This window comes from Canis aureus, chromosome 37 (genome assembly GCF_053574225.1).
Source record: "Canis aureus isolate CA01 chromosome 37, VMU_Caureus_v.1.0, whole genome shotgun sequence".
Lineage (NCBI taxonomy): Eukaryota > Metazoa > Chordata > Mammalia > Carnivora > Canidae > Canis > Canis aureus.
Window position 1 is genome coordinate 1,940,772 of NC_135647.1, and position 121,896 is coordinate 2,062,667.

At 42.1% G+C, this 121,896-nt stretch overlaps 7 protein-coding genes, 1 long non-coding RNA gene, 9 other non-coding genes and 1 pseudogene across 17 annotated transcripts; 8 read left to right on the forward strand and 10 right to left on the reverse strand.

Moving 5' to 3' along the window:
- Positions 1–13,835: 13,835 nt before the first annotated feature.
- On the forward strand, positions 13,836–13,908 carry TRNAV-UAC (transfer RNA valine (anticodon UAC)). Its single transcript has one exon. It is a non-coding gene; the product is annotated as a tRNA-Val (tRNA).
- A 10,914-nt stretch (positions 13,909–24,822) lies between these two features.
- TRNAI-AAU (transfer RNA isoleucine (anticodon AAU)) lies at positions 24,823–24,896 on the reverse strand. Its single transcript has one exon. It is a non-coding gene; the product is annotated as a tRNA-Ile (tRNA).
- Positions 24,897–28,917: 4,021 nt separating this feature from the next.
- Positions 28,918–60,777, reverse strand: PRSS16 (serine protease 16). Its single transcript, XM_077886000.1, has 14 exons — positions 60,370–60,777; positions 42,210–42,328; positions 35,749–35,971; positions 35,513–35,673; positions 34,747–34,846; positions 34,536–34,665; positions 33,087–33,210; positions 32,756–32,833; positions 32,632–32,679; positions 31,846–32,136; positions 30,922–31,063; positions 29,582–29,761; positions 29,355–29,500; positions 28,918–29,260 (listed from the first exon to the last, which is right to left on the reverse strand). The coding sequence occupies exons 3-14, from the start codon at positions 35,834–35,836 to the stop codon at positions 29,192–29,194; spliced, it is 1,557 nt and encodes a 518-aa protein (XP_077742126.1). The 5' UTR covers positions 35,837–35,971; positions 42,210–42,328; positions 60,370–60,777; the 3' UTR covers positions 28,918–29,191.
- TRNAV-AAC (transfer RNA valine (anticodon AAC)) lies at positions 43,033–43,105 on the reverse strand. The gene has a single exon. It is a non-coding gene; the product is annotated as a tRNA-Val (tRNA).
- Positions 56,808–56,888, reverse strand: TRNAS-CGA (transfer RNA serine (anticodon CGA)). The gene has a single exon. It is a non-coding gene; the product is annotated as a tRNA-Ser (tRNA).
- Positions 60,778–63,148: 2,371 nt separating the features above from the next.
- TRNAV-CAC (transfer RNA valine (anticodon CAC)) lies at positions 63,149–63,221 on the forward strand. Its single transcript has one exon. It is a non-coding gene; the product is annotated as a tRNA-Val (tRNA).
- Positions 63,222–71,064: 7,843 nt separating this feature from the next.
- LOC144306367 (uncharacterized) lies at positions 71,065–72,551 on the forward strand. The gene is made up of 3 exons (XR_013373433.1): positions 71,065–71,162; positions 71,883–72,034; positions 72,128–72,551. It is a non-coding gene; the product is annotated as an uncharacterized LOC144306367 (long non-coding RNA).
- TRNAI-AAU (transfer RNA isoleucine (anticodon AAU)) lies at positions 71,316–71,389 on the forward strand. Its single transcript has one exon. It is a non-coding gene; the product is annotated as a tRNA-Ile (tRNA).
- A 5,249-nt stretch (positions 72,552–77,800) lies between the features above and the next one.
- On the reverse strand, positions 77,801–77,874 carry TRNAT-AGU (transfer RNA threonine (anticodon AGU)). The gene has a single exon. It is a non-coding gene; the product is annotated as a tRNA-Thr (tRNA).
- A 3,602-nt stretch (positions 77,875–81,476) lies between these two features.
- Positions 81,477–81,549, forward strand: TRNAV-UAC (transfer RNA valine (anticodon UAC)). The gene has a single exon. It is a non-coding gene; the product is annotated as a tRNA-Val (tRNA).
- Positions 81,550–85,813: 4,264 nt separating this feature from the next.
- Positions 85,814–86,640, forward strand: LOC144306603 (small ribosomal subunit protein uS8 pseudogene; annotated as a pseudogene).
- A 524-nt stretch (positions 86,641–87,164) lies between these two features.
- Positions 87,165–87,236, reverse strand: TRNAH-GUG (transfer RNA histidin (anticodon GUG)). The gene has a single exon. It is a non-coding gene; the product is annotated as a tRNA-His (tRNA).
- A 6,055-nt stretch (positions 87,237–93,291) lies between these two features.
- On the reverse strand, positions 93,292–94,124 carry LOC144306792 (histone H2A type 1-E-like). Its single transcript, XM_077886383.1, has one exon. The coding sequence runs from the start codon at positions 94,096–94,098 to the stop codon at positions 93,712–93,714; it is 387 nt and encodes a 128-aa protein (XP_077742509.1). The 5' UTR covers positions 94,099–94,124; the 3' UTR covers positions 93,292–93,711.
- A 260-nt stretch (positions 94,125–94,384) lies between these two features.
- Positions 94,385–94,869, forward strand: LOC144306790 (histone H2B type 1-K). The gene has a single exon (XM_077886380.1). It carries the CDS (start codon positions 94,427–94,429, stop codon positions 94,805–94,807), a length of 381 nt encoding a protein of 126 aa, XP_077742506.1. The 5' UTR covers positions 94,385–94,426; the 3' UTR covers positions 94,808–94,869.
- Positions 94,870–95,851: 982 nt separating this feature from the next.
- On the reverse strand, positions 95,852–106,562 carry H4C9 (H4 clustered histone 9). Its single transcript, XM_077886385.1, has 4 exons — positions 105,281–106,562; positions 103,795–104,028; positions 101,694–101,892; positions 95,852–100,284 (listed from the first exon to the last, which is right to left on the reverse strand). Exon 4 carries the CDS (start codon positions 96,559–96,561, stop codon positions 96,250–96,252), a length of 312 nt encoding a protein of 103 aa, XP_077742511.1. The 5' UTR covers positions 96,562–100,284; positions 101,694–101,892; positions 103,795–104,028; positions 105,281–106,562; the 3' UTR covers positions 95,852–96,249.
- Positions 106,563–106,713: 151 nt separating this feature from the next.
- LOC144306460 (histone H3.1-like) lies at positions 106,714–107,986 on the reverse strand. The gene is made up of 2 exons (XM_077885871.1): positions 107,962–107,986; positions 106,714–107,810 (listed from the first exon to the last, which is right to left on the reverse strand). Exons 1-2 carry the CDS (start codon positions 107,984–107,986, stop codon positions 107,329–107,331), a joined length of 507 nt encoding a protein of 168 aa, XP_077741997.1. The 3' UTR covers positions 106,714–107,328.
- Positions 107,987–108,085: 99 nt separating this feature from the next.
- LOC144306791 (histone H2A type 1-H) lies at positions 108,086–108,554 on the reverse strand. Its single transcript, XM_077886382.1, has one exon. It carries the CDS (start codon positions 108,478–108,480, stop codon positions 108,088–108,090), a length of 393 nt encoding a protein of 130 aa, XP_077742508.1. The 5' UTR covers positions 108,481–108,554; the 3' UTR covers positions 108,086–108,087.
- Positions 108,555–108,597: 43 nt separating this feature from the next.
- Positions 108,598–111,936, forward strand: LOC144306793 (histone H2B type 1-K). The gene is made up of 2 exons (XM_077886384.1): positions 108,598–110,026; positions 110,681–111,936. The coding sequence occupies exon 1, from the start codon at positions 108,843–108,845 to the stop codon at positions 109,221–109,223; it is 381 nt and encodes a 126-aa protein (XP_077742510.1). The 5' UTR covers positions 108,598–108,842; the 3' UTR covers positions 109,224–110,026; positions 110,681–111,936.
- The last annotated feature ends 9,960 nt before the right edge of the window (positions 111,937–121,896 follow it).

Here is a 121,896-nt window from a genome sequence, read left to right on the forward strand (position 1 = left end):
TCTAAAAGTTATATAATTTTATCTTTGATATTTACATCTACATCTGTGAAAAGAACTATAAGAATAATAAAAAATAAATGCAGATGAGACTGAAGAATGGATGAAGGTAAAGATAAAAATGGTACAATACTGAGGATAGTTGAAACTGGGTGATGGATACATGATGATTTATTATAGTGCTCTGTTTCTTTTGTAAGAAAGATAAGATTATAAGATTTGAAAGTTCTTGTAATAAAATATAAGTTTCTACAGGTGATGAGTCCCAGTTCTGCAACTTAGACAATTAACTACTCACTATGAGCCTCAGTTCTTCATCTCAAAATTGGGATAGCATTTACCTTGTAGGATCATGGTAAGGGTTCACATTTTTGTTCACTTAACATTTATTGAGCATATTAGCAATGCAATAGACAGAGTTTCATTGATGAGCAAGACCAGGCCCTCCACCTACCCTCTTGGAAATGATTTTCTAGCCAGGGAGACACAGCAAGTCATCACACAGATTAACACAGACTGCAATAAAAGGTACATAGTGCTGAGAGTACTATGAAGATTTATTTAGAAAGTTGTGGGTAAGATTTTTCTGAAAGAGTAATGATTGAACTCAAGTGTGAAGGTTGAGGAAATGTTAAGGAGGTATAGAAAAGCACCCTGGTAAGAACTAATTATAAATACATAGGGGAGCTCTGGTCGCTCAGCAGGTTAGCGTCGCCTTCAGCCCAGGGCCTGATCCTGGAGACCAGGAATCAAGTCCCACATCAAGCTCCCTGCATGGAGCCTGCTTCTCCCTCTGCCTGTGTCTTTGCCTCTCTCTCTCTCTCTCTCTCTCTTTCTCTGTGTCTCTCATGAATAAATAAATAAAATCTTTAAAAAAATAATAAATACATAAATCCAGTCAATAAGACAGACTGTTGTGGCTGAGAGGAAGGGGCAGTGAAGTGTGAAGCGAGGCTGAAGACACAGGACAGACCATGGAGGGGATTTCAGGCCATAATCTTAAGGGTTATATGATTAAGAGGAAGAAAAAGCTGTAACATGTATAGGCGATTGTCAATACTTCTAGAAATATCAGTTTCTGCCTTCATCCTTTTGTCCTCTCAAAGTACACAGCATTTGAGATCTGGTCTTTGGGAAAGTAAGTGGAAACCAGCTAAATTACTCCAGAACAATTTGAAAAAAGCCAAGAATTTGGATCACGAATCCCATTAGTCCTCTAGGGACCAACCCTGTGGCCTGGGTTGAAAGCATCCAGTTCTCAGCCACCCGCTACGGCTGTGGCTGCAGATTCAGGGCTCCAGTAGCTAAGACGTCGCGTAAATCACCGTGAGGAAAAGCCACACAACATCCACTCCACGTGCCACGAAGCGATTTCCTTCTGTCCTCCCTCATTCCGGAGAAACCCTGCCCACAGCGCAGCACGTCCAGCCTCAGAGCAGCGCTCGAGTCCCTGGCGACCGCCCTAGGAGCAGGTGCCATCCCGGATACCCCGCTCGCGCGCGTCCCGCAGACTTTCCCCCGGAGACCCGCCCAAGCCCCTGGCCTGTCCCCGCCGGGACTGCGGTGCCAGGTGGAGCGATCCGCGAGGCCGCTTCCAGCGTGGGGCCACGAGGGGCCGGAGCGCGCGCTGCTGCTGCTTCGGCAGGTGCGGCGGCGGGGACCCCGCGGTGGGAGCGAGCCCAGGCGGCGCGGTCCCCGAGGTCTGCAGGTGCGCCACGAGCGTCCGGCGGGCCCGAGGGAGAAAGGAAAGAAGGCTGAGGATAAGCAACCTTCCCTGCCCGCAGAGAGCTCTGCGCCTTCCCTGCACCCCGAGTCAGCTCCAGGCACCTGCTCCACGCATAAGGTTTGGGGAAATATTTTTGGCGAGGAGAAAAAATGTGGGAAATGGATGACACGTGCTAAGCATCACCCTCTGCTTGCCATTTGTTTTGCCTTGTGCTTTGATTTGCTGCAGGATCCCTCCGCGCCTACTGGCACGCCCCTTGCAGCGCAGCTGGCGGCCCAGAGCTGGGAGAGCAAACGGGAAAGCCTGCGAGGAACGTTCAGAAAAATACTTTGTGCCTTTGAGGAAGGCAAATAGTTCGTGTGCAGGACATAACAAGTCCTCAGCGTGACAGGAAGGTGGATGCTCCGGACTTAAGAAACTCGGAACACACTTTTCTGCAGAAGGCTCAGTGCAGAGAGGAGACACCGGCCACAGATTGAAGGAGACATTCTCACATGTATATTGTAAAAGGGATCCAGGCAACATAAAGACCTCTTCTAGCACAAACCGTAAGGAGAAAGGATCTACCTGTGCAGTAAACGGGTGGATTTTGAAGAGGGTCCTCATTTTGGAAGGTAGGGCCTCCCCTGCGAGGGGCGTACCAGGCAGGTGAGGATGTAGGTGTCAGCGCTGCTGGAATCCAGAAAATCTGTTTTGGGGGAGACCTCTAAGGGGTGCATGCACAAAGGCTTTGGCACTCAGTGAATGGCATTTCCTCCGTAAAGTGACAGAGTCTTAACGGATGGGTGTTTCCGCTCAGTTTCAAACCTGAGACCTCTTGCCTGTTAGGCAAATGTGATGGCCACTACACCACAGAAACCCACTGATAGTATAAGCCTCCAGGGTAGGATGGAATGATACACCTATTTCCTGGGTGCCCCCATACCTAGTAATTTTGACTGATTTTTTAGTATATTTCACTTGATGAATTTATTTCCCCTCACGCTCTTTGTTTGTTAAAATAACAATATAGAGACTCCACAACTCAACACCAAATGTAACTCAAAACCAGAGTCCAAATTCCTTCCCAGACGCCAGCAGGGTTCCCTCAGGCTCCCAGGGGATTTGGTGTCCCCTCTCTCCTGACCTTGAGAAGCAGGACTCAATAGAGCTCGCTGGAGACCTCCCAAACTTCCTCCAGGGCCAAGCTGGTCTGGGTGCCTCTGCTGAGCTGGGGTGGGGACTATGCCCAGTTACTGTGTGGGGGTGGTGACAAAGAGATGACCTGACAACTCTGTGTCCCTCCGAGTGCTCTACAATGCTAGGGCTCAGTGAGCGGTGTCAATCTTTAACATCTGGTATGCTTGCCTATTTTTAATTTTTTTCCTCTTCATTTAAACTGACGATCATCACTCTTTTTCCCCTTCCCAGCATTTTCTTGAAGGATCTAGAAGGTGCTCACTAAGAAATTATCTTTCCTCAAATCTGTGGTGAGAAATCCACGTATCTGCACCTCTGACAAATGGCAAAGTGGAAAACCTTCCCTCTTCCTCATTAAAAACTGGTTTGGTCCCAATGTTGCTGAAACAGAAGAGGAACAGTATTTCTAAGAGGGCATGTTCTTTGGTCTTATTTTTTCTTCTGATATCAAGTCGACTGCAAAAGTGACACTTCATTTTTTTCAATGAGTTGATTAGGCATTTATTTTAAAAGAATTAATGAGTAGCCCACAATGTGCCCAAAGCTGATCTAGGCTGTGGAGGTACCAGAAGTCCTGAAAATTTGGACAGGCCTGGGATATAGCAAAGGGCACATGCCCTGATGATTATAATATGATTGCACACAATAGGTTAAGTATCTTAAAATTGCCAAAAGAAACCACAGAGATAAATGCTCATGTGTTTTCACAGAAGCATAGAAACAGGGGAATTTTCCAAGTCCTATTGACTAGGAAAGGCTTTCAAAAGAAGTGATAACTGACCTATGATCTGACAGATGAAAAGAAATACATTGGTGGAAGAGAGGTTGGGCGGGTATGTGTGGTGGTAGATCTGGCATTAGGCTCAGCATGGTAGGTCATGGGTCAGGGGAGATTCCATGGGACCTAGTAATAATGAGGTTACATTAACTTTAGTCAGTAGAGAAATAGGATTTCAGATAAAACACTTTAATAAAGACATATCGGTGAATTTCCAGGTCTTATTTGGCATCAAACTGGAACAAACATTCTCTAGTTACTTAAACTTATGTTTAAGTAAACACTCCTCTCCCAGCTGTGTTTCCTATCACTGTTAATCACCTTTATTTCTTACAGTAGCCAGGATTCCAGTCCAAGAGTTCTTTAAAATAAGTCTTCTACACATAGCATTCCTCCAAAACGGCTCACAAAAGGAGAAATCAGCCTGTTAGACCACTATGGGGAGAAGCAAGAAACTAATTGAAATGAAACCCATTCTTTTGAGAAATGTTGTATACCAAGAGTAGGGAGGAGAGCATTTAGGGAGTATGTTAAATACTTTAAAAGTATTTCTTAGAATATAGAAGACATAGAGCAGATAAACAAGGAAATCTCAAGTCTTGGGGTTAAAGTACTTTTCCAGGGATGCCTGGGTGACTCATGATTGAGCCTCTGCCTTCCACTCAGGGCATGATCCTGGGGTCTTGGGATGGAGTCCCGCATTGGGTCCCACATTGGGTTCCCCATGGGGAGCCAGCTTCTCCCTCTGCCTATGTCGCTCCTTCTCTCTTTGTGTCTCTCATGTATAAATAAATAAAATCCTTAAAAAAGTACTTTCCCAGATTCTTCTTTTTAAGAGTTATCTAACTAGTAAATGCACCAAGAGTTTTCAGATTTATACTTTTATTTCCAGTTGCCTCTGGCATTATTAAGGGAATTTTGTGTGCTTTGCCATTTATTCTTTTTTTATCCTCTCCTCTTTCAGATACAATCATATTACTCATCCTTCCAAAATTTCTGCTATATTGTAGAATCCCTTATCACATAAAAGGTAAAACAGTTATAGCACTCTTGATTTACACTAATTTATATTATAATTTTTACCTTGTTCTTTCATTTCTTTTGAATTGGATTTGACAAAAGGCAAATGAGTAAACACAACTCCTGTTTCAGTACTGGGTGTGGAAAATAGCCATAAACATATAAAATAATAGACTCAAAGCCACAACTATTGAGGTGCTGGGAATACTGGACAGTCACATGCAAAAGAATGAAATTAGGCCATATTTATACCCTATAGAAATCCTAATTAAAAATGGATTAAAGACTTTAATGTAAGACCTCAAACCATAGAATTCCTTGAAGAAAATAAAGGCAGTAAGTTCCTTGACATCAGTTTTAGTGATGCATTCCTGGATTTTAACCTACATGCAAGGGAAACAAAAGCAAAAATAAACAAATGGGACTACATCAAACCAAAAAGCTTTTGCATGGCAAAGGAAACCATCCATCAAAATGACAACCTACTGAAAGGAAGAAGATATTTGCAAATCATTATTCAGTAAGAGGTTAATATCCAAAATATAAAAAGAACTCATACCACTCAACAATAAGAAAACAAACAATGTAATTAAAAACTGGACAGGTGATCTGAATAGACATTTTTCTAAAGAAGACATACAGATGGCCCACAGGTACATGGAATGATGTTCAAAATGACTAATTATCAGGTAAAGGCAAAAGCCCAATGAGATGTCACCTCATAACCGTTAGAATAACTTGTATCAAAAAGACAAGGAATAACAAGTGTGGAGAGGATGTGGAGGAAAGGGAGCCCTCATATACTGTTGGTGGGAAAATAAGTTGGTGCAGTCTCTATAGAAATCAGTATGAAGATTCCTCAAAAAAATAAGAATAGATCTACCATATGATCCAGCTACCCTACTTTTGGGTATTTATCCAAAGAATATGAAAATATTTTAAAAGATGTATATACTCTTATGTCCATTGCAGTATTATTTATAATAGCCAAGATATGGAAACAACCTAAGTGTCCACCGATAGGTGAATATATAAGGAAAATGTGGCATATATATACAGTGAATACTTATCAGTTATAAGGAGGAATGAAATCTTGCCATTTGTGACAACATGGATGGACCTTGAGGATATTATGCCAGGTTAAATAAGTCAGTTAGAGAAAGACAAATACTGTATGATCTCACTCATATGTGGAATCTAAGAAACAACACAAATGAACAAAAAAACAATATAAAAACAAATTCATAGATACAGAGGCCACATTAGTGGTTATCAGAGGGGAAGGGGATCAGGGAGCAGGCAAAATGGATGAAGGGGATCATTATATGGTAACGAATGGTAACTAGACTTTTGGTGGTGATCCCTTTTAGTGCATATAGATATCTAATTATAATATGCATTTGAAAGTTAAATTATATTATATACCAATTTTACCTTAAAAAAAAAAGCCACAACTATTGAAACTAGATCACTAAGCCACTAGCCTTTCTATACAGAATATGGGCCATGTAACAGCAGCATAGACATTAGCTATGGGGGAGTTTGTATAAATGCTGAATTTCAGGCCCCATCAGAGATTTAGTGAATTAAATCTTTCATTTTAACAGATCACCAGGTAATTAATGTGCTGACTAAATTTTGAGAGCCATGGCTCTGCTCAAATGCATTATTCAGTGGCCCAAAAAAATTTTTCACTTGGTGCAAAATTGGGGATGGAGGAGGGGGAATGGCCATTCAAGGAATTGTGCAAGAAAAACACATGCTGACAATGTCTGAACTGGTAAAGAATCTAGGAGGCAAAAATAATTAAGACAGTCACAGAGTTCACATAAATCCTAAGTGGTGAGTGCCTGACATTTGATCTAAAATGGTAAAAGAAGACCAAGAAGCAAACCTCACTTATCCTAGGCAATTCCAATGCTCTGAGTTTTTCGGTTCTCAGCATATTTTGGTTTTTCTATCACTGTAGCCTGGGACAGGTGTTTCTGGCTTTTTTTTTTTAAATAAGATTCTTAATCTAACACTGTCCTTTCCACTCCTGGGGTTTTATAGAAGTAAACTCCAATGATCTCCAATTCTCCACTCTAAATTAGAAAAGCTCACAGTTGAAGGCTCCACTGGGAGTCAAACCCAGGATCTCCCATATATTAGGCAGGTGCTTTGACCAGCTAAACCACAGAGCCGGTGCTGGGAGGAGGCTCATTTGTAAATAACCGTGATTTCACCATTTGGTCTGATTGATGTGGTTCTCAAGAATTTTGGATCAACAGAGGTGCATGCAGACTAATTCTCAGGATGTTGCTGCTGCTGCTGCTGCTGATTTTTAATTCTTAGGATTTTTATCAAGTTTTCTCACTTTCTTTTGAAAGGTGCCCAGCAGTTTATATACTGTGCAGGGAAATACTTCTCACCCCTGGGCCCCTTGCACTTGGCAGCCAGACCATTTCACTTCCAGGAACGCTTACAACCACACATGGAAACTGGATTCAGCTTGAAGTCGACAATAGGGAGCCTTCTCCCTACTTCTTGGCTACGCTGGCCCGAGCAATGCAGGTTGCCCTGAGGCTTTATTGGAATGACATGAAATCACTTGGCAAAATACAGGCTCTCACATGCTGGCAGTTTTCTTCTTTGTTGCTAAACAGTTGTTCTTTATCCCATGTGTAACTGACCATTTTCTGTATTTGCAGAGTGTGGCAATTTGCTGTAGCGATGAGATACATTAAAAATGCACAGTGCTTTTTATATTCCACACCTGAAATTAATATTACATTTTATGTTAACTACCTGGAATTCAAATAAAAACTTGGAAAAAAGTTTTTTAAAGAAGAAATACATACCAAAACACATGAAAACATCAGTGGTATGTTAACTTTTTACATTTTCTCACTAATGTTGGATGGACCTCTTCTTACTCTCACCTTTTTCCTGATATTCATATTAAAATTGATATTTATCTCTTTCTTTCTGAAAAATACTAAAAATTATTTGGAAAAGGCACATGTTCTCATTCCAAGAAATTGGAGCTGGACAAATCCTTTAGATCATCTTGTCTAACCTTGAGACAAATGTTGGAAGAGTATGTGTAATGATGGGGGAACAGAGGACTAGCTGAGGATAAAGCACATTGGCAAGTCCTTGAAACAGGCAGAGGGACCTTCCTCTACAGACTCAACTGCCTCCATGTTCATACTTTGCTAAGGGCAGAAGGCAATCCTAGCCCGACCTCAGGAGCCTGCAAGCCTACTTTAACATACAAAAATTCCTTTAGAAATTTCCTTCATCTCTAAACTCCCAAGATACAGGTTGGTGATCATCCCCCAAGCACATGGCCAACCAGTATCCATCTGAAGGGTCTCATGACTCAGGTTTTATCAGAAGGTAATAAGTGACCTTTCCCAACAACAGCTGCCCCCTCAAGGTCCTGGGAACCTTGCTTCCAAAATTCCTTAGAGAACAAGCTCTCCCTCAACCCCTCCCAACTCCCAGGTATATAACCAGCCTCCCCTCACAGACCGGGGCAGCAGCTCTTCCTGCCCGCGGGTCCTGTCCCTGTGCATTAATAAAACCACCATTTTGCACCAAAGACGTCTTAAGAATTCTTTCTTTGTCGTGGGCTCCGGACCTCACCTATACTCCAAAATTTCATCATGTAACACACACTAATTAAACACACATATCTATAATAATTCCACAAACTTCTAAAAAACAAACAGCTTTTGGTTGGGAGCATCTTCGCCGGGTCGTCGCTGCTCGGCGCCCCCTCGGAGTCCGCCCCTTTTCCCCGGGCCCTTCCCCGCCCTTGCCCCGCCCCTGCCGGCGCCGTCCCCCACCTCCCACCCCCCCAGCTCCCTGCCCCGGGCGGCCCAGGCCCAGGGAAGGTGTAACGGTGTAGCTGAGGAGGGTGGGCGATTGGGAAGAGCCCCAAAGATCAGGGCAATATCCAGGCCTGGTCCTGCAAAGATGAAGCTAGGCTGAAAAATTTGCAGCACTTTCTGAAGGAAAAAAAGTGCAAATAAAACGGAAAAGAGCGATGCTAGGGAAGCGGAGCAAAGTGACTAATGGAGAAACCAAGGGTTGAGACTTACAACTAGGAGCATCTAGAGTCAAATGAAGCAGGAGAGGGAGAAGACAAACCTAATGATCTCTGACCGGCAGCGAGTCTCAGCACGGTTCCCTGTTAGCTCCCATAGGAAGAGTGTAATCAACCACTTGTAAATGTAAATAACAGCCTACAAATACATATATAATAATCAGGGAATTCCACCACCTCTTTCCCTGGCCTCATGTTTAAATAAATTTAAGTGCTTTTGAAATCAAGTACTATTTGTTTTCCTGTACAACCAGAAACTAGTTGATTTTGGGGTTATGAGAGGTTTGTCTCCTGTGTGAAGCTTGCATTCCACTGTTCACTGGGGTCAGCATCAGGAGAGATGAGGGAACAGTTCAGACAGTTCTTCCCAAGTTATTCTCTGATGCTTAAAATGATTTAGGAAGAAAGATATTTTTTAAAAGTACAAGAACAAGCCAGCCAATTGCTGAATCGGGAAAGTTTTTTTTTTTTCTTTTTAGATTTTATTTATTTATTAGAGAGAGAGTGTGTGCATGAGTAGGGGTGGGAGGGGTAGAGGGCCAGGGAGAAGCAGACTTCCTTCTGAACAGGGAGCCCCATTCCAGGCTCCATTCAAGGGAGCCCCTGGAGATCAGGACCTGAGCCAAAGTAAGACACTTAACCCTTTAACTGACTGAGCCACCCAGACGCCCCTGGGTTGATTTTTAGATGACATACCCACTGCCTCACTGAACCTCATCCAGAAAACACCTTCAAAATGCCTTTTTCATTAGATACCATCTGTTGAGTCCAGGAAGAAGTAGTTGGTTTTTGGACACAGACAGAAGGTGCTTGAATGTGTGATTCCTGAACTCAGACCAATTCACTTTATGCTCAGTTTCCAAAATACACATTCATTCATTTATTTATTTTTGTAATAAAAAACAAGCGTTGCTATCCTTTTGAACATTTTTACATGCAATGGGGTGGATGTAGTTCCATGAAGGTCTTTTTGCTTTTGTATATACTTTCATGTTTGTCTACTTCTGAGCTTGTGAAATACTATTTTGCAGTTGGTTGATCTCTGTAGCCATTCCTGAGAATGCGAATGAATCCTTAATTAAGAGTTACAGTGTTTAATTCCTAATGGTAACTCTCAAGTAGACTTATTTATTTTATCGGTATTCTATTAATTTAAACAGATGAAATGCTGCAAAAAGATAGCACATGTTATTCCAACTATCATTCAAGAAATTAACCAAGAAATCGATCTAGCATGCAAAAAATTGTAGCAGAGGAGAGAAATAGCATACTTTCAGTAGATTATGAAATGGGATTATGTATGGGAGAAAACGTGTTTTTAATACGTTTTAATACTTTTCAGTAGATTATGAAATAGTAGATTATGTATGGGAGAAAACGTGTTTTTAATATGGCAAATCAAATAATAATTCAATATCATGTTCTATCCTATGTGTTTGATAATCTCTAAAACTACTGCAAACAGAGGCCAAGCCAATTGTGTTGGTATTCTTCCCTCACTGCATTCTTGCATGTAATAGGTACCAAAGGCACAAAAAATATTTATAACTAACGAGTAACATCTAAAATTTTTAGATGCACAGAAAAAATGAGAAAACTCAATAGAAACGTTCAACATTCCAGCCTACATTGAAAGTAATTATATTTAGCATTTTTTCAGAAGTTTCTTGAACTATAGGTCTCACATGAACAGAACTGCTTTAAAGAATTTATGTTAAGTACTTCAGTTTCATAAAAATGACAATAGCAAGTCTAATAAAAATACACAAAAGAAGCCTTACTATATAAAGGGAAAATGCAATTGTTTAAGAGATCTGGTTGTTATAATATACGGACAGCAAATCCTTTGAAAACAGTTGTTAAGCATTTTATACATTATGTTAATTCTTGAATATTATTGCAGTAGACTGAATGAAAAAGATGGGTGGGAGGTGTGGGTATAAGTATACTTTAACTATTTAAAATTCAGTGATATTTTACAAATGTTCCATTCTTCACAATTTGTTCTTCATTTCTAAATAAATTGGAGTATTGAAATAAGGCACTGTATTTTTTTCTGTTGTACATTTTACAAGTTATGTTATCCTTTCGGTTATGTGGGAACTCTCTTTATGAGATTATGGGTATTCTTGGTCTGGGCCTCTGTTGAAGCTCCATGGACAACCCTATTCTGCCAAAATTCATCTTTTTCACTAGAGCATCTAAAATTCAAGTTGTTTCCACTTTGGAAGTTGTACTTCCACCAAACTGATTAAAGCCTCTGCAGTCTTTCCTAGACTTTCACTCTAAAAGACCTACTGCTTTACCTTCCAGTGGAAAATGCCCTGCTCACACCTCCACAATTTAATTTTAGTTTTGTAATATGGACGTCTTGAAACAAAGCACATATTGGAATATGATATGTACTATAATACCTGTATGGACTTTATCACATCTTTGGCTACTGTTATTGTTAAAAAAAGCATTATCTTACAAAAAGAAAAATGCTTGCCAATATTTATTTTAAAACAATGTGACAGATAAAGGCAGGAAAAAGGAAAAAACAAGGTAATAATTCAGCAAGCTCTGATATTTCATTCATTTTTATGGCCGAGTAATATTCTAGCATGTGTGTGGGTGTGTATGTGTATAATATCTTCTTTATCCATTCATCTATCAATGGACACTTGAGCTGCTTCCATATCTTAGCTATTATAAATAATGCTGTAATAAACATAAGGGTGTATATATCTTTTCAAATTAGTGTGTTCATTTTATTTGGGTAAATATGTAATAGTGAAATTGCTGGATCATATGGTAATTCTATTCTTAATTTTTTCAGGAATCTCCATACTGTCATCCACAGTGGCTGCACCAATTTAAATTCCTACCAACAGTGCACAAGGGTTCTCTTTTCTTCACATTCTCACCAATACTTGTTAATTCTTATCTTTTCTGATACTGGCCATTCTGACTAGTGTAAGGTGATATATCACTGTGATTTTGATTTGCAATTCCTGTAATTGCAAATCAAATTTCAATGCTCAATTCTGTTGGGCATCTTTTCATGTGTCTGTTGGCCATTTATATGTCTTCTTTGGAAAAATGCCTATTCAGGTTGTATGGGATTTTCTACATAGAAAATCATGTTGTTTGTGAAAAAAGAGAGCTTTATTTTTTCCATTTCAATCTGCACATTTTGTTTTATTCTAGTAGCTAGGACCTCTAAGTCTTTCCTTGACCAGAAAGTGGGAAAGAGGACATTTTTGCCTTGATTTAAATCTTGGAAGGAACCATTCAGTCTTTCACCATTAAGTATAATGTTGGTTGTACCTTTTTTTTGGGGGGGGGTAGATATCCTTTATTTGATTAAGGAAGTAAAGCTTTCTTCTAATCCAATTTGCTGTTAATTTTTATCATGAATGGATGTTGAATTTTACTGAATGATTTTTCTGCCTCTATTGATATGATCATATTGGTTTTTTTGAATTTAGTTAGCCTATTAATATGGTGAATTACAAGAATATGGTGAATTTCAGTGATTGATTTTTGAATGTTAAAACAGACTGGGATAAATTTCATGTAGTAATAATGTATTAATTACCCCTGTTTATATCAAATGTATTTGATTTGCCAATATTTGTTTAAGGATTTTTGTGCCTATGTTTAAGAAAGATGTGGGTCTTTAATTTTGTTTTAATGGCTCTGTCTCATTTTGGTATGTATATTTTAATATATATCCTAATGTAAATAAAAATCAATTTCTATCTGGGACCATTGGAATGTTGATCAAATATACTGGTCCAACACTAAGTGGAAATTTCCCACAGAGAGTGTGTCAATCAATAGCTCATGGCTAAACAGGTGTGGACAGGTGATGTGTAATGGATATGCCTTCATCTCAGAGTGGATATTCTCAAATTCTGTCCTCTTCTGTGTCAATCTGCTGTTACTGCATAAGAAATCATCACCCCAAATACCACCCACATAAAACATAACTGTCTATTCCCAAAAAACTACTGGTTGGCTCCTGGTCACTTGATGTAGGCTGGACTCAACTGGATAAATCTACTGATTTCAGCTGGCCTTGATCAAACATCTGCACATCAGTTTATAAAGACTCAGACTGGTGTAGAGGGAGAGTGGACTCTGTTCCATGTGAGTCTCATCCTCCTCATGGAACTAGCGGACTGGCTTAGGCATATTCTTCTGCCAATGGGAGCACAAAGAAGTAAGTACAACCTCACAGATACTTTGGTTATATAAAGGTAAGGCATTTAAACAACCTCAAGAGTCTTCAAGAGGTCTGCAAGTTCTTTTTTTTTTTAGGTCTGCAAGTTCTAAACTGATTTCATAGTAATACTAGATATTTATGATGGGCTTGTTAGTGATCTTAATGAATGCATTTTTAAAATCTTATTAATTGAAATATGCAGTAGTTTCAGGACAAGAGGCAAAGGAGGAGTTGTCCTGCTAAATTCAAAGAGAGTTCCCATGAAATATAAATGCACCTTTATGTGGCTAGTACCATAATGTCATCTCAAGAAGGGATTTTTTTTCCTCTTGTATTTATTTATTTATTTTTATTTTTATTTATTTATAATAGTCACACACACAGAGAGGCAGAGACATAGGCAGAGGGAGAAGCAGGCTCCATGCACCGGTAGCCCGACGTGGGATTCAATCCTGGGTCTCCAGGATCGCGCCCTGGGCCAAAGGCAGGCGCCAAACCACTGCACCACCCAGGGATCCCCTCCTCTTTGTATTTACTACTGTATCCCAGAGCTTTGAAAAGTATCTGGAACTAGTAAACTCTCAATAAATATAGGTAGAAAAATAATAAATGTTGTCCAGACTGAGTGTTCCAGGAGAATGGAAGTCACAGTACTCATTAAATTTTGATTCTTGTGTATGTGAGAAGCAGATAGTTCATTTGTTCTACATATCCCCACTGGGTGAAGTTCACAGGAGTTAATTCTTAGTCATAATAACAATGTATAATTTTGATCTTCTGTTCTCACCTTGACTCTAGTAAGAATACATAGGAAGCAAAGGCATCTCCAGGTTCCATGGTGTAGTGGTTAGCACATCTGCCTTACACGCAGAAAATCCTGGGTTCGATTCCCAGTGGAACCAGAAAGGTATCTGGGTTTCTGTTCAAAGGGAAGTTAGGGAGCCCTTACTTTTAGCCCTTTCCCCTTTTGGGACACTCATGAGCTGGCTGGGGCCTCGCTGTTTTGTACTATCAGAGGATTCCTCGGCTTGGGCTTTTCATGCCCGGGGAGAAAACCATTACTTATCAACAACAAACGTGGAATACTTTAAAATATACATACACAGCAGGGCCTTATTGAAAAGATTAGTTTAATTCCACAGTAATTACAATGTTAAGGATTTATAATTTTCAAACAACATCCACTTTAGCAAGCTTAAGCAGTAGGGGTGAAAAATGTAGTTAAAGGAAATTGATCTCAGAAACTGAAAAACTCTAGTTTTCATAAGAGATGTGCAGTTTCCCACAGAATCAGATTTTAAGGGGAAGTGTAGATCAGACATCCTTTTATAGTTTTGTAAAGAAACATGAACTTTCATACACCAGTAGACAGAAAGTTACTACAGTAGCTATGTGGGAAAATTTGACACTATTAAATAAAATGGAAAGCACCTCCCTCCTTTTTAAAGCACTATGAAATTTTTTAATGTCTCATAATTTGGGTAGTGATTTAAACCCTGAGGATAGTAATAATCACTCAGATCTGAACTTCCCAACATATTAAAACACATACGACAATAGAACCATACCCTCTCCCCAACTAGAGGAGAGAACACTGCAAACTTCAAGTAACTTGTAAGTACAACTGTGAATACCCAATCCAAGCAAACCTATCTTTCAAGAGCTCCCAAAGGCAAGTCTTTGCAGTGGATGGGAGGAGATCCGGAAATTCATCTAGAAGTAAGAAAATGGGAACAGAAATCCCAAGAATCAGCTAAAATTCCCCTCCTCTTAGCAATCCCACTTGGAGTGAGAAAACACTGAAAAAGGGCTCCTGGTAGATCAAAGCATTGTCTCTAGGTAAGGAACCTGGGCATCTGCCAGAAATGAGGCAGCAGCCACACAAAGGCAGGACCTCTGGGTGAAAAGAAAATAGGGTGAAGAAGCTCCCTTTGAAGACTAGATGGTAAAGGAAAAAAGAAGAGGATTCAAAATCCTGCAAGGCCAAAGGAGACATAAAAATCTGAAGACACAGAAATTTTTCCTCCAACCCCTCCCCTAAAGACACCATTAAAGTTACTGTATTTTTATGTAGGGATAGAAGAGGTTTGCCTTGAACTAGGAATCTTGTAAATTATCCCAAATCTCTTTACACAATATCTGAATAACTTTCATACAAAGCAACTATAATAAAACACAAAGTCAGTATATTTTAGCTTTTGAAAATTCTTACAAAAATGAAAAAGCAGAAGAAAAATTTTACGCAGCTCTCAAAATTTGAATGAGACATTTTCTTTTTTTCACATTTCAAAAGCAGTGTTAATGAGAACATATGAAAACAAATTTGCCAAGTTATATAATGACATTACTGAACATAACTACAAATTTATGCTGAAGAAAATAATCTGCTAAAATTAATGCATACAAAATTTATTTTCTGAAAATCAAAAACGTTTGCATAAATAAATGAAAATATAAAAAACTATTTTCTGAAAGTATAACTTAGTTTAAAAGTATGGTATTTACCTAGTTAATCTAGTTTCAAAGTGTAGTGTTTCTCAGGAACAAATATATTTTGATTATACTATTTTTCGTGTACATATTTCTTCCCAATAATGTGAAGTGGCAATAAGTACTAATTATGTAATAGGTATTGAATAAAGAGCCATTTTAACTTAAGCCATTATTTTTATATGAGAAATATTCATGACATACAATAGTTTTCTTTTTTTAACAGTACATAGTATATTGCCTTAAAGAAAATTTGACATGATCACTTTAAGATTGCGTACAATCTCATTTACTGAAGGAAATGATAAGGCACATCAATAAACTAAAGTTAAGATTAACAACATTATATACTTGTAAAATATATGTTACATTTAGTAATTAAGAAAATATCACTTTTAAAAAAAAAAAAAGAAAATATCACTTTTTGATCCTTTTATTTTTTCCTCTTTAATTTTTATTTTTTAAATTTAAATTCAATTAACATATAGTGTATTATTAGTTTCAGGGGTAGAATTCAGTGGCTCATCAGTTGGATATAACACCCAGTGCTCATTACATTATGTGTCCTCCTTCATGCCCATCACCCACTTACGCCATCTCCACCCCCCTCTCCCGTACCCCCCCTCCTCTCCAGCAACCCTCAGTTTGTTTTCTCTGATTAAGAGTCTCTTACAGTTTGTCTCCCTCTCTGATTTCATCTTGTTTTATTTTTCCCTCCCTTCCTCTATGATCCTCTGGTTTATTTCTTAAATTCCACATATAAGTGAAATCATATGATAATTGGCTTTCTCTGATTGACTTATTTCGCTCAGCATAATACCCTCTAGTTCTATCCACATTGTTGCAAGAGACATTTTCAAACAAGCATTTTTGGATTTTAAAAAATCACATTAAGTCAGAAATTTCAAAAAAATTAAAACAAATGGACAAAAATGGGAAGAAATGAAAAGAAAGTTGGTTGAATGTAGAAGAAATAGAGGAAAAAAGAAAAATCACACCAGGATCACATCAGAGTGAAGACTACATTACAAGGCACCCAAGAGAGAATAAATTTACAACATAAATGTTTGGTAATGGGAATTAAAGAAAGAGAAATCACCAAGAAAATGAAAAGAAAATAAAGGAAGAAGTAAAATGAGCCAAAGAAATTCCAATATATGAGCAATTAGAGTTCCTGAGAGAAAAGAAACAGTCAATAAAATATAAATAATTAAGTCTATAATCCAAGAAGTTCCTATAAATAGAAACCTAGCATCAGACCTCTGAAGAGCAATATAAAAAATTAGATTAGCATTAAAAAAACTGACATAGAAGAGTGAAGCATTAGAATTCACAAAGAGTGAATTCTATATCTAGCCAAGCTGAGATCTTCAAGAATCAAGAATATAGACGCTTCTATAGAGAGTTTTAAGTATACGCATACTGAACTCTTCTTGCAGAGTATACAATAGGGTGGGTACATTCAATCAAGAAATAAAGGAACTCCACTGGGTGAACATTTAATATATTTAATTGTAGATCTATAACTAAGATAAATGCAAGGGCAAAGGTGGGAGAATAATAGTAAATGTTTCTATTCTGGCACAAGAGAAACAGTGCATGCAAAAATAGGAAAAGAAGGGAGAGGAAAGAGGAAACAAAATAAATGTACAGACCACCACATAGACAATAAGCAAGAGTGAATGGCCAAGAACAATGACAAAACTGGGGAAAAAAACAAGTTATAGAGTGTAAATAAATGGGGGAAACATGAGCATTAAGGTAACTTGCTAGAACAAAAATTCAAACTATTCTAGATGTCACAAGAAACTTGTTAAATGAGAAAAGAAATATCAAAAAAGAAATACAAGAAATATACATTATAATGATAAAATGGTAATAATAAACTATGACAGAACAAATGCATCAATCATATCATTATATATTAATGGGCTTATGTCATGTGATAAAATGTTTTCAAATTGGCTCACAGAGCAGAGGGTAACAACATATTGTTAAGATGTACATCTAAAACGAAATTATTCAGCAAGAAGAAAATAAAGAAATGGGCTAGGGTATGCCAGGAGGAAACCATAAAAAAGCAGGGCCTGTGATCTTGACATCAGATAATTTTAAATTCAAGCCCCCCCTAAACTAAACATGACAAAGATCAGTTTTGAGCGTTAAAGTCTACGAATCTGATAGTTAGAACACTTCTAGTTATTTACTAAAGAATGTGCCAATTACATTTATAAAATAAAAATTATGGAAGATACATAATTAAGGACAATAATAGAGACTTTAACAGGCATCTTCAGCACAAGATAGGGGCAGTGAATCCAAATAAGAAAGGATGTAGAAAACCAGAGCAGCATAATTAGGAAGGTAGATCTTATGGATGTCAATCAAAATGTATAACCTGGTATAGAGAATATATGTTCTTCTCAAGGGCATAGGGAACAATGACAAAAACTAGTAATGGAACAGGTCACAAAGGGAGCTCCTGGGGAGAGTAAGCTGCGTTTAGCAGAACAGTTTACAACCAGGGCTCGGGCCTGACAGGAGCTTGCTGCTTCGCAAGACTCAGCCTGGACCTTAAGGAGTGTTCTGCATGCAATCTCTGCTTTGAAACTGTGAGATAATAGAAATATATATGGGTCTCTGCCCCCAGTTCCTGGAACAAGGCTTCCGAAGTCCTTGTAACTTCCTGGGTGACAGGAGTGTCTTTTGTTCTAAGGAGGTGACTCTGGATGGGCTCCTAGGTAGGGGCTGGTCATGGGAAAGGCAAAGCCATGAGCAGAAGAAGCCTGGAATTTTGTGTCCGACCCTCCATTCTCTTCAGAAAGGTAAGGGCTACAAATGGAATTACCGATTGTGCCCACCTGATCATGAAGCATTTATAAAATCCCAAAAGTATGAGGTTCAGAGGGCTTCCAGGCTGGTGGACATGAGGAGGTGTGGGGAGAGGGGTGCTCTAGGACAGGGTGTGGAAGATCCATGCTTTTCCCACAGACCTCATCCAGCCCATCCTTTACATGTGGGTGGTCATTTGTATCCTATATCACATCCTTTAAGAAATTGGTAAGTGTAAGTGTTTCCTGGAGTTCTGTGAGCTGCTCTAGCAAATTAAGGCAACCACAGGAGGTGGCCATGGGAACCTCCAGTTCTGGCCAAATCAGACAGAAGTTGTGGATGACCCACCAAGAGACCTTTGATTGGCGTCTGAAGTGAGGTCAGAGTGTTGTGGAACTGAGCTCTTAGCCCGTGGGATCTGAACTATCTCCAGGGAGATAACGTCAGAATTGAGTTAAATTGCAAGACACCCACTTGGTGTCCCAAAGAATTCCTTGTTGTGAGAAAAATCTCTACACATTTGGTGACCAGAAATGTCAGAAGTGGAGTGTTTTGTGTGAGGACTAGAAGAGACGCACAAATGAAAGACTCACAGTAGGGAAGAACAGGACTTTCTTCACACAGAAGGTGGAAATGTGGATTTTTCCCTTTTAGAAATGAATAGGGAAGTTGGGAATTGCTGCTGGAAAATAAAAATAAATACCTTAGCTTCCCAGCATTGCCAGAATTCCTGATTCTCTTCAATGAGTTTCTATTTTTTCAATCTGTAAGACAGATTAAAGATAGTAGGAGCTAGGTTTATCTTTGCTGGGGAAGGAAGCTACAAATATAGAATCAAATAAACCCTGGCTTGTTGGATTGTGGTTGGAGACATCAGTGTGAAATCACGGTTATATCTATCTACAGATAGCTAGATGTCAATATTGAAATACATAGATGTGCATATGTATGTATGTGCAGGTTTCCTATCTCCGTCCATGAGAGAGAGGGCCTGGGAACAATGAGCATATCAAGTACTTAGAACTTGATTTCTAAAAACCATTCCCTGATAAGAGCATCCAGAGCTCCTTTGAAAAATAGTTGATCTCAAGATCAGCCCCCAAAATGACAATATAAACGTGGGGCTTTTTCTTATCCCCCAAATTAAGAACTTCCTAAAATATGATGGTATGTGTCAAAAAGACACAGGAGTTAGTTTGAAGGGTCCCCACTGGCCAGATTTGTGACAATCTGGGCAGCTCGGGTGGCTCAGCGGTTTAGCGTCGCCTTCAGCCCAGGGCGTGATCTTGGAGACCCAGGATCCAGTCAGGCTCCCTGCATGGAGCCTGCTTCTCCCTCTACCTGTGTCTCTGCCTCTCTCTCTCTCTCTCATGAATAAATAAATAAAATCTTTAAAAAAAAGATTTGTGACAATCTGAGCATAAATATGCATTATTAATGATTATAATTCTTTAAGCAGGAATCTGTGTGAGTTCATTTGAGAGAGATAAGATGAAAGATGATAGATAGATAGATAGATAGATAGATAGATAGATAGATGATAGGAAAGAAGGGGAAGCTCTTCCTTATAATAGAATTTAAACAATCCATATAAAAAGAAAAATAGGCTTTTTACATCATGATTTGAAATGATCATAGGAAAATTGATTGATACTAGAATTATGAATGGATGCCCAAACTAGTAGGTACAACTTTGAGGAGAATGAAGCTATTTACATATTTATCAAAGACTCTCCACAAATTCCTTTTTAAAATGCTGACATTTTTTATTATGGTAAAATGTACATAAGATAAAATTTATCATTTTAACAATTTTTAAGCATTGTTGTGCAACCATCACCAGCATCCATCTCCAGAACTTTTTTATCCTCTCCGGACTTTTACTTGCCCCAGGTACTAACTCCCCAAGCTCCTCCTCTCTGCCCCACAGCACCCATCTCTTTTACTTTCCCTCTCTATGATTTTGACTGCTCTAGGTATCTCATAAAAGTGTAATCATCCAATATTTGTCTTCTTGTGACTGGCTTATTTTATGCAGGTGTCAGAATGTCCTTCGTTTCTGAGGTTGGATAATATTCCACTATAACACATATCTATAACACATTTTGTTTATCTACTCATCCGTCAATGGATATTTTGTGGTTTTGGCTATTGTGAATAAGTCTGCTAGAAAATGACTGTACAATATCTGTGTGAGTTGCCCTTTTCATTTCTTTTGGGTGTACACCCAGAAGTGGAATTGGTAGAGCATATGGCAATATTATGTTAAATTTTTTGAGGAATTGGGATATTCTTTTCCCCATGGGCTGCACCATTATACCCCTCCACTACTAATATCTGAGGGTTCCAGTTTGTCTACATCCTCACCAACACTTGTTCTTTTCTGTCTTTTTTTTTTAAATAAGAGCCATCCTAAAGGGTCTAGATATTACTCTAAAAATATACATTGGATAGCCATATAGATTAATGGGACACAATGGAGACTTCAAAAATAGAGGGATAAATATAAAATGAAATGACTTTTGATAGGGTTGGCAATATAGCAAATAGGAAAAGAACAGATTTTTAAAAAAATAGTGCTGGAAGATAAGAATAGCCATGTGGAAAAAAAATAACTTTGACCTTTATCTCAGTATATGTAAAGGTTATAAATAGATTATAGACCTAAACAAAAGTGCTAGTTTATGTAATTATGAGAAAAAAACATAGGAGAAGATCATCATGACCATGGAGAATGCCAAGACACTTTAGGATATCTTTGCATGAATAATAAAACACAAACATCTGATCAAATGTTCTCCATCAAAAGGAAATGAAAAGGCAAGTCAAGGCAGACTGTGAGAATATTAGATACATAACTAAGAAAGGACATGTATTCAGAATAAAGGACTCTTACAACTCAGTGCTAAATGACAAAACCCAAGAAAAACATGCACGAAAGACTTGAACACACTCTTCAAAAAAGAAGATATCTATCTATCTATAGATATAGATGATATAGATGTAGATATATATAGATATACTTATTGGCTGTATATATGTGTGTGTGTGTGTGTATATATATATATATATATATATATATACACACACATGAAGAAATGCTCATTATTAGTTATGGTAAATGTAAGTTAACACCACAATGAGATACTTCAAATCTAGTAGACTATCTAAAATTTAAAAGTCTGACAATATCAAATGGTGGAGAAATCTGGAGCAAATGGAACTCTCATGGAGTATTGTTTGGGATATAAAATGGCATTACCTTTTTGGAGAATATTTGGTAGTTTCTTATAAAGTCAAACATACATTGACCAAAAGAGCCAGCAATTCCATTCCTAGGTATTTTACCCCAGAAGAAATGAAAATATATGTGATGGTTAACTTTTTGTGTCAATGGGGCTAGGCCACAGTACCCAGATATTTGGTCAGACATTAGTGTAGATTTTTCTATGGAAGGTATTTTTTGGATGAGATTAACATTTAAACCAGTGGGCTTAGAGTAAAGCAGATTACCCTTCATAATGTGAGTGGGCCTCATCGATTCAGTGAAGTCCTTAAAAGAAAAAAGACGTTCCTCTCCTGAAGAAGAGGAATTCTGCCTGCAGACTGTCTCTTGACTGGAACTGTAACGTCAGTTCTTTTCTGCGTCTCCACTCTGCCGACCTACCCTGCAGATGTGGCTTTGCCAGTCTTCACAATGACCTGTGCCAATTCCTTAAAATCTCTTCCTTTCTTTTTCTGGAGAACCCTGCCTAATGCAACATATATCCACACAAAGATTTGTCCCATTAATCTTCACAGCAGCCCTCTTCTTAATAGCTAGAAATGAAAACAGTGAAAATGTTCATTTGCATGCGAATGGAAAGCAAATGGTGATATAACTGTATAATGGAGTACAATTGAGCAATCAAATGGAGTCAGCACTGATACATGAAACAATATAAATTAATCTCAGAAATACTGTGCTAACCAAAAGAAATCAGGAACACAAGAGTATGTAGTATATGATTTATAAGAAATTCCAGAAAAGGCAAAACCATCACGGCAGAAAGAAGCTCTGGAGTTGCCTCGGGCTGGGATGAAAGTATAACTCAGTGGAAGGGGTATGTATTGGTTCTATTGCAGTTCTAAATCACCACTAATTCAGCGGTTTAAGACAACATAAACTTACTATCCTACAGTTCTGGAGGTCTGTCTAAAATGGGTCAGCAGTACTACAGTCCTTCCCTAATCTCTAGAAGGAAATGTGTATCCTTGCTTTCTCCAATTTGTAGACACTGCTGCCTTCTCTGGCTAATAGCCTGCAACTGTCCAACCTCTGCTTGTGTCACATCTCCTTCTGTGACCCTGACTCTTCTCACAGACCCTTGAGATTGCATTAGACCCAATCCCAATAATTCAGGATATTGCTTCATTTTCATATCTTTAACTTAACTGCACGTGCAAAGTCCCTTTTGCTGTGAAAAATAACATCCTTGTAGACTTCAGGGATTAGGATGTGGACATCTTTGGGAAGGGGGCATTGTTCTTACTATCACAGAGCACAAAGGAACTTTTGGGGATCATGGAAGTGTGCTCTACTTTGTGGCCATTCTTATTTGCGTGTATAAATATGTCAAAACTCATCAAAATCTATGCTTAAAATGAGTGCATTTTACTGTATGTAAATCATCTCATAATAAAGCTGATTTTAAAGCAGAAGAATCAGAATCTTACACAAACCATTTTGGGTTCTGCTTTTTTTCACATAATAATATATCTTCAGGGATGCCTAGGGGCTCAGCGGTTGAGCGTCTGCCTTCTGCTCAGGGCATGATCCCTGGGTCCAGAGATCAGATCCTTGGGTCCAGAGATTGAATCCCCGGGTGCAGAAATCAAATCCCGCCGGCTCCCTGCGAGGAGACTGCTTCTCCCTCTGCCTATGTCTCTGCCTCTCTCTCTGTATCTCTCATGAATAAATAAATAAATAATCTTTAAAAAAACAACAACAATATATCTTCAGCATCTAACAGATGCAGAATAACAGCTAATTATTGCATTCTGAAGAGTGGAGAGATTTAAACAAATGTTAAATAATGCATACTTTTCTTTTGGGGCTCTTTTAATGCTCCCAGTTTAGGCAGAACGTGCTTAGTTTGAACATTATGGAGGTCATCTGCCCCTCTGCTCTCAAGTTTTCCAAAGTCTCCTCGTTGCATACATTCCCTCCATCAATGATGCAAAAGGTTAGAACATTTCAGATTCAACTTCTGAATATATCAACTTTTTGGAAAATGAGCTCTAATTTTTCCCAGTGTACAATATTGAAAGCACTATATGAAAGCTCTCAAAAATACTGCTAAAATAGAGATTCCACCTTATATTGCTAAGTGATGAAGGCAAGTTGCAACACATAGGCTGAATTTTTTATGGGAAGAAAACAAGTTTGCTTGTACAAAGAGAATTGGAAAGAATCCATGAGCAAGTGTGCATAGAGGTTACCTATAGAGTTGGAAATCATTCTTGGATGGATGAGGCATAAGGACAGAGGAAAATTTTCACTGTACTTTTTAATATTTTCTAACTTTGGAAACACTCGAATGTATTTTTACCCCCAAATTAGACGTTTAGGGGTGAACAATGAGCCTTTTCTCAGAATGTTTATAGTGAAGCTGCCTTACTTTTCTACCGCGCTGATGTTAATTAGAACATGTTTCACACATGGCACTTGAAATACCTTGTTTCATGCTTCAGTGAACTAGTGGAAGTCCCAGATATAGAAGTGTAGAAAGTGTAGGCGGCTTTACAATTTCTTCCCACTTGGCAATAATCCAAATAGGTCAATTTTCTTTGCGAGAATCAGTTTCCCAATTGGGAAAAAAAAAAAAAAAAACTTCCACAAAAGAATCTTTTCTTTTTCCTTTGCTCAGTCACTGCTATCCTTTGTAGATGGAAATCAAAGAAGGATCTAAGGCAGGGCAAGTCAGAGAAGACTGTTCAAGCTGTCTAAATTCTCAAGGAGACATGTTTCCTGTATTGATGGAGGGAGGCCTCAGGTGAGTCTGACACCCTGAGGTCTGTTTGCATGTAAAGGTAACGAAAACCCTACAGTCATGCCCCACATGGGCATCGAAGCCATGACCTTGGCATTATTAACACCATATTCTAACCAGTTGAGCTAACTGGCCACCAGGGGACACCTTTTTACTCCCTGTAGAGAGTGTAATAGAAGCCAAAACCATTTCAGGTTTTTTTCCAACACTGAACAGGAAATTCTCCAACTCTTCTAACCCCTTCTTGCCTAAATGTACCTGCCCTATTTTGCTCAATTTCCTTTAAAAATATTCTCCATTTTAACTTTCATCTGTGACTTCTTAAAAACAAAACAAAACAAAACAAAATAAAATAATGTGACATTAGGTCTACTGGCACTCCCAGGTATTTCTGTTCTGCAGCTGCATCCTCTGGGGTTGGTACAGGGGAACTGCGCAGAAATGGTAAGATACAATACCACATGGCCCGTACGGGTCTCGAACCCGCGACCTTGGCGTTATTAGCACCACGCTCTAACCAACTGAGCTAACCGGCCACCTGGTGGCAGTTCTCCCCTCTGTTTAGAGGATGTAAACAAAGACTGAAGGCATCACAGTTTCTTCAAAGTAGGGTCAGGGGGGAAGGGGGTGTGATCAAAACAAAAAACACAAAAGATAAACAATTAAAGAATTAACAAAAAAATCCCCACATTCTTTCTATTTTGCTCTCCCACACCGTGGATGACGGAAAAAAGGAGAGAAGTGTAACACTTGGGATGAACGAAGAACCCTCCTCTCTTGTGGATCTTTCTCAAATTGCAATTCTGACCCCAAAAAAAATCTGATCAAAATCGCCAAGAGGGGTTTCCTTATTCTCTTACCCATTTGTTATTGGCTTGTCTTTTTAAAATTGATTTCTAGGAATTTTTTGTCAAGTGTTTGTCATGTGCATGTTTTCCTTCAGGCTTTTCCTTGTCTTTCCATTTCTTAATGTTTCTTAATGATATTTTTTTTAATGTGAAGTTTTCATTTTGATAATGTTAGCTTATCCTTTTTTATGTATCTTACACTATTCTTTTCTCCCTGAGAAATACTTGCCTGCTACAGGGTCATAAATAATTTTTCTCTTCTTTTCTAGATATGCTATCGTTTTAGCTTTACATTTAGAACTACTATCCACTTGTATTAATTTTTGAGTATGGTATGAGATAGCAGTGAGGTTAAAATTTCCCCGCAAGCTCTGAAGCTCAGAGAATGCTTGGGAAGAGAAAGCAGTCTAGCACTCAAGCCAGACTCATTCAGATGTCAAGTTGTAAAGAAGTTTGCAAAAGAAATTGAGAGAAGGTCTATAATTTATCTGGTTGCTCCAGATCATTTGTTTAAAAGACTTTTCTTCCTCCCTGATTAGCATTGTCATCTTTGTAGAAAATTGATTAATCGTGTGTGTGTCTACTTCTGGACTCTGTCAGGTCTCATTGATCTATTTGTCTACATGTAATGCCAAAACCACATTGTCTTAATTATTGGAGCTTCATAGGAAATCTTTCTTTTTTTATGATTTTATTTTTATTTGAGAGAAAGAGAGCATGAGAGGAGGGAGGAACAGAGGCAGAAGGAGAAGCAGGGTCCTCACTGAGCAGGGAGCCCAACGCAGAACTCAGATCCCAAGACCCCAGGATCATAACCTGAGCTAACAGTAGACACTTCCCACTTGAGCCACCTAGATGCCCTGGAAATCTTTTGATCAGGTACTACTGGTCCTCCACTTTTGCTCTTCTTTAGAATCAATGTTAGAGATTTATGTAATGTTGAGAGTATGGTCAGTGAAGGTGCATAGAAAAGGCATTTTCACAATGCCCCTGGAGTTCTCACTTTGGGATAAGGTTATGCCTGCATCCGCACCAGCGCAGAAACCTCCAAAGCAGAGCACCCAGGAAAGAAGCCCTACTTGGTCACGTTTAAGGGTGGAATTTGTGTGAGACAAACCAGGGGTCTCCAGAACACACTGCTTCACCATTTCTTAACACTGTTTATCCTCATTATAATTAAAAAAAAAAATTCAAATGCTTCCTAAGATATAGAGCACCGCTGGTAAACTGAAAGTAAGGTAGGTGAACCGCACGTTTGCCAATCCTCGTAGTCCTGAGAAGTATTTTTTCGAGCTTTGATCCAATTTTGCAATCTTTGAGCTTCTTGAAAAGAGTTAACGTGAAAATTGAGGAAGTTGTGAAACATGGAACTCAGATGGATGTGTTTGCTGGGATGGCATGGTTCCCTCTCTCAGGGACTCAGCACTCTGGTACAGAGGGCTTGGACAAAAATTAAAATAAGGTCATTTCACATAGAGCTCATGGCTGGAAATCACATAAAACAGATGATGTGATAGGTAGTGACTGGGACATGCAAGCAATCAAGAAAGGCCTCTCAGAGGAGGTGACATTAGAGTTGAGTCTGAATGTTAAGAAGGAAGTAGTCATTTAAAGGTCATTAAAGGAATGACCTTTGAGCAGAGGGAACAGCTACTGGAAGTAGGAATTGGCTTTGGGGGATGCCTGGGCATCTGCTTTTGGCTCAAGTCATGGTCCCAGAGGAGTCCCTGGATCCAGTCCTGTCTGACTCCCTGCTCAGTAGGGAGTCTGCTTCTCCCTCTGCCCCTCCCTTGCCCCTTCTCTCTCTTTTTCTCTCTCTCTCTCTCAAATAAATAAATACAATCTTAAAAAAAAAAAAAAAAAAAAGGAATTGGCTTTGGATTTTAAGTAACCAAAGGGGCCATGCAGTTGGCATGTAATAGAGAGAGTAGTAGGAAATGAGTTCAGAGAAGAGTTCAAAAGCCAAAGTATGCAGGGCCTGGTAGCCCTGGAAAGGAATTCAGACTTTACTCTGGTTGTAGTAGGAAGCTATCTGAGGGTTTGAAGCAGAGGAGTGTCATCACCTGACTTACCTTTTGAAAGAATCCCTGTGGTTGCCAGGTAGGGAGTGGAGATTAGGAGCCAAGGATGGACAAGGAGGACAGGAAGAGAGAGCACCTCAGAATTTTCCATCCTTTTATAACATAGACTGATGCAGACAGAGAGTAACGCTATTTATAGAGCAATCCTGGGTGAAAAAATGGGGCTGCCTGTTTACAGGCAGCCGGCCTGGAGGCTCAGGCCACCCCAGAGGTACGATATATTCCATGATGTACACCTGATAGCTCAGCCTGCCACCTCTGACACATGGCGAGGGCAGCTCTGAGCTCTGGGAACGATGGAGAATAGAGCCTAGCACCAAACCCAGTGTCAAGTTGCAAAGAAGTTGCAAAGGAGCTGGAGAGACGTTGTATCCTGCAAAGTGGAAGGGAAACCAAAAGTGTGTGAAGAGTCAAGGTTAAACTTCATTCTTTCATTTCCCAACAGGCACTGAGCACCCACAATGGGTCGGACCATGGTGCACATGTGTAACATACGAGAGGGAGGCATGGAGGCTAAACAGAGCCCCGCTTGAGGGACTATGTTTCAAGATCAGGAAACAGAATAGGCCACACCTGCTGAGCAGGGCTGGGCTAGAGCAAAGACTTAGCCCTCAGAGTTTGGAGTCAAGATAGGTGAGGGACTTCCTCACAGGACAGTGGACTTGTGGCTTCTCTTACCATGCCCCCCCCCCCCCACACACACACCTAATCCTGACTTGTTTTTACTTCTGTACTTCCTGGCTCCCCAGAGGCCCAGCTCCCCAAAGGTGCCGCCTCCCTGACTGGCTACCTCCTGTTCTGCGGGCCACAGCTCCACTGAGGCACCACTGAAGCAAGCTGAGCAGGCACCCAGGGATTAGGCCCACCCTCCCAGAACTGAGATGGGATGGCGGGGTGGGGGGGGGTCCCTATCAGGAGACTTAACCAGAGCCCTACACCCCCAGTGTTGGAAGCTGGAAGTGCCAGGAGGTGTCTGGTAGTGGGAAGCGATGGTGAGGGAAGGGTTAGGAAGGAAAATTGAAAGAGAGAGAGAGAGAGAGAACAAAGATTAAATGGCAGAATGAGAAATGGAAAGAGTAAAGAGTATCAGACACACACAGAGACGGCCTCAGGGAGACAGCAGCACAGGAGAGACAGGGCAAATCTGAAGAGAGGGAAACAGAGGCAGAGATAGAGGGTGAGAGAGAAAGTGACTAAGGTGACACAGAGAGCAAGGTCGGGGGACACAGGCAGCGGTGACCGCCAGCGGCAGGACGTGCTAGAGAAGAGGCAGAGAGAGACCCATTGGAGAGACTGTGACACAGAAACAGCTGACTAAGAACCAGGCAGTGAGTTCTCATAACACACCTGATTTTCCCGTGCCTTGATTTCACATTCCCCAGTTTCTAGAACCGTGAGAAATAACTAGCTGTTGTTTCTCAGCCGCCCCGCCCATAGCGTTCTGTGACAGCAGCCCGAACTCAGACGGAGGGTGACCCCCTGTCCCTTTGGGATACTAAGAAGAGACAGAGATTGCTGTTTTTGAAATTAGGGGAAAAAAGAAATCAATGTGAAATGGTTCCAGAATTATATGACACAAAGCGACTTTACAGCAAGATACTTTAAACAATAAAAAAGGACAGCCAGGAAACAATTAGTAAAATGCTCTCTAAAATATCAAATAAAATACCACTATTCACAATGAGAATAATTCTCCTCGTATAGTTACATAACTCTCTGTCACAAAGCATTTTCAGGCAGGAGTGACGAGGATGTTTGCGGACCCAAGTCAGTTACATGCAGAACAGGTGCTAAAGCCCAATTTTTGGGAATTTCCTCTTTCAGAACAAGCTGCTTTCTCCTGTCCAGTGAACATGTCCAGGGTGAGGTGGCCACGCAGGGAGTGGCGAGGGTAGGGGCCCCTCAGGCCCCACTCCGAACCTGGCTCTCCTCTGCCAGCCTGAGCCAGGTCTGCAGCTGCTGGAAGATGCTCTGTGCAGAGGTGGGGATGGCGAGTCAGATACCAGCCTAGCAGGGGACAGGGACATGTACATTAATATGCAAATGCAGAGCTGCCGCCTCTTACCTGGCGCCCTAGGCGGAGGCTGGGGGAGTCTGAGGGCCTCTCCGGTGCCATGTCCATGCAGTGAGAAGCACTTGGGATGAGAAGGGCTGACTCCAAGGGACCTGAGGCTTGTGTTATGCTTAGCACATGCCAGGGGTCTGTGTCCCCTGGTAAGAAAGGGAAGAATGTGGTGTGTTGCACCTGGAATAGGTGGAGACCTAGGAGTCAGGTTGTGATGGCAGGCTTACCGTTAATGAAGAGCACTTGGGTGGCCCCTGGGGTCTGGCCACCGTAGTAGGAGTTTGTCTGGGCCACAGCCTGCACTACAGATGAGGCTGAGAGCCCAAACACCTGCTCACATAGCTCTAGCTGGGATGGCAGTGCTGGGACCTGGGAAAAAGGGCACCTGGGGCCCTCACAGGTGATATCTGTGGAGGGAAATACCTATGAATGTGGGACATACAACCCTCCCCTTCCATAATCATCCATAGCAATGCCCAAAACAGCTCCATAAGTTCCCAGTCTCATTAGAGAGACACCAGGCATCCTCAGACAGTGACAGCCCAGAACATCGTGGCTGCGATGGAAAAAGGCCTGGGGTGGGACAAATCCCAGAGGGAGCACAAGAGGCTCCAGAAAAGCAATCTGCCAGGGATAAAACCCTCAGGAGTCAGGAGTGAGCCAAGCAAAGAGAATAGAGCCCCACAAATAGGGAAGACAGCGTGTGCACAGGGCTAGAGAGATAAAGAAACACTGCAGCGGAATGCACAAATTGGACCGTGTCTCCCTTGCTTGGAATCCACAGCACTCTTAGGCTTATGTGCACTCATTGCTTTCTTTGCCATTTATTGAGCGCTTCTTGTGTGCTCAGATGCATTGTGAACAGTAATGGGAACACGGTAGCATCCAAGACAGTCCCAGGCTCTGCGGTGACAGGACTCCCAATGTAGAGGGGAAGATAGGCAATGAGGTCTGTATGATGAGGCTGGGGAAGTGCTCAGGAGAAGCACACAGAGCTGTGGAGGAAGTGGGAGGGGAGGCTACAGCAGTCAGGAAAGACATCCTAAGGAGGAGGCATGTTGTATTGAGACTTGAAGATAAGTGAACCATGTGACAAGAGGAAGATAAGTCATCCAGGACAAGTAAACAGTATGTGCAAAGTTCCTGGGATGTCAGGGAAACTGGTATATTGAGGTGACCTGGAGAGCTGTCCGGGATGAAGAGTGGGCAGGGCTCAGTGACTACAGGCTAGGAGGACAAAGGAGAGGAGGCATGAGAAACGCTGCTGGGGCTTCTAGACGGGTAACCAGGGCGACAGAAGGGCCATTCCTGGGACAGGGACACGGATGAAGAGCAGATTGGAGGGATAATCATTCATGCAGAGGACTGTGTGTGTGAGGAAGCGTGTGAGGGCCAAGTGCACACACACATATAGTTGTCTACCCTCCAGCCCCACCCCTGCAGGCTAAACAAGACCCAGCAGTCCCCTCCCACCAAAAAGAAAACAAATCCAGACCACCTGTGAGACAGCTTGTCTGGACACCCCACAGAGATGGATGTCTTGGGGGTTGAGGGTTGGGCCACTCACAGAAGCCAAACTCTGTACATGTCTGGTACAACCACTGCCGGTCACCCACACCCGACACTTGGGAATCTGTGACCTTCAGTTGTGCCACTGTTTCTGCTCGGGAGAAGCTTAAACACCTCTGGCCGAGACTGTGCATGACAACCTAGAGGATGATACACATACATACATAAATCCCTCCTGTCCCCCCAGCAAGTCAAGGCCCAGGGCCTGAAAGCATACATAAGTTCCTGCATGTCAAAGGTCAGAAGTCAGAAGAGCTGCAGAGAGAGGTCCTGGGAGTCAAGGGTCAGAGCAAGTGGGTGCCTGGGTCTCTGTGGGTTAGACGTGAAGGTACTAGATGACAGTGACACCTTGGGCAAGTGATCAGCTCTTGGACCTCAATTTCCTCATCTGTAAGTGGGGGAAAGATAGTGCCTGTCTCCTAGAAGTATTGCGAGGATTCTATTATATATATAAAATTTATTTATGAGTATATAAATAAATATATGATTATATATTAATTATAACATATTAATTAATATAATATTAATATATATTTATATATATATAAAGCACTTAGGACAGCATTTGGTCCAGACAGCGCTAGGAAGTAAGAGTCGTTTGTAACTATGGGTTCCGAGGCTGGGTTCCTTGGAGAACTCTGTCCCGAGGGCTACATTTCCTCCCTCTTTCGAAAGGCTAATTGAGCATCTGCTATGCGCTAGACTGTTGCAGGCCTGGGGAAGGAGACAGGACGAGATGCGCAAAAGAGGTAACAGAGTCGCTAACAATTGCAAACCGCGTGCTTCCCTTGACCGACGTCAGTGCACCTCCCGGGGGCCCGTGGATGAGGAAATGACGGGCCCAGAAGGACGCGCAGCAGAGCAGGATCCCCTGCGAGCCGAGGCCCCCACCCCGTCTCAGACCGCACGCAGGGCCGCTCACCTGCACTGCCCGCCGCAGCCCGTGGTAGGGCGCGGAGCGGCTGCGGTTGCTCCGGCCCTCGAGCAGGAGTCCGCAGAGCCCTCGCACGCTCAGCGGCACCCCGGCCTGCGCGTCGTACTGCACGGCGCCCCCCACCAGGGCCTGCAGCGCCCCCAGCAGCTCCGCCTGGTCCTCGGCTCTGTCCAGAGGTGAGCAGGCGCCCAGCTCCGCCCGCAGCGCCGAGCGAGTCGCCCCGCCCGCGTGCAGCCGTCGCTCCACCTCTGCGAAGGCTGCGGACGCCGCCGCCCGGCACTGCGGGAGCGAGACACCGCGCGGGTGAAGACCTGGGCTTGGGCCTCGCCTTTCCTTGCCCAGGACCCGCGTCTTTCACGCGCGCTCCGGGTTCTCCTGGCGGTGCTCCTCGCGACCGTCCCCCCCCCCCCCATGCGGAGCCTCGTCCTGCTGATAGGGTGACCCCCGGAACCCCCCCGCCCCACGAAGCCTCATCCTGTTGATAGGGTTGCCCCCCCACAGGCTCTCCCGCCCCGCAGAGCTTCATCCTGCTGGAAGGGTCGCGCCCCCCCGCCCCGCTGAGCCTCACCCTCCCGACGGGATCGCACTCCTCCCCTGCCCCCGCCTCCCTTCTAGGTGCCTCGCCCCGTCTCTCGGTTCCCGCCTTCCAACCCGCCCACCTTCGGGTCTCCGACCTCGCTCAGACCCGCCACCTTGCAAGCTTCGCACTATTAGTCTGGCCCCCACCCTCCGAGGCCTCCGGCTCCCTACGTCCCATCTGGCCCCACCTCCTACCTCCGGGGATCCGCCGAGGGCAGTTCTCGTCAGGCTTCGGGACACCACCTGTGGACCGTGGGAGGGAAGGAATCAGGGGACCCCCCCCCAGCACCCCCTGCACCTGCCGCCCGCTGCCTCTCACCTCGTTATACTCGGAGAAATCCAGCGTGGCCCGCACTGGAGCGGAGGAGGCGACCGATGCGAAAATGAGGTGGGGGAACTGAGGGAGGGCCGCCGTCAGCCTGCGGGGCACGGGGACCAGGACCCCATGTTCCCTGCCCCTGTGTCTCTCCCTCGGACGGTGGCCTTAGGCCAGGCCCTGCCCTCCACCTGTGCCCTCTGGCAGAGACAGTTCGTGGGGAGCTCCTCTGGGGTGAAGGAGGGTGCGGGGCGGGGGGAGTGAATGAAGACGTGGGGACCCCTGCCCCCGAGATGGGGACCCTCCCCCGCCCGCTTAGACGGGCCCCGGGGACCTTTAGCCTGGCCCAGGCGGCCAGGGAGCCGGCGTAGGAGCCTCCAAAGCAGATCCAGGGGCTGGAGGCGGAGACGTTGAAGAGGCGGGCGAGTGCCAGGCGGGCAGAGGCCACGTCCGCCAGCCTGGGGGGGCAGAGGGAAGGCTCGTGCATGTCCCTAAGAGTCCCTCCCTGTGCGGGCGGGGATCCAGAGACGTCGGTGGGGGCGTCTGGCTAGATACCCGGGCCCTGCTCCCCAAGTGTGCCCCGCAGTCGTTTCTGCAGGCACTCACCCGGCCAGGGGAGACCCTCCTGGAAAGCCTCCACCCTCCTCCCTGCCGGCGACTTGGGGGAGAAAAAATCTCTAAGGCATCATAGCTGGAAACCTGACAAATAACAGGGGAGGGTTGGGGGCAGATAGGGAGAGCTACTCAGGAAGAATAAAGGTCCCAGGCTGCACCGGGTAGAGGCCACTGGAGGAAGAGGAGACAGAGAGAGAGAGATGTGGAATGGACCTAATATCCTCTTTTCTATCCCAACTGTTTTTTTCCTTCTGGAGCTTTCTGGCGCGGTATGTGGTTGGTGCCATCCTGCTGAGGTTAGAAACTGAGACAGCCTGTGAAAAACTTGAGAGATAGAAAGAAATAGAGAGGCAAAGAGATATAGGTGGAGATGGGGAGGGATGGAGGCCAGAGGGAGGCAGAGAGGCAGCAGGTGGGGGAGGACAGATTTGTCCCCAAAGAACAGTGGAGAACAGTGGAGCTGGCGATGGACACTGAGGAGGAGGAGGGGCTGTTAACCAGAGTAGGGACCCCGGGGGAGGGGAAGGAGGGAGTGGAGGGACCATACAAATATGTAGGGGCAGCCCACTCTCTGCAGAGGGAGGCTTTGAGAGGCTCCAGGCAGTAACGTGCCAGGAAGTCTGGAAAAGAGCAAGTACCTCAGTGTAGCTGGAGCCCAGCAGATGTGAGGTCCGAGAGTTACCTGGGGACCCAGACCCAAGAGGACCTCGTGGCCACTGTAAAGATTTTGACTTTAAGTGAGAGGAGAGATATGTGAGACATCTGAGCAGGGGAGTGGGGGTGAGTAGGAGGGGGGGGGTGTGCTCTACAGGTCACTCTGGCTTCATCTGTAGGATACCAAGTACCTGGAAGAGCCCAGGGGCAGAAACTGAAGCCCAGTGAGGAGGCTGTGGAACCCCAGTACCAGAGCTGGGGGTCTGGACCAGCAAGCTGTAATGATTAAGCAAGAGGTAAAAATATGCCTGAGAGGGAGAAAGAGATGAGGGGATGGGCAGAGACCCGGAGATAGAAAGAGAAAGCATAAGACGCTGAAAAGGAGAAGAAAACATGCACCAGGGACCTGGGGGCCAACCTTAGGCCATGGAGGAGTGCAACACCGGTGCAGAGTTGCCAAAATACAGACGCGCTCAGTCCTGAGTCCCCAGATGCCCTCCCGACCCTCACTCACGCGTGGCGGCTGGACAAGAAGCGGAGCTGGGCCACATCCAGGCCTCCAGCGGGGACACTCAAGCCATAGAACCTGTGTTCCAGGCCTATCACCAGGGCTCCCCAGGCTGGGGCCAGGGCTGTAGGGTGCCCTGTGAGGAATATGTGGTTGGGGGGATGCAAGCTGCCTACCTCACTGCACCACAGGGGCAGCTCCCACCCTTGCCTCTTACCTCTCAGCACTGAGCCAGACCTGAGGCTGCTCTCACCTCCCAGATGCAGGAACACGGGTCCACGCTGGCTGGTCCAGTGTTGGTCATTCACCCAATACCGCTAACAGGTTGCATGGGGAAGGAGAAGTAAGATCTAGAGCCCTGACTTATTCTTTATTCTCAGTTCATGGCAGTCTCTCTCCCTTATGGGTCTGTCTTTCTATGGTTAGTAGTAGGTGAAATTGGCTTTGTGTGTGTGTGTGTGTGTGTGTGTGTGTTCCATTCTCTCCTGTGCATCTCCTCAGCTAAAATGTAAGATCCATAAGAGCAGGTGGTTGGTCAGCTGTGCACTCTTGTGTCCCTGGGGTCTGGGGTAGTGGCTGCATACTGTGATGAGATGTGCAGAATAAGTGATGAATGTGGATGGATTTGGACATAGGGCCTCGATGAGCTGACCTTTGCAGCCTGTGCACAGAGGACATCATTCATTAGATCTCTTCAAGTGTCTATTGTGAGGCAGGTCTGGTTCCAAACGGGCCCAGATTTCTGCTGCATTTTGAGATCTACATGTCGGTGGTGGATTTAATGATCAGTCTGAGGGACAGGGAGAAGTAGGGGGAAAGATAATGCCCAAGGGACAAAGGAAATGGAAGCTGAGAAACCCAAGTGGATGGAGGTAGGGGGTGGTCACTTAGAGCGCAGAGGATGAGCCTATGGGGCCCAAAACCCCAGGCACTGAAGGTAGAGTGAGGGGAAGAAGGCACTGGGCTCCCCGTCCTGGCCTCACCTGCAGGAAGGACCGAGTGTCGGATGCGTTGAAGGGGTCCAGTGGCTGCTCCAGCCACCCTTGTTTGGGGATGGCCACAGCGCCTGGCCCTAAACTCAGGCTGGGGCTGGAGCTGTCCTGAATCTGTCCAAGGTGCTCGCCCAAGCGCCGAAGGAGGGAGACTGTGAGCCACGGAGGGGATAGAGTCAGGCCAGGCCTCCCTTAGGAGCCCCTGCCTGCCCTCCACCTCTCCTTACCTGGAGTGGAGGATGCACAGAGGGAAAGCAGGAGCAGAGGGCCCAGCCTCAGGGCAGACCTGTGGGCCATCCTGTCCCAGGTCTGCATCGGCTCTGGGTGCTCTGGTTGCCCCACTCTCTGAGGACCTTTGTCAGGCTCCTAGGACTGGGCATCACATTTTATAGGCTTTCATCAGGCGCTCAGGTTTCTTTTCAGATGCCTCTCCCGGGCCAGGCCAAGCGTCTGTGGGAAGCAGTGCCAAGCGTCTGTGGGAAGCAGTGCCGCAGGGAAGGGACGCCGGAGTCTGTACACACAGGCCTGCTGATGGGGCATCTGAGTATCCGGTTTCTCCCTCTGTCCCTGGATTTCTTATCCCTCTGTCCCCAAGCGCCCCCAATCTGGGCCTCAGTCTGCATTCTCCCTTTCAGACTCCACCTCTCCACCCAGAACTGGCCCTGCCAGCTCTGCCCCGCCCCCACCACCCCCATCCTCAGCCCCAGGGCACCAGGGTGCCCCACTTCCCTTTCTCCTCCTCCCCCAACCCCTCACTTCTCTTTTGTCTTCTCTACTTGAGCCTCTGTCTCTGAGTCTCACCCTGCCTGCTTCCTCAGTTCCTCCTCTTTCTGCCTCACTCCCAACCCTGTGACCCCCAGGTCTCACCACTCTTAAAAAGAAGCCTCCTTTGGAGAAGAAGGATTTCCTTTAGCTTTAAAGAAACAGAAGAATTCCAACAAACTTTTTACTCTTTTATGTAAAAAGGGGATCTGGCCATGTGGCTGGTTAGTTCAGGTGGGTAGAAGGTGACTCTACCAACACTGATGGTTGTGAGTTTGATTGCCAAAAAAGGTATTATTAGTTTTAAAATGTGTTTTAAAAAAGTAATTTTGTGGGATCCCTGGGTGGCGCAGCGGTTTGGCGCCTGCCTTTGGCCCAGGGCGCGATCCTGGAGACCCGGGATTGAATCCCACGTCGGGCTCCCAGTGCATGGAGCCTGCTTCTCCCTCTGCCTGTGTCTCTGCCTCTCTCTCTCTCTCTCTGTATGACTATCATAGATAAATTGAAAAAAAAAAGTAATTTTGCTGCAGTCACCTCAGACATTGGAAATAGCGTCTCCAACATAAAATTGAGATTAAATGTTGACTATTTCTCAGTTGTCTACAGTGACAAACACTTTCTCTATCTAGTCGGGGCAGGGCAGGGGGAGAAAAAGAAGCAGTAACTGAAGAAAAGGTAGTGTAAAGCCTTCAGGTAGAAGTCATAGCAAAGAAAAAAGAAAACAAGGGTACAAAGTAGGGATGGTACTGGAGGTGACTTGAGTCTGTGGGCTGCTGGCCATCTGAAGGCCACGTGTCCTTGTCTGTTTCCTAGGGCCCAGCCCGCCGAGTTTCCATGTCGCCCTTGGGTGCTTCATGTACCCAATTGTCTCCTCATCTCCCCACTGCCTTTCAATACCGTTGAAGTTGGTATTTCTTATTTTATGTTTTTAAAAAAATCTAATCGGTCACAATATGTACTTTTCCTTTAAAAAGCTATCAGTTTGCTCCCACCAGAATTTCTTTCTATAAGACAATTTTTTTTCCTTCTGGATCTCTGAGACCAACAACAGTTTTGAACATAAGATAGGCATTCAGTCAGTATTTGTGGAGTCAGCATATGAAGACTTTCCATCAGAGGGTGTTTCCAAATGTTGGCATTTTATTTGCTAATTCTGATCAGTACACCTGTATAAGCCTGCCCAAGTCACTGTGACAAGACAATATGGTTGTAAAGGTCACATTATTGTAGAGGATTCACATGAATATCAGAAATGAGAAATAAATTAAGAAATATAATCAACGGGCAGCCTGGGTGGCTCAGCGGTTTAGTGCAGCCTTTAGCCTAGTGCGTGATCCTGGAGACCTGAGATCGAGTCCCACATGGGGCTCCCTGCATGGAGCCTGCTTCTCCCTCTGCCTGTGTCTCTGCCTCTCTCTCTCTGTGCTCTCATGAATAAATAAATAAAATCTTAAAAAAATTTATATATAACCACAGCAAAAAAGTAAATAAAATGTAGATGTTTTAGATTTGATAAACAGGCACTTTTAAAGGATAAGGAAACCATCACTCAATACTTGAAATATGGAGCCAGAGTTCACTGGCCCTTTGAGAGAGCTGAGGGATGATGTTTTGGCGGCAGGGGGTAGAGTGGGTTGACATGATCTATGGAAGTATGATTGTTTGGGAGAGACTGTTTTTGTTTGGCACGCAAGGGCTGTTTACTGAAATGAATCCATCTCTGGCTGACCTTCAGAAGGCAGGGGTTGACAGTGATTCACTGACTTGAAAACAATTATTATTGAGATTGAATTGGCTTAAAATCGGTTCTGGTGGCTATTAGTATGGCTACACAATAATTGGTCGTTTTCTAAGTTTGTGATTAGTTTATGTTCTCACCATTTTACTTCCACCTAAAGGCAAAGATCTCTCCTTCCTTCCTTCCTTCCTTCCTTCCTTCCTTCCTTCCTTCCTTCCTTCCTTCCTTCCTTCCCTTTCTTCCTTTCTCCCTTCCTCCCTTCCTCCCTCCCTTTCTCTGCCCTTTCCTATTTATTTATTTTAATATTCAAGTAATATATAATAAAAATGGTTTATCTCTGAGCCTCTCAATCCATCTTAGATACTTTTAACTTCTAGTTCAGTGATGAGATGAGTAGCAGAGATGGAGTTAGGGACATGATGGGGGATGTACCGGCAGGGATGGGTCATGATCATAGCATGGGTGATGGTGGAATTAGGATAAGAAACTGGGATATAGGGAGCACATAACCAGATAATAAGAAAGTAATTTTTATTTAGATCTTTTCACATCAAATTAACTAGAAAGAATTAACTACTGTGGTGGACGTGTTGCACTAATAACCTCAATTCATCTTCTTTCCCTTTATTCATGTTGTATTTTCATGTGACCGTGTTCTGCATTCTTCCTCTCTCTTGGCTGAACACTGTGACTTACATAGGCCAACAGGATGTTAGCAAACTTAACCAGGAGATTCTTGAATATGCCCTTTGCTCTTTCCACTTGCTTGCTTTGATTACTGTTTTTTGTTTGTTTGTTTTTTAGTCTTTATTTTTAAGAGCAGTTTTAAGTTCATATCAAAATTGAGTGGACAGTTCTTATATACCCCCAACCCCACCACACACACAACCTCCGCCACTATCAATATCCTGCATCAGAATGGTCCATTTGTTACAACTGATGAACCTACACTGACACATCATTATCACCCAAAGTTCATAGTTTGCATAGTGTAAATTCTGTATGTTTTGCCAAACACATATTGTATGTCTACCATTATCGTACCATACAGAATAGTTTCATTGCCCTAAAAATCCTCTATGTGCTGCCTGTTCATCCCTCTATCCCTCCTAATCCCTAACAACCTCTGATCTTTTAACTGTCTCTATAGTTTTGCCTTTTCCTAGTACCATATAGTTGAATCATACAGTATGCAGCCTTTTCAGATTGGCTTCTGCCACTTAGTAATATTCACTTAAGATTCCTCCATATGGCTTGGTAGCTCATTTCTTTTTCGTGCTGTATGATATTCTATTGTGTGATATTCCATTGTATACCATAGTCTTGAAGTCAGTCCTCCAACTTGATTCTTTTCTTTCAATATTATGTTGACAATTCTGGGTCTTTTTCTTCTGCATATAAACTTTAGGATAAGTTTGTTAATATTCACAAAACAATTTGCTGGGGTTTCAACTGGGATTGTGTTGAATCTATAGATTGAGTTGGGAAGAACTGATATCTTGTCAATGTTGAGTCTATCTATGAACATGGAATATCTATTTAGTTCTTCTCTGATTTCTTTCATCAAAGTTTCATAGTTTTCCTCACATATAGGTTTTATATAAATTTTGTTAGATTTATACCTAAGTATTTCATCTTGGGGGTGCTAGTATAAATCACATTGTGTTTTTAATTTCAAATTCCAAGTTTTCATTGTTGGTGATTGGAAAGGAAAGATTGACTTTTGTATATTAGCTATATATCCTACAACCTTGCTATAATTGCTTATTAGTTCCAGAAAGGGTTTATTTAGTATTTTTTTCCTGGTTGTTTTTCCCCTGAGCCATTGTTTTGAGAACTTGCCTGGGTTTAGCATGCTGGAGAATATGAGATGTACGGATATTGGCGGATTTTTGTTGTTCACCAGACATGTGAATCAACCCAGCTGGGAGATAAACAGTCTGGTCAATTCTAACCTATGTTAGTTAATGACAGACTAGTGAGCTAAATAGATTCTCATTGTTCTAAGCTACCTAATTAGGATGATTTGTTAAGCAGTAAATTGGAGGCAATAAATAACCAAAGTGTACATTAAAATACACTCCAGTAGAATTAGCCTCCCTGCTATTCCTTTAATGCACAAGGTAAATTCCACATCAGGGTCCCTGTGAGCACAGTAGCTTATGTCTGGAATGACTTTATCTAGACAGCCCCATAGCTCATTTATTTTCTTCCTTCAGATTTTTGCTCAAGTGTCACCAATAATCCATTTAGAATTTGAAAATAAAAATTCACCCCTAATTTCCTTCTCTCAATTTTTCTCCTTAGCATTTACTATAACAATGTCAGCATTTTATATGTAACTTTGCTTTAAAAAATTTTCTGTAATCTTGCCAGTAGAAATGAAGCATTTCTGTTTTGTTCATAGGTGTTATTCCAACAAATATTTATTGAATGAATGAGTGATTAAGTTCTTTGTTCAAAGAAAAGAGGACACATGTTTGAAAAGAGGGTGGGAAATAGAGCAAACATCCCTTAGGTCTGGCCCTCCAGAGATGTTGGGTCAGTAGAGCTGGAAAGACACATTTACCTTTTCCAAAAGTTTGTAAGAGGACCCGCTTGGTGTAAGCTCCTTCCATTTCCTTTCCCTCCTTTCAACACCTAGAAGCTAGGTGGAATGGAATTACCCAATAGGATTTTAGGGATAAGATCATCTATATTGCAGTCAGAGGGGTCTCTTAATTTAACAAGATCTATAGAGTGTCTAGATTAATCATCTTGATGTCATTCACAGGCAGTAGTTCATTGCCCTATATGCTGGCAACTAGAGATTAACGTGAATCAGTAAATCTTTCAAAGTCATTTTCCCTTTGAATCTCTTCTGTCTACCGTCTCATTATTTTTGCTTTTTCCAGTTCCAGTTTACCCCCTAAAAAATCCAGTTGAACCACCTGTCTAAATACTTGAATCACCTTGGGGCAGAGATTTTTAGTGAGGATCAGGCTATAAGTCTCCTCACAGGTCCGTTGCCAGCCCATGGATTGACTGCTCTTGAGAGCTCTGGCCCAATCATATATGGCGGGAAGTTGGATGTCAGCATTGCTCGGTAGAAAATATGGCCGTCCTTAAAGAGTACATAGCACACCTGTGACTGCAGGCTGATGGGGGAGCAATGTCTATTAAATGAGAATGAAGACATGGCAAGCAAGGGGATTACCAAGTCTGGCACTCCATAGTGGACATCTCATGATTCCTTCAACTGTTTTAAATTTTAGCATAGTTCCAGAACCAGTTTTCATGTATTTGTCCTGAAAAGGGAAAATAACAGAGTAGAGAAACATGGAGTCAAATCTATTTGTGACATGTTGTTATCATAGAACTTTGGAAAATTCTTCCATCTCCTCAGGGAAAGGAATTCACTTGTACTCCTGTCAGTGAATTACTAATGAATTACGGTTTTATCTGCATTGACTAGAGCAATCTCTTGACTACTGGATTATTCTCATGAATTTTCAAACATACTATTTGACTCCTGTCTTTAAAAGGCTTCTTTTGCCTCAAGATTTTCTTCTAGCGACTGTCCTAGTTGTCAGATGGCATTTTTATAAAATCCCTAAAGAACTATGTAGACATACAGTCTGCAGTTCTCTCCTCCCATTCTTCTTCAAACTACATCCAGGATTTTTTTTTACACCACTACTGCATGGAAACTTCTTGTCAAGATCACCAATGACCTCTAAATGTCTAAAATTAATAATCACTTCTAAGTCCTTGACTTCTCAGGGTTCATAGGCACATCATCCTTCTTAAAATATTTTCTTTATTTGACTTTCAAGATGCTGCTGTCCTGGTTGTCTTTCTACCTCCCTGGCTTCTTATTCTCAATATCCTTTGTTTCCCCCTCTTCTCACCCACCCTTTGCTATAATGGAATGTCTCAGAGTTTGGTCCTTGGACCTCTGCTTTATTTATAAACACTCATTTCTTGGTGATTTCATTTGTTCTCATGGTTTAAATAATGTCTATATGACTACAACTGACAAATTTGTATCCAATAGTCTAGACCACTCCATTGAATTCCAGGCTTGTATATTCAATGGATTCCTTAGCATTACCCTTGAATGTTGTATACCAGGCATCTACCTGTTACCATGTCTAAAACAGAACTCCCATGTTTTCCCCCTAATGATGCTATTCCATCCAGTCTTACCCATTTCACTTGATGGCAACTCCATCCTTCCAGTTCTGCAGAAAATCCTCAAAGTCATCACTGGTTCCACTTTTTTTCACTCTTCACATCCATTTTCTGAGGAATTTCTTTTGCTCTGTCTTTAAAATAGATCTAGACTGTAATTAATTTTCACCCACTTACCTGCCAGCATTCTGACAGTTATCTCTGATATGCAGCATGAAAGGCAATTCATAGATTTCCTTGCTTCTATTCCATTCCTTTCTCCATACAACATATTCTCCACAGATCTGGCAGAGGGGTCCTTCTAAAAAAACTTAAGTCATACGGATTCCCTTCACTGCTTAAAATCCAGCGTCTTCCTGTTTTATCAGTGAAGGCCAAAGTCCTCCAAGTCACTAACAAGGCCGCACTTGACCTGCTCTGTGGCTCCCTGCTGCCACCCCTCTGCCTCCTCCAGGAACTACTCTCCACTCGGCTCTCTCCCTCCGCTGTAGTTTGGCTTCTTGACTCTCCTTGTAGACCCCGGCCCCACTCCGGTCTGAGGGCTATTCCTTCTCCTGTGTCTCCCACAAGGATGCGGACCAGCCTCTGTCTGAAAAGCCCCGCGGCCTAGTGTAGAATCCTCTCTGACCCAGGGGAGAAGACACAACATGATCAATGGTTGATGAGGGAGAGGAAGAGTCGCAGCTCTGGTCTTGTTATATACTATAGTTCTTGTAATTTAAAGTTTTGGGTTACAGAGGGAGCACGAACATTTGAGACTTGGTAGAAATGTAGGCAGGTTTAGGTAGAACATTTTTGGAACGAAACAGAATTTATGGAGAAAAAAGGAAGTAGCACTTGTTTCCACCCGGTTTCGAACCGGGGACCTTTCGCGTGTTAGGCGAACGTGATAACCACTACACTATGGAAACCCGCTGAGTAGGAGTCCCTCACATTCTCAGATTAAAGTGAACCTTAAGTTTATCCTTTCCTTGAGGCTATATTCGTGGAGGCACTACTTTCCTCTCCACACTCTCCGATTCTTAGAATCCACAATATCTGAACTAGACAATTCATAGCCAGGCCAGTGTCACCCAGAGAGTCCCAATTACTTTGCAGACATGGGGGGATTGCAGTCAAACTCCTGGGACATGTCTTAATCTGTCATAGGCTCCTGTCACTGATCTTGTAAGATGTTCTGACCTTCATCTCTCAAGGAAATTGTTTTGTAGGAGCCAGAGCCAATTGGTGAACCCAGGACACTTGTCTGGACCACATGATGGTGGGCCAAAGGTGAAGTGAGTATGGCCAGCATTCCTACACTTAGCCTTTGTGAAGGACTGGGCATCCCTGACAAGCCACCTTTCCAGGACAGGGTGGGCTCACTTTCTTTTGGCTGCCTAGGAGAGGCAGGGTACCAAATGTTCTTCTCTGTTGCCAAGGGCATCAACAGCCTCACAGTCTCCTTTCTTTTTGAAGTGGAATGGCCTGGAGAATTGAAATCTCATCAGACAGGACACCCACGAGTGTTTTTTCCTAATGCTGGCAGCCTGTCAGGATCTTGGTATTGAAATTCATTCAGACATCTGCTTTTAACATTCCTAAATAAGATGCTTTTTTGAAGTTTGAAAACAAAAGACAGGGATGGTGTTCATGCAAAGATGTGCAACAAGAAATAAATTGCCTGGATAAGTTTGGGAAAGTTTCAAAATAAGGCAGAAAAAATTTATTCATGGGCTAGTCACCAACGAGCTAGTGTGTGTGTGTGTGTGTATGTCACGCTGTATTTTTATTATAGTTTCATGCATATATTAGCAGCTTCCTCATGCATAATTATCTCAGCTTTGTGAACAATATCCAGGGGACCACACTTTACCAATCCTGAAGAAGGGAATTTGATAAAAACTTCTAAGAATGGTTATGGTTTTCATCAAAGAAAAGTATATTTATTCAGCTTGGCATTAAAACACAAGTTGCCTGAGGAAAAAAGGATATTTTGTACCTTCTATTCGACTTTATTTGAAGTTATTCAGCAGTGCCTGGCATATAATAGGAGTTAATAGTCCTTGAATGAATGAATGGATGATGGATGAATTAATGAATGAATAAGCAGGACCAAATAAAAAATCAAGAACTGAGTTTTAGATATCTAACCTGAACTTTTTCCTAGTGTATTCTAACCACAGGGCATTTTGGGTGCATGCCAAATGAGATGCTTTTGAGTTTCCTGAGCACTTAAAATTCCCTCCTCAACTAGTTGTGATTAGACTGTCCCTGGACCTATTACCTGGAGCCAATCTTTTGTCAGCCTCCTATTTCTCACATTTGTGCCTGTCTCCCACCGCAGGCACCAACACTGTGTCTTAGTGTAGTGGTTACTTCTTGTGTGTTACATGCAGAAGCCCTAGTCTTATTCCCCAAATCTGAAATAAACCAAGCACTGATTCCGTGGCCTGTTTTTTTTTTTTTTAATTTCATAATAGAGAAACCAAGATATTGTTTTACAACCTTTGGCATCTGGATGATGTCTGCTCCAGTAGCCTAAAGGGTTCTGGAGTCTGGCTGACATTTACACTCCCTCCTTTCTTGCTGGCTACCCTAAGGAGCCATCTAAAAGCATTTTCAACAAAACTAGGGTATCCATAATTGCCAAATATTCTCAGAACACAAAATTAACAGTTGATTTGGGGGGCTGTGGTGGAAGCTATGGAAATATGGAATGCAGGCAGCTTCAGCTAACAAAGAGGAGGCCATGGCACCTGAGCACTGTGGGATGACCACCATGGGGAGAAATTGATGCTCAGTAATAAAAGATAGTCTCATTTGTGGCTTCCTACGAGTGGATTTCATGTGGGTCCTGACACTTAGCTCTATATTCTGAGAAATTGGAACAGTAGAAGGGGAAGGATAGTGGTAGCTGAGTCAGAATTTTTCAGAATTTAGGAAGAGTCATCAGACACAGCAAGCAGCTTGCAAATGAATTTCTGATATGTCTTGAATGACATTTATTTCTTTAGCTTAATCTCATTGGATTGAAATGGGCAGTAGTGAAATGAGAAAGCAGGGAAATCTGACATAAAAAAATTCTTCTTAAGCCTTTTCAGTATTTTGACCCCAATATAAATGGTAGTTGCCTATTACCACCCACTATTTTAGGAATCCTTTGGGTTTTATAGTGATAAAAAATCATATTCAAAGATTGACCTGATTATAATTATGGAAAATTAAGCACACATTTGCTTTCTCTAGAAACTAGAGAAACTAGAAAGGGCATTACAGATGTTTGAAGGCATAAATGCACAAAGACAAAGAGATGGGAAGTGGTGAGCAACAGTAAGATTTTGAAGACCAGGGAGCAGGATGATTACTGTAATGAAGGAAACAGAGTTTATTAAATATGTTTTTAAAAACCCTTCTTTTTAAGGTTCATGAGTGTTATTACATGAAAATCTACTCTGTTACATCTTGTAGTTTCATAATATTCATTATTATACATTTACCATACTTACCTATCTACTACCTACCATCTATTACCTATTACCAATGATGGTGTCAAGGTAGTCTGATTCTGAAGGAACAAAAATACTGCTGCTATTAACATCCACATGTGACTCAATCTGTGCCTTTCTTAGATTTTTTGGGGGGTGATGAGGAGTGAGGATTTTATACACCTGGGAGAAGAATGCCTAGGATCATTGGATCTGATAAATCTTGAGTTAAAGTTAATAGACTGCTCTCCAGGATGGCTGCATCAGGATAAAATTCCATCAGCAGGACCCGAGGACTATTATATCCCCATTCCTGCAATAATGGTCACATCCAGGTTTCTAACTCTTCAAACTTGAGGTAGAATAACATCTCATTTTATTTTGCATTTTCATTCAGTATTAATAATATTAAATATTTTAAATCTTTGTTAATCTTTTCAGATTCTTCTTTATCCTGGCTTTGACGAGCATCCTGTTCCTATTTTTTTACCTATCTTATGTCTTATGTGTCTGATTTTCATGGCTTTTTACTACATAATATAGACTAAGCTGTCATTTTAAAATGTTCCACACATCTTCTATTTTAGTCACATCTGTCCATTTACTTTTCCATTGTTGCCTTCATTGAACATTTTTTATTTGGATGAAGTAAACTATACCAACTGTTTGTGCTTTTAGAATTTTTTTAACCTCCTCTCTGACATCTAGGTCACAAAGATATTTCTCTACGTACATTTCTATTAATTTTTAGCTCTCACATTTAAGTATTTATTAAAGTATTAAAACATACTTAACTACTCCCTAGTTAAGTATGTTTTATAAACTATAGATAATTCTACCCTGTGTGAAGAATCACAGTAATAGAGGCAACAAAAGCAAAAATAAACAAGTAGGACTATATCAAATAAAATCTTCTGCACAGCAAAGGAAACCATCAACAAAATAAAAAGGCAATCTTTGGAATGAGAGAAAATATTTGCAGACCATATATCTGATAGAGGGTTGATATCCAAAAAAATTATAAAGAACTCCCTCAACTAATTTCAAAACAAGCAAACAAACAAAAACAATAACAACAATAAAAAACCAAAATGGGCAAAGGACCTGAAGAGACATTTTTCCAAAGAAGACATCCAGATGGCCCACAGACACATGAAACAATGCTCAGCATCAGTCATCATCAGGGAAATGCAAATCAAAACCACAGTGAGCTATCACCTCACACCTGTCAGAATGGTTATTATAAAAAAGATAAGAAATAACAACTGTTTGTAGGAATATGGAAAAAAGGGAACCCTGTTGGGGTCCCACTGTTGGTGGGAACATAAAATGGTGCAGCCACTGTGGAAAACAGTGTGAGGTTTCCTCAAAAAATTAAAAATAGAAATACTGTATGATCCATCAATTCTACTCTGGATATTTAGCAGAAGAAAATGAAAACACTAACTTGAAAAAATACATGCATCCCATGTTCATTGCAGCAAATGATCTCAAATAGCCAAGATACAGAAACAGTGTAAGTGCTCATCGATGTGTGAATGGAGAAAGAAAATGTGGTATATATGCATAATGGAATATTATTCAGCTGTAAGAAAGAATGAAATCTTGCCATTTGTGACAACACAAATGGACTTTGAGGGAATTATGCTAAGTGAAATAAATTAGAGAAAGACAAATACCATATGATCTCACTTATATGTGAAATCTTCAAAGAAACAAACAAGCAAACAAAACAAAAAACCTGAGACCATAGATATGGAGAATAGATTGGCAGTGGCTAGAGGTGGAAGGTGATGGGAGTGTGTGTGTGTGTGGGGGTAAGATTTGGCAAAATGGGTGAAGGGGGGCAAAAAGTGCAAATTTCCAGTTATAAAAGAAATAAGTCATGGGTTTGTAAGGGACAGCATGGTGACGATGGCTATTAGTACTGTACTGCATTTTTGAAAGTTGTTAAGAAAGTCAGTCTTAAAAGTCCTCATCACAACAAAAAAATTTAACTACGTATGGTGATGGATGGTAACTAGACTTATTGTGGTGATCATTTCGCAATGTATACAGATATTGAATCATTACATTTTACACCTGAAGCTAAATAAGGCTATATGTCAACTATACATCAATTTAAAAAAATGACAATAAAAAGAATCAGTGATAGAATCATATAAGCACTCCTGTATGTCAATGTATGGGAACTCTTTTCTATGATACATGCTTTTTTGTACCTGCTGCTCCCTCCCTTCAAATCAGCTCTGACCCAGGCCCTGACTCAAGCCTGGATTTCCCCCAATATGTAAAGGCAAGAATCTCTCAGTCCATCCCTTTGCTCGCTAGCACAGAATATCTGCAAAGCCAGAGACAGAGTTCTGAGCTGGATGGACTAATGAAATGAATGACACTTTCCTTTCTCATATCTTTATCAGGCAAGAGAAGACATGTTTTTGAACGTAGCTCTGTGAATTGCCAGGAATGGCTGGGCTCCTTCTGCATCAATGGTTTTGAGTCTGAGGAGACTGGTCCTTGGACCTTTTGTGCTTGTGTGGTACAGCTGACACAATCTTCTCATATTGCAGTTCTTTCTCCAGGTCATCAAAATGGCAGAGAGGTATTTATTTACTTACTTTGGAGGCTCTCAATAGGTGTTTTATGATGTTTATATATCGATTCTTTTCTAAGTCTACATCAGGATTAATTTCATCTCTGAGTCCAGAAGCCCTCACAGACTTTCAATACAACCCCCCAAATGCCCATCTGGTACCTGCTTTCATGAATTCTTAAACAGTCCAGTGACTGAAGTGTCTGGCGGTGTCTTACTGACTTAGTAGATGGTGTGCATCTACCTCAGTGCCTAGCACATAGTAGGTACTTAAGAAAGAGATTTCATTAGTGGATAGTTAGAACCCTTGGTTACAATACTTCCTTATTAAAACCAACATCACATATTAAATTCCAAACTCTAAAAAAAAAATAAATAAAAAAAAAATAAATTCCAAACTCTATATGTGTGCAGTAGGGCTTTCTAAACTTACTTTAAGGGTAATTTGTCTCAATATTAACTGTTCTCTGGTTCCAGACTCAAAGCCCTCACTTGGACAATCAGATTCAATGGGTTTGGAATGGGCTAAGATTCAGCAGGCAAAACTGTTCCCTGATGAGTGATGAAAATTGTAGACACCACCTTTGTAGAGCTATGAGACATAGTTCATGGGCTGCATTCTCTCCACCTCTTAACGCTACTCCCTTTCCTTTTTGGTTTTCTTTACAAGTCCACTAAAACAAAGGTCTTTTCTTGAGCATAAAAGTGGTGACAAAGTGAGTTGAATCTGACAATGTGAGTATTCCCGTAGCTGTGCCTTTTCTGTCATAATATTTTTCATTTTAATGCAAGTCCACGAGATCAGGGATGCTTCAGTCTTTCCCCAACACCACCATAATGTAATGTACAAAGTGATGATTAGAATATTTGTTGAAAATAAATGTTTTGTTAGTTGTTTTTTGTTGTTGTTGTTTGTTTTTTCCCTCAAAAAGCATTCTAAGGACTTGTTTCCTCTCTATACATTAAAGCCTGGTCACAGATTTCCCTGGTGTATTCATAACCTTCCAGGGACTAGCAATGCTAATTAATTTTGATTCAGTAATTTTGACATGAACATTTGAGTGTACCACCGGGATGGCCAAATGGTTAAGACCTTGGACTTAAGGTCCAATGGACATGTGCCCATGTAGGTTAGAACCCTACTCCCAGTATGTGTGCATTATGTGAGATTAAAGATCCCTTGGGACTTGGTCCAGCTCTGCAGCTGGGTCTGGGCTTTTATTGTCCAACTTGACAAACTCTATTATTGGTGCATTCAGGTAATCTACATGTCATGTCATCACGGACATATTGGTAAGGTCTACCATCTTGGGGCTCCTGGATGGTTGGTTAAGCATCTGCTTTTGGCTCAGGTCATGATCCCAAGTTCCTGGGATGGAGATATTTACTGGGCTGGGCTCCCTGCTCAGGGAAGAAGTCTGCTGCTTCTCCTGCTCCTGGTCTCTCTCTCACTCATTTCTTTCTCTTAAATAAATAAAATATTTAAAAAGAATAAAAAATTAATAAAAGTCCACTGTCTTTTTTAGCTTGTTTTTAGGTGTTCCTTTCCTTTATCTTTCTTCCTGTCTTTGAAATTTATGAGCATTTTACATGGTTTCATTTTATCTTCACTATTGCCTCGTTTTTCATGTCTTTTAAAACCATCTGGATTGGTTTCCCGATACACACCTCCAATTAGTCCAGGTCTACTTTCAAATCACATTATGCTGCTTCTTGTGTGGTGTGAGCAACTTGCAATAGCAGGCTACTCTCTCCTCTGTTTTGGGTTATTGTCATCAGACATTTGCTTTCATTTATACTGGACAGCATGTCATTACTTTTACTATGCAGTCAATCTTACTGAAAGTAATTAAAATTGGGGAAAATATTCCTTCTATATACCTGCACTGTAACCATTTCTGTGGATATTCAGTCCTTGTAACTCTCTGGCCTCGTGTTCCTTCTTCCTGAATTCCTTCTTCTGACATTTCCTGTGGCACAGACCTGCTAGTAATACAGTCTTCTGATTTTGTTTGTCTGGAGATATCTATATCTTCTTCATTTTGGAAAAATATTTTTGGTTTGATAAAGAATTCAGGGTTAACAATTTTGGGGCTTTAAAAAATTATTATTATGTTTGGTCTCTCACCACTTGGAAGTTTCACTCTTTTTTGGTGAACGTAATTTCTGGCAAGACATCTGCTATAACTTTTACTTTTTTCAACTATATATAATACATATTTTGTTCTTTCACTACCTTCATTATTCTCTCTTTTCTACTTGTTTTCAGCAGTTTGAATATGAGGTAAATAGGGTTCCCCCCCCACAACCCTCCTGTATAAAATACTTAAGGTTCTCTGATCTTGGAGCTGTGGTTTGATGTATTTCATTATTTGGGGAATGTACTCAGTCATTATATCTTCAAATATTGTTTTTCCTGTTCTTTTATCTCTTTCTTTGCCTTCTGGGATTTCAGTTATAAATATATTAGACCACTTGACATTAATCAATAACTCTTCAATGATTTTTTTTCTTGGTATTTCAGTTTGGGTAGATTCTATTGACCCTCCTTCAATTTCCCCTCAGATCTACGGAGTCTACTGGTAAGTCATTAAAGGCATTCTACATCTCTGTTACCATGTGTACTTTTTTTTTTTAACTTAGCATATCCATTTGACTTTGAGTTTCTAACAATCTACTGAAATTTCTCATCTGCTGATGTATGTGCTCCATCTTTTTCCACTAGTGCCTTTAACATAATCATCATGGGTATTTGAAATTCACTTTCTGACAGTTCCACTATGTGGGACATATCTGAGTCTCACTTTGTTGATTGCTTTTTCTCTTTTCTCTTGACAATGCATGGTTTCTTCTTGCTTTTATGAGTGTCTTATAATTTTTCATTAGCTGCCGGACATAGTGTCAGGACGGTAGCCAGTGAGGCAAATAGTATTTAGGCTGCAGATGGCTATGTCCCTTTTACTAGGCTATTAATGTGTGAGGCTATATCAATTTAAGCAGAAGTTGAGATCTGCTTGTGTCTCCCATCACTGCTCTGATTTCCTTCAGGGCACAACCGGCTTCAAATTCTTTTGGTGGGACTTTGGGTGTAGGGTATGGTTGAATTTTTTTGGAGTGCTTTCTCAGTGTTTTTACTCTACCTTCAGCTTCAGCCATCTCTGTTTGAGTTTCAGAGAGGGTTTCTCCCTTTGGATTTCTTGCCTTCCCTCAGCACTACATTTCTGTTTCTGGATGCCTAGTCCTTGCTAGTCTGGCAGGTTGTGCAAGACTTCCTCTTCCAGTTCAGCCCAGACTTGTTAGATCCTGTGGCCCTGGGTCTCTGAGGTAGGGCTTTCTCAGGCAGCCTGCTCTGCCCCATGGGGATTGGCATTCTCTACTATTCTAGGCCCAATATGGCTTTCTGACACTCCCCCCAGGGTAGAGATTTTTATTCTTTTATTCTTCAGTTTCTGACAGTATTTGCTGTTTCTCCCTCAGCGTTGAAGACTTTGTTATTTGGGGGCTGACGCTTCCTCTGGCAGGTCTGGACTCCTGAAGGAGGCTTCCTCTGCTCTCTTCTCTTGCCCCAGCCTTTCTTGTGAATGCTCAGTGAAGTGTGTGCAGACCCCACTTGAATACGCCCCTGCTGGCCCACACCTGGACTTCAGCAATTCATTACAAAATGATGAATTTTAGGGGGACTTTCCTCACCCTCTTGCATGGAGGCCACATTTTCACCCATTGCTTTTGGGTGAGCCAGTGTTTATGTCCCATTTCTATTTGGAAGCACTGGTTTTCCTTAGATGTCAAACTACGTGGTTGCTCTGATACCCCAGGTTTCATTGGTTCACAAAAGATGATTTTTAAAAAATACCTAGATTTTTGGTTGTTAGATTAGGAGCAACACCCTTTCCAGCTTTCTTCATGTTAGCTGGAAGCTAGAGTCCTATAGGACTGTAATCTGAACATAAATGATGTCATACTACTCATTGCCTAGGATATTATCTTACTGATCTTCTGAGTGTCCAGTATGATGAGAAATCACAGTAAGTCAGAAATAGATCTAGTCATAATGATGGCATATTAAAGATGGGCATTTGATGCCTTTCTATCCAAAAATCCAAGAAGGAAAGAAAGGGGTGTTTTGAAGGCATAAATGCTCAAAGATGATAATAGGAAAGTAAAGAGCAGCACCAAAATTTTGAAAACCAAATGGCATGACACACAGGGAGGTTTGTTATAAGCCAGAATGGGGGAAAGCTAAATAAAAATGTAACTTATCTTGTGGAAACCAACCCCTAAATTAAAAAAAATTAAAATTGGTGGCTGTAGGTATTTATACATGGACAGTGAAAGTAAAGCTAAGAGTAGAATACACTTGAATGTCACTTTTCAGGAGTTTACAGCTGTAGACCCTCTCCCTCAATTTCAAGATCCCCAGGGGAGATCACCCCTCCAAACTGTGGCAGGATATTTGGAGGATGATTTCATTAAGTGAGTAAGACAGAAGCTCACCTGCCCGGAATACACTAACAAATTTGAGAGGTATATACATTCTACAAACTATCCTATCTTATCTTGGCTCCATTCATAGTCAGGACTATAATATCCCACAGGGAGCTGGAAGATTTGTTTCTGAAAATCTGCCCAGTCTGCTTGTTGATGCTGACAGGGAAGATTTTCCCAACCAAATGGCCAGCCAAATCAACCCAAAGTTAATTTCCCCTTTAAGAGCTCCACCCTCAATGCCTGAGCTTCTGGTCAGGCAGGAATTGGGGCATCTGAAGTGAATGAAGTCTCCTGAAACTGAACCCTTAACCAGTGGGATCTGGTGTGATAGATAGTCCCAAAATTGAGTTAAATCCAAGACATCCAGCTGGTGTTGAAAAATTGCTTGGTAGAAAGAAAATCCTCACTCATTTGGTGACCAGAAGTGTAAAGTGTCCTGTGTAAGTAGTAAAGGAGACATACAGGAGGAAAAAAAAAAAGCTTTTTTTCCTAATACACCTCTCAGCCACAAATTCATCCTTTTAGACAGCTTTTTGAAAAGGGAGTATTTTAATTTATTTTTTTGTTTTAAAAAATAAAGAAAGAAGTCCAAGTTTTCTCCTTTAGGTCCAAGAGTGTGATTATTATATCAAAGATCTTTGTTTGTTTGAAAGGGAGGTGGAAATAGATTTCTTTCTATGACAAGCCACCACCCCAAAAGAAAAAAAAAGTATTCCATGAAATTTACATGTTTAGAACAAAAATCTTGAGAGTAGAAACGATCGGTTATCTTAAATTACCTGGGAAAAAATTAATTACCTTGGTTAAAGCCTGGTGGAATAATGCTGAGGTAGTAATTTTTATCTCCATATAGATGCTCTGTTTTTTTTTTTTTTTTTTTTTTTTCATTCTATCTTGAGAGCTCTCAGTTGGCGTTAGCTGCAACAGCGGGTAATAAAACACAACGCACTAACTAGTCCAGTACCCCTTAAAGTGTGGTCTGCGGAATACTCGCGCCAGCATCTCTTGGCTAAAAATTCACGGGTTGAGTCCTACGAACTAATGTGGAATCTCTAGGAGTGAGGCCCAGAAAATTGTGTTTCTCCTCCCTCCCAGTGATCTTCCTGCGCGCTAAAACTTGGGAAGCATTTATTTTGGGAAGCTCCAAATCCTTTGGACGATTCTTCTGTCCTTCTCCATCTTTTAATTTGCTTTCAGCCCAACAGGCCGTGCATCAAACTGGGTCTGGACGCGTGGCAGGCTCATTTTTTTTATCCGCTAGCCCCCCCTTGCAACGCACGCTGTCCGGCGCCAACACACGTTGTAAGATCCATACGTGTGTATCCACAGATGAAGGTCTCTTTTGCTTGTCTGTGTCACCCACACCCCTTTCAGGTGGATTTGCTTCTCAACACCCGCCCCACCCCCGCTGCCCCAGGGGCGCGCGCAAGAGCACCTGCAAACCTGCAAAGGGCACCCTCCTGTTGGAAAGACCCGGCTCCAGGCTGCCGACCCCTTGTCTCCCTAACACCCTCGCCCTCTTGCTGGTCCCTTTTCTGTCTGGGATCCTTGACAAACCCTAAACAGTCCCCAGCGTTGGTCTGGGGATGGCGGTGAGGCGGAGGCGCTGTGGGTGACAACGAGGGGCGGGACAGGGAAGAGGAGGGTGAGTGGCTTTCGGGGAGGGGGGGGTGTTAAAGTGCATCTATCTCTGCGGAGATCACCAAATGGGGGGTCCAAGTGAGGCTCTGATTTCGTTTGTCCACAGCCACCTCTTTCTTGGCTCAACATTTCTCCAGTGGGGGTCCCTTCTCTTTCCTGAGGGACTGATGCTCAGGGACGGAAAGTGTGCAAAGTGAGTCCGAAGAAGGAGAGCCCTGCAGAATGGGGGAAAACTTAGTGAAGAAAATACTGTTTGTAGTGGGTTGTTGTTGTTGTTGTTGTTGTTGTTGTTGTTGTTTTGGTGCTTCTTTGATTTTTAAATATCAAGGTATAATTCACATACCATAAAATTCACATAAAATGTACAATTCAGTGGATTTTAGTGGATTCAGAGGTATGTAATTACCTTTACCTAACTGCAAAACATTTCCATCATCCAAGCAAATTGTTCCACCTTTCCAAGGTATTGTTCCACCTTTCCCAGCTCCTGGCAGCTACTATCTCAGTGGATGTGCCTATTCTGGAAGTTTCATATAAAGAGAATCATATAATAAGGCATTTTGCGTCTGGCTTCTTTCACTCAGCACATCCCTTCAAGGTTCATCCATGTTGTAGCATGATTCAGAACCTTATTCCTTTTTATGGCCAAATAATACTCCTCATTTGATTCTTTAAGTTGTCCTTTCAAAGATCTTCCAGTTAACTCTCTCAGTTTGGTAAAGAGAACGAGATGAAAACGACATTGCTGAAGAGAGACAATTTGAGCCACTCATTCAGACTTAAGGGGGAGCCAAGGTAGCATGTGTGGCAGTACCATACAAAGTCAGATGAATTATTTTCCAAAGGACTTTTGAGAATTTGTTTCCCTTACCAACTTGAAGAAACACAGAAAGACATTTTAAGAGGAAAAAAGGAAGCCCAAACCAGCCAGGAGTCAAACCTAGAATCTTCTGACCCATAGGCGGATATGTTATCCATTGTGCCACTGACCCCCTTGCTTTGGCCCCCTTGCTTTGAAAGTGTTGATTATCCATTATTCATTAGAATTGTTGAGAATACAGTTGCTTTGTGATGCAGGCAGAAGTGAGTTGAATAAGACCTGTGGATTCCCCTAAAGCAGATTGATTGTCTTTGTGGTTAGCTCCCATAAGTTACATTTATGAAAGGATTTTCTGACTTGAAACATCACGTATGTGACAGAATGTCCTTTGCATTTTTTTTCATTATGTGCATGCTTGTTTCTATTGTTTCTACTTGTCTACTTCAGTAGTTTATACAATGGGTTCATTGGTCCATCAGCAATCTTATTTTTCTTATGTACTTCATACTGAGGCTATGTGTGGATCAATTATTAGTGATCCATATCATTTAAAAATTTGATACAATGACAAAGAAAGTGGAATAAAATACATTACTGAGTTATGAGGCATATGTTTTCCACCTCACTCTCCAAAGAGCCATAACTCTTGCAAGAGGAGATAATTTCAGACTCTATGCAGCAAAACAGACATTCAGAAACCCTCACCTTCCCAAATTAGGCCAAGTGGTGGCAAGCATTCAAAAACAGTAAGCATTTTAAGACTCAAATTCACATAGGAACTTAGAAGTTTGGATTTATACTTACAAAATTAAGGAATACCAGTCATCATTACATAAATCGGCTACATATATTGAAGTGCTCAAATACAGGTAGAATAGACACTTGGAAATACAAAAGCATCTGTAAGTGAGGGCGGTCCTCTCTTTTGAGAAGGAGAAGCACAGGCGCTTTGGTTCTGGGCAGCAAGGTGCATGCAGTCTTTATCCTGACTCCTGCCCCAGTAGAATTACTGCCTTGGCCAAATTGTTATTTTCTCTTTGCTTTGACTTTCTCATTTCTGTATGATGTTTTAAAGAGCACCTGGCACATGCACACACTCATGGCTCCTCAGGATCCTAGACCTTTATGTTTCCTACCAGTCTGTTTTAGGTTTGTTTGCTTGCCTTTCCTTTTTCTTTTCTTAGATATCAGAGAACTCTTTAAGGAAACTTACCTACATTGCTATTTTCAGCATGGGGAATTTTATTGAAGAGTTTTTAAAACAAAATTTCCTGGTTCTCTTTCCCCTGTGGTCTGCCTCTGGACTTCATAATCTCAATATGAAACCAGCAGCTATTCTGAAGGAGGAATTGGCGGGCTCTGGGGACTAAGGAAGTGCTACCTGTGCACAGGGGCAGGGATTTGTAGATGCCTGGCTTGGAGAAGGATACCTGTGCCAAAATACCCAGAGTGGTGCTTGAGAAAAGGCATGGGGGATCAACACAGACCTCTGGATAGGGAGCTGCCTTCCTACTTTGCAGTTGATGGAATAAGATGAAAAGCTGAGAGTACAGCTGTTGGTGAGAATTTCATTTCATAGTTTGGATAGAAAAAGCAGCCTCATACGCTGTGAGCAGGACTTGAACCTGCGTGGGAGATCCCATTGGATTTCGAGTCCAACGCCTTAACCACTCGGCCATCACAGCCTGGCACAATGTTGCTGTTTATACATTAAAATACACATTCTTACCAGGTCCTGATTTTACAGTTCAGCTTTACCAATGCTGGCTGCTTCTGCTCATTTGGCAAAGCTATCTTCAGCAGATGCAAAAAGAAATCACTCATCGGGCCTCTCCACTGCTTTCCAGCTTCCTCCAACTCGACCCAACTCTGCCAGGCCCCAGGCTGCAACATCTCACCTCTTTGAGAGAAGGCAATATTCCAGTATCACAAGAATCATTGATTTTCAAACATTTTTTACAGTCTTCACGGATGCCCTGGTTTTACTTCATAGCTGGCAGGGAATGCAGTGGGGAGTTGTAGTAAGTGTGCTCAGGATCCTATTCAGTTGTGCTCTCTAACAGAATATACTGTGCTTTGCTGCTGTGGAAGACAATTTGTCAGGACCCACCAATATTTCAAATACAGGAGAGATTATCCTGTGCTTAAGTCTATTCTCTGCAGCATTAATGGTAAAAACACGATCGGGGAAAAACTTAGTTATTCAAAATTATTTAATTAGATAAATTATGGCATAATTACACAATGGAGTGCTATACATATTCAAAATAAAATGAGAAAGATCATTGTGTACACACATATATTTTAAAATAAAAGCAATGGCGAGAGCAATCTGCATACAATGCTACCATTGGAAGGATATTTGTGTTAGATTATATGCATTTTACAAAGCATCTTGCAAGGATCATCAGTTGACAGGCTAGAGACTGAAGAAATGGAATCATTCAGGAGCAGGAGGGAGAAAGCTACAGCATGCCATTTTAGACTCTGAATGGACTTACTAAAAAAAAAATAAATAAAAGCTCAAGAAACACTATACATGAGGAGGTGGGGGACAGGAATTGTTTTTACCAGAGGCCTTCTCTGGAATGGTGAGTGGAGAGCTTCCTTTCTGGAACTCAGCAAGACTCTGAGGAGTGAATTGCAATTTGGAGTCAGTCTGGAGTCAGTCAAGAAGCCTGAGGCAACAAGGCAAGAATGTTCTGGAGTGGCAATCTAACCCTGCCCTGTTCAGAGTCAGGGAGCCCCTGGAATGCACACCCTGATTTCAAAGCTTGTTGGGGGAGCAGTCTGGATTTGCTCTAGGGTGTTCTGGGAGAAGCGGAAGAAGTTCTCTCTCCACAGTGTAGTCTTGGACTATTTTGTCCAAGAATTTAAATAGCCTAAGCTTCCTCCTTTGGATCTAGGAGTACAACTTCAAAAATCAGGGTTTTTGTGGGTTTTGTTGTTGCAGAGAAAGTAGTAACTTCTGTCTCGGCCAAAATGTAGTTCTTACAACATCCAGTTTCCAGGAATTGTGTTCACAGGAAATCCTCTCTTGGCTTTAGGGGCAAAGAGCTCTGAGTGGAGGAACTCTGTAACATCCTCCAGTCACGACCCTAGTTTTGCCATTTAACCAGTCCACAGCTGTGCAACAGACCTGGGACCAACCCAAGGCTAGCTGTGGGGCAGTGTCATTGGTTTGATTCTCAGGCCTTTGACAGAACCCTTTGGAGACTCAAGTAATCTTGAGATGAAGACTATTGAGCCTATCCAAAAATTAAAGGCTCCTTTGAAACATCTATGGTTCTTAGATGGATCTTGCTTTTCTCCTAGTCCTTCTATCCCACCAAAGAATTCAGGAGTCCCTACAGAAAAAAAAAAAAGAAAAAAAAAAGAAAAACAGAAAAAGAAGGCATTTGTTTAAAGGGACACCATCCAGGGGACAAACAGAGTTTGAAGTAAGAAAAGGAAGTGGATATTTTGGGGATTGCTAGAGACTACTTGTGTTCCTCTGAAATTGGTATCTTGAAGCCTAACCCCCAATATGATAATGGTATTTGGAGGGAGGGCCTTTGGGAGGTGATGAAGTTATGAGGGTGGAGTCCTCAAGAATGGGAGTACGCGCTTATGAAGGAGACTGTGGAGAGTTCTTTCCCCTATCCTTACATATGGAGACACAGTGAGAAGTCTGTCCTGTATGAGCCACAAAGCCAGGAAGCAGGTTTTCAGCAGACTCAGAATCTGCATGTGTCCTGAGCTTGGACTTTCTACCTCCCAGAACCATGAGAGGTTAATGTTTGTCATTTAAGCCATTCAGTCTATGGTTTCTTGGTTATAGGTGCCTGAATGAGTTAGGACAGGGATGGAGACACAAATGAAGCCTACAAGACTGAGCCAGTTCTGGAAAGGCAGATCCATTCACCTTGTGAGCAGTGTGCATAATATAAATTTGCCTGAAATGTCTGTGTTTAAAACAATGGTCCGCTTTCAACTTTAGAACATGGTAACATGGTAAAGGTCTCTGTGACTCATTTATAACATGAGATTTCTAGAGTATTGATATACCCCTGAGGAAGGGTAGATAAGCCAGCTAGAAGCTCACTGCTTTTGACAGGTTTTATGATCAAGTACAGAGAAAATAGCACCGGCCATATTAATAGCTGTGTACTAGGTACAGTGCACTTGTTAATTTTCTCCACTGATGAAACATCTGGAACAGCAGATGCAATTGGAATGATCCCTTGACTAAGTTTGCAATTGCTCACTGTCATTCTCTGTAGTCCATCTGTCTTCTATAGTTGAGTAAGCAAGTGGAATGGAGCTGTGTGGATGGAATCCCCACCCCTGTATCTTTCCAGTCCCTGATGTTGGCACTACTCTCTGTGGTCCCTCCAAGAATACCAGTGTCACTTTGGGTTTTCTACAGTCACAGTTAGAGGAATTTCTAGTGGCTTCCACTTGGCCTTTTCTGCCTAATAGCATTCATTCCATCAGTCATAGAAACGATATTAGGGCTGCCTGGGTGGCTTAGCTGGTTAAGTGTCTGACTCTTGATTTTGACTCAGGTAATGATCCCAGGGTTTTGGGATCTGGCTTAATGCTCAGTGAGGAGTCTGCTCGGGATTCTCTCTCTCCCTCTGCCCCTCCTCCTCTAAAATAAATAAATAAAATATTTTTTATAAAGAGAGATAGAGATACCCATTCTCTCTCTTCACTGAGAGACTTCCTACTTCCCAGAACCATGAAAGGTCAATGTTTGTCATTTAAGCCCATTCTCTCTCTCTCTTTATAAAATGATTATAAAATTTATAAGATGCCCATTCTCTCTCTCTCTTTATAAAAAAAGATATTATCTCTCTCTCTTTATAAAAAAGATTTTATTTATTTATTTTAGAGGAGGGGCAGAGGGAGAAGGAAAGAAAATCTCAAGCAGACTCCCCACCGAGTACAGAGTGGGATGTGGGACTCTATCTTACAACCCTGAGACCATGACCCCAGCTGAAATCAAGAGTCTATTGCTTAATGTACTGAACCGCCCAGGTGCCCCTAAATAAATAAAATCTCAAAAAAAAAAAGAAACAATATTAAAGATATTGTCTGGAGTTAGTCTCAGGGTGGACGTAGGGACCTACTCACTGTACCCACAGTGAAATGGACCAGAAGCAAACAGCATTGAGAACTTACCTTCTTGGTGGACAGCAGTGATGCTTTGTACCTCTAGGAATTAATGCCAGCATTGAGTCATCTCCTAATAATCCCAGAAAATTCTATTTCTTTTTTCCTAATGAGCAGTCAAGTTGGTAAAAGGATATAGATCCTTTTAGAAAAGGCTAGGGGGAGGAAGAACAGTATACATTTTTGGCAATGTGTCTGTGGTCTTTCTCAAGGGAAACTGGAGTTTTCTACATTCAAAACTGGCTCCAGTCTGGGAGCTCATACAAATCAAGCCCAAGATCAAAGTGCCAGCAAGGTTGGTTTCTGATGAGACCTCTCTTTCTGGCTTGTAGATGGCTCTCTTCTCATTGTCCCCACATGGCCTTTCCTCTGTACATACTTGGAGAGAGATTTCTGGTATGTCTTTGTCTTCATATAAAGACACCACTCCAGTTGCATGAGGGCCCCACCTTTATGACCTCGTTTAACCGTATTTACCTCCTGAAAGTTCTAGTTCCAAATAGAGTCACATCAGGGGAAAGGGCTTAAACATATGGGTTCTGAGTTTATAACAACACCATCTGATCTTTGGTAATTCACCTTGTGATCTATCATCCTGTGATCAGTCATCTCCATTATGTTTAGGGATTGCAGTTCAGGAGTAGCAGGTCCTACTGTAATTCCTGGCCTATGAGGAAAAGTCATGTTGAGCAGCTTAAGGATCCTGAGGCTCTCCTCATAGATTTCTCTCAACTTTGGTGAAAGTTAGTTCCTCTGGAGAAGCTCATGATAAATTTATTCTAGAATTGCAATCTCCTTAATGCCTTTAGTTTGCTCTGCATACACTCAGAAAATAATGATGTTTCAATTTCATTTTGTTGTTTCACCTTAACTTTGGTCCATATGTTAATCACTTATTAATTATATTTATATATATTATATATTTAAGACTTTTATTCATCTATTCATGAGAGACACACAGAGAGAGGCAAGAAACAGGCAGAGGGAGAAGCAGGGAGAAGAAGGCTCCCTGAGGGGATCCAGATATGGGACTCAATCTGGGGACTCCGGGATCATGCCCTGAGTCAAAGGCAGATGCTCAATCGCTGAGCCACCCAGGCATCCCTATAAATTATGTTTTTTAATTAATATAAATTTAGAGCTGTTTCCAGGTCCTTGAGTTAAACCATTGAGTTGGGTACCTTCTGACAAGTAAAACTATATCATTGAGCTTGGTCTGATGCAACTTTATATTCCTGCCACCTTGATCCTATCCACTTCAGATCCATTCCCATTCAAACCTGTCAGTTTTCTGTGAGTATAAATTGGGAAAATCATGCAGTTACTTTGATGTGTATCACATCTCCTCCTCAGTCATACTTTGTACTTGACTCTCTGGAGTCTCAAAAAAGGAGAGAGGTGGTAGTGATTGATAGATCCTAGAGAATATCAGCTGAGGTTAGCAAGACAAGTACCTAAATGAGGCCATTACAAATATCCCAGACAAGAGGGCACTAACCTCTTAAGGTTGGGCTAGAAGGGCTGTTTCTACTAGTTAGCACTGGGGGGTTGTAATCTGGTAGTGTAGAACGATTTCCCTAAATATGGTTGAGAGACACGATAGTTTTCCCCTTCTAAGCTCATTTCATTCGAGAAAATAAAGTCTGCAATATTTCTAACTTTAAGCAAAATCTCTGACTAAAATACAGATCTACCTATCACTAAATTCTATCCTTACCTGTTCCCCAAGATAGGAATTTATTTTTTACAGGAGTCATTTTATTTTTATTTGAGTCAGTTCACTTTTTAACAATAAATTTAGAAAGACTTGTTCTCAGTCTGAGTCTCATCAAGAGCTACTGTGGCATTACATTTTGTTGCCAAATATTGACAGTTTAGTTGGATTATACCGTATATTAATTTTTTGCTTTAATATCATGTGTCTAGCTCAATTATGATAGAGCATGAGATCCAAGACTGAGGTGACATAATTTTGTCTTGACTCTTATTTGTACCAGCAATAAGTTCAGGCAATAGAGCAGAAGAACAAAAATATCATGATTCTATAAGAAAGACTTATTACTAGACTGTGAGTTCCTTGACGACAAAGACTTTTTGCATTCACATTCTGTGCCAGTGATGTTCTCAAAACATTTCAACTGCTCCCTTATGGAGCAGAAGCCAGGTAGTGAGATGGAGCCACATGACCACTTCTAATCAAGTATCTGCAAAGGGATAGGCTGTGGTAGAAAGCATTGGTGGCTTCTGACCATCTCCTGAGCTCTAGCCTCTCAATTCTGGTTCCCAAAGAATCATTTTCTGTCACCATGAGATAAGTAATAGGCCCCATTGCACAAGCACAGAAATGGTGTAGACAGCATGAGGGAGATCCTGAAATCAAATTCTCCAGTTGTGGTCATCATTTGGCCACTTGTGTGAGTCCAGTCATTATGCTGTACTCCTTAAATTTATACACTGCTGTCTGTCAACTATATCTCAATACAACTAGGAACTTTTTTTTTTTTACAACGTAAAAACTTATATTATTACTTAAAAGCTCCCAATTCTCCAGGATGCTGCCTAGGTTTATTGTGCCTGAAGTTTGTGCAGGCATTGGGGCCTTGGGCAAAATTTTTGCTTGGTTGCTAGGATTTTCTTTCTTCATAAACAAGAAAAAGGGAGGGAAACGCTCAACAATGAGTGTTTCCAAGGCGGACTTTGTAGTCAATAAACCCATGTCCAAAGGGCAAAACCAAACTCCTTAATTTTATCTGATCACAAGCACCAGTGTATGAGCTTTCCTCCAGGCGTTTCCGTAGTGTAGGGGTTATCACGTTCGCCTCACACGCGAAAGGTCCCCGGTTCGAAGCCGGGCGGGAACAGTAGCTTTCCTTTTCCCTCCCTCGAATGCACTTGATTTCAGAGATTTCGATTTCCTTATATGCACAGACAACGAAAACGTCGCCTCGTCGCCCTTACTTTGTTAGAAAGCAGTTTTCCTGAGAGACATGTACTGCAACACCTCTCTGTACCCCTCTGCTCCCCTCTGTGGGTCCCGGGGCCAGTGAGCCTGGTGAGGGGGGTAGGGATGGGCATGGGGGCGTGGAGGGGTTGGGACAGTGGGGGTCGGTGAGGGTGGGGATGGGGCGCGGGGAAGGTGACGGGGTTCTACGGGGTGGTAAGGGGGTGGGGGTTGGGGAAGTAGTGGGTGGGGGTGGGCAGGGAGCAGGGGAGCGGCCCTCCGCTCCGGCCCCCCTCGAGGCCGGGGCCTGCAGCTAGCTACCCGCTGTCCAGAGGGACACCAGCCGCCGACCCCCCAACGTTTCGTGGCAGGCAAATATTTGCGCACCAATCCGCCGACCCCAGCGCCGCTGGGAGAGCAGGTGCTGCGGTGTATCCAGTAAGTTGTTACCTTTCATAGGACCTGGAGGATAAGAAACTATGTACACACACACACACACACACACACACACACACACACACACACAGAGTTACTGAGAAGGGGGGGCGGGACACGCTGCATTTCATTCAAGGAGAAACACTTCGGCAAAGACACACATCTCTGTCTTGGCCTTGCTTAGAAAGCGTTTGGTAGTCTAGAGATATTTCCCATTGCCATGGTTAATTTTATGTTTCAACCTGAACGGGTCCGGTGCCTGGGTATGTGGTCAAACATTATTCTGGTTGTTTCTGCGAGGATGTTTGTAGATGGGATTTACATTTAAGTGGGTGGACTTAGAGTAAAAGCAGATTTGCCCTCCATAGTGTGAGCGAGGATCAGAGAATCGAAGGAAGTCTTGAATAGAAAAAAGGTCTGATCTCTCCAGGGGACAAGAGGGAATTTTGACACCATCTCCCTTCAGATATTTATAAAATTGCTTATTTATTCACTAGGGAAAGCAGTAGGGAAGACGTAAGCAGACTCCACAAAGAGAGCCAGATGTGGGGGATCGATCCAAAGACCCTGGAATCAGGCCCCAGACTAAAGGCAGGTGCTCAACCGCTGAGCCACTCAGGCATACTCTGCCTTCTGCTTTTATCTGCAAGGTCAGTTCTTCAGTTCTTCCCTAGTGCCAGCAGACTGCCTTTGGACTTCAGTTATAACCCCTTCCCTGGTCTCCAGTCTGCCATCATTCCCTATCAGATTTTGGACTCACTCAGCTGCCACACTCATGTGAGCCGGCTCCTTAAAATGAATCTCTTTCTAGAATATAAACATCCTATTGGTTCTGCATCTCTGGAGAGACCTGACCAACATACCAGTTATTATTTCGAAGTATTTAATGCTTCAAGAGTTAGTAGGTGGCACCTCCTGCAGTTTCTACAGTAGTATTCTGAGCCAATAGATTATTTAAAAGGTAGCATTGGTCTGTCTGTCCCTGCAAATAAGGGGTGTTGTTGGCAGCACAAGATGGCTATCAGTCAAGGGTGCTTGTCACTGAGCAGCAGCGACTGTGGGGTTGGGTGGGGGCAGCTATCTTTATGGCCTGGTCTGGCACTTGGAAGTGGTTGTCCTTCCCAGCTTGGGAAGGGGGTCCATGGAATATTCCTATTCTCAAAGGGACATAAGCCCTAGGAAGTCTAAGACACACTGGTGGAGAGGAGGAAAAGACTGAGGGGTTTTTGCCGTTAAGTAATAATAATGCAATCTCTGCTCTAGAAACCTCATGTTTGCTTTCATAGGGTCTATACAAACAAATATAAGCAAGTTCAGGATAATAAAAACATAATATATGTATAATGAAAATAAATAGTAGTGTAGTAATGTGTTCTGTTATAAATAGCATATACATTCCATACATGTCTTATTGTAGTCTATTAACAGAAATAATAATACAAAAACTTACCAGAGTTTCTGGGAAGAAGATGTACTTATCTCTATCCTTTCATTGCTAGGTGCAACTAAAACCCTTGGACATTATACATAAAATAAACAGAAGAAGAATCTAGAAGATGGAGAAAGGAAGGAGCCTGGCTAGGGACCCTGGGACCAGAGGAATGGCATGGTGGCAGGCTCCCTATTTTTGCCCCATGTGTCCTGAATGGCCAGTGAGTGCATACAGAAAACCCTAAAAAAAGCTGCTCTCTCCAGCCAAAAGACCATCACATGGACAGCCTAACATTACAAAACACTTCTAGACAATAACTAACCCTAACCCTAGCCATACACCATATAAAACTGTAGCCTCTCTGCTACCCAGGGCAGCAAAGTTCAAGCAGGAAGAAGGAACTTGGACTCCCACCCAGCAGTATCTCTTCCTCTCCCTCCCCACTGGGTTGCTGGTAGAGGAGATAGTGGAGAACAGGATTTTCATCATTGCTGGGTGGTAACTGGGTCCTGCCTCCATCTGTCTCTGGGCCGATGGAGAGAGACCACACAGGAGCCAGATTTCTCACCAGCTGCCAGCAGGAATAAAATGCTCCCTATTGCTGGTGTCAGTGGGAGCTGAGTGAGGGATCCTGGACTTCTGTGCTGTCTACCTTGCAGGATTTAGCACATGCTCTCTCACTTCCCCTGCGGTTAGAGAAAGCCAATTAAAACCAAGGGTTTCAATAAGAGCCAGAGTCTCCTAACACAAAGCACACAACGTCCAGATTTTAGTTGAAAATCACTTGCCAAACCAAAACCTGGAAACATCTCAAATTGAATAAAAGAGGACATTCAATAGAGTCCAATAACCAGGTTAAAGGAATGTTACGGTTATCTAGTGGAGATTTTAAAGCAGGCATCTTAAAAATGCTTCAGTGAACAATTATGAACATGCTTGAAACAAATGAAAAATAGCCTTGGTTAAAAAAAATCAGAAAAGAGGAAAAATGTAAAGAAATACAAAATGAAAATTTTAGAATTGAAAAATTCAATAACCAAATAAAAATCTCAGAGCATGGGCTCAGCAGTAGAAGAATGCAAGGGACATAGGAAAGAATTTGTGAACTTAATACAGAACAACAGCAGCCCTAGCAAACTAATGCATTCATAAATTACTGGTGGGAATGTAATACAGCTACTCTGGAAATACTCTATATTTTCTTTAAAAACTAAATATGACATCACCACAGGACCAACAGTTGCTCTCCTTGGCAATTATCCCAGAGAAATAAAGACTTACGTTCACACAAATAACTATGTAGAGGAGGAAAAATATTTTTCCCTCCATCCTTCTAGATTCTTGGCAGAGACTTCTCTGCAATAAAAGACAAATTAGCAAGAGAAGAAGAAACAAGTTTAACGATATGTATATCTTCTGTATACATGGTAGTTACACAGTATTCCTGGGTCTGTTACTAAACTTCATTTTCTTTTACTGTTATTAAGCTTCTTAAACTTCTGTTACTAAACTTGTTATTCAACTTCAGTTTCTTTTACTTTTGTTAATCTTTTATAATGGGTGGTGGGAGTGTCTCAGCCAAGAACTGAAAAGGGTAAAGGGAAAATTATTTTTCATCTCCTTCAACTGTGTGTGAATGTTTGTACCAATTTTATTCATACTAGCCAAGATTAGAAAAAAATCCAGATGTCCTTCAAGGAGTGAATGGCTGAACATCCTGCTATGGAATACTGCTCAGCAACAAAGGAGAATCGACTATTGATATCTGTAAGAATCTGGATAAATCTGCAGAGAATTTTGGAGTGAAAAAAAAAATTCCCAAAGGTTAAACACTGTATAATGCCATGTACATAACATTCTTGAAATGGTAAAACTATAGAAATGGTGGATAGATTAGTGGTCACTAGGGGTTAAGGTTAACTAGGGGTTAATGCAGGTAGCAGGGAAGTGTTTGTGGTCATAGAAGGTGAACTTGAGGAATTCTCAAGCTGTTGTACATATTCTGGATTGTGATTGTTTGAATGTCAGTATGCTGGTTGTAATCTTGTTTTACAAGATCATACCTTTGTGGAAGATGGTAAAGAGTACCAGGGATCTTTCTGTATTATTTCTTACAACTGTATATGAATCCATAATGATCTCAAACTAAAAAAATTAATCAAAAACACTTAAGCAGGGATCCCTGGGTGGCTCAGCAGTTTAGCGCCTGCCTTCAGCCCAGGGCGTGCTCCTGGAGTCCCGGAATTGAGTTCTGCTTCTCCCTCTGCCTGTGTCTCTGCCTCTCCCTCCCTCTCTCTCTCTCTCTCTCTCTCTCTGTCTTTCATGAATAAATAAATAAAATCTTTCTAAAAATACTTAAGTATTCTCTAATACCTTCAGATCTCAAAACATTTTTTATATTGTTGTTTCATTTGCTCTCTGTTGTTTTTCCTTCTGCTTGTCTGTTTGGTGTTGCCAAATGATCTCTGTTCCTTCAAGATATCATCTGGTTACTTCCTGGGTGAAGCTTTCACAATAGCCAGAACCTAATATGCCATAATTTTCACAACCAGGTCACATCTGGTCCCACCTTTATTTTTGATATCCTCTCATGAATCCTTTCTCTTATTCTTCTGCCCTAGAATGGGCTGAAGTGGCACCTGTGCTGCCCTCTCTTCATTCATAACCAACCTGTGAGTTCTCTTCCCTTCCTTTGCTCAAAGCCACTACACTTTACAGTGTTTAGGGAATTGCACATTGTTACTGATGACATTTTTCATATCTAGGTACCACTTCTAGCAACACACAAGTGGAACATGATGACTCATTTGCTGTCCTGAAATGATAATTTCAGATACAGATTTGACTCTTTGCTCAAAATACTTTTACCTAATTTTTATATGAGCTTTGGACAAGTGATGAGAAGTAGCATGACACTTTCAACTTCTGTTAAGAATGACTTAAATTTTTCCTGTTCCTGTGGCTTTAGAGAGTTTAGTCCATGGGAAAGAATCCTCATGGGAACAATTTATATAAATTATACCAGATTTGTTTGCTTTTCTTATTTTTTTATTATGTTCCTTTGAATGCATGTCCTATTTCCTTGCGACTGAAAGAAGAGATTGGCTATTCATTGTTTTCATTTTCAAAATTTGGTTGAACAGCAACTTCCTGTAGCTACAGTGGATGCTCTGATGGTGATAAGAGGAAACCAGAAGAAGTAGAATAATAATGCATGGAGACTAGTGAAATTTGATCACTTGTTCTATATGGCAAATACATACTGAGCCCAAGTACCAAATCCTACATCCCATTCAGACTTCACTGCTCTCTACAATTTGTTGGTGGTTACAGAATGAAAATTCTGCACTCCACAGTTTCCAAGACAGAATTTAAATATTCTCTTGAGGCCCCACTGGGAGTGATTTTCCAGAGGAACTTTTACATAGACCAATTCTTCACATTAGCATTTCTCTACAGAAGGCCACACGGTCAACTCCTGAACTCAGAACCCTAACTTCCTAGCTGACATCAAGGTTCATGATTTTCTCTGTCATTTAACTTCTAAACAACACACAGCATGCTCTGTTAAGCTGTCTTCAACATTGCTGGTGACAATACTCTCCAAAATTACAGAAAGAAAGGGAGAAGGTTTCTAACACAGGATATTCTGTTTAAGTGGATGTGCCATGAAGCCCAAATAGAGATGTTTTCCATGGCAAATAGTTTAACTGCTTTCCTGGACAGTGTAGCTAATCTGTCCTGATCATTTGTCAGAAAATACATCAGTATAAGATGTGAAGAACAAGAGAAGATCCTTCTTAAGGTAAAATGAAGATATTGCCTATGTGGAGAAGATCATGCCTACTTAGAAGACAACCACTTAGAAGCTATGGGTGCTACCGGATTTTAAGCTCTGGGAGGTGGTAAGGGGGGGACCATGTGTGGCTCTGGGCCATTATGGGCTGCCATGGTGAAGACTAGACTGGGCCAGAGCAGAATGCCCATAAACATTTGTCAAATCAGTGAACAGCATTATGGTAACTTTCTGAAATGTATCCTAAACTCTAATGACATTCTTTTGCTCCTGCGGTGGCCAACAAGCTCCCCCAGAAGTCTAAATAAAGCCTGGCAATGCAACTGTAAGTGGCCAGCCATTTCACTTCTGAAAGTTTCCATGGCAACATGTATATAATATTTCTCATTTTTCCCAACTTCAATAGGACAATCATGGCTATCTCTTAATATCAATTGAATAAAAGATGTGTGATGGAAAGTTTACATGAGACAACATGCAAATCACCTCGCACAAAGTAGGCCCACAAATGGTTAATTTCTTTATTGAAAGCAGGCTGTTACCATATATATTTTAAAGGAACAAGTTTCAAGGATGAGGAAAGCAGTTTTGACACAGAAATCTGGAAACATTTGGTTGGGTTGTACAAGTTGCAACAGCTTGTCTCTCTCAACCTACTAATGAAAGAAAGGCCAAAAACTTGGAAATATCAGGTTTCTGAACCCATCAGGGAGTCGAGGATACAAAAGAATGTAAGGATTGTCCTTCTCCGTGGGAGAATATAAAAAATAGTGAAAGGGATTATAGGGGAAAGAGAAAATGAGTGAGAAAAATTAGAGAGGGTGACAAAACATTACAGACTCCTAACTCTGGGAAACGAACAAGGGGTAATGGAAGAGAAAGTGGGCAGGGGGATGGGGTGACTGGATGACAGGCACTAAGGGGGGCAATTGACAGGATGAGCACTGGGTGTTATACTATATGTTGGCAAACCGAACTCCAATTAAAACAACAACAACAACAACAACAACAACAACAACAACAAAACCCAAACCAAACCAAAACAAGAATGTAAGGAAACTGAATTCCACAAAGAGGCCTTCATAGAAGAAAAGAGGCCTCTGATTGCCTTTATCCCTGGCAGATGGACAGAGGGGCAAAGGAAGACAAACCCAAAGACCCAAAGACCCGATTAGGAAACACTAGAAGAAACTCTAAGGGATCTTTAAGGTTTGTCAGTAGGCCTGCTTGACCCAAGCTGAGAATTCCATGCAGCCCAAACCACTATGGCTGGGGAGAGTAAGCAAAAAGGGGCTGAGAGAAAAGGCCAGAAAGTGGAAATACCCTTGGAGGCACCCCCAAGGGCAAAGGGCAAAGCCTTCTAAAGTCAGGGAGCCTGCAGGACAGCTCAGGGCAAACCAATCCAAGGGTCTCTATAGTATACTTCCAGGAACCAGGCCTGAGAGCCGAGAGAAATCTCTCTAAGGCTCTCTGGAAGGAGAGAGATCTCCCAGACAAGAAAAGTAGCCGAGGGAAGCCTGGAGAGCAAAGAGGATGCCCAGGAGCCCAAACAGCTGACTCTCCGGCCCTTCAAAAGGGTTTGGAAAACCAAGGAGAGGCAGTAAAGCACAAAGAGAAAAGGGACGCCAGAGAAAGAGAGAGAGAAAAAAAATCTGGTTTTCAATTCACCTTCCGCTGAATCTTTCCTAGAGGACCAAGCAAATGCAGATAAGCGCTCGTTCCTACAGAGGACGCTGGCTCAGAGAAATGTGCTCAAGATAAGAAATATGATCCTTTAGCTCTTATTTTTAAATTCAAAACCGAATTTATAAATTGCATACTGCAAAACAGATACATAAATAGTCGATCAGCCTCGTCGATAGAGCTCTTTTTTCTCCAACAGAAAAAAAGAAGAGAAAACGTGTCTTTCGAGTGTGACTCAGATACACGTTTGCATAAAGTGCAGCTGGGGGGTGGTCGGTCAGAAGAGAGCCGAGAGGGCTGCAGGGTCCCACCGAGACAAGATACGGCCCCCACGCCGGACGCGCCCTGGTCCCGCCTCTCCGGTGGCCGCTGCGGGGTGTCTCAGTGCCCTGGGGCGGGAGGGCTCCGACGCTCCCACGGTCCCCGCCCCCGCCGACGCCGGCCCCGCGCTCGGGCTCCACCTCGCGTCCCGCCAGCATCACTTCGGCTCCAGACCCGGACGCCAAGGATTGCGGGTGCGGGAGCGCGGGACTGAGTTGACCCAGGAAGGAGCCGGGTTCGGCTGTGTCCGTCCCAGGAAGGCTCTTTTCCCTTTCCCTAACCTTCCGCCGGTGGAACTTGGCTGGATGTGACTTTAAAAGATTTAAGTCAAGCAGAGGCGCCCGAGTGGCCGGTTAGCTCAGTTGGTTAGAGCGTGGTGCTAATAACGCCAAGGTCGCGGGTTCGATCCCCGTACGGGCCACGCACTTGTTTTTCCTTTCCGGTCCGGTACGCCCTACAGTCTGCCTTACACCCAGGGACCGGGCCTCTGCTGAGCAGAGTGTTTGGGAGCTTCGGGTATTTGAACAAAGGAGGGGGGTCCCGGAGCGCAGAGGGGGCGGTACTGCCTCTCGGGAGGGGCCGGAGGGGCGCTCGGAGCGTGCTTTGCTCGCCTGGGGCGCCGTGCTGACGCCGTGCAGGATACCGGGAGCGGGCGGCCCGCGCCGGGGGAACCGTCCCCACTAGCCCCGGGTACCGGTGCCCCCCGTGCCGCGCACTGCTCGAGCTCTGCAGTCTCGTGGACGCAGCGCGGGGGTGGGGGGCGGGGGAGAGTGGGCGGAGCCTCGGGCCGCCCCGGGTCCTAGCGCACCTCCCGTCCTCCTCGGGACCCTCCCCGCCCTCTGCCACCTGCTGCCCCAAGGCCCTCGCACTGCCCCGCGGGCTGCCAACCTGCTCTGCTCTCCCTCTTGTTCCAGAGCCGCGAGAGTGACATTGGCCACACGGGTGGAATAATAATGTAATAAAGAAGTGTATCAAGCGTGCTGGGGACGTAGGCGATGCTCAGGGAATCCGAGACAGTGGGGCTGCGTCTGGGGGAGTCAGTGATGCATCGTCCACGTCAAGAACAGTGAGTGACAAGATCGAAATTAAAGTCTGAAAAACCTGTTTAAAATATTAATAAAGGATACCTGCTTCTCAATGGTAAATACCATGACTACAGGTTCGAAGTACAAGGACTGGCCAAGGCCTTTGCTGACTTGGAGGATGAAGGGGCAGCGGCCACGGGACGCTGCTGAGCTCTCCATGCGCTGACAGCCTGCCAGGACACGGCCCTCTCCGCCCCGCACCTGCCGCGGGAACCGGGGCCCTGCGACACCTGCACACCAGCCCCATGAGCCCACCCTCACCCCCGGTTTTGTTTTTTCTTGGATAAGGTAAAACCTTCACGTGGTCAGTATCTAAATGGGTGCTCCCCCCACCTGTCCGCTTTTCAGCACTACTCCCTTATGTCACTTCTCACCAGGGTCTCCCCTATGTTACTCCTATTCCTAATTCACCTGTATGCTCCTGGATTTTCTTTAGGCATGGACACGTACATATGAAAATAAATGTTCTCTTCCTAGTTAAGTGAAATGTCACATTTACACACTATTCTGCAGCCTGCTTTTTTCAATTCATGTACCTTGGAGGTGTCTCTCCATCAGCATATACCGAGCTGTCGAACAGCATACTTACTGTTATATACTGTACAGAAACAGCCTATTTTCAATTGGGTTGGTCCAACTAGCCAGAAGTTGCATCTGAACTTTTAATTTCCTCTTACTCCTGACTCAGGAAGTCTACAAGTAGGGCTGGAGAGAGGGTAGAAAGAGGACACCTGTAATTATATGTTGTGATTAAAACACTTTCTGTGTGAAACCATTTGATCTTTCAGGTGATGCTAAAGTAGGAGCTCCAAAGCATACTGTCAATCAAAGGAAATTCTATATAGATATGTTCAAAGATGATTTTCAGAAAAAGGTAAAGCTGTGATTCAGATATACAAATGAGCATGTTGTGAGGCAATAAGATATTTCCAATCATTTTAGTTCACAAAAGCAAAGTCCGGTAAATGGTTATGGCTCGGGGCACAGATTAAGAGGAGAGAGAGAGAGCTTTTTTGTAGATCTAGACGAGAGAGCTGAACAGCATCAGCAGTATTCCAGACATACACCACAGTCATCCCTCATCCAGGCCTCTGTAATTACTTGCTCCACCAGATCTTGAGCTAACAGTTGTAAGGGTATGGAAATTATTTTGTTTATATAGGGAAAAGTGCCCTTCTCCTATCTCCCTGTTCTTTGCAGGTTTCCTTGGATATCTAGAGACTTTGAGTCCTTCCTGGAATCTTCAGAATGGAGATGCATATCTCTGTGGATTAAGTTCAGTTTTAAGTTTTTAAGGTGGGCCAGATAACCTCTAGCTATGTAAACACGTACCTCCAGAATTAGGCCAGGAGTCTTCCAGGAGATTTATGGGATACTCAAATGGTGCAGCCTCTTGCTTCTCAAGCAGATTTAGAGAAGTCAATATTCTTTCTTCAGCTTTGCTATATAAACAATGAGTGAGAGTTCCTCATAGTTTTGTCGTCACTTTTGTGTTACCTTATATACATGTAAATATGCTAATCCTTCATAAAGCGTGTTCTCTCTCTTCTATTGATAAGGTAGCATCTTTCTGCTGGCAGAGGTGTTTTATTTCCCCAACACAGTTTCATGAACCCATGTGCTTCTTGAGCAGAATTCTGGAAATACAGACTCAGTAGAATGGTTATGGTCTTAAAGTTGTTGAAGTTATGCCATTTGGAGTCTGCGACCAAGTGTATCCAGTGCTGTAGTCTCTTCCTGTAAAGCTTTGAGTCAGTCTTTCTTTGTGGAAGATGAAGCTGATTGCAGGTGCTTTCCCAACAAAATGAAAAAAATATATACATATATACACATATGTATGTATGTATATATATATGACAAGATTTTAAATGGTTGTAATTGATTTATTACTTATAATTTCCAAAGGTGAAAGGGCTGCTGAGAATTTATAACAAGAATTCCACCACTAACAAGGAATTTTGGTTGTTTCTGTGGCATGCAAAAGAAGCTAACAAAGCCAATCCAAAATAAGTTTTGGACAAAATAGCCACAGACATAATGACCTATCATATTTTTAAAGAAGATAGAAAACACTGCATCTAATTTAGAGAAGTGGATGAATGTAATTTCAACAGAGAAAAAAATCTCAAAATGAACATATGATAATCCTGAGACATCAAATACCATAAATATACAAGACACCTAGTAAGAATATGCCAAGAGTATGTCAACAATATGAAGCAAAGAGACTTGGCAAGTCTGGAGTGGGTCCTACATATTTATATATTAATAAGGCTTATCAATAATTAATAAATGATGCAAATCCTCAATTAAAATTCAGTAGCCCAGAAGATGCTAGATTCAAATTAAAAAAGTAAAGTTGCGACCAAGTTAACATTAAAAAAATAGCTGGAATTATGACTGATTATACTCTACCCTGTTGTCTACTATCAGGCAAAACAACACTGGACTTTATACATTGAGAGAAACATGTCATGGACAGTAAAAGCATTGACAAATCTCCAGGAATGTCCCATCCAGTGTACAATTTCTGAAATACTTATGTTAACATTTTAGCCATGCATAATTTGACTCAGAGAAGACTAAATCTTTCTCCTCCTCTTCTTCTTCTTCCTCTACTTCCTTCTGGCATCCCTTCTGATTTTCAAGTCTTTCTGTACAACTTGTCAACAGTAACATATCAAATAGCCCTGGTTTTTGCAGGGCGAGAGAACAAATCTTTAAGATTTTCCAGGTGCCTTCTGCCAAGTCTCGAAGACAATCATAGGTGAAAAAGGTACCTTGAAAGTTTTATTGTACATTTAGGATTTGCTTTGGGGAAGGCAAAAATTAAAAGCTGTTAGGACACTTGAACACAAGAGAGGAATCAGATCATGGCTGCTGGAGAAAATACTTGACTACTTGTTCCAAAGGTACAATAAAGCATTTAAAAATAAGCATAGAAGGTAATGTGATTATAAAGAACTGTAGCTCATTCCTCAGTGAAAAGCCTTTGTTTTCTTCAATAATTAAAGACAGCACAGTCAGCATAAACTATAAAAGGTCATTCTGCTAAAATACAGAATATTTGATGTCCAAGAAGATTACACAAGGGGAAACCAAAAGGAACCCTATCCTATTACAGGTGAAAGCAATAAGCAGTAAACCAAACAAGCAAACACATCAAAATTAAGCAAACTTCCTACATTTTAATACACTTCATGGCTTTTCAAACTCAGGTATTATAAATGAAGATAAATAAACTTAATTTTCAAATTTGGCCTTCATTATGCTCTTCCCCATTGCAGAAAAATTTGACACTGACTGGCTCCAGGAGTCAGCAATAAGTCATCACTATAGTCTCCAGTAGGAAGTAATTTCCTACTAGTGCCAGGCTGTTATCAACATAGATTGTGTTTAACTTTGTTATCTTCAAATGAATGAATAAGAATTGTAAAAATCTGTGTTGGAATTGTTTGTAATGGAACAAGCATTCGAGTTTGTAACTGAGGTACCTAAACCTCTGAGACACAGTTTAGCGAGTTGTTTACCGGGTTTCTCAACAGCAGCTTTCCATTGTAGAGGCTCAGAGATACCAGACGTCTGACTGTTCTCCCAGGTGAATCAACTGGCCCATTGAAGCACCAAAGCAAGGAACAGGAGGCTCTTGAGGTGTACTCATCAGTTTGAGAAATATTCCACCAGTTCCAGAATATAAATAAATGGATAAGCAAACAAACCATTGAAAAATATATTTCAGGATTTGACATCTAAATCTGTTTAAAACCCAAGGCAACTTCTTATAAACTACCAGATATCCTTATTTTCAAAAAATTTTTTCCTTTTATTTGCAGCCTTTTCATTTATTTTGATCTGCCTGTCTTGCTTTCTTGGGTTTGTTTTAATCATTATCTTTCTAAGAAGATTTCATGTCAACCTACTATTAAAAAAAAATCTTCACTAAATCTACTATCTCGCAAACCTTAAAATGTTGGCATCATATGTTCTGTCTCATGTTCTGTGGTTTCTCCCAACTCTCTCCCTCCTTCTCTTCCTAATTTGGCAGAAGAAATAGGAGAGAGGGTTCAGCCTCCCTATCCATCAACCAGGCTGTGAGGGTGGCCTGGGGAAGGGAATAACAGGGAAGCCTCCCTCTGATCTTTGTGAGTTTGGAGCCACCAACAGTGTTATGCTGGCGGGTCTGGCTCCTGATCTGTGTGCTCCACTTCAGACAAGGGATTGGCAGGTACCTGAGAGCGTATCTCTTCCTCCCTGACGTTTTGGTAAGTAGAAGGCAGGAGTAACACTTTAATATATGATCTATGGGTCTAAAGGCATTATCAACTTCCCTGGATTTAGTTTTTGCAAAGAGAGAACACTGCAGTATTTAAGTTATGTGAGGCTTGTACCTGAGGGAAGAGGAAAGATGATTTCCCATCTGCTTTTCTGAGATCTTAACTGAGACTCCCTTAATGAAAGATTAAGAAGAGAAAAACAAACCGAGATTTGGCAACATGCTTACCTTGAGTATAGGTGGGAGCCCCCTGGGGAAAGATGAATAATTGTCCAGGTGGCTCAAAATTCCAGCTCATATACCACCTTTCACAAAGGACAATAAATCTGTAGTGAAATGATGGAACCAAGAAAGGCAGAGTCAGGCCGAGGGAGGAGATAAAAACTAAAGTTTGTTATTTCCATTCCAGGCTGATAGGGCCTAAAGTTGTCTCTGGAGATTAACCTTTGTCTTTCTCAGGAGAGAGGGAAGAAGGGACCTCTTTGTAAACTTCTGTCCTGCTTCCAGGCAGGTTGGGGGAGGACAGAGAGCTTTTGGGGAAATCTGCTTTTCTCACTTGGTTTCAGCTCACAATAATCCTTAAGCCAAAGCGGCACATTTTGGGGTGGTATCACCTGTTACCCTTCACCACCATCTTTGTTCACATTCCTTTGGAAGTTGGGAGTCACAGAACTGCTATGAATCCAAGGAAAATGAAATCAGGTTTACTGTGGAGTGTTAATGGGATTTCAGGCACGGTGCAGGACAGTTTAAAGACAGGGACTCTCAAGGAACTCCAATCGTGACCTCTGGAATCTCTTTCCATAAAACCAAAAGGCCCATTGTGTAGGCCAGTGCTACACGTACGTTTTAGCTTCTGAACTACAGTATCACTTCAGATTCAGGAAGGTGGTTGTCCGTTTGTGATTTATTTTTTCCAAATGTTACTGAGCTTCAATCTTGCCCCTTGCACTCAGTGGCTTGTCTGATGCACAGAGGTGACAGTTCTTAGGGTTGACCTAAACCAGAATGGTGAGAGTGTCTTTCCCCCACCCCATGCTCTCTTACTTGTTCTCATAAAATATGAGTCTGACTCAAACCAGATGCCATGGCTTGTGAATTTGTCTTACACTGACAACCAAACTCCCTCATTTAGCTGAAAATGTTGGCTGTCACACTTTCAGAGATCACACACTAAACTTCCAAGACAAAATGTGAGATGCTGCTTCCTATCACCTACTGCAAGATAACTGTCGCTGGGTTCCTAACCTCCTCTTACCTATCATCAGCAAACCCATTGCTGTGATCAACTATGGAAATGTTACTCATTTTCCCTTCATCCCAGTCTCTCATCATGTGATGCAATCATCTAGCAAGAGACTTCTCAGTTGGAATAACAACTGAACACAGCATTTACTTGCCATATAAACTCTTCAAGGCATCTCCAACATATTCCATGGTAACCACACTGTTGAAAATGAAAAGGAAACAAAGAAGGCCCCGCTGGGATTCGAACCCAGGATCTCCTGTTTACTAGACAGGCGCTTTGACCAGCTAAGCCACAGAGCCCTTTTTTGTGTTTATGTTCAGTTATATCATATTTATACCATTTTCTGTGAAATGTAGCAATTTGTCAGCAATTTACTCAATTTTTTGACAAAGAAAAGATATCTCTGTTTCTGAGCTTTTACTAAAACGGTTACTTCAACATTTAAAACGTGCGTTCTTCAATATAAAGTTTTAAAAATTTCAAATTAAAAAAATTAAATACCTATTTCATGGAGAATGTCACCATCTAGAGGAAATATTGGATATTGCAACACCTTTTTTAATTTATTTATTTATTTATTTATTTATTTATTTATTTATTTATTTATATTTTCTCCTTTAATTCATTTATTTTGTCCACAAATGTTGAGTCACTAATTTATGTTGGGTACTTTTCGAAGATAGAACAGTGCTTTGTGAGTGGTGAGGGCATATGCATTCGTTGGGCATCCACAAAGGGCAGGGTTCTGGCGGGGTGAGACTTCCTTGGGACAGATCCTCTGTGTACTTCCTTTCCTCTGGACATCTTGGGACTCTTGCCGGCCAGTCTAGCCTGTGTATAACCTCTTTGTCCTTTCGTACAACACCTTACTGTTTATGCATTCCCTTTGTCCTCAGGTCCTGCTGCCATTCTTCTCCTTATATAAGCTAATTTGTTTATCATACATCATTTCGATATGCATCTTTTTGTAAAGTTGACATTCTGTGCACAAATATAAATTTACATAAATGGCATATTATATATTTTTATGTCTTTTGAAAACATTATGACTTTAAGATCCATCAAAATTGTCCTGTGTATACCTAAATCACTGCTTCTCTCTGCTCTATAAAATCCCATGGTGGGCACTCATGATACATTTCCTTTCTTCTGTCCCAGTGATGGGTTCACAAGTTCCAAATAACACCACCTTTTCATCTACCCCTGCTATGTACTTGTTTGAGAATTTCATTGGGGTATAGGAACAGAATGGCTAACTGATCCCACTTTATTCTCCAGTCCACACTCCACCAGCTGTATGTGCCCCTTTACCCTTGTCCATGCTCAACATTATTGATTCAGCTTTCTAATTTGTAATCTAACCTTTTACTGTAGAGTAATGAATCTCCTATTTTTATTTGCATTTATGCTTTCTAAAGATTTTGAGCATCTGTTTATATGTCTGTTAGCCATTGGCACTGCATCTTATGACATTCACTCTTTTCTTATAATTTGCCTATGTTGTTATTGAGGTTGATATGTCTTCCATGTTGATGCACAGGGGGCTATGTTGTGTATTGTGGTTATTGGGCTACTGTGAATTTTAGATCTTGCAATATCATCTCCCATTGTGTTACCTGTCTGTTGACTTGTCAGTGGAGGAACTTAATGACAGATCTTTGATTTTGTTAAGGATTTATCTTCCCTCCCACCTCATGGATTGTACTTTTGAGGTTGTTTAAAGGGTCTTTCTCTGTTACTAAGTTAAAAAATGTCCTCTGTAAAAAAAAAATGTGTAGATTTTCTTTTTCACATTTGAGATGTTGATCATCTAGTACACTAGGTAAGTGTATTGGTTTTTTATATGACAGTCTGTTGGAAATATGTTTTTTGGTTCTCAAAGCGTTGGTTTGGTAAGGGTCTCCAAGATGTGTGGTTGGTCATGTAATGTCCTACACTTCCTTTATCTTAACTTCTTCACATTTTCAGGCAATTATGTATTTAATAAAATCATGCATTTTTTTCCTGTTAGAATATCTATCTGCAAGGTCAGGGAGAATCCAGTTATTTCCTAATACCCAGTACAAGTCATAGCATGGAAAGAATGTATTTTAATTTAAAAATTACTTGAATTATATTTTATGAATTTCCCATTGTATAACCTTCCAAGGATTTGTTTTTTGTTTTTGTAAGCCTGAGCCGATGTTTCATGGACCGATAAAGTCAATCCTAGGCTTCCCAAACTGTGAACAAGTATTTTGGTTCTTATAAGAAAATGATATGAGAATACAAATTCTAAGTTGCTGTGATAGATGAGTGGGCAAGGTTCTGAACTTAAAGTTTGCATGAGTCCAATCTTTGCTTGTGGCAAATAATCTTATCTTCTAATATGTCCTTTTCAATATAAACTGGAAACCTCTCTTGTTGGTTCCAGAAAATCTATGAATTTCTATTTTGTCTTCAGGCAATTTGATTATCTTTCTGTCTCCTGTAATCCTGCACTTTACCACCAGAACTTGGGGGGAAAAAATCCTATTAGGTAGTGTTTACTAGGTGCACAATTATATGTTTCTACCCTGGTCTTAGCCCACCATGGATTTGGCATAAGCGCCCAAGTCCATCAGTTTCTAAGGCTACTGTAATGTTATCCTAAGCAAAGATGTAAACCGAGAAGGTCTCAGGTAACACAAAGGAACACGTGGCCCATGAACAACCTCCTGAGCTTTGTGGCTCTCAGCAGTGACTTGACTTTCAAAAGTCTCCCAACTCTTCTCCAAAGCTCTAGAGACCAGAGCACAGAGTTCGAAGGAGACCCAGACCCATGTTGTGTCACAGTCAGGAAGAAACAGAGAGAAATTGTGTAAGGGAGGTAAAATTTCTCTCCTACATGTTTAGGGTTTCTGGCCAGACCTAAGAATTAAACTGACATAAAATAGATCAATATGAGAAAAACACACACATTTCATTAAGTGATTTTTACATGGACATGGAGGCCCTCAGGAGAAAAACAAAGGCTCAGACCAGCAGTTAGAGTCCATTGCTTACATAGTAGGCTGTGCCAACATCCTGAAAAGGTGACAAGACAAAGGGGTTGGGTTAGGACAGTGAATTGTGGACAAGGGTCCAGGAAGATAAGGGTTAGTTTCAGCAGGGTTTCTGTACCGATTTCTCCTGGCCTGGAAGCCCTGGCTCTGGTGATAAGAAGGCTTCCTTCCTCCTGGGACCGGGAGGGGGCACCTTTGCCACGGGTATTGTACCTCTTGCTTCGGGGAAGTAAAAGGAAGATTAAGAGTGCTCTTCTTTCTACCTATTGTTTTTCAAGTGCCTTTAACTCAATATAAGCAGTATGCCAGAGCTGCACATTTTGGGATGGCATGCTCTGAACCCCGATCGTTGAAAACATGTATTCGTGTCCCTCCTTAATGCATACACATCCTAAGCTTAACTAGTGAGCAATCCCAACGGGCCAGCTCTGACCCCGTTGCAAATGAGGGGAGGTTACGACGGTGCAGCTAAGTTGGTTTGCAGCTCCCTCGACCTGCAGATGCATCTCCCCAGCACCCGGGACTCGCTGGGAAACGCAGGGCAGGTGCGCGCGCGCGGACGTTCTAACCGCTGCCCTGCTCTGCCCGCCTCGGGGCTCGGGTCTTTGAAAGTGGGGATGAACAGGAAGCGGTCTGGAAGGGTTCGAAGGGGCGCAAACCAAGGATGCGGTTTTACGGAAGTTTTTCGTAGTTTACGTGTTCGCAGATGACTTTACGGGAGGTTGTTTCAAGCTCGTGTGCAAGGGAGGCGCGCCGGGAACTCGGTTTCAAATGCCCTGCGTTTGAACACAGTCACAATTGGAAAAGTATAAACATTTTTCAACGTATTTTTCCAGAAACTTTTGTATTCGGAGACAGGGAGGCTCCTGCCGGCTTGCGGTTCCATAGTGTAGTGGTTATCACGTCTGCTTTACACGCAGAAGGTCCTGGGTTCGATCCCCAGTGGAACCAGATGCGGCTTCGCTTCTTTTTCCACCCAGGCTCGGAGGCAAACAGAGCGGGTTTGGTTTTGGGCTTATTTTCAGGGCTTTTCCTCTTCATTTCTTTTTGTAAAATTTAATGTTTTTTTTTTTTCTATTTCCTTTGTCTTTTCTTTTTTCTTTCTTTTTTTTTTTTTTTAAGGCTTCCGAGATTGCTGATAGAAAAACAGACTTGCGGATTGTTTGGGAGATGCATCTGCCTGCACCGCTCAGATGCAGGCGGGGTGTAGCATCAGGTGGTCACGGAAAATTAGTCTTGCTCCTGCCAACGTCCAGCCACTCTAAACAGTCAGGAAGAACCGCGCATCCAGGAAGTCTGAGTGCTCGAGACGCGGAGGCCACAGCACAGGTCCCTGGCCTGGGGGCACGGCACACGGCCGGTGGCTGCGGCTGTGCACTAACCAGACCCCTGCAGAGACCTCGCCCCCATACCGTGAGCCTTGTTGGAACCTCTTCAATTCCACTTCCACCCCCAGGGAGCCGGTGCCCTCCAAGGGTCCAAGCTGCCAGTCACCCTTCCAGTATCCCGCTCCGAGCCAGGAATAGGAAAGTCAGGATTCTTACCTGTTTGAAGATCATCTTACAGAAAGGTATTAAAAAACAGAAACAAATAGTGACTTGAGGGCTAAGGGCTACATGGATGGGACCATGCTGAGAATAACCTGATGTACTCAGGGAGGTGGAGGCAGCACCAAATAATAGAACCGACAGATGTATCTAGCTGCATGAGGAAAGAGGCTCCTGTAAAGTAAAAATATACTATCAGAAATGGAAAATTCACTAAGTAGATCAGAAAGTGTGGCGATATTCTGGAATATCGAGCAAAAACAGTGCTGAAGGGGAGGGGAAAATTACAGTAGAGGAAAAGACTAGGATGTGTAATATCTAAATAATATTACTTCTAAAAATAAATAATAGGGAAAATGCAAGAAAGATAAACCTCAAAAAATCAGGTTCATATCACAACCCTAAAAAAAAAATTCTAGGCAGTCAGGGATGACTGACTATTTGGTCAAAAGGATAAAAATATCTGATCCTTGACTACTGAGGAAATTGAAAAGAATCTAAAACCTTCTAGAGAGGGGGTAAAACACAAGTCACATAAAGGATCAGTTAATAATAGAATAGTTGACTTTTCAAGGTTGACACTGGAAGCTGGAAGACAATGAAGCAGTGGTTTCCAATCTTAAAGCAGATGAAATCCACCCTAGATTCTATAAGAAAGTCGAATTTCCGTCAAGTATGAGCATAAAAGAGAGACACTTTCAAATGTACATTGCCTTGTCAAATTTACCTTTAGCACTCCCTTCCCCAGGATCTGTGTAAAAGTGAAATGAGACTAGAGACACAGAACATATGAAATATAAATACAGCATAAGCTGAGTGGAGGCACAGGCCAAGGTAACAGGAGCATCATGTGTTTGCTGAGGGTGCCAGACTGCAAGAGTTCAGAAATGTTTGGGGAAGAATTCTTTAAGGCGATAAAAAGTTGAGAGCAATTCAGATGTGCATAGAAATCCTCAAAAGAGACTTCAATAACTGGGGGATGAATCTGGGGTTCAAAAGATAAGATCTATTGACACCTGTGCAAATAAAAATAACATTATTCCATGTGGAGGTGCAATCATAGTCTGTTAGAACGATTTAAAATTGGAAAAGACTAGAATGAAAAGGAAGAAATAAAGAATCATTACTTGCAGATGATATGATATCTATAGAGAAAACAGAATCAATAAGTGTTTCAAATCAGTAAATGAGTGTAGCACATTTGCTAGATACTGTTGATAATTTTAATTCAGAAGCATACAGAAAAAAAAGACTTGAAAAATTATACCTAAGAATTAATCTGATAAATTATGTATAATATTTACATAGGAAGAGTTATACAATATTATGGAAAGATACCAAAAACTGCTCAAGTAAATATAGAGCTGCATGGCATTAATAAGAACAGGAGCTTTATAAAATAAAAATGAAAAGTTTCTTTAAAATTATAGATGAAGTGAGTTCAATCAGAATTCCAACAAATTCTAATACTTGGAAGGACTAGCGAGTTTTGGCTAACTGAATCATTTTTAAAAAGAAGAAAGAGATGGTAGAACCGCTTTCTCTCTTTTTAAAAAAAGATTTTATTATTAATTAATTTATTTATTTGGGTGGGAGAGAACAAATATGAGCAGGGGGAGAGGGAAAAGCAGACTCCCACCTGAGCATGGAGCATGCCAAGATGAGGCCCAGGACCCTGGAATCATGACCTGAGCCGAAGGCAGACGCTTAAGAGACTGAGCCACCCAGGCACCCCTGAACTGGTTCTTCTTGTAAATACTACATGTACGGCCAAGGATAACAATGAATATATATGGTATTTCTGCAGAGGTATGTAAATAAACCCATGGAACAGAATGGATGGCACAATATAGAACTGAAGCAAATAATGAAGCCATCATATCTGACAGGTGGCAGGAGGTAATATCAACTAGTCATTAAGTCTGTAGACTCAATTATACATATTAGGAGGGGAAATCCATACTTTCAAATGTACATAAAAATGAATTACAGGCAGATCACAGGCTGAAACGTGAAAAGCAAAGATTGTAGATATTTTAGCTAAGGCGGTGGAGGACAAGTTCTAAAGTTTTTCTCAGTCACAGGTCTACCAAGAGCCGCGAGGTAGAAACCACAGAGTCATCATTTCTCTCTCTCCTCGTTGAGACTGCTTTTATCTGTTCTGCTCAGATTGGAGTTTGCTCTGGTCCCTCTGCCTGGAGGAGTCTGTCGTGCCCGCAGCCTCACCCTTGGAGTAAAGACTGAGAAGGCTGGAGGACACGCAGTAAGAAGGCCTTTCAAGGCCTGTGCAGGTTAAGATCAAAGTTTTATTCCTTAACCAAGTGTAAGGCTGCTTCTGATTAATGTCACCCTGAGCCGGGAGCTTTTCCTAGCTCTCCAGCTCATCCCTAGACCACCTATACATTTTCCAGCTTTCTTGACTGAGGTTCTCTGTGGGATTTAGTTATTCCCTGACTTCTGCTCCTCACTGACCAGGGAGTGCTTTCTCTTGTTTCTCCTGTTGTAAGCGTTCTAAAATTCGAGCAGCCGTGGTAGTCTAACAGATGCTAGGGTGGCCTGGGTACAGACGGATTGCTGCACACTCGGGAGAAATTAATATTCAAAGCCCCTGCTTAGTGTGCTCCCTCTGGATTTCTACTCATGTTAAAAGAAAGTTTGTTGGACCTAAATCTTTCCTTGTCCTGATTCCTCAACTTGTAGCGGTTCTTCCAATGATCTACCTTTCTCCAGACCTCTCCCTGTGCCTTCCCCAAATTTATGGCCTATTATGGCAAACATCCAGGCCATGATCAGCTTTATAAATAGACTAGCTGAAATCTTGAAATAAACCTTAATCCTGAGGATAGACAAAACTCTTCCTGCCATGATCAGAATTAGCTTATCACTATCAAAATAGCACAAGATTGCAGTCATTTAAAAAAGATGTTGAGTTTTGCACCAGTGTTTGCAACATCACTACTATACAAAGGCCTTCTTCTATATAAGTAGCAATGTGATTTTTTATTTAACAATAACAGCAATGGCTTATTTGACCATGTTTTTGGTTTGTACCTCATTAAGGTAGTGCCATCATACATACTAGGTCCTTAACTCTTTAGAACAATTGTAAAAAGTGGTAATTCTCATTAACATCCACTGGGAGACAAAGAGGATAGTAAGATGCAGAGAAATGTAAAACCAGGTCATGAGTGCCATAGAGGAGGGCAGTCTTCTCTCTGCAAATGTGGTCGGTACATCTCATGTAAACGTACCATTTGGCACATGCTAAGCAAGCTCTACACTTTTTGAGTAGATCTATAGTGTAGGTCTTCTTTACCCCTTCATGCACCTGTCACTACAGATTAATTCAGTGCCAGATTCAGGATGCTAACCCTCTTACCAAGAAGTAGCTTCTAGGCCATAGTCCATGACTGCCTGCTACTCAGGCCAGTAAGAGGTGAAGAAAATATGTTCTAGAGAACTACAAGATTCAGGTGTTTGTCTCTGTTCTAAATCACACTTTCCTCATTCCCTGGTGGCAAAAGAGTGAACAGGCACTGGTCCTTCTGGGTCCATACATACTTGATTCCTATCCTCACCCATGTAAAACCAAGTAGAAAGAACACACATAAAAGAGTAGATGTGGCCCCTCCCATCCTCTTTCCACCATCTCTCCGAGCTGAGCTGCCACAATGGTGCGCATGAACGTCCTGGTGGATACTCTCAAGAGAATTAGCAATGCTGAAGAGAGAGGCAAATGCCAGATTCTTATTAGGCCATGCTCCAAAGTCCTAGTCTGATTTCTCACTGTGATGATGAAGCATGGTTATATTGGCAAATTTGAAATCATTGATGATCACAGAGCTGGGAAAATTGTTGTGAACCTCACAGGCAGGTTAAACAAGTGTGGAGTAATCAGCCCCAGATTTGATGTACAACTGAAAGATTTAGAAAAATGGCAGAATAACCTGCTCCCATCCCATCAGTTTGGTTTAATTGTACTGACAACCTCAGCTGGCATCATGGACCATGAAGAAGCAAGGCAAAAACACACAGGAGGGAAAATCCTGGGATTCTTTTGCTAAGGATGTAATTCATATATGCAAATAAAATGCCTCAATGGAAAAAAAAAAGTAGATGTGATACAGGTGACCATGGTCAATAACTAGGAGTGGAGTTAAACCACTGGGGCTGCCAGAGGGAGGACATCCAAAGTATGACACTTCAGCTCAGTTACAATATCTCTGAAGGTTTGTGAGTGCGAGTTTCAGAATCTATGTCAGACCATTGGGGAAGGAATGGGGCAAGTTAAGCCTCAAGAAATGAAGATCTTCATGCTGATATTTCCAATAAACTGCTGAAAATATGAGAGAGAAAACAGAAGACAGTGTTTGTTGAGCATTTAAAATCTGCAAGACCCAGGGGATTTGAGATGCCACTTGTGTGTTGTCAGGGCGCTGTGCCATGGGAGAAGTAGGCTTCTGGAATTCTTTGGGGGTCTGCTTGTCTCCTTCCCACCACCTTCCATCTCAGGTCGGCTCTCCTCTACACGCACCTTACCTGGTCCCCTTGCCCCTTTCTAAATTGCTCTGGATGCTCAAAAGGATAGATATTTTTCTGAGCCATAATAATCTTCCCCCAAAATCTTTTCCAGTTTTCCCCAGAAGTTCACAATTCTTCAGCACTGGCCCAGCCACCACGATTTGTGGCATGTGTGATTCATAATCAGGCCTCTGTGTGCTAGAAAAGATTCCCACTATCAACCTGGCTGGGCATTGGGACGGTCATTCGGTCATTCCCTCGCTCTTAAAAGGAAAAGACTTCTAGGTTTATTTTTATGACTTCGGTTTCCTCTTGGGACTTCGAGCCAGTGCCAACAGGACCGTGGGACTTGGGAATGGCTGGAGAGAGAAGCACTAAAAAGAGAGAGATACAAACCCAGAGCTTGGACTGGTGGCAGTGAAGGCATCCGGGTCCTCGGGTTCAGGTGACATTGGCATGGCAGGAAAAAAAAAAAGACATGGGGAAGCTTAAGACTCCTGCCGTGACTCGGATTCGAACCGAGGTTGCTGCGGCCACAACGCAGAGTACTAACCACTATACGATCACGGCGCGCCACCGGGAGCCACCCGCCCTGGGCCCTGCCTGGCTCCTCTCTGAGCAATATGAGCTTTTGTCGCCGAGAGAAACCTGCGCTTTGTCCTCCGTCTTCTCTTAGGACCGCCTACCTTGCTGACTGCCTCCCGCTTCCCATTCGTCCCCCTCCCTCATCTCTTCCCTCCTCCTCGCCCCTCCCCCTCCCCTCCTCCTCCTCCTCTGCTTCCCCCGGCCCCTCCTCGTCGCCCTCTCCCCCGCCTCCTCCTCTCCCCGATATTTTGCTTCTGGCGCACAAACCCAAGGGGAGAAGTTTCGCTGCACGGATTTGACTGCCCCTGGCGGTGCCTCCCTGGGGGTGCACTCAATTTTACAAACTCTCGGTCCTCTGACCTCTGGCCACAGGCTGGAGAGGTGCTGCAAACTTAAACTCAGCATTCTCTGCTGAAATGTTTTTGTGATTGGATTGATCTGCCTGTGCTTCTCTTCGAGGAGAGATGAAAACTCATCCTTGGGCCCAGCCTCAGAGAACAGCCTCTTTTCTTGTGCCTTTTTTTTTTTTTTTTTACAGTTAAAGGCCTTTCTGAGGATCTTGTCTGACACATTGGCCCTACTGGCTCTGAGACTGGACAGGATGGCCTAGTCCAACCTCCTAGCTCTGCATTGACCAGCACCAGGGACCTCCCTACTTCTGACATTCTTGCATTTTCTATAAGAAATCAATTTTAGGGGATCCCTGGGTGGCTCAGCAGTTTAGTGCCTGCCTTTGGCCCAGGGTGCGATCCTGGAGACCTGGGATTGAGTCCCGCATTGGGCTCCCGGCATGGAGCCTGCTTCTCCCTCCTCCTGTGTCTCTGCCTCTCTCTCTCTCTATGTCTATCATAAATAAATAAATAAATCTTAAAAAAAAAAAGAAATCAATTTTAAAACCTCTCTCCTATGCAAGGCGGTAGTTCTAGCAACTCTTACCTCTCTCCTGTATTATTAAAAAAAAAATCTCTATAGGATCTTTCCTATCAGCATTCAAAGATGCTTTTCTTTCTTTCATCTGGATGACATACTCCCTTACTCCCGCTTACCCTTTGAGTGACTGACCACTATCCTGGTTACAGCCAGAGTTTTTGAAAGTATCAGCACACTGTCTTCTTTCTTTCACATCATTGCTTTTACCAAATGGATTTCAGGCCGCCTTTCCACAAACACTCCACTTCCACGTTCAGATGTCACTAATTGAAAGGCTACATCTAGTAGTTGACTGGTAGTCCTCACCACACTTGACCTCCAGAAATGTTTCTTCCTGTGGACTCTGCTCTCTGGACCTCCATCCTGTTTCCTTGCCCCCCAGGCCTCAGTTTTATGTATTGGTTCATGCTTCCTTCCTCAAGTCCTCAAGGCTCAGTCTTGTTCTCTAACTCCTCTCATTTCCTTGGTGATTATATCTGTGATGTTAGCCAAGACCTTTACCCCAAACTCCAAACATGATGTTTAGCCTCCTGGTTGGTACTTCCCCTGGATGTCTAACAGGTGTTTCATATCACTTAATATGTCTGAAGCTGAATTCTTGATCTTTTCTGCAAACTTAAACTTTCTACTTCTCTCCATTTGGTGCAAACATTGGATGGGTAACAGACCCAGTAAGAGGAGATTACTGCAAACTTAATCGGACACTGAAATCAAGTGCCACTGTACTGCCATACATGATTCACTGGGGGAAGAGAGGCAGCTCACCATGATTTCTAGTTGCTGCTGGGTTAGTTCCTGAGGGTGGAATGGGGAGAAATAATCACTGTGGCACAGTACTCCTTGCCCCCAGGAGAGGGATGGAAGAATTCTAATATTATCTTTTTATGCAAACTGATTTACTCAAAGGACATTTTGGAGACCAACTCACATGTTCAGGAAGGCTTCTGATTTATTCAGCAGTTGTACCAGACCAAAACTGACAGGCCAATCCCTGACAATGCTTTCTAATTCTGATCTGAAAGTTTTATTCATTCATAAGCTTTTTAAGCAAAGTATGAGATGCAATGATTTCTCCACAAAAATATCAATGAGTTTAGCAATTCTACCATGAACCTAATGACCTAGTTTTTGACAGGTCAAAAAATTTTGATTTGCACAAGCAATTTTACACTCAGGGTTCTTGTAATACTTTCCTTTATATTATTCCAAGGAAGATGTGGGATCTTAAATTCGTATACTGACATCCAGTTGTGAGTCTACATATCATATCAGTCATTCTTGTAAACAATCAAAACTCTTCTCAGGTGTTTAAAAATAGCACACATAGGATTTAGATTACTGGTAAGCAAAGCCAAGTCAATGAAGTTAGCCTGGTATAAAGTTATAGTCTCTTGTCCTTACTCAAGCATCCTCATTATCCATAACCATGTGTATTTCTGAGATCTTGCCATTACTAATTATCTGAATCATGCAGTTACTTTGAAGTATAAATGTTTTATTTGATATTAAATATTAGATTTGACCTTACAATTGTTCCCTATTCTGAATGCATTACAACAACTCCATCAAGTAATAGATGGGGAAGATGAAGGGGAAAAGAGTGGAACATCGGGAAAGTATGTATTAACTGTGACTCCCCTGGGGATCCCTGGGTGGCTCAGTGGTTTTGTGCCTGCCTTTGGCCCAGGGTGTGATCTTGGAGTCCTGGGATCAAGTCCCCACATCAGGCTCCCTGCATGGACCCTGCTTTTCCCTCTGCCTGTGTCTCTCTGCCTTTTCTCTCTTTCTCTCATGAATAAATAAAATCTTTAAAAACAAAAAAACTGTGATCCCCATTTTCAGGAATCTGCTACTGTAAATATTATCTGAATAATTAAATCTAGTTTTGGTCTTTCTCATTTGGTATTTGTTAGTACAAATCTGATCATGATACTACTCTGCTAAAATCTTTCAACATCTTCTTTTGAACATGCTCACCTGAGTTTTGCACAATCTAGACCAAAGTATACAGACCAGGTAGTTAAGAGAAGGCAGTGATGTGTGGGCTGTGTGTTGGGGTAGATAATATCCCGATTTACGGGTTATCTCTTACAAATTGAGAACCTGACTGAAGAAATAAGTGTACTTTCTTGTCTTATTCAGTTGGAGATGGTATGATAAACACCATAGGCTGGGTGGCTTAAATAACAGATGTTAGTGAGGCTCTAACAGAATGCCTGGAGGCCAGCAAGGAGGAGGCCATGGCCAGCCATGGGGAAGGTCCAGGCCTGTCCTGGCAGTACTCCATGAGGAGCCAGATCACACCAGACAGACCCCAGACAGTAGTGCCATGACAGGAAACCCTGGTCAAATAAGGAAGAAAAAGCCCAAAATCCTGCTTCCCTTTTCTTTCTTTTAAGATTTTATTTATTTGTTCATGAGAGACAGAGACAGGCAGAGGGAGAAGCAGGCTTCATGCAGGGAGCCCGATGTGGGACTCCACCCCAGGTCTCCAGGATCAGGCCCTGAACTGAAGGCGGCATTAAACTGCTAAGCCACCCGAGGTGCCCCCTGCTTCTTTTTCAATTGCCCCAGAGGTAACAATTGTCAAAAAAAGATAGAAACCCATCCCCTGGGGCACACAACTCTCTCTCCCTTGAGCTGCCTGCTCTTATATCTTGAGATTGTACTTTTTGCTTTGATAAATTTTCCAGCTTGGGTCACTTGTCAGCTGTGCGGCAAGTCTGGGTGTGGCTGGGACGAGGCCCCAGGGCCCAGGATTTCTTCTCCCCTCCCCACTGCTTACCCAGCAACACAGTTATTTCTCACAGCTCTGGAGCCTAAGAAGTAGAAGACCAATGTGCCAGCAGACAGTCTGCTCAGGACCTGTTTCGTAGCTTGCAGGTATCGTCAACTCATTGTGTGTCATATGATTTTTTTGGTGGGCTGGGGGCAGGGAGGTGTTCCGGTCTCTTCCTCTTATAAGAGCACCAATCTTAAATCTCCTCCTGGGGATTCCACCCTTATAAACTCTTTTTAAAACTGGATTCTTTCCCAGTAGTGGCAAGTGAACTGAGTTGCTGGCTCTGGAGGAAGGAAAGTAGGCCAGTGGAAGATCCTCCCTTATAATTGTTTTATATCACCTTCCATTTGCAATGATGGCAGCATCTAAGACTCTTACAGGAGTATATAAAGTTAGTAAAGATTTTCAGAAAGTCTGTCGGTTGTCTCATTTCCTTAAAAAGAAAACACATCCCTTTTGAATTCCCCAGTGAAAGTAAAGAAGTTAGTACTAGTGATATATGCTAAAAAGTAAGTTTTACAAATACTGTCAGACATAATTTTGATATTTCTATTCATGTTAATGTATGTCAGAGATCAAAATGTGGTGCCCAGAGCCCCCCACCTGCCCCCTGCAGCCCTCCAGGAAAGACCTGCATCCCAGCTGCAGAGTGGGTGTGGTCAGAATCTGGGCACTGCTGAGCTCCCTGGGGCCTTGCCTGAGTGGCAGAGCTTTATCTAACTCAAGGTCATGCCCTTCTCCTGGACAGAACCACAGCCCGGACAGAGCAAAGTGGGGACACAAAGACTGGTCCAGGGGAAATTTTGCTCAGTGTGGGGCATTGCCGACAGGCACCCCCGGCATCAGAGCTCCCACATTTGTCTGCCTCCGAGCCCCCGTTAGACATTCTCTCCTGTCCCATCCTCGTTCCTGTTCCTCCTTTCGCAGCTGTTGGTCCCTAATCACATCTTGCACCCCAAACTCCATCTTGGCATCTGCTCCCAGAGAACCCAACCTGCGTGGCTGTCACTGTAAGCTGTATGTCCTGGGTCTCTTGCATTTTATTCTTGTATTCAATAGAGCTTCTTCAAGCAAAGACTGGGAGTAGTGTAGGGGCCCACAGTGTAGCACGAGGGCATAGAGATTATTTTGAATGGAAGCTACTCAGGAAACAGTAAGTGCAAGGACATCACACCCTCGCTTCCTCTGTCCCCCTGAAAGCAGGAAACCAATCTCCCCTATGAAAGGTGCCCTCCCTGTACTAAGAAGTAAAAGATATCCTTATCACCAGACATAGGAAATTTACAGCCGAGAAGGCTCTAGAAACAAACCTTGTGACCTCTTTACTAATCTAACCTCAGCCCAACTTTTAATTAAAATTCCTTACTAAATCACGCTGCCAGACATTGGTTTTCTTTATCCTCTCAAATCCCCACAAAGTTTTTTGTCTCTGTCTAAAATGTATAAAAACTGCCCACCTTGATCATTCATTCAGGTCTCAATTTCATTAGGAGACCTCCCTATGCACATAATAAAACTGTTTTTCTCCTGTTAATCTGTCTCATGTCAATTTAATTTTTAGTACTGCTAGAAGACACTTGGACAGGAATTTCTTCCCTCCATTCAGTAGCAAATAAATCTGTATGTATTTGAATTAAAAACTGTGTGCTCCTAAATCTTTGTGAACTGCGTGCTCAAGTTAATACTACTTTTATAGTGGTTTTCTTTCTATATACTTAAAAAGTTGGAGTCCATAGATTTTCACATCTAGCTGATTTGTAGTAACAAAATTCTTATCTCAGAGATTAGGACTGCTATGACTTTTGATTACTCATACACATTAATTTACACACCCTACAAAGTCCTATATTGTGCTCCCCACCTCCTGCTTTTACATCAGAGCCTTATGGTGCTGCTGGCTGTTCCCAGCAAAGGCCACGCACGTTTCCTGTCTTAAGGCTTTTACATTTTCAGTTCCCTCTATTTGGGATTCTCCTCCTTTAATATCTACCTGGCTCAGTTTTTTGGTTTATGTGGGTCTCTGATCAGGTAAAATCTCTAAAATTATCTACACTCAATCTTTATCTAAAATAAGAGTCCCCATTATGCTCCATAGCTTCTCTACTTTCCTTATAGGTTTATCACCTAACCTATTGTACCTTTGTGTTTGTCTCTCTCACCTAGTTTTCCACGCAAGCAGATTTTCTAGGTTGCAACCATTGCTTTAAGAATGAATTAAGCAAATACATGTGCTCCAAAGAAACGGGATCAAGAATTTACTGGTAATGGGATTCAGTAAGTTCTGCTTATCTTTAATCAATATATCAGAGAGTAACTCCCTTCAGAATGAAATCCTAAATAAAATAGCAATGGCCACTAGGAATTCCAACATCCAGTGAAAATTATTCAAACCATAACTTTTCTAGTATACTCAAATCGTTGGTCTCGGGAGTAGTCACTGCATTCTGTACTTTTGGCCGCTTAAAACTAGCGGATAGCATTGTAATTAAAGTGGGTTCAGGGATTTGCCGGTCTGCTTCCATCTGGAACTTCTGAATAAGCCCTCCAGAACCTACTAGCTTAGCCCCTGCCAGTCTTCAAACTGTCCCTTTCTTTAGGGCAGACTACGTTTTGCTCCCAAGACATAAGCACTTCACAATAGTATCACCAAAAAAGCGAAAATGCGGACCAGCGCACCAGCTTTCTCTTTGTGAAGTTATAGGTGGCTCTGAAAAGAGCCTTTGATTTGGAACGTCTCCAACTAGTCGCTCATTTGGCCTTGTGGTGGCTCTCGGTCTTCTTGGGCAGCAGCACGGCCTGGATGTTGGGCAGGACGCCGCCCTGCGCGATGGTCACGCGGCCCAGCAGCTTGTTGAGCTCCTCGTCGTTGCGGATGGCCAGCTGCAGGTGGCGCGGGATGATGCGCGTCTTCTTGTTGTCGCGGGCCGCGTTGCCCGCCAGCTCCAGGATCTCGGCCGTCAGGTACTCCAGCACGGCCGCCAGGTACACCGGCGCGCCCGCCCCGACCCGCTCCGCGTAGTTGCCCTTGCGGAGCAGGCGGTGGACGCGGCCCACCGGGAACTGGAGCCCGGCCCGCGACGAGCGCGTCTTGGCCTTGGCGCGAGCCTTGCCGCCCTGCTTCCCGCGTCCCGACATCAGGCACCTAAGTACACTGCAAGTGGTTGCAAAAGCGAAAGCCGAGTCCAGCACCTTTTATAGCCCCTGTTGGGCGCGAAAAAGAAGGTTTTGCATTGGTTACGGTTGCGGCTTTATCTTAACCAGTGGAAACGCAACTTTCGGATTCTCGCGTTTTGATTGGGCAGAACTAGTTTCTGACGTTAGTTTGAATAGTCACCAATCAGACACAGGACTTTAGCTGACACCTTATTTGCATGAGAGGTTCTATATGAAAGGGACCAGCGGCACTTTGCTCCCACGACACTTGTTTCTGTCTTTTTTGAGGAAGGTCTGTGTTGTCTCCATCATGCCCGAGCCCGCCAAGTCCGCGCCGGCCCCGAAGAAGGGCTCCAAGAAGGCGGTGACCAAGGCGCAGAAGAAGGACGGCAAGAAGCGCAAGCGCAGCCGCAAGGAGAGCTACTCGGTGTACGTGTACAAGGTGCTGAAGCAGGTGCACCCCGACACGGGCATCTCGTCCAAGGCCATGGGCATCATGAACTCGTTCGTCAACGACATCTTCGAGCGCATCGCGGGCGAGGCGTCGCGCCTGGCGCATTACAACAAGCGCTCGACCATCACGTCCAGGGAGATCCAGACGGCCGTGCGCCTGCTGCTGCCCGGGGAGCTGGCCAAGCACGCCGTGTCCGAGGGCACCAAGGCCGTCACCAAGTACACCAGCGCCAAGTAAACGTGCCCAGTAAGCGTCTTGTTGCCCAAGCCCCAAAGGCTCTTTTCAGAGCCACTACGTTGTCACTAATCGAGCTGGAATTTCACGATCGGGATCTAGGCTTCAGTTCATGCAGTTGCTTTGCGGCGGTTGTGAGGATTCCACTGCCCCGAGGAATGCGCACTGTGCTGGTAAGTGCCTCTTGCGCGCTGTATGCTGTGTGCATGTAGTGCCACGGCCGTAACGACGTGAATATAACTCCGCACAAAAACTTCTGGCTCTGGCGCTAAAGTGGATCCCTTGGTTGTGAGCGAGAGCAGCCAGCCTGTGGCTTCCTGCTTAAATCCTAGCAGCCCACTACTTGTCGCCTCCGTTGCAATTCTAATATGTGCTCACATGACTAAAATTACAGCCCAGTGACCACCCACCACCTAAAGTCAGCCTTTTAGCTCAGCAGTTAGGTCCTACACGATTCGATGTGATTAAAAAGACCTTGCATGTTGGAAGGGGCATTAAGTTGGGTAATGCTTTTATCCAGCTTTAAAAAGTTGGCCTCTGTAGCCCACATGGGATCGGGAGCATGCCAGACCTTCCGGAAGAAGGGCTCATAAGCTATGTGGCTAGCTTAACTAGTTTGTCATGCATAGCGCTAGAGATGTGATAGGTGGTACACAAGTGCCTGCAACAATTTGAGCATGTACAAGAACACTGATCGAATTTTGTGATTTCAAGCTGCTAAATTTGTGCTGTCCAGAGAGCTAGGAGATCTGTTAATAGAGTGCGAGAATACAAGTTACCTTCAGGCCCTCAAACCTATTGTAGAAAGGATTGGAATAATAGGATCTGGTTGGGATAGTCAGAAGCACATCTGGTGCCTGTCCTGACATTTCCCTCAGGTCTCCCGTATAGGACTAGGGTGGCAACCCATTCTTTGTGAGGACTTCTTTATCCAGAGAGAGTAGTTAAATAATATCTCTCGTTAGTGCATGAGAATCTAAAACTAAATACAAATCCAACATTATTAAGACAGGACTCCAAAATAGCCATAAAGCTTGTAAGAATCAGAAATGCAATCCAGTGGGACGCCTAGGAGGCTCAGTGGTTGCGTCTGCCTTTAGCTCAGGGCGTTACCCCCAAGCCTCGGGATCCAGTCCCACATCGGGCTCCTTGCATGTAGCCTACTTCTGTCTGGGTCTTTGCCGCTCTTGAGTGGCGCCTGGTCCTTCTAGTTTGACCAGAAAGGAGCCAGAGCTAAAGCCAACAGGATTGCAGACAATTCCACTCCGCGGCGAAAAGCGGCTGGTCCGCAGAAGGTGTGGTCCGCACTAACCCTGTAAGATGCGTCAGGAACTCCGCGCCTCCACCGAAGCCCGTTTGCAGACGAACACTAAAGCTCCTTCAGTGAAAACTTGGGGGCCCTAAAAAGGACCTTTTTGGTACAGGATGGGAGTCCACTTTGGTTTTCAACCCCCAAAGCCGTAGAGGGTGCGGCCCTGGCGCTTGAGCGCGTAGACCACGTCCATGGCCGTGACCGTCTTGCGCTTGGCGTGCTCCGTGTAGGTGACGGCGTCCCGGATCACGTTCTCCAGGAACACCTTGAGCACCCCGCGGGTCTCCTCGTAGATGAGGCCCGAGATGCGCTTGACGCCGCCGCGCCGGGCCAGCCGCCGGATGGCGGGCTTGGTGATGCCCTGGATGTTGTCGCGCAGCACCTTGCGGTGGCGCTTGGCGCCGCCCTTGCCCAGCCCCTTCCCGCCCTTGCCACGACCTGACATCTCCGAAAACCCGAGCGAAAGTGCAGCCAGGGCGGCGCAGCTCCCTCTTATAGGGTTCCCTCTGCGGACCGGAGTGAAAACCGAGAGCGCCGTAGCTCGAAGTCTCCCTTGGTGGGAGGAGGGGCCTAGAAGAAACAGGCCTGTTCCTCGCGTACCTTTTGTTCTCCGAGTGCTGTGGATCCTCAAGACCTAAGGCTATTTTTTCTCCTTTTCTCGTTTATGTGTTTCCCGTCTCATCCTCATGAAACAAAACTTTAGCATTGTAGAGGATACATTTTAAAAAGCACAGGAAAAAAAAAAAAGCACTGAATATTCTATTATCTCTAGATACATGCATGCATTTTCTTTTTCAACTAATATTGACATAAGACTACCCCATTTTGTAAAGGTTTTCTCCTTGTTATACCCGGGGTGGTGGAGGGTACGCTCCAAATCTTTACTATCTAGAAGCAGAACAAGACGAGCTAATAAAATAGAGAATTCTAAGACCTGGGTATATGGCTACATATTATCTTCCACCAAAGGGTTCCCAATTTTCATTTTTTTTAAAGGTTTTATTTATTTATTCGTGAGAGAGAGAGAGAGAGAGAGAGGCAGAGGCACAAGCTCACAGAGAAACAGGCTCCACGCAGGGAGCCTGATATGGGATTCGATCCCGGGACTCGATCCTGGACTCGATCCCCAACAATTTTCATTTTCAACAGCAGTTCCTATGATATCTTACTAATAATGAGTAAAACCATTTTTTAAAAATGTGACTAGTAATCCAGACCTGGTTTCTGGTATGGAGAATTAACTTTTAATAAGTTAACCAGCTGGCTAATCAGTATTACGAATATTTTCTCCACTGATTTGAGGAAATTAATTGTTCATGTATCGAATAGTTCACTTAAAATTATTTCTTGAATTTTGACTGTTCTGTTCAGTGTATTTGTAGTGCTGAAGTATTATGATTATTTGTAACATTGAAAGATATCTTAGTATTTGGCTATACATCTATTATGGTAAATTTGTTATCTTTGAATTATGGTGTCCTCCTAACTTGAAAACTACCCAATCTCTCCAAGCTAGGTCTTTAAGTGTATCTCTGTAGAGGGTTTTGTTTTTTTTTTTCCTAGATAATACATAATTTAAAATTTTTTTAAACTTTCATTAATTACAAGAGCAATTAATTTGTCCTTAATGAACAAATGCATTCAAATGCAGGGTAAAGAAAGTAAACTTTGGTCTTTCTAAGACAGTCTTTAATAAAAGAATATACTTATATACTTAGTTTTAAAAGTTTACATATCTACAATTTTACTATTGCTTAAATTCTGAAAAATTTTAATTGCTTTTTCAGCATTACCATATAATCCCCTTGTTATCCACTTATTTTCTTGCTACCTTGTATTTCAATGAGTTACTTTAAGCAATGTTGCATTACATTCCATTACCTTCCAAAGTATTCCATTTAAATTTCATAAATAAGTAAAAGTAATTTTAAGTGTCATTAGAATATTGTATTTTTTCCCTGCATTTATGTCGCAATAAAAGAAAACTTGCCAAACACTTGAAGAAACAAAACTGATTCAACTAGTGAGAGGCAAATCCAGGATATTTTATAGAGGACTGGATAGCATAGGTTGATTTAAGAGCAAAGAAACATAGAAAATAAGAGACTTACTTCTTCCTGCGGGTTCCTCTATTTTCCTTTTCTCTTTCAGAATTTCTTTCTCTGTCCTTTCCAAATGTATGTCCATCCTTTTTATGGCTAAGTAACTCTTTGGCTACCTCTTAACTCAGGATCTGAGTCAAGGAAAACAGGACTCTATTTGCCACTTTCTTGAAAGGAAAATGGACCTAACTTCAGATGGTATCTGAGTCCACATTACAAAACCTACCTAATGTGGGTAGAGTTGTATCCACTTAGCTCTAAAAAAGTGAGATATCTTTCTGTCTTTGCCATTTCTTTAGAAGACTGGCCTGTGATGAGCATAATACTCTGGCTTCATGCTTATTGTTTTCCTTCTTCATTATATTTCACCAACATTAATTCATTGGAATACATTTTATAGATCCTACTCTCTTTACTTTAAAAATCAGTAAAATTCCCACCAACCAGTAGCCTCCCTCTTCATCTGATGTTATAGATTTTTGCATAGCAACTAGTCATGATAAAAGTAGCCATAGATTGATATCTGAAAACTTGGTCAGGCCCTTTATAGTTTTTGAAATTGATATCCAAAGACATTTCTTTTTCTATAAACCTACAGTATATTATTTTGTAAAATTACAATGCTATTTGGTCTGTTTGCTAATCCTGACTTTAATAGATCAAGACAAACTTCATTCAAATCAAGATATTTTCCTTGTATCTTTCAACAGTTGAAGGGTAGTTGAATATGCCACCCCAAACTATGCTTCTTTGTCATAGGGATTATTTTGAACTGATTATTTTTGAGAAACGGCATATACAGGAAGATGTCTGAAAATAGAAGTTTTTTTAATTTTTGCTTTTTAAAAGAGTTTTGCTTGCTCATGAGAGACACAGAGAGGCAGAGGGAGAAGTGGGCTCCCGGGAGCGTGATGTAGGACTTAATCCCTGGATGAGGGATCAAGCCCTCAGCCAAAGGCAGATGCTCAACCACGGGGCCACCCAGTTGTTCCTGAAAATAGAAGTTACTTTTTAGTAAAAGATATTTACATTTATAAAGGAAATCACCATTTCTAAGTACCAGGAAGGAAGACTACATTATAAGAGAATTTTAATGGAGAAGACACCTACTTGAATGTGTATATCGAACATTATCTTTGTTTGTCTTGCTTTTCCTGATTTTTTCTCATAACAGTCCTCCTCCTACCCCCTTGTCCCAACACATACCCCTTTCTTTTGTCTTTAGCTGAAGATGGTATATAAATAAGGCTGTCGCTTGGCCATTTTGGAATGTTTATTCATTTTTCTATCTTTCATGTATACATGAGGTATATACATGTTGATAAAATTTTGGTTGTTTTTCTCTTAATAATCTGTCTTTTATTATGGGAATCTTAGCCAAGAACTCAAAAGGGTAGAAGGAAATTCTTTTTTCCTCCTCAACACAGTACACCTCAAATCAGCAGCAAACTTTCTTAGTTACACTTGTAAAATATATCCTGTGCCTACCAAGGTATTTAGGCCTACCACTAGGCCAAGCCACCACTATCTCTTGAACAGATTACAATACTTTCCAAATTTGTAGCTTTACTTCTGAACTTTGTATTTACCACATACTTGTCTTAGTGAACTTCCAAAGAAATATGAGTTGGGTATGCCATTCCTGTGTTCAAAACTTAGAATGGTCATTTAAAATGATTTACAGGGATGCCTGGGTGGCTCAGCGGTTAAGCATCAGCCTTTGGCTCAGGGTGTGATCCTGGAGTCCTGGAATTGAGTCCCACGTTGGGCTCCATGCATGGAGCCTCCTTTGCCCTCTGCCTGGGTCTCAGCCTCTCTCTCTATGTCTCTCATAAATAAAAAATAAAATGATTTACAAAACTCAACTTGGCATGATCTGACCTCTGCCTGTGTCTGTGAATTTACTTTCTTCCCTTGTTCCTTCTGCTCTTGATCTTTGCTACACATTCTTGATCTTAGACTTGATCTTGAACTTCCTTATGCTTTCTGATCCTGATGAAATATTTCATGTATATGATGGCCTCATGTATTTGCATTATCTTCTTAGAAGACTTCCTCCTGCACACCTGTCAGGAAATAACAGATGTTGGTGAGGATGTGGAGAAGGGAATCCTCTTACACTGTTGATGACTGGAAAAGAAGTTGAAGTTGGTATATATATATATATATATATATATATATATATATATATATCTCCAAGAAACACACACACACACACACACTATATATATATATATATTACTCAGCCATCAAAAGGAATGAAATCTTACCAAAAGGATTGTGGCTGGGACTAGAGGGTATAATGATGAGTGAAATAAGTCAGTCAGAAAAAGGCAAATACCATATGGTCTCACTCATCTGTGGAATTTAGGAAACAAAAGAGAGAAGCATGGGGGAAAAGAGATGCAAACCATAAAACAGACTCTTAACTAGAAGGAACAAACAGGGTTGTTGAGGGTGATGGTGGGGGGATAGGGTAATTGGGTGATGGGCATTGAGGGCACTTGTGGTAATGAGCACTGGGTGTTAAGTGGTGTATCACTAAATTACACTCCTGATACTAATCTAATATTATACTCTACCTAAACTTGAATTTAAATAAAAACTTGACACACAAACAAACAAAAAAAATACATCCCCCAAAAGAATGACATAATTTACCATCTGATATTATTCAACTCTCTGCTTAAATACCATCTGGTCAGCATTTTTCCAGGGTCATTGCAGTGGGTTGAATCGTTTCCTTCCCCCACTCCCGGTTTATTATCTACCTCGGTTTCCTCTGAATGTCACTTTATTTAGAAATAGAGTTTTTGCAGATGTATTTATTAAAGATCTTGAGATGAAATCATCCTGGATTTAGTGTGGACCTTATATCTAATGATTGGTGTCCTTATAAGTGGAAGGAGGGCACACACAGGGAAGAAGGCTAGGTGAAGCTTAAGGTAGGTATTGGAGATAAGCTGTTGCAAGCAGCTGCAAACAAGCCAAGGAACACACAGTGTTACTCTCCACCCCCAGGAGCTAGGCCCAAGGCATGGAATGGTTTCTCCCTGGCAGCCTCCAGAAGGAACAGCTCTAGTAGCTCCTTGATCTTGAGCTTCTGACCTGCAGAACTGTGTAAGAATACATTTCTATTATTGAAAGACTTGGTGGTGAATTGTTACAAGCAGCCCAAGAAATGATTATTGTCACCCAAAAGGGAACATGCACAGCTGCTCCTGCGCCTCCATAGCCTAGGAACCTGATTTAATTTTCCTTACAGCTCTGATCACAACGTAAAATGTAATATTTTTAAAGTTTTTATTTTGTTTCTTGCTGGAATATATAGGCTACAAAGGCAAGGAAGTTGTCTTATTCTCTTGATATGTGCAATGTCTAGCTTGGTGTGACCTAGTAGTTTTTGAGGCAATGAATGACTTATCTTCAATAGGTGATATTTTTCCATTTTATGGAGAATTTTGTAATTAATTACCTTCTTCATTGAAACTCATGTTTCCAGGGATACCTGGGTGGCTGTGGGTGGCTCAGTGATAGATCATCTGTCTTCCGCTCAGGTCGTGATCCCGGGGTCCTAGAATCAAGTCCCATATTGGGTTTCCCGCAGGGAGCCTGCTTCTCCCTCCGCCTGTGTCTCTGCCTCTTTCTCTGTGTCTCTCATGAATAAACAAAATCTCAAAAAAACAAAACAAAACAAAAAACTCATGTTTCCAAATTAATGCCACCATATTTTTGAGTCTAAAATGTGTGTAATATAAAATGAACAGCATATTATACGTATAGTTGGTATTTCTTTTGCTAAAAAGAAAACCACAGGCCCAAAATGGCGTCACTTAGGTTAAAAACCCAGGTCAGCAACCAGGGCTTAATCATGAATCGAATTGTAGTTTCAACTTTCCCCAGAAATGTAAATTTTTACCAGTCCATTAGAAATTTTCTGAGAAGCACCAAAGAGGTAATCTGTCTCAGGGACCCCTCTCCACCCCCAAAAAGAAGACAAGGTAATCTGCATAATCAGACCCCCCTGGCCTTTCCCCTAAGAGGTGGATCTGGCCTGAAAGAATCCTTTCTTTGCTTTTGTTTATAATTTTCTTGCCTCACCCTTTTTTGCAACAACATTCCATTTTGTACAGCTCCTCAGATGCTGCCCAATTGGGAAACATTTAATGAAGTCAATTAGATCTTCAAACTTACCTGGTTGAATTTTATTTTTTAACAGATTATTGGCACATAATCATCTATTTTGCTTGCCTACTTAGGTGTTTTAGATTTGATGAAATCTGGTATTAAAAAATGGTGCAATCACCTTGAACATATGTCTTCATGCAGTTGACCAAATATCTCTTCAGAATAAATCCACAGAGGTTCATCTTAACCAAAAAAAATTTTTTGAAGATTGTATTTATTTGAGAGAGTGAAAGCATGCACTGGGAAAGGCAAAGGGAGAGGGAGAGGGAGAAGCAGGCTTTCCACTGAGCAGGGGGCCTGACGTGGGGCTCAATCTCAGGACTCTGAGATCATGACCTGAGCCCAAGGCAGACTCTTAACCTCCTGAGTCACCCTTAACCAAATTTTTGGCGGAGAATTTGGTCTTTTCATTCTTTACCAGATGGAAATTTAGGAGGAAAGTGATGCATTCCTGGAGGAAAGTGACAATGTCACCAGCTAGCCCCGAAGACCTGACCTTGACTGCCCACCTGCTTGTACCCACTGACCTTTGCCCCACATTTTTCCTTCAGCTCTTCTTTCCAGTTTATCTTTCAATTCAGGCAAAAGACCCAAGGGGCATAATATCCCGGGCGGGGAAATTGAAACTACACCTCAAGCATTAGCAACTGCCCAGACCACCCAAACCAGTTTGAATTTATCCTGATTCCAACCTGCACAGGTGGACCGTGGAGTGACCCCTGGAGTCACCAACAGTTACCTGTACCTCATTACAATACTAAAATCTCTGCCTTTGGAGGAGCACAAGGCTCTTTTACAGAGAGTGTCTAGGTGTGTTTCCTTAAATTGCATATGCTACTATCTAGCTGCCATTGCATACAATGACAAGGCTCCCCTTTCTAAATATCCATCCTAGCCCCAAATAAAAGGAACCCATTCACCCTTGTTTGAGGAGACATGGCTTTGGAAGATTTTCCCCATATCTCCTTATTTGCTGCACATAAAGCTTCCTTTGTGGGACAGCTCTCCTGGTGCAGCTTCATTCTTTTTCTTTTTTCCTTTCCCTTTCCCTTTCCCTTTCCCTTTCCCTTTCCCTTTCCCTTCCCTTTCCCCTTCCCTTCCCTTCCCTTCCCTTCCCTTCCCTTCCCTTCCCTTCCCTTCCCTTCCCTTTTTCCTTTCCTTTCCTTTCCTTTCTTTTTCTTTCTTTTTTAAGTGTTTACTTATTTTAGAGGTGAGGAGAGCAGAGGGAGAGGGACAAGCGGAATTTGTGCTGTGCACAGAGCCCAATACAGGGCTGGATCCCATGACCCTGACATCAGGACCTGAGACAAAATCAAGAGTCAGATGCTCAGCCAACCCCCTGGTGCAGCTTCTATCTGTGCTCCCCCCCCCCCCAGGAGAGAACTCACCTTAGTTCCGGTACAATGATACAAATTTTCAGTGTTTATGTTGCATATTATTTCCAAGAAGGGTCATTGAGGTCAACGTCTTCCAGTTTGCTTTTAGATGTCATTCCCCATGAAAGAAATCCAGATCTCCTATTCCCCTTTGATTTGGGTTGCAGCCCACAAATACATTGATTAGGGAACATAATCACATTCTCGATGGAGTGTACTTTCACCAGTAGGTAGATAAGCTGGCCCCTGGAAGAAAAAGGGAAAGGACCAGAATCTAGCCAAGGCAGGGCCAGTTATCAGGCTAAAGGATGAATGGATAACTGTCTTTCCCTCCTCTTGCAATCTTTCCCCCCAATCTCCCCACCACATCCAAGTGGTTTTCTTAATGTCTCTCTGTATTGTCATAAAAGGTTCTCACAAGCCCATATAACTTGGATAGATCATCCAAATCATCTGTAATGGATATATAAATATCTACAAACATGAGAAAAAGTGCTCAATTACATTAACCCAGAATTAATATTCCATTTAAAATGGGAAAAAAAAGCCTTAAATGTATTGTAAAGAAAGAGCTTTAATTTGCTATCACCTTTTGTTTAAAAACATTCTGTATATTAATTAGAAATATAAAGCAGATTTCAGATTTTTTTAAATACAGATCTAATACTGTACTAACAAATATTAAGAAAATATTAGCATTAAGTATTGAAAGGAAGCAGAATAGGCTACCCAGGAAACATTCATTCCACTCTGGCATAAGTTTTATTTTGAGCTGAAAGTGTCTGAGGTGAAGCAGATGTAAGAAAAGCTCTATTGCCTCCCTGCTTACTTCCCTAAAAGCAGGAAGTAGATTTACAAAGCTGCCCCTCCTTTCCTCTCTACTAGGAAAGACAAAGGTTAATCCCAGTGTTGGAGCAGGCAGTTAGTTAGTGAGGCTCTAACTGGATGCTGGAGGCCAGCAAGGAGAAGGCGGTGGCTAGCCGTGGGGAGGGTTCAGGCCTGTCCTGGCAGCACTCCAGGAGGAGCCGGATGGGCCCCAGGTGGCAGAGCCACCACAGGATACCCCTGGTCAAATAATGAAGAAAAGCAGGAAACCCTGCTTCCAGCCCCAAGTAATAAATATCCTGCCCCTTTTTAACAACCATCAATAAAAGATAGAAACTCGAACCCTAGTTCACACAGCTTGCTTTCTTGAGCTCACCATGCTCTCACTTCTTGATAGTATACTTCTGTTTTAATAAACTTTCTTGCTTGCACCCCTCATACACTTTGGGGTGTCTGCCCTCGGATTCTTTCTTGAGAGGAGACCTGGAGTCTTCTACAACATCTTTGATAGGGGTTGGGTCCAGACTTCAGGGCCCAGGGCCTCCCAGTTCACCCACCAACACCAGTCGAAAGCTTTAGACCCATATCAATGGAGAAGGCACCACCTTAAATCTTCCTAACATACTTGATTCTTGTTTTCCTGGTAACTTTCCCATAACTGACTTCCGCTCACCTTTTGTCTTTGCCTTAAAGGGGCCAAGGTCAGGATGCCCCAAGAGCTGCCGCTTTGATGAGATCATTCGTAGGAGAAGGCAATTAGACCCTGAGGGCTCAGAGAAACTTTGTCTCTCCCTTAACTAAGTAGAAGAATCTTAAAAACAAACAAACAAACAAACAAAAACAAAACAAAACTAAACTAAATTAGTCTTTGACAGAAGACGGTTATTAACAGAGATCAATTTTATCTGAGTGACTCACCTGTACGGCAGGGCAAACATCTAATTACCAAACATCTGCTCTTCTTATCTTCTTATCAGACTGTGAAGGGCATTCCTTCCCTTGGAAATCCTAGACCCCTTCTCCTTAGTTCAGAATGAGATAATATGCCTTGTTTTGCCTTCACTGTCTTTGGAATTTCCATGTCTGTGTGGATTCCCTGTACAAATGCTATTAAGTTAGATTTTTCTCTTGTTAAAAAATCTTCCTTTTCTGCTACCTTTCCACCTTTAAAAGACTTCCTTTTCTGGAACTCAGCAGAACTCCTTTTTATTGCTGAATGGGACGCTGCCTGATCCCTGAATCATCGAATAAAGCCAACTTGACCTTTACATTTATTCAGTTCAATTTTTGTTGTTTAACAATGCGAATAAACTTCTGTGTGCTTTTCTCTTGCGAAAACTGTCTTTTATTTATAAGGGATCTCAGCCAAACACTCAGAAGAGTAGAGGAAAAATTATTTTTCTTTCCCTTTAATTGGAAGACATATTTAAAGACAGAACAATTGAATAATGAGTAAAATTATTTGGGTTACACAGCTTCTAAAAAGCCCATCAAAAAGTCAAATATTTTACTATGAGGGTGCGTTTGAGTGCCTATCATTGTTAGATATTGTTGTCACCATTTATTTTATTCCAAGAAGTCATAGTTATACTAGGATTAGAAGTTATATTTTACCTAAAAAAAGTTATATTTTAAGTACAAGAATATGAATATTAATACGACTTATTACTAGACTTTAAGTGTTAAAGAAATCCCAGGTAGAAAGAGACACTTTCAGGGAAAAAATTATAATTAGGTTGCAAATCAATGGGCACAAACTATAGAGCAAGGGTTTTTAACCTGGAGCTCATATACACAATACCTCTGAGGATGAAAATCAGCAGTGCATGGTTGGGGTGGTGGTGGTGGTGAGGAGGAGGAGGAACACCATGAGCTGAGATAGGGAAAAATATAATTTATCTCTGACTGAATTTCAGTATTTCCCTTTGCAATGAATTTAAGCCACAAACCTCAGTACCTGTGACTGTCACCCAATGGAATTCACAGATATCTCATTTCTCATAACTGCCAAATTATCTTGAACCATTATTTACTCATCTAATAATTGATGGCTATTAGGCTCATCAAGATTACATTACATAATGTGTTAATAATTAAGCACATACGTCACTCCTATCAAATTTATTTTTAAAAACAGATGAGTAACGGGATACATTTTTTGCAATTTTTGCATTTTATACACTTCAAATATTATTCTGAGGATTTCCATAAATGTCAACAGTAAGGCAAAGGTGTCCATGACATTCAAGAAAAAAACTAAGATCACTTTTTTTTTTTTTCTTTTTTGAGATGACAGTTAAAGGAGTTCATTGAATAGTCAGAGGCAAGAGTCTGTGCTCTGGGCAACAAAAACTTTTGGCAGGGTTTTTCCTTGTTTAATTACAACATCGACAAAAGATGTAATGCACATCAACGGACTTTCCTCCATTAGCTAATCCTGCCACCTTGGCCCAGGGCCCAAGGTTTGTCAGTAGCCCACAGCACACTACTGCTTCATTCATAAGCAGCCCTTGGTCAAACCATACGAGAATCCTCCATTTTTTAGTATTTTCTTTACTCCGCACGCACGTACCTTTAAGTCTGTCAGGCAGACCAGCCTGTGTGACTAGCAACACCTTACATTTCAATGGCAATAGTTAAGGTAAACATTCCTTAAATGTTTTGACTTCCTTAAGGAGGGATAGAAAATACATTGAGGCCACAACCCTGACGTTTTTAGGCTCATCCTAAATGTGAGGGCAGGGTCTCCAAGCATCTGTACTGTTGGGAAAAATGGGTGTGACTCTTGACAGCCTTCGGGTGGGGGAAGAATCCTGTAACGAAGCTCTCCAGTGACCTGTAGGGGACCTGGATGTCGTTGGGCATGATGGTGACGCGCTTGGCGTGGATGGCGCAGAGGTTGGTGTCCTCGAAGAGCCCCACCAGGTAGGCCTCGCACGCCTCCTGCAGCGCCATGACGGCCGAGCTCTGGAAGCGCAGGTCGGTCTTGAAGTCCTGCGCGATCTCGCGCACCAGGCGCTGGAACGGCAGCTTGCGGATCAGCAGCTCCGTGGACTTCTGGTAGCGCCGGATCTCGCGCAGGGCCACCGTGCCGGGCCGGTAGCGGTGCGGCTTCTTGACGCCGCCGGTGGCCGGCGCGCTCTTGCGGGCCGCCTTGGTGGCCAGCTTCTGGCGGAGCCGGCCGGTAAACGCGGCCGGTGCAACTTTTCTGCACCAAAAAATTTCACTAACGGACAAAATCTAATAGCTTCCTGTGGACGCACAGGGACAAGGTGAACAATTGAGCAATATACGTTTGAAGTCCGTTTCCAATTACCGCGGATTTCTTGCTTTAAATCTATGCGCTCTTCCAACCTAGAATAGTGAAACTATCAACCATGTCAAGCTCTTTCCCAGAAAACGTAGGTGGCCCTGAAAAGAGCCTTTTGTTTGGATTCGACTTGCTCCAACTACCGTGAAAGGTTTTATATAGGCCAGCCACTACTTGCTCTTGGCCTTATGGTGGCTCTCGGTCTTCTTGGGCAGCAGCACGGCCTGGATGTTGGGCAGGACGCCGCCCTGCGCGATGGTCACGCGGCCCAGCAGCTTGTTGAGCTCCTCGTCGTTGCGGATGGCCAGCTGCAGGTGGCGCGGGATGATGCGCGTCTTCTTGTTGTCGCGGGCCGCGTTGCCCGCCAGCTCCAGGATCTCGGCCGTCAGGTACTCCAGCACGGCCGCCAGGTACACCGGCGCGCCCGCCCCGACCCGCTCCGAGTAGTTGCCCTTGCGGAGCAGGCGGTGGACGCGGCCCACCGGGAACTGGAGCCCGGCCCGCGACGAGCGCGTCTTGGCCTTGGCGCGAGCTTTGCCGCCCTGCTTTCCGCGCCCAGACATCGTAGTATCAAGGTTCTCCTGCAATACAACGTGAAGCTTCAGAAATAGGAATGAAGGGGAGCGGGGGGTGGGTGGGGGTGGGGTAGCACTTTTTATAACCCTTATTGGGCTTGAAAAAGGACATCTTTCATTGGCTAAGATTGCAGCCTCATTTTAACCAATAGCAACGCAACGTTGGGGACATTGCAGTATGGTTGGTCAGAACTAACGTCTGACGGTACCCTGAATGGCGACCAATCAGATCCAGGACTGTCATTGACACCTTATTTGCATAAGAGGTTCTATATAAAATGGACCCATGACCTTTTTTTTCACTTACTTACTAATTTTTTTCTTAGAAGGCGTTTGAGCTTTTGCGAATTATGCCCGAGCCAGCCAAGTCCGCCCCGGCCCCGAAGAAGGGCTCCAAGAAGGCGGTGACTAAGGCGCAGAAGAAGGACGGCAAGAAGCGCAAGCGCAGCCGCAAGGAGAGCTACTCGGTGTACGTGTACAAGGTGCTGAAGCAGGTGCACCCCGACACGGGCATCTCGTCCAAGGCCATGGGCATCATGAACTCGTTCGTCAACGACATCTTCGAGCGCATCGCGGGCGAGGCGTCGCGCCTGGCGCATTACAACAAGCGCTCGACCATCACGTCCAGGGAGATCCAGACGGCCGTGCGCCTGCTGCTGCCCGGGGAGCTGGCCAAGCACGCCGTGTCCGAGGGCACCAAGGCCGTCACCAAGTACACCAGCGCCAAGTAAACCGTAAGTTGGCTTCAAATTCAAAAACAACGGCTCTTTTAAGAGCCACCCATATTCTCAAAGAGAGCTGTTCCTTTTTATTCCGTGCTGCGCTCTTGTAACTCGTTGCAGTAGTTAGTCTGCCAAGTATGAATTATTGAACAAGGTCAGACTTATGTCAGCTTAACTAAATGACCAAAGTAACACTACCAAGCCCTGGCAAAGCTTTGGAACTTTTGTGCAAACTAGCAACGCCCTGAGCTTGTCACTGTCCGTTGGGAACTCTTGAAAAATGCTCTACCACTAGTTCTGATAACTTAGGCTTCAGTCTCCATGGAAGAGAACGCTAAACTCGAAAGAAATTCCGAGAACTCCGCAGTTCAGTTATCTGGAGAAGAAAGCTGGACGTGGCGCCCGCCTGCAGGGATTGCGCGGGCGGTTTGAATTTGCCGCCATCCCTCCCCGCGCTCTGATCACTGGCAGCCGCCTCCCGCCCCGGAGCCCAGCGCACACGAGCACCCGGGAGTGAATAGTCTCGCGTGCTCTATCCTGCTTTTCGTTTTCCTGATTATAGCTTTCTGCCCTTGTCTGGAGTGACGTTTATGATTTCCCCTTGGAATTTTGTTGGAGAGAAAGGAATCTGGAGGATGTGATTTTCATCCTGAGGAGCAGCAATGCTTTACTAATTAGGGCGCTACTTTCCCTTTGCCATACATCCGTACAATAGGAAATGCTACAGGACGAGACAGGACTATCTGGGGGCGTCCAATGAAGGCAAAAAAGCTTGATTGCATCTATCCTAGACTTTCTCAAAACAGAAATCGGTATATTTTAAAGTTCTTTCGTTGGTATTTTAAATCCTGTTTGCCTGAAACCAGTGAGGGAGAGCAAACTCCGTGTGTTTGGTTGTCATAAATAAAAGCCAGTCTCCCAACAATAATGTCTCTCTATTAAAACTATTCAATATTCTGTATCTCTGAGCTAAAAAGTCATGATCCAAAGCATTTGGAAGTTTACACTATGGCTGGTTTTGGGTTTAGATAATTATTTTAAGTGGATTTAATTTAAATACATTACCTAATTTATCTAAAACGAATCTAAATTTAGTACAGTGGTGACACCTAAGACCGTATTTTGTTAAATCCGGTATCAAATATATACTTATTTGTTGACTCAAATCCTACTCATGTTTCAATTCCCACTTCAATCTTGCATATAGTTAGTTCCATATATATCGGTATGAACTGCTACTGTTTTGTTGTAGGTTTCCACATAGAAAATGTACAGTCAGAAAAAAAAAGTTCTTACCTTCATCTCCATCCCGAACTAATGATAACTGAGTATCTGTAAATAAGAATGTAAATAATTTTTGTCACTTCCTCTGTCATGTGTCACATGAGCCCCCATCCTCCATTAATCCAAATAATCAGATGATAATTTGCAAGCTAAATACTTTTTTGTTGTTATTTGTCTTTTAGGCTATAGAAATCAGAATAAAAATTGAGAATTTGTGGGAAAAGGACAGAGATTGAGACAGAGGATGAGTCATATGCAATAGTCCATTATTAGAAAATCTTTGAAGACTAAGTTTTTGAAAGCTACAAAGTTGAAAAGATCCCAGCCAATTCTCCTTTACTCAGAAAATAAACTACCTAAACCATAAACAAATCAGGTAAATAAATCAAATTTTCATCTTTGGGGTTATTTACACCTTGATAGAGCTGTTATCACTTTAACCCACTGCTAATCAGCTTCAGAAGAACTGGTTCAAAGCTAAACTAACATAGTATGTCGTTTACAAAAGTGTACATTGTGAAATAGCATATCACAAAATAAATAGAATTTGTTGATGAAAGTACTCATGACTATTTGACAGGGCTTCCTTGGAAATCACAAGCCAGAATGACGCTTTGAACACTGTGTTGGTAGAACTAGTTGTTTGTAAGGAATCCTTTTTCCAGCCATGTCAAATGATTATATTTTATTTTTCTACTGCGTACATTATTTTTTTTATATTTGTTAAAATTATCATTTTTAAAAATATTTTATTATTCATTCATCAGAGAGACAGAGACATAGAGGGAAAAGCAGGCTTCCTGCGAGGAGCCTGATATGGGACTTGATCCAAGGATCCCAGGATCAGGACCTGAGCCAAAGGCAGAGGTTCAACCACTGAGCCACCCAGGTGCCCCATTATTTTTTTTAAACTAATCTCCAATAGTTGTTGAAATCAAGGCACCCATTCCCCAGTGAATTAATAGAGACCCACTGACAAAGCCTATGGAAAGATCAATGGCCCTATATCTAGAGATCACGCAGATATACATCATTATACCTTTGGTATGTTAAACTTAATTGCATTGTGATATGATTTTGGCTAATATTATTTTCAAGTTTTGATAATAAATGGTAAATATCCAATTAGTAGTAACTATATTTACAAACTATCCATGGACCTGAATGATTTATTCTTAGCTTTAATTTCGAATTGTCACTTTCCTTGAAACTTCCCCCAAATGTTGTGTATGCCATTCCATTTTGAGTCTGCATAGCATGAAGGCATATTTTCATTTTGCACATAACTGTAGACTGAAGTTTTTCAATTTTAATTTAAAAAAAGGATTCCTGAAGAACTTGTTTTGCATGTTATTAATATTTTTTCTAGTCTTTGTAAATGGATCTGTTCTCATTTACTATGGAAACTATACTATATACTTGATTTTGGGAAACCAAATGCACGTGTTGTTTGTGTTCCTACTGCTTGCACACCATCAGATCTGCAAACTATGAAGCATACAACAGCATTTGATTGTCATGTGGAAGTCATATATACAAGGCACACCACATAGGCCCTGTCCTGAAGAAAAAAATTGTTAGAGCAGGCAGTTCACACTCCATTTATTTCTACTTGTGAAATATAGTTATACTTATTATTATTAAAAACGAGGAGTTTCCTATAAATTGTTGATTGAGAAAGACCAGTTTTGAAACTAGGCCATGCCACTTAAAATTTGCATTTACACATTAGTTTCTCTAGCTTTTTTCCTCGTTTAAAAGGGGGATATAGTAGTGGTTCTCATGAATTAATATTCTTAACATGCCTGGAACAATGCCTTGCATATAGTAAGTATTCAAAATATGTGAGCTAATACCACTGCTGACACCAATCCTAACAGCAGTATTAGAAACAGTAATAACAATGTACTACTCAGGAGTATCCATGAAAGACAAGAGGGAAGAGAGAATTGCTGCCACTGCGAAGAATCTGGAGCATTGCATCTCATTGTTTACTTTTGCTGGAAAGAGAAATGATCTAAGATATTGATCTAAACTGATTCATGTGTGTGGGTAATGACTTGTCTGGCTAGGCAGAGATTGAAGGGGACAAAATGGAGGTTTGTTGACTAGTTTGGGGGAAGAGTGATAGGGACGCACTCAGAATGGTTCCAAGGTATAAGAATAATGTTGATCCGTGTTAATACCAACTAAAAGGTTCGCACTTCCAAGGAGGCTATCAGTCATCAGGCATGCAACACCAGCCATGTGTATGTGATTAAATGTCTTTTCTCAGCGCCCTTCTTACTGACCAAGCAATTTATAAGTAGGGTGGCCAAGGTGGTGCTGGTAGAGTTTTCACACAAGCTATTCAATATAGACTTAGCTCACCAGAGCTGACCTGGATACTGATGCTGCTAAGTATTCTTGGATCCATTTTGTCATGGATGAGGCAGATATGGGACTTCACAGAGATAGATACTTATTCTAGATTTGGTATACTTCATTCTCATGCCACTGCTAGCAAGCTTATTTATGAACTCCGTGAATTCTTTATACGTACGACGTGGTTTTTACCCATTTTAGTACCTTACATAGAAAAGATAAGGTAATGCAAAGATGACCATGGGACTCACTAGTCTTCATACGTACCACAGCCTTCATGAGTGGCAACCTTATCAGTTAGTTACTGGGAGACTCAGTTAAAGCGGCATGTAGGAGTCCGGCAAGTTATTGGAGTCCCGTTCAGCTGGATAATGTGTATATACTGAATAGTGACAAAGACCTGTAACCCCTGCCATTGCCAAAAAACATTGATTAAAGAACAGAGAGGCAGAAATTGAATGGTCCCTCTGCTATGAGGGCTTAATCACCAGCTCCAAAAAAGCTCACTTTCCATCCTTGCAACTCAGGGCTCATTCTGTTGAGTTCATTGGATTTTGGGGTTTTTGTTTTTAAAAGTTTTGTTTTAAAAGTATTCAAGGGAAGAATGCCTCTGCTGGTGGACACTGAGATGACTCTATTAAATTTTTTTGATTTTCCAAAAATGGTTCATTTTTTTTTTTTTATGTAAAGTTAAAACAATTTTAATTAGATTCACTAGCTGGCTTAAGAGATATGTGGAAAGTCTTGACCTGAGGGATTTAGGCCTTTGCATTCCTCTGTTTCTCAATGTTCTCTAAGTTTTTGTTTTCCTTCTTCCCTCCTGCACATTCTCTTTTTAGGAGGATGGGCAGGCAACAGGAACAGAGACAGTTTGAATGTTCTTTAAAAGGCTGTCATAAAAAATACACAATGAAAGTCCGTTGACTTAATCTCAGAAATTTGCAAATACAAGTTAAACAGTGCTAATGTAAGTTACTATAAAATTGATAAATACACAAAGTTTCAACAGTTCTTAAGAATTGATCACTTGGTGAAATGATTTTTAGATAACTGAGTTGAGAAAAATTGTCTTGTTTACCTTTGTCTCCTCCTGTGATATTTCACGTGTTTCCTATTTAATCTAATCACTACTTTTTCTTTCTCCCAGTATTTTATTTAGGGTGTCTTGGTGCCACATAACTTTACAAGTTACACAGTATATAGATGACCTCACAATAGAACCAGAAAAGCAGTGGATTCTGGGTTATGAGCTATTTTCCATAACTAAAAAGATTTTGCATGCCCTTAAAATATAACTGAGACATGGAAAACGGGCAAATCATCATCGTCATGGAGAAGCTATATGTGGAAAAGAGTGTATTTTGATTTTAGGCCATTGTTTATTTCTCAATTTACAAAAAATTAATTGAATTTTTGTATAACAACAAATTTTTTCAAAAATTATTAAACCTATATATAGAATGACATAATAGCTGCATTATATGATTAAGAAGAGGTCCAATGCTATCAGACTCTTACTTAAAGACATTAAATGAAAAGATAGAATATGTTCATGGACAAGAAATATGAAATAGCATGAAGGTGTCAGTTCTCCTAAAATTGGCATAATTGTTCAAGGTATTTCCAGTCAAAATCCTAATGTTAGTTTTGGAATTTGGAAGTTAATTCTAACATTTATTTGAAGAGCTAAGTGATTAAAAAAAATCCAAGGAAATCCCAATAAAAGGTAGAATATGATTTAGTGATAAAAGACTTATAAAATACTAACTAATGTTAGTTTTGGAATTTGGAAGTTAATTCTAACATTTATTTGAAGAGCTAAGTGATTAAAAAAAATCCAAGGAAATCCCAATAAAAGGTAGAATATGATTTAGTGATAAAAGACTTATAAAATACTATGTGGTACTGCACAGAGATGGACACATTTACCAACTGAATTAGATAGAAAGCCAAGGATCGCATCTAACTTTTTGTTGAAACTTCAGAAAAGAAAGAGGTGAGATTTCAGATTAGTGAGAAAGAGATAGACTGCACAAAAAAATTGATCAGGGCAACCGGTTATGGGGCGGTTGTGGGAGGAGGACCCCTGAATGTAAATAGAAAACCACTAAGGCCTTCGAAAGATAAAATAGGAAAATATAACTCTAGAGAAAGACTTTTAAAACAAGAAACCGAAGTACTAGCCATGAAGAAGTGTGCTAAGTTATACCTCATTAGAGGAGGCATTTTTTCTTAAGCTGTTTCACAACATCAAGACTTTTAGAGATTCTTTGTTCTTTAATTTGGGAAGGAGAAGATATTAGTGAATGTGTCAACTGAAAATGAAGAAGAGATGGAAAAGTGTTTCCACTGAAATCTGACCTTGATCTGAACTGAGGTCAGATTTTTCGGTTCAAACCTTCTTTTCTTCTCTCTTTCCTTTTGATTTCTAGTTCAAAACAATGAAAGTGTTAAGATATCTTTCCTATCTTGTCTATAGATATCAAAAACAAGTTTGTTTGCTTCTTGTGTAAAAAACTAAGCTTTTCAAAAGAAAAGTGTTTCAATTATAAAGTTAAAGATGCTAACTTTCATGTTGAATGGGATATGAGCAGAAAATATCAGTATGATATTACTTCTGTTTTTTAGAAAACAGCTTCTCCTCAGCACTTTTCACAGAAAGGGTCTACAAGGAAAGACAGTCCGTGAACAATGAGAATTGCCATCACCCAGATTATAGTTTCTCCATCCTTTTCCAAATAGCAAACTTGACTATTTGGAGATCTGGTTAAGCGCTATGAATTAAAACAGATTTGGAAGACATAGCAATACCAATGGAATCCTAATTCAGATAAAATCATTGTAAAAAAGTATTTGAGGCAGTTGAGGATTTGGGGGGTTTTTTTGGATGATGTTACAAATGATCCCTTCCAAGTGTTTTTAGGTGTGAGGATCCTGTATTCTGTTGACCTCTGTATCTGTTGGGACGTTTGTGACAATATTCATGAATGAAATGACGTGCTGCTGATTTCCTCACACTGTCCCCCTCCTGCCGGATGAAGCCTGGAGAGTGAAACAGCGTGGACAGGATGTTGGTCATTCCCAGAGATTTGAGGTAGGCTTCAATATGGTCACAGTCCTTTGCTTGCCTGCCTCCCCTGCACCCTCGCCCTCAACAAAGTTCTTTAAAAAGTCGGCCCACTTAAAGAATCTATTTCTCTTTTGGTCAACAAAGGGTGCCACGGAGGAATCGAGACACAGAAATTCGCGCCACTGAGCTGAGGAACAGGAAGAGGGGTGGGCCTGAGGCGGGGGCTCCTGGCCTGTCTCCTCCTTCCACCCCCTTCCCCACCGGCGGGAGCGAGCTACACGCTGTCGTCACCTGCTGGCCGTTCGGGATAATGCAGCTAAAACGGCTTGCATGGTTTCCATTAGGCAGCCTGTTGCGAGGGACTCACAATTGCATGCATAAAGAACACAAAAAACAGTTCTGCTGCCAACATAGTCCTCAACGCCCAGCTCTCCCGTTCGTTCAGTAACAGGGAACCACGTTCATTAGTTTTGTGTATAACCGTCTGGAACTTCTGTATACAAACAAGTACATAAACGTGAACTCCCCCGCCACAACACACACACTTTCACTCAAATGACCCATGGTGATGTTCTCAGAGTTTTACTCATTGTTTTTCTCATTACCTAGCTTGGAACACTTTCCTTAGTTAACTAGAGCAGCTGAAACTTGTGGGCAGTTGCGCCCTAGCTAGTAACCTGAGGAAGGTAACCCGAGGCCAAACCTGTTCCTACACTGGGAACCCTTGAAAGTGAGCCTGAGGTTCATCTTTGAGAGGGCAAGCGCAGAGGATGGAAGCAAGTCAGGACAGCTGTGGGGTGGGTGAGTGCCTGCTTCTTTCCTGGGTTAGGATCTCTGAGCTTTGTAAGGAGGGACAGGGGGATCCTAAGACTGAGCACTCACCTTGTCAGTGGGGCTGTCATTGATAGTCATCTTTATCATTGAGCAACCTCACCGCAATCTCCCATTCCTACTTACTACTCTATTTGTCTTCACAATATGGACCAGGACCTGACATGCTGTATATTTCTACCTCTTCTTTTGCTTATCGTCACCCTAACACCCACTGGAATGTAAGTCCCTTGACAGATGTATTTTTCTGTTTTGCTTTATTTTGATCATCACTGTATTTTCCAGCTTTACAGTGCCAGGTTATGATCCTGGTGTCCTAGGATGGAGCGGCAACATCAGGCTCCCTGCTCAACGGAGAGTCTGCTTTTCCCTCCCCCTGTTCTTGTGCTCTCTCTCATTCCCTCTCAAATAAATGAATAAAAATCTTTTTAAAATATTCTAAAAGTGTACTGGCATGCCCCTAAATGTTATCCATAGGTGCATATCTAATAAACTATTTTTTAGGACAATAGGTTGTTGCTTTGCAATCCATCCTACTTATCTGGTAAGCAAAAGATATTCGATTCAAATCCTCACAAGATTTCGCTTTTGCATGTCTAATACTTCTTGATACTCATTTCTTTCCACAAAACTTGCCCTTGGGTTAAGTCTCATTTGCTTTATCTGGTCAGTTCCACACTTGACCTACAAGCACTTGGACAATCGAAAGTAGCTATAATAGTGTCTAATGATGTGAGGTGTGTGGGTGGCTCAGTCAGTTGAGCATCTGCCTTTGGTTCTGGTCATAGTTCCGGGGTCCTGAGATGGAGCCCCACGTCAAGCTCCACACTCAGTGAAGAGTCTGCTTCTCCCTCTGCCCCTCGCCCTGCTTGTGCTCTCTCTCTCTCTGAAATAAATAAAATGTTTGAAAAAAAAAGCAGTGTTTATTGGTGCAATAAATAATAACTGTTGAATAAGTACTTATTTGTCAAGAACTGTTTCAGGCATCTGGAAAGGAAAAAGGAGTGAGACATTATCCTTGCTCTCATAGTCTAGTAGAAGAGACTAACGGTACTTTTACTTAATCCCAATAATCCTGCTGCTGGGAACAAAGTGTGTTGGGGAACTTCCTCAACCCCATATCCCCCGGCTTGGTGTTGCTAGTGCTGAACGCCCATTTGATCCCATTCCTAGTCCTTTAGGCTCCCACGAATTCAACCCAGGAAGATGCAGAATGGCCTCCTCCACGTGGGAGTAGGACCAGACCCTCCAAACTACTTTATTATTTCTGTCTGCTAGATTGGATGCTGCCTGATTTATGAATCACTGAATGAAACCAGTAAGCTCTTTAAAGTTTTACTCAGTTGGATAACTTACACAAAGTAAGACCAGAAACTTAGTATCTGGAATAATACACATCTATTACTTCAGGATAGTAAATGATGGGAAGTCTGGGGAAGACTTAGCTAGGTCATCTGCTTAGGTTCTCACAGGGCTTCAATCAAGATGCCTACTAGGCTGTATTCTCATCTGGAAGCTTATGTAGCAGACAAAAAATATTTTTTCCTCCACCCTTCTTAGGTTCTGTGGCTGAGACCCCTGTTGTAATAAAAAAAAAACAGATTAATAAGAGAAAAATAAGAGTTTAATAACACATCTCCTTCATGTATACATGGGACATACTCAGGAAAACTGAGTAAAACTCCCTGAAATGACTCAAGCCACCAATCTTAAATATCAGACGCTGGAGGTTAGGAAGGCCAGGTATGGGAAGTTATCAAGAAGAGCAGTAAACAAGAGAAGGCTGTTATGCAGACTGCAGTGGGTACCCTCTTCATTCGTTAATTTCTCTTCCTGGTGCAGAGAGGGACACATCCTTACAATGGGAGACTTCCCTTATTAATGCAAAGTGCCCTAATGAAAGAGGAACTTGTACTGCTTCTAGAGATTTTCCTATGTATGTTTTTTTTTCTCAAAATTAATTAGCTTGAAAAAAAATCGGCTCAAAATAATCATTTATGCCAAAGAAGAATGCTTTGAGGTGGCAATTTCTGCTACCCTTCAGTTGGCCGGGGAAGAATCTGTTTCCAAGCTCACTCGGGTTGTTGGCAGAATTCATTTCCTTGTAGCTTTAGGACTGAGGGCACAGGCTTTCTGTTGGCTGTTGGCTGGAAGTATCTTTCAGTTTCCAGAGATGTCTGAAGCTCCTTGCCAAGTGAGCTTTCCCTACTTGACTATTTACAACATGAATCCAGCATCGATATTCTCTAGATTAAGTCTGCTACCAAGATTGAATCAACATAATCACAGGAATGATCCCATCACTTTTTCCTATTCTATTGGTTAGAAGAAAGTCATCGTGGAGCACTTGGGTGACTCAGTAGGGTCTGCCCTTGGCTCAGATCATGATCCAGGGGTCCTGGGATTGAGCCTCTCATCAGGCTCATTCCTGCTCAGTGGAGAGTCTGCTTCTCTTCCTCTGCCCCTCCCCCTTGCCTGTGTGCACTCACATTCTTTTTCTCTCTCAAATACATAAATAAAATCTTTTTTTCTTTTTCTTTTTTTTTTTTAAAGAAGCAAGTCAATAGGTCCAACTCACAATCAAGGGGAGGGCATAGGCAAAAAGTCTGAATGCCAGGATGTGGGTTTATGGGGGTCTGGCTACCAAACACACAACACAGATAATAACCACACAATAATTATACTGAGTTAAAGGAGCCAATCAAAATAGAGTACATACTGAATCCTATTTATATAAAACCTTAGAAGATGCAAACCAATCTATTGTGACAAAATGCAGATCAGTGGTCCCTTGGAGATGGGTCCACGGAGCAGGAGAAAAGTATTATAAAAAGGGACAGGGAGACTTTAGGGGTGATGGCTAAGTTCACTATCTTGATTGAGATGTCTTCATGTGTATACATATATCAAAGCTCATTAAATGTACACTTTAAATATATGCAGTTTATCACATGCCAATAATACTTTAATAAAGACGTTTTCTTTTTTTTTTTTTTTTAAGATTTATTTATTTATTTATGAGAGAGAGAGAGAGAGACAAGCAGGCTCCCTGCCGGGAGCCCGACACGGGACTCAATCCCAGGTCTCCAGGATCGCGCCCTGGGCCAAAGGTAGGCGCCAAACCGCTGAGCCACCCAGGGATCCCCAATAAAGATGTTTTTTAAAAAAATAAGTAAAAATATAATTCTTCAGTCATATTAAAAATATAATAGGATAGAACCAATTTATAATATACCTTTTTATTTTTTATTTATCTTTAAAGACTTTATTTACTCATGAGAGACACAGAGACATAGGCAGAGGGAGAAATCCTAATGCAGGTCTCAATCCTAGGACCCCAGGATCACAACCTGAGCCAAGGCAGATGCTCAACCGCTGAGTCACCCAGGTGCCCCTATAATATACCTTTTTATTTTTTTTTATTTTTTTTTTAATATACCTTTTTAAATTAAATATGAGAAGCCCACAAATAAGGGACAAGGACTCTAATTCACATATGGAAATGATGACCACAAAGTCCTCCCAGGAAAATTCGCCTGGTGTCTGCTCTGTGGCTTATGAGACCCCAACTTTTTTGCATAGTCAAAGATGTCACTTCCTAGTAGGCCGAGAACATTAACAAATGTGAGTCCTCAGAGCACGAGGATACCCTTTCAGTGAGGCATACTTTAGCAGCAATGTGGTAGAGTGAAGAGCATGCAGGTAGTGCCCATTGCCATGAAGAACACAATTTTAATCTCAGGACAGGGTAAAGTATTTCTTTATTGCTTCCTTATGATTCAACTTTCAATTCATATAAAGTCAGGCCCTGATGGAGTCCTACACATCCTCCTCCCAGATTTTCCCTCCATCTCTCCTACCAAATAGGAGATGCTCTGAAGGTCCCCAGAGAATATGATACTGTAATTGGCTGTAGCCAAATCCAGACTCATTCACAGTAAAAAGATACCAGTATGAGATATACACTCAAGCAAAGTATGAAATAGTTTGATAATGACACTAAAAGTAAGAGTAAAGAATCATTAAAAAATTTATCATTGGTTCTAGTCCCCTGTATGAAGAATTTTAAAGATAATAACACATCTAATTTTGAAAAGGTCTTTTCTACTTATCTCCATTTACAGAGGATGAACCTGTAGGATAAAGATTGTGGCAAAGAGTGCAAGGTCCTACAGCAGTGACTTGCAAAGATTGTTAAGAAGCCAGCTAAAATAGCTCCAAAGTCTTTCTTTTAACCCTATTTCATGTTAAATCCTGTTCAGTTTTATGGTCACCAAAAACCAAAGGTTTTAAGACCTGACTTCAATTAAATATTTATTATATGTTGAAGAGTCTTTACAAGGAGCCATATCAGACATTCAGGCAAAGCATTTCTGGTTGAATTAATACTATTTGTAGAAACATTTTCCCATCCTGCCAAATTGACCAGATTCTAAAACAGCAGACACTAAAACTAGGAACCAAATCTGCCAACATTAAGAGCTAAAACGCTGGGATACCTGGGTGACTCAGTGGTTGAGTGTCGGCCTTCAGCTCAGGTGGCGGTCCCAGGGTGCTGGGATCGAGTCCTGTATCGGGTTCCTTGAAGGGAGTCTGCTTCTCCCTCTCCCTATGTCTCTGCCTCTCTCTCTTAGTCTCTCATGAATAAATAAAGATAAAATCTTTTTTAAAAGAAGACAGGAAATTCACCTGCCCATGTAAGACTCCAGGATTTGTGGGTGGTGATTTGAAGATGCAGTCCACCATTCAAAATTTTACTTGCTACCTATTTTGTGCAATAAGTATTCAGAGAGAATCCTTTTTTTTTTTTTTTTTTTTTTTTTAAGATTTATTTATTCAGAGAGAGAGAGAGAGAAAGGCAGAGACACAGGCAGAAAAAGAAGCAGGCGCCATGCAGGAAGCCCGACGTGGGACTCGGTCCCAGGTCTCCAGGATCACACCCTGGGCTGCAGGCGGCGCTAAACCACTGTGCCACCGGGGCTGCCCTGCAAGGAGAAACTTAATGGTGAATGGGAAAGACTTGATATCTGCAATAGTATAATGTCTTCCAGATGAAAATTTAGAAAATTATTTCTTTTCATTTGTGTTTATGAATTTCATCCTAAATCTAATAAAAGACACAAAAATAAATAC

Excerpts from the sequence above, each read along its gene's own strand:
- PRSS16 (XM_077886000.1), bottom strand. The coding sequence starts at position 35,836 with ATGCAGACCTGGGACAGGATGGCCCACAGGTCTGCCCTGAGGCTGGGC. Across the intron at positions 32,137-32,631 it reads CCCTCGGCGGATCCCCGGAG|TGCCGGGCGGCGGCGTCCGC; the intron begins GTAGGAGGTGGG and ends TCGCTCCCGCAG. Across the intron at positions 31,064-31,845 it reads GGCTGCGGCGGGCAGTGCAG|GTTGTCATGCACAGTCTCGG; the intron begins GTGAGCGGCCCT and ends ATCATCCTCTAG.
- LOC144306792 (XM_077886383.1), bottom strand. The coding sequence starts at position 94,098 with ATGTCGGGACGCGGGAAGCAGGGCGGCAAGGCTCGCGCCAAGGCCAAG.
- LOC144306790 (XM_077886380.1), top strand. The coding sequence starts at position 94,427 with ATGCCCGAGCCCGCCAAGTCCGCGCCGGCCCCGAAGAAGGGCTCCAAG.
- H4C9 (XM_077886385.1), bottom strand. The coding sequence starts at position 96,561 with ATGTCAGGTCGTGGCAAGGGCGGGAAGGGGCTGGGCAAGGGCGGCGCC.
- LOC144306460 (XM_077885871.1), bottom strand. The coding sequence starts at position 107,986 with ATGGTTGATAGTTTCACTATTCTAG. Across the intron at positions 107,811-107,961 it reads TGATAGTTTCACTATTCTAG|TTGCACCGGCCGCGTTTACC; the intron begins GTTGGAAGAGCG and ends GGTGCAGAAAAG.
- LOC144306791 (XM_077886382.1), bottom strand. The coding sequence starts at position 108,480 with ATGTCTGGGCGCGGAAAGCAGGGCGGCAAAGCTCGCGCCAAGGCCAAG.
- LOC144306793 (XM_077886384.1), top strand. The coding sequence starts at position 108,843 with ATGCCCGAGCCAGCCAAGTCCGCCCCGGCCCCGAAGAAGGGCTCCAAG.